Here is a 144,179-nt window from a genome sequence, read left to right as displayed (position 1 = left end):
TTTCAAACCGTTATGGTTAGGCGTTGCATGTAGATGTAGTTCAAATTTGAATTACGGTCATTAAATGGCTAGAAAATCACTTAAATGTATTTAAAAGGTCAAATGACCCCTAGAATTTTCCAAAATTTCACACTACAGTTGTAGTAGTGCATGTTAGACGTAGAAAAAAAATTAAAGGCCGTAAGAGGAAGCTATCTCCCGTTCGTCATCAAACATGCATTGTTCACTCTCGGAACCACGAGCCTTCTAGTGACTTACTCCGGTTTGTGAGGGGTGTGTGTCCAAACTTTCGTCAAACATGCCAATTTTTTTACCACATCATCTTGGTGGCATGACATTACATCAACCAAGGTTTCATGCGTTTCTGATTTTTTTTAATTTTTTGGAATTAAAATGCCATGTCACTCCATGCATACATATGCACGTGTCCATGTCGTGAGATAAATATGTTTGAAAATTCCTTCTAATTTGCTACACATGGAATTAACTCACACACAAGTATACAAATATGATTTTTCAAACCGTTATGGTTAGCCGTTGCATGTAGATGTAGTTCAAATTTGAATTACGGTCATTAAATGGCTAGAAAATCACTTAAATGTCTTTAAAAGGTCAAATGACCCCTAGAATTTTCCAAAATTTCACATTACAGTTGTACTAGTGCATGTTAAACATAGAAAAAATTGAAGACTGTAAGAGGAAGCTATCTCCCGTTCGTCATCAAACATGCATTGTTCCCTCTCGAAACCACGAGCCTTCTAGTGGGTTGCTCCGGTTTGTGAGGGGTGTGTTTTCAAACTTTCGTCAAACATGCCAAATTTTTTACAACATCATCTTGGTGGCATGATATTACATCAATCAAGGTTTCATCTGTTTTTGATATTATTTTTAATTTTTTGGAATTGAAATTCCATGTCACTCCATGCTCAATTGTGTCATAGCCGTTAGACCAATATGTTTGAAAATTCCTTCCAATTTACTACACATGGGATTAAATCGCACACAAGTACACAAAATATGAGTTTTCAAACAGTTACGGTTAGCTGTTGCATGTACGTGTTGTTCAAATTTCAATTATGGTCATTAAATGTCTAGAAAATCACTTAAATGTCTTAAAAGGTCAAATGACCACTGAAATTTTCCAAAATTTGACATGAGAGTTGTATTAGTACTACAAAATTTCTCGTACATTTAAAACACCATCCGTTGCCACTTTACTCCAAATTTGTCTTTCACAGCTAATAAAAAATATTTACAACATCACACACAGTTGTTTTCAAGGAACTGTTTGCGATGAAAATATCTGGGTCTATTTAAGTCTCCATCCTCAAGCTTCGCCGGCTCGTCTTCTCCTTTGCCGGCAGCCCCTGAATCCCCAAATCTCGATCCCCATTCCTGCACCCCCTTCTTGCAAAGATGATGCCATGGAAACGCTTTGTGAAGGCCCGTACGATGGTCGCGTCCCCCCCCCCCGCGCGTCGCCGCCTACGCCGAGAGCACGGATGCCTACGCCGAGAGTGCCGCCGCATCTGCATTGAGCGTGGCCGGTTCCATCGAGAGGGCATCTGTGGCAGCCGAGACGGCTGCAGCTGCTGCTGCAACGGCGGCTGCAAATGCCAAGAGCGCTCGAGCTGCCGTCCGTGCCGCCGATGTCACCCTGGCCCGGGTTGAGGCCATCCACGCCAAGATCGAGGATGCACACGCCAAGATATTCCAGGCCACCTCGGACTCCAGCATGCAACCCACGTCCGAAAAGGCAGTGGTGGCCATGGTGCACCTGCTTCCTCATGAGGTCGTCAAGCGGGAGCTGGAGATGCAGGAGGCGGCGGAGATCGAGGAGCGCCGGGAGGAGGAGTTGCGCGTGGCCGAGGTCGAGGTAGAGAAGAGTTCGTCTATCGAGGAATTGGTGGTGGAGTACCAACGCGAGCTCTGGCGCAGCCACTACTAGGAGTACTACAACCTTGAGGGCGGCGCCGAGGACGAGGACAAGGACGCGGTCGACTTCAGCAGGGGGGACGCGGAGTCCCCCAACGGCGGCATGTCGCCAGGACAAGTCATCGACGTCTCATCTCACACCGGCGATGCATAGGCCGGCGCGGCGGCAGATTTGTTAAAATTATGTGTACTTAGGCTTTGCTTTTAATGTTGGTATTTTGTTAGAGCAATGTTTAGGTTAACTTGTCGGATTTTGGGTTCCGGCAGACCCTTAAGGTTCAAACTCTGGGGTGCGCACGAAGATCTTTCCCCTACCGACTCGCGCTTCTATGGCTCGCAAGAAATCTAGGCTAGAAAGAAGAACACACAAGGGACACGAGGTTTATACTGGTTCGGGCCACCGATGTGGTTTAATAACCTACTCCAGTGTGTGGTGTAGTGGATTGCCTCAGGGGCTGATGATGAACAATATAGGGGAAGAACGGCCTCGCGAGAGGTGTTCTTGAGCTGGTGCAGTGTGTTCTACTTGGTCCGGACCTTTCTCTCTTTCTTTCTCTTCTCTCTTTCTTTCTCTCTGGACCTCTCTCTTCTTCTTTTTCCTCCCCCTTGGACCTCTCTCTTATTTTCTTTTTTCCTCCTCCTCTTTTTTGGGCCTCTCCTTCCGGGGGCTAGTCCTATTTATAGAGGCCCTGGTCCTCTTCCCAAAAAATGAGCGGGAAGGGCGCCAACAATTGGCCATTTTGAAGGGGAACATCTAGTACAAGTTATCCTGACCAAAGGTGGTCTTCAGCTGCCAAAAGCACTGGTGATGACGCCGTCTTGGGCTCCACGGTGACCTTCGTCCTGCCGCTCTGCTGGTCTTGGTCTCGTTGCACCGGAATGGTAACCTTTGCCCGATGCCTTGAACTGTGCTTGTTCCCTTTGCACCGAAGGGGAAACAAGGACACTGTGCAGGCCGCCAACCGCCTAATCTTGATCGTCATGGCTTGTGTCACAGGCTCCTCGCGAGGCACCCCTGCCTTGATCTCTCCGCCTCCTCGCGAGCCTGCCTGATGAGGCTGCTCCTGAGGAAGGCTCCTGTTGTCTGCCCCGCAAGGCTTGGCCCCTTGCGAGGGTCTTGAGCTTGAGCTGATGAGGCTGGGCCGCACTGGTCCCCTACTCGAGCCACGCCGCAGGCAGGCAAGTCTGGGGACCCCCGTTCCTAGAACACCGATAGTATCCCCCGGGCCCAAGGCGCGCCCGGGCTTGGCTTAGCAGAGAAGCTAAGGGGCAAGCGTGAAGCGTTGCGGGCCCCAATAGCCAGCGGCCTTGGGCGCCGCGTGGCGATTGATTGGACGTGGGCGTCTGCGCTTCCCCACGACGCCTTGTTACGCGCCCGGCTAAGCAGACCCGTAGTTGCACATAGTTGTTCCGTTTTTCGCTGCTCGCTCGCCTCCTACCATTCCTTCTTCTTCGAGCTCCAACCTCCGCCGCCAATACAGCTCGAGCTCTTCCCTCTTTCCATCGCCATGGCGCCAACAAAGTAAGGAAAGGGGAAGAAGCCCGCGCCTTCGCCCCACTCATCTCCGATGGCGGCCCCCGCCGTTGATCGGTCGATCATACTCAATCCAGAAGCCCTGAACAAGGTCCGCTTTGCCCTTTCCACTATCTTCAATGAGTGCGGCAGGACCACAGTCTAGCCTGCGTCCCATGCCTCCCTGGATAGGATCGTCACGGGGGTCCGATTCTTCGCCGATGCCCTGTGGGCGGGTCTGGTTCCCCCCTTTTCCGCTTTCTTCAATGCCGTGCTCTCCCATTATCAGATCCGCATGATGCACCTCGGGCATGAGTCCATCACCCTTCTGGCTGTCTTTGCTTTTGTTTGCGAGGCAATGGTAGGCATTCCTCCTTCCGTTGCCCTGTTGCGCCACTTCTTTTCCTTGCGCTTGAGCGACCCCACTCAGTGCTCAGGGTGCGTGGGCTTCTTCACCGTGCCAGAGACGGCCGCTTCAGGGATCGACTTCGGCCTTCCTCCTTCTGAGGCCAGGTTTAGAGAGTGGAGGCTGTATGTGGATGTTGGAGTGCCCAACCCTCAGCTCTCGCACCCGACCTCGCCTGCTGTTCCCCACTCGGGCTGGGACCATGAGATGCTCATGAGCCCCCGGCTCGCCTTCGTCTGGCGCCGCTTCCAGAGTTTGAGGGAGCTCAATGTGACTGCGCCCAAGGTGGTGAAGGAGTTCCTCCAATGCCGCATTGCTCCTCTCCAGCGCCACTCTCGCCGGATGTGGGACTTTGCGGGGCATAGAGACCGCATGCGACTTCAGGAGGAGGACTTGGCGCCTGAAGTGTCGCGGACGGTGCTCAGGGTCTTGACTAGCGATCCTTCCCCAAGCAGCCTTCGGCATGATGGTGCCCTTTTGAATCTTTGCTCTAGCAGGGCCGATTTTGTGAGGCAGATGCCCAGCTTCGACGAGTGGGGGCTGCGCCCGGCTGGCTTTACGGGGCCCCGTGAGAACCCAGCCACCGTGGTTGCTCCCCCTGTCGTCCACAGTGGTCCTTCCTCAGGCGATAGAGCGGGGAGACGAGAATCGGCGGGAGCTGAGGCGACTGATGTCGAGGTGCCGATGCCGCGAGAAGCCCTGAAGGCAGCAACTCCCGAGGCCCGCCCTGGAGCGGCGGCTGGCGCGAAGTTGCGGCCCTAGGCTCTTGAAGCTGGGGCTCCCGAGGCCCCGGCCGTTCCTTGCGAGGCGTTGCCTGATGGCGTCCCCCAGGCCGGCTCCTTCGGCGCTGATCTTCTTGATGCTTCTTCCGCGCCCCAGGCCGACCCCTGCGTCGGGCGCTTAGGCTGGTTCCGTGTAGATTTTGAGGCCCTCCGCAAGAGGAAGGAGGCCTTGGGTGGCGACGACCGCCCTTGCCGCTTGTTGAAGCGCAGGAAGTACTTCTCCATGGACGAGTAAGTCCTCTTCTTTCTCTGCTCATTTACTTTACTATCCCTGCGGCCGATTGTGGCCTTTCAGGCCCCGTCCTACCAAATTCGCCGAGTCGGCCCAGGAGCCAGCCCCCAAAGCTTCGCCTTCTCCGCTGGCTCTAGGCGCGCCGAGCTTGAGCGGCACCCCCGCTGCTAGACCGGTCGGTGGAGTGGTCTGTTCCACCGGGCACATTGAGCCTATGCGCCCGCTGTCCTTTCGTCATGAGTCCCCTTGGGGCACATCCGGCTTGCCCGTGTTCCTCCTCTAATCATAGAGGGTGAATGGTTGAAGTCTGCCTTCAGCTCCTCCTCCGTGGGTGGACCGACGCCCGGCTGGATTCCCAGAGGGGTCCATTTGGCGATGGCTAGGGCGCCAGCCCCCAGCCCCGCGCCGGGAGGGGGCATGTCACCTCGGGGCCTTCCGCATACTCCGGTGGAAGAGGGTGATGCAGAAGACGTGCTCAGGCGCGCTCGGGAGCGTCGCACCCTTCGCCAAGAGTTCCTCCAGGGGGCAGCGGATGCGGTGAGCCGGATCGGGGCAGAGCTTGCTGGCGAGGATATGCGCCTCAAGGCCGAAGGTTTTCGCCTTGCTGAGGAGAGGTGCAAACTGAAGGTAGCCATCGCCCTCGTGCGTCACCAACGTGATCTTGACAACGCGAAGGCTGAAGCGTCGCTGGTGGCTTCGCGAGAGGCCTGCTCCCAAGCCGTCGAGGAGGCTCGGGAAGCAGACCGTCGGCGCTGAAATGCAGAGGAGCGCGCATGGGAGCTCCAAGCCTGGAGCAACTCCCTGGAGCAGCAAGTGGAACTGCGGCAGGTGGCCCTTGAGTCGCTGAAGGGGGCCTCCGTCGACCAGGCGGAGCTATTGAAGCGCGAGGAGGCGCTGACGCTGGAGGCCGCCGAGTGCAACCTTGACCTTGAGCAGTTGGAGACGAGGGAGCGCCTGGTGGCCTAGGCAGAGGATGACGTTGCTGCGCGCGAAGTCCGGGCCCAGGAAGAGGTCGACCGCCACGTGGCGGAAGCTCACTCGGCCTTCGAGCGCGAATATGAAGCGAGGTTGGGGCTGATCAGGGCCGAGGCTGAGGGTAGGACTGTGGCCCTCAGGGCCAAACTGGCTGAAGTGATGCGGCGTGCGGACTCATCCGCAGCCGCCCTTGGCACAGCGCAGGCGGAGCTGGCCTCTTCCCGGGCTAAGCTGCTTCTTCTCCAACAGAGGGTTGATGATGCCGAGGCTGTCGCGTAGCGGAATGAGGATGAGATCCGTCGGCGGCGGGTTCTGGAACACATGCATGCCCCATGCTTCGTACGCTCAGGGAGAGGGCCAACACAGCTTTGGGCAACATTTGCGAGACTGGCGCTAAGGAGCCTCATGAGGCCATCTACGCTGGCAAGCTCCACTTTTCACTGACATGGTGACGCTTCTGGAGAACCGCTCCGAGAGGTCCCATTGGCTTGTCGAATAGAGGAGCCGGCCTTGCTCGGGCGTGCCTTCTCCCGTGTCTTCAGCTATCTGCAGGACAGGGACCCCCACTTCGACTTCGACGCTGCCATTGCACCCGTGCCCATAGCCGTCCAGGGCAACCTGGCGCAATGGGTGGAGGACAACATGGACGCCCTTGTCAGGGCCTTTGCGTCTGATGATGACAGCGTGATCGTGGCCGCCGATGAAGGCGGCGTTGTGGACGAGCCTGGCACTGTCGCAGGTGTTGGCGGTGGCGGCGACGATGTCAGCGACGCCAGTGATGCCTCCGGGGGTGCCCTAGAAGACGCGGTGAGTGATATGTCCGACTGACCGTATGTCGCTGCTGTTTACCATGCACGAAGAAGGTTCGGGCTCGACCCTGAAGAATGTAAGAGCATTTTGGGAGGGGAGGCCCCTCATCTAAAGGTTTGCGATCAGTATCCTGGTAAACATAACATTGCGTGTGAGCTTAGCTGCTAGCCCGGTAATGGGTCAGTCGACTTGTTTTCCTTTCAACTCCGATGAGTTCCGAGCGGGCCTGCGGGGGCCGCCGCGCCTCGGGTGTCTTCTGATTATCCTGTTGATCCTGCGATGAGAACCTCCGGAGAGGGTACGGTGACAGCGGTCCCGTCTGTAGTCGTGCCTGGCCCAGCCCGGCTCGCGAGGGGCTCGCGAGGGGGGCAGCCGACGCTAACTTTGGACGCAAAGCCAAAATCAGAACACGAGAGATTGCTCGAATGAGAATAAACACCCCTTCCCCAAACACACGCAAGTCTCGAGCTCAAATCCAACTTAAATCCAAACCGAAGAAACTCGTCAACAAGGAAGAAGCGAAAAGCAAAAGGCCGTGTCCGGCACCTAGTCTAGTCTTCGACGTCTTCTCACCAGCGCGGAGCTAAGTGCTACCACTGGGCGTGGGCGGGAGCCCCCGAGGCCTAAGGGCGTCTCTCCGGAGACTCTGGGGCGTGTACAACCCCACTCATTATTACGTGAGAGTGTCACGGGCGGCGAGCTTCACAGGCACTGGGCCTTCTTCACAGGTACCAGCCTTGCTTCATATCGCCTGACGAGGGCCCCGCCTTGCGCCACACTCTGCCGCCATTGACGGTGGCCGGAGACCAAGGACGACGCCAATGGGGTAGAGCAGTCGCAAGCGGTTCCCCTGACGACCACGGGTCCTCTGCCGAGGCAGGCCCTGGGGCACCTCCCCGGCAGAGGGCCTACCTCCTGAGAGCGCCTTGCTCCGACCGCTGCGGGGGTGAACTCGGATCTCGGCCCCTCTCCTGCAGCCCCCTGCACCTTCCTCCTGAGGGATAGGAGGCTGCAGCTTTGGGGCAGCCATCTGCTGCGGCGACCTGTATCTCCTGCGACCCATGGTTAGCATAAGCTTGCTCCTGAGGAATGAGTGGTACCCGATAGTTGCTACCGCCGGTGCAGTTGTCGAGGCTCTCTTGGGGTTCCTGAAAGAGCTCAGCTTCTGGCGCCTCCTCGTCCCAGCCTGGCCCGAGGAATGAGCCATGATCTTCTTCCAGCGCGCACCCCTGATCCACCATGCGGGGCGCATAAGCTTCTGGGTCCACCGCCTCATGGGCCTCGCCGTAGCGCCCCACATGCCACGCAGTCTGGCTTGGAGCGTTGTCTTGGGGGTGATGGCGCGGTGGTCCGTCGAAGCCGGAGGCCACGATGTGCACCACTTCGCTGGCCGGAGGTGGGGCCGGCGCGACTTGTCGCCCGGTGCCGACGGAGGCGTTGGTGCTGAACAGGCCCTGGAGTTTGCTTGAAGTTGCGTGAGCACGTATAATGCCGCCATACGGCCCGCCCTGGACCTGGGGCGGCAGCTGGACGCAGAAGGGAGGTGCTCCTGAGGCGGCGGCGTCCAGGAGCTCGGCTACTCGCTCCAACAACACATCGCGGCCGCCCTCTAGTAGCCGGCACCGCAGCAGCTCTCGGGCCACCGTGAGCGTGGCCCTGGAGTTCGCCTGTTCCCGTCGGGTGTGCGGCGCTGTGGCCGCGGCGTGGTTTGAGGCCCCTGCTGCGGCCCGCACCTGCCATGGTGTGAGGGTAGGCGGCGTCTGGCCGTGTTGCCCGCGCCCTGCAGCGCCCAGCGGAGCACGGGCTTCCTGAGGCGCAAGGTTGAGGTCTCCCTGAGCCGGCGACATGGCGTGGGCGGGCCACGCCGCCCAGTGGTTGGCGTTGGCAGCCGGGTCGCTCGACATCTGAACGGCGAGGCGACGGAACTCGACGCGGAGGAAGAAGGATTCCGGCGCACCCCTACCTGGCGCGCCAAATGTCGGATTTCGGGTTCCGGCAGACCCTTAAGGTTCGAACTCTGGGGTGCGCACGGAGATCTTTCCCCTACCGACTCGCGCATCTATGGCTCGCAAGAAATCTAGGCTAGAAAGAAGAACACACAAGGGACACGAGTTTTATACTAGTTCGGGCCACCGATGTGGTGTAATAGCCTACTCCAGTGTGTGGTGTAGTGGATTGCCTCAGGGGCTGATGATGAACAATATAGGGGAAGAACGGCCTCGCGAGAGGTGTTCTTGAGCTGGTGCAGTGTGTTCTACTTGGTCCGGACCATTCTCTCTTTCTTTCTCTTCTCTCTTTCTTTCCCTCTGGACCTCTCTCTTCTTCTTTTTCCTCCCCCTTGGACCTCTCTCTTCTTTTCTTTTTTCCTCCTCCTCTTTTTTGGGCCTCTCCTTCTGGGGGCTAGTCCTATTTATAGAGGCCCTGGTCCTCTTCCCCAAAAATGAGCGGGAAGGGCGCCAACAATTGGCCATTTTGAAGGGGAACATCTAGTACAAGTTATCCTGACCAAAGGTGGTCTTTGGCTGCCAAAAGCACTGGTGATGACGCCGTCTTGGGCTCCACGGTGACCTCCGTCCTGCCGCTCTGCTGGTCTTGGTCTCGTTGCACCAGAATGGTAACCTTTGCCCGATGCCTTGGACTGTGCTTGTTCCCTTTGCACCGAAGGGGAAACAAGGACACTGCGCAGGCCGGCGCCCTCCTAGTGCCGCCTAATCTCGATCATCATGGCTTGCGTCACGGGCTCCTCATGAGGCACCCCTGCCTTGATCTCTCCGCCTCCTCGTGAGCCTGCCTGATGAGGCTGCTCCTGAGGAAGCCTCCTGTCGTCCGCCCCGCAAGGCTTGGCCCCTTGGGAGGGTCTTGAGGTTGAGCTGATGAGGCTGGGCCGCACCGGGCCCCCACTCGAGCCATGCCGCAGGCTGCAGGCAGGCAAGTCTGGGGACCCCCGTTCCCAGAACGCCGACATAACTGGCTCTGTTTAATTACTAAAATTGCTCAATTCAGTAAGTGTGGTATGTGTGTTGTACGCTCTTTTGTGTGCCCAAATTAGCAAGCGATGCTAAATTATGCAATGACGTACCTAGGGAAATTTCCACCAAAATTTGAATTATCAAACTCATCCCATGCGCGTAAAGCAGAAGAATCGTTTGCGATGCACACAATCATTCAAAGTGAATGGTCCGGTGGCACCGCACACAAAGTTTCCCTCCACATTTCCAAAATGTTGGCCTACCACCAAAATATCTACCCCGGCCCCCTCCCCCCTTCCCCACCCCTTTTCTCCCCGACCACAAGTCACATTTCCCCTCTTTCCTCCTTCCTTCCTTCCTTCCTAAGCTATAGCTGCTTCCTCGCTCTCGTCGTCTAGCATCCTACCGCCGGGGTCGCCATGATCTTCTTCAAATACCTCTCCAGTGGTTCCTCCTCCGGCGATGACTCCTTCACCACCCGGGTATGCCTCTGTTCTCTCTCTCGGGCTATGACTTGGAATGAAGGATTTTTACCCGGCGGTTGATTTGAGTCATTTCTTCCTCTTGTAGCTCCCTGGGACCATTAGTGGCAACAAATGGAGCGGGGTGGCTGAAGATCTATCTGCTCGTTGTCACCATCAATCTCCATGCGTGAAGCTAGTTGCGTTTGAATCTGTGGACAGTGGGAGGAAGTTTCTGGCATGTGAAGAGAAGCTTAGACCCTCTTTCGTTGTTACAAATCATTTGTTAGATGTGATTCAGACACTATCACGGTCCCAACCCATTCATACCACACCTTCAACCAAACGCATCCTAAGATAGTGTCACAGTTTGTACCTAGTCTCCTAAATTGTTGCCATCTCATCAGCGGTGCCATTAGAAAATTATTTGGCACCATGATACGTCTCCATCGTATCTACTTTTCCAAACACTTTTGCCCTTGTTTTGGACTCTAACTTGTATGATTTGAATGGAACTAACCCAGACTAACGTTGTTTTCAGCAGAATTGCCATGATGTTGTTTTATGTGCAGAAAACAAAAGTTCTCGGAATGACCTGGAACTCCACGGAATATCTTACAATAAATAATAAAGATCCTCGCCAAAGATGAAGACCAGGGGGCCCACACCCTTGCCACGAGGGTGGGGGCGCACCCTAGGGGGGCGCGCCCCCTACCTCGTGGGCCCCCTGGAGACCCCCTGACTCCAAATCCAACTCTATATAATTGCTTTCAGGGAGAAAAAAATAGGAGAGAAGAAATCATCACATTTTACGATACGGAGCCGCCGCCAAGCCCTAAAACCTCTCGGGAGGGCTGATCTGGAGTCTGTTCGGGGCTCCGGAGAGGGAGATTCGTCGCCATCGTCATCATCAACCATCCTCCATCACCAATTTCATGATACTCACCAATTTCATGTATTGACTATGTGCTAATGCTTTGTTCCGGATCTCTATTAAAAGGAGGCCTTAATATCCCTTAGTTTCCATTAGGACCCCGCTGCCACGGGAGGGTAGGACAAAAGATGTCATGCAAGTTCTTTTCCATAAGCACGTATGACTATATTCGGAATACATGCCTACATTACATTGACGAATTGGAGCTAGTTCTGTGTCACCCTATGTTATGACTGTTACATGATGAACAACATCCGGCATAATTATCCATCATTGATCCGATGCCTGCGAGCTTTCCATATACTGGTTTACGCTTATTTACTTTCCCGTTGCTATTGTTACAATCACTACAAAATACCAAAAACATTACTTTGCTTTCGTTACTCTTTTGTTACCGTTACCATCACTATCATATTACTTTGCTACTAAACACTTTGCTGCAGATACTAAGTTTCCAGGTGTGGTTGAATTGACAACTCAGCTGCTAATACTTGAGAATATTCTTTGGCCCCCCTTGTGTCGAATCAATAAATTTGGGTTGAATACTCTACCCTCGAAAGTTGTTGCGATCCCCTATACTTGTGGGTTATCACACCGGTTCAGCAGTTTGTGTAGCCAACTTTGGTCCACACATCCGAGCAGCCAAGCAGTAAAATACTAAATCTTGATGGCACGAAGGAACTAGGCATCGGAGGAATTACGTGCTTCGGAGTCTGGGTCCCTGATTTTTTTCCGCTACATCGACTTACCAGTGTAGGGCACCGGTGCAAGATGTAGCAACAGTTGACTTTACCCCAGTTTTGGCATACATAGTGGACGACCTTAGTGCTATTAGTTCTATGTTACTAAATTTGTGCATGTACACACCTGTTAGTATCAATTTGCTATCATCCAAACACTGTCGCTATGCTGGGCAGTTATATTTACCTTCCTCATAAAATGTTCAATTTGTTATTTATTGTACATGAGTAAGAACTTGTAGCGTTGTTGTATTTCATTATAGCTTCTGATGTTCCAGAATTTGGTTGTTGTCTCAGTAGCAATTTATTCATTTGCACATTGATCTTTTTGAGAAGATATGTCATAATTAACATGTTTCACCGAGGTCTTTCTTTGAAAAACTCCTTTCAAACACTCCTTTATGCTTTCCAGAAAATTCTACATTATTTCCGTTCAACAATATGTCATTCACGTCATTCACATATACTTATCAGAAATGCTGTAGTGCTCCCACTCACTTTCTTGTAAATACAGGCTTCACCGTAAGTCTATATAAAACTATATGCTTTGATCAACTCATCAAAGCGTATATTCCAACTCCGAGATGCTTGCACCAGTTCATAGATGGATCGCTGGAGCTTGCACACTTTGTTAACACCTTTAGGATTGATAAAACCTTTTAGTTGCATCATATACAACTCTTTTTTAATAAATCCATTAAGGAATGTAGTTTTGATATCCATTTGCCAGATTTCATAAAATGCGGCAAATGCTAACATGAGTCGGACAGACTTTTAAGTATTGATACGAGTGAGAAAATCTCATCGTAGTCAACACCTTGAACTTGTCGAAAACCTTTTGTGACAATTCGAGCTTTGTAGATAATAAGACTACTATCAGTGTCCGTCTTCCTCTTGAAGATCCATTTATTCTGAATGGCTCGCCGATCATCGGGCAAGTCAATCAAAGTCCATACTTTGTTCTCATACATGGATCCCATCTCAGATTTCATGGCCTTAAACTATTTCGCGGAATCTGGGCTCATCATCGCCTCCTCATAGTTCATAGGTTTGTCATGGTCTAGTAACATGAATTCCAGAATAGGATTACCGCACCACTCTGGTGCGGAACATACTCTCGTTGACCTACGAGGTTCTGTAGTAACTTGATCTGAAGTTTCATGATCATCATCATTAACTTCCTAACTAATTGATGTAGGCATCACTGGAACTAATTTCTGTGATGAACTACTTTCTAATTAGGGAGAAGGTACAATTACCTTATCAAGTTCTACTTTTCTCCCATTCACTTCTTTCGAGAGAAACTCCTTCTCTAGAAAGGATCCACTGTTATCAACAAAGATCTTGCCTTCGGATATGTGATAGAAGGTGCACCCAACATTTTATTTTGGGTATCCTATCAAGACACACTTCTCCGATTTGGGTTTGAGCTTATCAGGCTGAAACTTTTTCACATAAGCATCGCAAACCCAAACTTTAAGAAATGACAGTTTAGGTTTCTTGCTAAACCACAGTTCATAAAGTGTCATCTCAACGGATTTTGAGACGGTGCCCTATTTAACGTGAATGCAGCTGTCTCTATTGCATAACCCCAAAACGATAGTGGTAAAATCGGTAAGAGACATCACAGATCGCACCATATCTAATAAAGTACGGTTATGACGTTCGGACACACCATAACGCTGTGGTGTTCCAGGTGGTGTGAGTTGCGAAACTATTCGACATTGTTTCAACTGAAGGCCAAACTCGTGACTCAAATATTTCGTCTCCGCGATCAGATCGTAGAAACTTTATTTTCTTGTTATGATGATTCTCCACTTCACTCTGAAATTCTTTGAACTTTCCAAACGTTTCAGACTTGTGTTTCATTAAGTAGATATACTCATATTTTCTCAAATCATCTGTGAAGGCCAAAGAAAATAACGATACCTGCCGCGAGCCTCAACACTCATCGGATCGCATACATCGGTATGTATTATTTCCAATAAGTCAGTGGCTCGCTCCATTGTTCTGGAGAACGGAGTCTTAGTCATATTGCACATGAGGCATGGTTCGCAAGCATCAAATGATTCATAATCAAGTGATTCCAAAAGTCCATCCGCATGGAGTTTCTTCATGCGCTTTACACCAATATGACCTAAACGGAAGTGCCACAAGTATGTTGCATTATCATTATCAACTTTGCATCTTTTGGCATCAATATTATGAATATGTGCATCACTACAATCGAGATTCAATAAACCATTTATATTAAGTGTATGACCATAGAAGGTTTTATTCGTGTAAACAGAAAAACAACTATTCTTTGACTTAAATGAATAACCGTATTGCAATAAATAAGATCCAATCATATCCATGCTCAATGCAAACACCAAATAACATTTATTTTAGGTTCAACAGTAATCCCGAAGGTAAAAGGAGTGTGTGATGGTGATCTTATCGACCTTGGAATCATTTCCAACACACATCGTCACCTTCCCCTTAACTAGTCTCTATTCATTTTGCAACTCCTGTTTCGGGTTACTAATCTTAGCAACTGAACCGGTATCAAATACCCTAGGGTTACTATGAACACTAGTAAAGTACACATCAATAACATGTATATCAAATATACTTTTGTTCACTTTGCCATCCTTCTTATCCGCCAAGTATTTGGGGTAGTTCCGCTTCTAGTGACCATTCCCTTTGCAGTAGAAGCACTCAGTTTCAGGCTTAGGTCTAGCTTTGGGCTTCTTCACGGGAGTGGCAACTTGCTTGCCATTCTTCTTGAAGTTCCCTTTCTTTACCTTACCCTTTTACTTGAAACTAGTGGTCTTGTCAACCATGAACACTTGACGCTTTTTCTTGATTTCTACCTTCGCCAATTTTAGCATCGCGAAGAGCTTGGGAATCGTTTCCGTTATCCCTTGCATATTATAGTTCATCACGAAGTTCTAGTAACTTGGTGATAGTGACTAGAGAACTCTGTCAATCACTATCTTATCTGGAAGATTAACTCCCACTTGATTCAAGTGATTGTAGTACTCAGACATTATGAGCACATGCTCACTAGCTGAGCTATTCTCCTCCATCTTGTAGGCAAAGTACTTATCAGAGGTCTCATACCTCTTAACACGGGCATGAGTCTGAAATACCAATTTTAGCTCTTGGAACATCTCGTATGCTCCGTGGCGTTCAAAACATTTTTGAAGTCCCAGTTCTAAGCCATAAAGTATGGTGCACTAAACTATCAAGTAGTCATCATACCGAGTTTGTCAAACGTTCATAACGTCTGCATCTGCTCCTGCAAAAGGTCCGTCACCTGGCGGTGCATCAAGGACATAATTCTTCTGTGCAGCAATGAGGATAATCCTCAGATCACGGAGCTAGTCCGCATCATTTCTACTAACATCTTTCAACATAGTTTTCTCTAGGAACATATCATAAATAAAACGGGGAAGCTATACACGAGGAATTGATCTACAACATAGATACGCAAATACTATCAGGACTAAGTTCATGATAAATTTAAGTTCAATTAATCATATTACTTAAGAACTCCCACTTAGATAGACATCCCTCTAGTCATCTAAATGATCACGTGATCCAGATCAACTAAACCATGTCCGATCATTACGTGGGATGGAGTAGTTTTCAATGGTGAACAACACTATGTTGATCATATCTACTATATGATTCATGCTCGACCTTTCGGTCTCAGTGTTTCGAGGCCTTATTTGCATATGCTAGGCTCGTCAAGTTTAACCCGAGTATTCTACTTGTGCAAAACTGGCTTGCACCCATTGTATGTGAACATAGAGCTTATCACACCCGATCATCACGTGGTGTCCCAGCACGACGAACTGTAGCAACGGTGCATACTCAGGGAGAACACTTGTACCTTGAAATTTAGTGAGGGATCATCTTATAATGCTACTGCCGTACTAAGAAAAATAAGATGCATAAAGGATAAACACCACATGCAATCAAATAAGTGATATGATATGGCCATTATCATCTTGTGCCTTTGATCTCCATCTCCAAAGCATCATCATGATCACCATCGTCACCGGCTTGACACCTTGATCTCCATCGAAGCATAGTTGTCGCTCGCCAACTATTTCTTCTACGACCATCGCTACCGCTTAGTGATAAAGTAAAGCAATTACATGGCGATTGCATTTCACACAGTAAAGCAACAACCATAAGGCTCCTACCAGTTGCCGATTACTTTTACAAAACATGATCATCTCATACAACAATTTATATATCATCATGTCTTGACCATATCACATCACAACAAGCCCTGCAAAAACAAGTTAGATGTCCTCTACTTTGTTGTTGCAAGTTTTACGTGGCTACTACGGGCTTCTAGCAAGAACCATTCTTACCTATGCATCAAAAACACAATGTGGTATAGTGATTGCTTTTTGATCTTCAGAAAGAACCCTGTTCATTGAATCCGATTCAACTAAAGTTGGAGAAACTGACACCCGCCAGCCACCTGTGTGCAAAGCACGTCGATAGAACCAGTCTCTTGAACGCGGTCATGTAATGTCGGTCCGAGCCGCTTCATCCAACAATACCGCCGAATCAAGAAACAACTAGTGACGGCAAGCAATATGAATATACCCATGCCCACAACTCCTTTGTGTTCTACTCGTGCATATAACATCTACGCATAGACCTAGCTTGGATGCCACTATTGGGGAACGTAGTATTTCAAAATTTTACCTACGATCACGCAAGATCTATCTAGGAGAAGCATAGCAACGAGCGGGGAGAGTGTGTCCACGTACCCTCGTAGACCGAAAGCGGGAGCGTTTAGTAACGCAGTTGATGTAGTCGAACGTCTTCGTGATCCAACCGATCAAGTACAGAATGCACGACACCTCTGCGATCTGCACACATTCAGCTGGTGACGTCCCTCGAACTCTAGATCCAGCTGAGGCCGAGGGAGAGTTTCGTTAGCACTACTACAATATTACCGAGGTGGAAATATGTGGGGGGCGGGGGGCACCTCACACGGTTAAGAAATCAACTTGTGTGTCTATGGGGTGCCCCCTCCCCCGTATATAAAGGAGTGGAGGAGGAGGCCAGCCGGCCTCATGGGGTGCACCCCAGGGGGTGGAATCCTACTCCTACTAGGAGTAGGTTCCCCCCTTTCCTAGTCCAACTAGGAGGGGAAGGAAAGGGAAAAGGGAGAGAAGGAAAGGGGGGCGACCCCCTTCCTAATTTAGATTGGGCTTGGGGGTGGGGGTGCACCCCTCCACTTGGTTTCATCCTCCTCTCTTCCACTAAAGCCCATGAAGGCCCATTAACTACCCGGGGGGTTCCGGTAACCCCCCGGTACTCCGGAAAAATGACCGAACCTATCCGAAACCTTTCCGGTGTCCAAACATAACCTTCGAATATATCAATCTTCATGTCTCGGCCATTTCGAGACTCCTCGTCATGTCCGTGATCACATCCGGGACTCTGAACAACCTTCGGTATATCAAATCACATAACTCACAATACATATTGTCATCGAACGTTAAGCGTGCGGACTCTACGGGTTCGAGAACTATGTAGACATGACCAAGACTCATCTCCGGTCAATAACCAATAGCGGAACCTGGATGCTCATATTGGTTCCTACGTATTCTACGAAGATCTTTATCGGTCAAACCGCATAACAACATACGTTGTTCCCTTTGTCATCGGTATGTTACTTGCCCGAGATTCGATCGTCGCTATCATACCTAGTTCAATCTCGTTACCGGCAAGTCTCTTTACTCATTCCGTAATGCATCATCCCGCAACTAACTCATTAGTTACGTTGTTTGCAAGGCTTATAGTGATGTGCATTATCGAGAGGGCCCAGATATACCTCTCCGACAATCGGAGTGACAAATCCTAATCTCGATCTATGCCAACTCAACAAACACCATCAAAGACACCTCTAGAGCATCTTTATAATCACCCAGTTACGTTGTGACGTTTGATAGCACACTAAGTGTTCCTCGGGTATTTGGGAGTTGCATAATCTCATAGTCATAGGAACATGTATAAGTCATGAAGAAAGCAATAGCAATAAACTAAACGATCATAGTGCTAAGCTAATGGATGGGTCATGTCAATCACATCATTCTCTAATGATGTGATCCCGTTCATCAAATGACAACTCATGTCTATGGCTAAGAAACTTAACCATCTTTGATTAACGAGCTAGTCAAGTAGAGGCATACTAGTGACACTCTGTTTGTCTATGTATTCACACATGTACTAAGTTTCCGGTTAATACAATTCTAGCATGAATAATACACATTTATAATTATATAAGGAAATATAAATAACAACTTTATTATTGCCTCTAGGGCATATTTCCTTCAGTGTTGTGCTATCAAGACCATGTATTTCTTCGATAGGTGATAAATTCTTAACATCCTCAGCTTTAATACCTTTTTATTTCATAGATTTCTTTGCCTCTTGCATATCTTTAGGGCTGAGAAATAGAATACCTCTCTTCTTCGGAGTTGGCTTAGGAAGAGTCCAATCATTATCATTACTCAATATATTATTCAATAGTACTTTAGCTTTTTCAACAGTTCATTCCCTGAAAACACAACCGGCACAACTATCTAGGTGGTCCCTAGAAGCATCGGTTAGTCCATTATAAAAGATATCAAGTATTTCATTTTTCTTGAGAGGATGATCAGGAAAAGCATTAAGTAATTGGAGAAGCCTCCCCAAAGCTTGTGGGACATTCTCTTCTTTAGTTTGCACAAAGTTAAATATTTTGTAAAGCAGCTTGTTTCTTATGAGTAGGAAAATATTTTCCAGAGAAGTAGTATATTATATCCCGGGGACTACGCACACAACCAGGAGCAAGAGAATTAAAGCCTATCTTAGCATCACCCTTTAATGAGAAAGAAAACAACTTAAGAATATAGTAATAGCGATTTTTTCCTCATGAGCAAATAGGGTGGCTATATCATTCAGTTTAGTAAGATGTGCCACAATATTTTCAGATTCATAACCATGGAAAGGATCATAATCAACCAAAGAAATTAACTCAGGATCGACAGGGAATTCATAATCCTTATCAGTAAGAAAGAGAGGGGAACTAGCAAACTTAGGATCATATTGCATTCTAGCATTTAGAGATTTTTCTTTCTACTTGACAAGAAATTTCTTAAGATCCTCTCTATCTTTACAAGCAAGAAAGCCCCTAGTTACCTCTCCATCCATAACATAATCCTCAGGTATAACAGGCAATTCATATCTAGGAGAGCTAGATCTCACATGTGTTTCAAAGTTTTCAGTTTCAATAATTTCATCGGTTTCAGAAATATCATCAGCTTCAGCATTCTCAATATCTTTAGCTCTAGCAAGTTGTTCATCAAGAAATTCACCCAGTGGCAAAGTATTATCAAGCAAAGTAGTAGTATCATCATAAGCATCATGCATAGAAAAAGTAGCATCATCAATTACTTGCGACATATCAGAATCAATAGCAGGTGTAGGTGTCGCAAGCTTGCTCAGAACAGAAGGTGAATCAAGTGCAGAGCTAGATGGCAGTTCCTTACTCCCCTCGTTCTAGAGGGAAAAATCATAGTTTTGGTATCTTTCAAATTCTTCATAGTGATCAATAGATATAAATCCCAAGTGACTCAGAGAATAGAGCTATGCTCCCCGACAACGGCGCCAGAAAAAGGTCTTGATAACCCACAAGTATAGGGGATTGCAACAGTTTTCGAGGGTAGAGTATTCAACCCAAATTTATTGATTCGACACAAGGGGAGCCAAAGAATATTCATGAGTATTAGCAGTTGAGTTGTCAATTGAACCACACCTGAAAGACTTAATATCGGCAACAAAGTATTTAATAGCAAAGTAACATGGAAGTAACGGTAACGGCGGCAAAAGTAACAGTAGCAGTTTTGTAGTGATTGTAACAGCAGTAGCAACGAAAATAACTTTGCAAAGATCAATATGTGAAAAGCTCGTAGGCATTGGATCGACAATGATAATTGTGTTGGATGATATTCATCATGTAGCAGTTATAACCTAGGGTGAGACAGAACTAGCTCCAATTCATCAATATAATGTAGGCATGTATTCCGTACATAGTGATACATGCTTATGGAAAAGAACTTGCATGACATCTTTTGTCCTACCCTCCTGCGGCAGCAGGATCCTAATGGAAACTAAGGGATATTAAGGCCTCCTTTTAATAGAGAATCGGAACAAAGCATTAGCACTTAGTGAATACATGAACTCGTCAAACTACGGTCATCACCGGGAGTGGTCCCGACTATTGTCACTTCGGGGTTGCCGGATCATAACACATAGTAGGTGACTATAGACTTGCAAGATAGGATCAAGAACTCTCATATATTGATGAAAACATAATAGGTTCAGATCTGAAATCATGGCACTCGGGCCCTAGTGACAAGCATTAAGCATAGCAAAGTCATAGCAACATCAATCTCGGAACATAGTGGATACTAGGGATCCAACCCTAACAAAACTAACTTGATTACATGATAAATCTCATCCAACCTATTGGGGATATAACTACTAGGTATAACCCGCCTAGGAGGGGCCGAGTCATACCACTAGCGACTTAAAGATGAAGAGGCCCGATAAGGTCCATGAAGATATGAAGATGGCGGTTCATAGAGTAAGCCTATTGAAGGTTCAAGGCACGGAGGTGACTCGAGGCCCAAAGCTGTGAGCCGCCATATGTTAACTTGTTTTGTAAGGCAAGCTTAGTTATAAACCGAGCCGGTCACATTTGTGTGAGCCGGCCGGTACTCTGTAAGCCGCCGTGCATCAACCTGTATATAAAGGGGTGACCCGGCGGCGGGTTAACTCAAGAAACAGTCGATCGAGAACCAGGTCAAGCGTATTCGCTCCCCGATAATCGAAACCCAAGCAATACAACTGAAAGCAGGAGTAGGCTTTTACCTCACTGAGAGGGGCTGAACCTGGGTAAACCCTTGTGTCTCTTCTTTCCCGTTCAACCCCTTTAAGCTAACTAGCTGTGATGGCACCACAACTAAGTCCTTTCACTAGGGCATCTGCCGTGACAAAACCACGACAGTTGGCGCCCACCGTGGGGCCAGCGCACGGTGGTTTCGAGTTCTTGAAGGGCAGCTTCTCTGGGATAAAGGGATACGTGATAACCCACAAGTATAGGGGATCGCAACAATTTTTGAGGGTAGAGTATTCAACCCAAATGTATTGATTCGACACAAGGGGAGCCAAAGAATATTCTCAAGTATTAGCAGCTGAGTTGTCAATTCAACCACACCTGGAAACTTAATATCTGCAGCAAAGTGGTTAGTAGCAAAGTAATATGATAGTAGTGGTAACGGTGGTAAAAGGTAACGGTAGCAAAAATAATATTTTTGGTGTTTTATAGTGATGATAACAATAGCAACGGAAAAGTAAATAAGCGAAGAACAATATATGGAAAGCTCGTAGGCAATGGATCGGTGATAGATAATTATGCCGGATGCGGTTCATCATGTAACAGTCATAACCTAGGGTGGTGATGTCTACTACACGACCTTCTTCCTGTAGACGTTGTTGGGCTTCCAAGTGCAGAGGTTTGTAGGACAGTAGCAAATTTCCCTCAAGTGGATGACCTAAGGTTTATCAATCCGCAGGAGGCGTAGGATGAAGATGGTCTCTCTCAAGCAACCCTGCAACCAAATAACAAAGAGTCTCTTGTGTACCCAACACACCCAATACAATGGTAAATTGTATAGGTGCACTAGTTCGGCGAAGAGATGGTGATGCAAGTGGTATATGGATGGTAGATAATAGTTTTTGTAATCTGAAAATATAAAAACAGCAAGGTAAAGAATGATAAAAGTGAGCGTAAACGGTATTGCAATGTGTTGAAATAAGGCCTAGGGTTCATACTTTCACTAGTGCAAGCCCCCTCAACAATAATAACATAATTGGATCACATAACTATCCCTCAACATGCAACAAAGAGTCACTCCAAAGTCACTAATAGCGGAGAACGAACGAAGAGATTATGGTAGGGTACGAAACCACCTCAAAGTTATTCTTTCCAATCAATCCGTTGGGCTATTCCTATAAGTGTCACAAACAGCCCTAGAGTTCATACTAGAATAACACCTTAAGACACAAATCAATCAAAACCCTAATGTCACCTAGATACTCCAATGTCACCTCAAGTATCCGTTGGCATGATTATACGATATGCATCACACAATCTCAGATTCATCTATTCAACCAACACACAGAACCTCAAAGAGTGCCCCAAAGTTCTTACTGGAGAATCACGACAAAAACGTGTGCCAACCCCTATGCATAGGTTCATTGGCGGAACCCGCAAGTTGATCACCAAAACATACATCAAGTGAATCACGTGGTATCCCATTGTCACCATAGATACGCATGGCAAGACATACATCAAGTGTTCTGAAATCTTTAAAGATTCAGTCCGATAAGATAACTTTAAAGGGGAAACTCAATTCATTACAAGAGAGTAGAGGGGGAGGAGAAACATAAGATCCAACTATAATAGCAAAGCTCGCGATACATCAAGATCGTATCATCTCAAGAACACGAGAGAGAGAGATCGAACACATAGCTACTGGTACATACCCTCAGCCCCGAGGGAGAACTACTCCCTCCTCGTCATGGAGAGCACCGGGATGATGAAGATGTCCACCGGAGAGGGATTCCCCCTCTCGTAGGGTGCCGAAACAGGTCTAGATTGGCTTTCGGTGGCTACGGAGGCTTCTAGCGGCGGAACTCCCGATCTATTGTGCTCCCCGATCGTTTTAGGCTACATGGAGATATATAGGAGGAAGAAGTGCGTCAGGGGGCCACGAGGGGCCCACAAGGGTGGAGGGCGCGCCCAGGGGGGTGGGCGCGCCCCTACCTCCTGGCCTCCTCGAAGCTTCCCTTACGTGCACTTCAACTCTTTTGGGCTTCTTTCCTTCCAAAAATGGGTTCCGTGAAGTTTCAGGTCAATTGGACTCCGTTTGGTTTTCCTTTTCTTCGAAACCCTAAAACAAGGTAAAAACAGAAACTGGCACTGGGCTCTGGGTTAATAGGTTAGTCCCAAAAATGATATAAAAGTGTATAATAAAGCCCATAAACATCCAAAATAGTAGATAATATAGCATGGAGCAATCAAAAATTATAGATACGTTGGAGACGTATCAGGTGACACAAAACTAGCTCCAATTCATCAATGTAATGTAGGCATGTATTCCGAATATAGTCATACGTGCTTATGGAAAAGAACTTGCATGGCATCTTTTGTCCCACCCCCCATGGCAGCGGGGTCCTATTGGAAACTAAGGGATATTAAGGCCTCCTTTTAATAGAGTACTGGACCAAAGCATTAACACATAGTGAATACATGAACTCCTCATACTACGGTCAACACCGGGAGTGGTCCCGACTATTGTCACTTCGGGGTTGCCGGATAATAACATATAGTAGGTGACTATAGACTTGCAAGATAGGATCAAGAACTCTCATATATTAATGAAAACATAATAGGTTTAGATCTGAAATCATGGCACTCGGGCCCTAGTGACAAGCATTAAGCATAACAAAGTCATAGCAACATCAATCTCAGAACATAGTGGATACTAGGGATCAAACCCTAACAAAACTAACTCGATTACATGATAAATCTCATCCAACCCATCACCGTCCAGCAAGCCTATGATGGAATTACTCACGCACGGCGGTGAGCATCATGAAATTGGTGATGGAGGAATGTTGATGATGACGATGGCGACGGATTCCCCTCTCTGGAGCCCCGAACAGACTCCAGATCAGCCCCCCCGAGAGAGTTTAGGGCTTGGTGGCGGCTACATATCGTAAAACGCGATGAATCCTTCTCCCTAGTTTTTCCTCCCCGAAAGTGAATATATGGAGTCAAGGTTGCAGTCGGTGTAGCTTCAGGGGGCCCACGAGGCAGGGGGCGCGCCCAGGGGGGTAGGGCGCAACCCCCACCCTCATGGACAGGTGGAGGCCCCCCTGACGTGGATCTTCCTTCCAGTATTTATTATATATTCCAAAATAATTCTTCGTTGATTTTCAGGTCATTCTGAGAACTTTTATTTCTGCACAAAAATAACACCATGGCAATTCTGCTGAAAAGAGCGTCAGTTGGGTTAGTTCCATTCAAATCATGCAAGTTAGAGTCCAAAACAAGGGCAAAAGTGTTTGTAAAAGTAGATATGAGGGAGACGTATAAACTCCCCCAAGCTTAAACCTTTGCTTGTCCTCAAGCAATTCAGTTGATAAACTGAAAGTGATAAAGAAAAACTTTTACAAACTCTGTTTGCTCTTGTTGTAAATATGTAAAGCCAGCATTCAAGTTTTCAGCAAATATTATGAACTAACCATATTCACAATAACATTTAGGTCTCATGTTTACTCATATCAATGACATAATCAACTAGCGAGCAATAATAATAAATCTCGGATGACAACACTTTCTCAAAACAATCATGATATGATATAACAGGATGGTATCTCGCTAGCCCTTTCTGAGACCGCAAAACATAAATGCCAAGCACCTTTAAAGATCAAGGACTGACTAGACATTGTAATTCATGGTAAAAGAGATCCAGTCAAGTCATACTCAATGTAAACTAATAGTAACGAATGCAAATGACAGTGGTGCTCTCCAACTGGTGCTTTTTAATAAGAGGATGATGACTCAACATAAAAGTAAATGGATAGGCCCTTCACAGAGGGAAGCAGGGATTTGTAGAGGTGCTAGAGTTCGGTTTTGAAATAGATATGAATAATATTTTGAGCAGTATACTTTCATTGTCAACATAACAACCGAGAGATGGCGATATCTTCCATGCTACACACATTATAGGCGGTTCCAAACAGAATGGAAAAGTTTGTACTCCCCCTCCACTAACAAGCATCAATCCATCGCTTGCTCAAAACAACGAGTGCCTCCAACTAACAACAGTCCCCGGGGAGTTTTGTTTGCGATTATTTTGATTTGATTTGCATAAAGCATGGGACTGGGCATCCCGGTGACCAGCCATTTTCCCGTGAGTGAGGAGCAGAGTCCACTCCTCTTGAGAATAACCCGCCTAACATGGAAGATACGGACAACCCTAGTTGATAGATGAGCTATTCGAGCATACAAAACAAAATGTTTATTTGAAGGTTTAGAGTTTGGCACATACACATTTACTTGGAACGACAGGTAGATACCGTATATAGGTAGGTATGGTGGACTCATATGGAATAACTTTGGGGTTTATGGAATTGGATGCACAAGCAGTATTCCCGCTTGGTACAGGTGAAGGCTAGCAAAAGACTGGGAAGCGACCAGCTAGAGAGAGACAACAGTCATGAACATGCATTAAAATTAATCAACACCGAATGCAAGCATGAGTAGGATATAATGCATCATGAACATAAATATCGTAGAGGCTATGTTGATTTTGTTTCAACTACATGTGTGAACATGTGCCAAGTCAAGCCACTCAAATCGTTTAAAAGAGGATACCACCATCGTTCAAAAGAGGATACCACCCTATCATACCACATCACAACCATTTTAATAGCATGTTGGCACGCAAGGTAAACCATTATAAACTCCTAGCTAGTTAAGCATGGCATAAGCAACTATAATCTCTAATTGTCATTGCAAACATGTTTATTCATAATAGGCTGAATCAGGAACGATGAACTAATCATATTTACAAAAAAAGAGAGGTCGAGTTCATACCAGCTTTTCTCATCTCAATAAGTTCATCATATAATCATCATTATTGCCTTTCACTTGCACGACTGAATAGTGTGGATAATAATAATAGTGCATGTGCATTGGACTAAGCTGGAATCTGCAAGCATTCAATTCAAGAGAGAAGACAAGGTAATATGGGCTCTTTGTTAGATCAACAATAATGCATATAAGAGCCACTCAACATTTTCATTATGGTCTTCTCCTCTCGACCCCCAAAGAACAAGAAAGAAATAAAACTATTTACACGAGAAAGCTCCCAACAAGCAAAAGAAGAACAAGAAATCTTTTTGGGTTTTCTTTTTAATAATTACTGCAAGCATGGAAAGTAAACTAATTAAAAGCTACTACTATTTTTTGTCTTTTTTATCAAGGTTTATTAAACTCATAAGAAGAAAGCATAAAAAGGAAAATAAACTAGCATGGATGATACAGTGAAAAAGTATGAGCACCGACAACTAGCATGAGTGTGTGAACATGAATGTAATGTCGGTGAGAAATATGTACTCCCCCAAGCTTAGGCTTTTGGCCTAATTCGGTCTATGGCCACGGCTGGCCTGGCGGATATCCAAAGTAATAGTTGGGGTCGTACTATGAAGAAGCTTCGGATTGCCACTGGTTGGCAATCACCTCCGGATCCCACTGGTAATCAGACTGTCGTGGAGGTTCAAATTGTGGTTCCGGCTATGGCTCTGTAGCTGATGTATGGTTCCAGTAGGCGTGAATGGCCTCCAACAGAACAAGGTACTTGCCTGCAGATAAATCAAACAAGGAAGGAGCAGGCAGGGTAATAGTCTCAGGATGATTTTTACCAAATATTAATTTGTACTTAAGCTCCTTTTCCCTATTCTTAACAATAAAATCATGGGCTACCATACTCTTATAATCTAGATAAATAGGAGGCAGCAACTTCTCTTCCTTCTCATAATGCCTAATAGGTATGTTAAAGTGTGCAGCGAGGTGCGAGGCGAAGATGCCTCCAAGGACGGGGCCCTTAGTACGGTTAAGATTTAACCGCTTTGCAATAATAGCGCCCATACTAAATGTGTCATCATGGAACAAGGCATGGCACAAAATAACAATATCAGGGGCACTAAGGTTGCCACAGTTTCCGCGACCAATTAAGCATCTACTTGCAAATATAGCAAAGTAACGTAGAACAGGAAAGTGTATGCTAGTAATTCGTGCATCGGAAACCTTCCTCGTTTCCCCTACAGCAATGGTATCAATAAACCCGTCCACATCGTCACGATGTGGTTCCTCTACACTACCCTCAAAAGGGATCAAACAAATCCGACAAAAGTCACAAAGTGACATCTCCTTATGCTCATCATATAAATAAAATTCCACCGAAGGTGGTGAGCTCCTAGCATGGAAATGAAAGTTTTGCACAAAGATATTGGTGAGTAAGGGATACTGTTCGCGTTGTCGTGGAGGAAGGCGGTGAGGCCTGCATTCTCAGCCAATTCATAGAAATCATCATAAATCTCGGCTGCTCTCAAGTAATTATCACAAGGCCATTCACACGGCCGAACTTCCGCGGTGCTAGGGAGATTATATTTGGGCCTCTTATCCTCCTCACTTTGCTTATCCTTCGAGCTTCGGCTCAATGAGCCCCTCAAAAATCTCTTCATCTTTTCTGAAAATTTCTGAAATTTTTAGCAACTTCAAAATAAAAATGAACCAAACTCAACAAAATTAATAGAACTACTCCTACAAGTGCCTAAAGGATATATCATGCATTAAAACTACTTTTGACCACATAAATTTGACATGCAAGCTCAAGAACAGGGTCACCTAAGCAGCAAAAATATGCAATGAATAAAGCACTAGAACAAAAACTAATTGGACCATTGGAGGAGTCACATACCAAGGAACAATCCCCCAAAGCAGTTTTTTGAATGCAGCTTTGAGCAAGGAGATCGAAAATGGCAGCAAGATGAGCTTGGACTCGGGTTTGAGCTGGTTAGTGATGTTTGTGGGAGGAAGAAGGAGTGTGTGGTAGCTGGAATAAGTGGAGGGGAGCTACCGTGGGCCCATGAGGCAGGGGGCGCGCCCAGGGGGTAGGGCGCGCCCTCCACCCTCGTGGCCAGGTGCTTGCTCCCATGCTGCGTTTTTAGTGCCAGATATTCTCAAATATTCTAGAAAAAATCATATTTAATTTTCAGGGCATTTGGAGAACTTTTATTTTCGGGGTATTTTTTATTGCATGGATAATTCAGAAAACAGACAGAAAAATAATATTTTTGCTTTATTTAATATAAATAACAGAAAGTAAAAAGAGGGTACAAAGAGTTGTGTTTTCTAAATTCATCCATCTCATGCTCATCAAAAGGAATCCACTAACAAGGTTGATCAAGTCTTGTTAACAAACTCATTCTGAATTGCATGGAACCGGAGAATTTTCGAATAACACTAGGTTACCTCAATGGGGATATGCATATCCCCAACAATTAGAATATCATATTTCTTCTTGACAATAGGAAGAGGAAATTCAAAACCTCCAGTAGTAATAGTTGGAATTTTTCCAATAGAGTTTATACTATGAACTTGAGGTTGTTTCCTCGAAAAGTGTACCATATGCTCATTGCCATTAACATGAAAAGTGACATTGCCTTTGGTGCAATCAATAACAGCCCCTGCAGTATTCAAAAAGGTTCTTCCAAGAATAATAGACATACTATCGTCCTCGGGAATATCAAGAATAACAAAGCCCGTTAAAATAGTAACGTTTGCAACCACAACAGGCACATCCTCACAAATACCGACAGATATAGCAGTTGATTTATCAGCCATTTGCAAAGATATTGCAGTAGGTGTCAACTTATTCAAATCAAGTCTACGATATAAAGAGAGAGGCATAACATTAATACCAGCTCCAAGATCACATAAAGCAGTTTTAACATAGTTTCTTTTAATGGAGCACGGTATAGTTGGTACTCCTGGATCTCCAAGTTTCTTAGGTATTCCACCCTTAAAAGTGTAATTAACAAGCATGGTGGAAATTTCAGCTTCCGATATCTTTCTTTTATTTGTAACAATTTCTTTCGTTTATTTAGCATAAGGATTCATTTTAAGCATATCAGTCAAACGCATACGCAAAAAGATAGGTCTAATCATTTCAGCAAAGCGCTCAAAATCCTCATCATCCTTTTTCTTGGATGGTTTAGGAGGAAAAGGCATGGGTTTCTGAACCCATGGTTCTCTTTATTTATCGTGCTTCCTAGCAAAAAAGTCTCTCTTATCATAACGTTGATTCTTTGATTGTGGGTTATCAAGATCAACAGCGGGTTCAATCTCTACTTCATTGTCATTACTAGGTTGAGCATCAACATGATCATGATTATTAACATTATCACTAGGTTCATGCTCATTACCATATTGTGTTTCAGCATCATAAATAGAAATATCATTAGGATTCTCAGGTGTGTCAACAACAGGTTCACTAGAAGCATGCAAAGTCCTATCATTTTTCTTTTTCTTCCTCTTAGTAGGACTATGTGCATCAATATTATTTCTCTGAGAATCTTGCTCAATTCTCTTAGGATGTCCCTCAGGATACAATGGTTCCTGAGTCATTTTACCACATCTAGTCATAACTCTAACGCATTGTCATTCTTATTGTTTAATTCATTGAGAAAATCATTCCGAGACTTAAGTACTTGTTCTACTTGAGTGGAAATCATAGAAGCATGTTTACTAATAAGTTTTAGTTCACCTTTAACATTAGCCATATAATCACTCAAGTGTTCAATCATATAAGAATGATGTTTCAATTGTCGACCAACATAAGCATTAAAATCTTCTTGCTTAACCATAAAGTTATCAAACTCATCTAAGCATTGACTAGCAAACTTAGTAGGAGGGATTTCAGCTTTATCATATCTATAGAGAGAATTTACCTTTACTACCTATGTCAGGTTATCAAGACCATATGTTTCTTCAATAGGTGATGGATTAAAACCATGTATTTCTTCAACAAGCGGTAAATTAAGACCATGTATTTCTTCGATAGGAGGTAAATTCTTAACATCTTCAGCTTTTATACCTTTTTATTTCATAGATTTATTTGCCTCTTGCATATCTTCAGGACTGAGAAATATAACACCCCTTTTCTTCAGAGTTGGCTTGGGAGTTGGCTCAGGAAGTGTCCAATTATTTTCATTGGTCAACATATTATTCAATAAAATTTCAGCTTCATCTGGTGTTCTTTCCCTGAAAACACAACCAGCACAACTATCCAGGTGGTCTCTGGAAGCATCGGTTAGTCCATTATAAAAGATATCAACTATTTCATTTTTCTTAAGAGGATTATCAGGCAAAGCATTAAGTAATTGGAGAAGCCTCCCTCAATCTTCTGGGAGACTCTCTTCTTCAATTTGAACAAAATTATATATTTCCCTTAAAGCAGCTTGTTTCTTATCAGCGGGGAAATATTTAGCAGAGAAGTAATAAATCATATCCTGGGGACTACGCACACAACCAGGATCAAGAGAATTAAACCATATCTTAGCATCACCCTTTAATGAGAACGGAAATGTCTTAAGGATATAATAGTAGCGAGTTTTCTCATCATTAGTGAACAGGGTGGCTATATCATTTAATTTAGTAAGATGTGCCACAACAGTTTTAGATTCATAGCCATAGAAAGGATCAAATTCAACCAAAGTAATTAACTAAGGATCGACAGAGAATTCATAATCCTTATCAGTAACAAAGATAGGTGAAGTAGCATAAGCAGGATCATATTTCATTCTAGCATTCAAAGTTTTTTGTTTCAGCTTAGCTAATAATTTCTTAAGATCACTCCTATCATTGCAAGCAAGAAAGTCTCTAGCAGTTTCTTCATCCATAACATAACCCTTTGGAACAACAAGCTATTCATATTTAGGGGGAGAATCTTCATCATCACTTTCATCAATATTTTCAGTTTCAATAATTCATTCTCTCTAGCCCTAGCAAGTTGTTCATTAAGAAATTCACCAAGTGGCACAGTAGTATCAAGCATAGAAGTAGTTTCATCATAAGTATCATGCATAGCAGAAGTGGCATCATTAATAACATGCGACATGTCAGAATTAATAGCAGAAGCAGGTCTAGGTGTCGCAAGCTTACTCAAAACAGAAGGTGAATCAAGTGCAGAGCTAGATGGCAGTTCCTTACCTCCCCTCGTAGTTGAGGGATAAATCTTGGTTCTTGGATCTTTCAAGTTCTTCATAATGATAAGCAGATATAAATCCCAAGTGACTCAAAGAATAGAGCTATGCTCCCCAGCAACGGCGCCAGAAAATAGTCTTGATAACCCACAAGTATAGGGGACCGCAAAAGTTTTCGAGGGTAGAGTATTCAACCCAAATTTATTGATTCGACACAAGGGGGGCCAAAGAATATTCTCAAGTATTAGCAGCTGAGTTGTCAATTCAACCACACCTGGAAACTTAATATCTGTAGCAAAGTGTTTAGTAGCAAAGTAATATGATAGTAGTGGTAACGGTGGTAAAAGGTAATGGTAGCAAAAGTAATATTTTTGGTGTTTTATAGTGATGATAACAATAGCAACGGAAAAGTAAATAAGCGAAGAACAATATACGGAAAGCTCGTAGACAATGGATCGGTGATAGAGAATTATGCCGGATGTGGTTCATCATATAACAGTCACAACCTAGGGTGACACAGAACTAGCTCCAATTCATCAATGTAATGTAGGCATGTATTCTGAATATAGCCATACGTGCTTATGGAAAAGAACTTGCATGACATCTTTTGTCCAACCCTCCCGTGGCAGCGGGGTCCTATTGGAAACTAAGGGATATTAAGGCCTCCTTTTAATAGAGTACCAGCCAAAGCATTAACACATAGTGAATACATGAACTCCTCAAACTACGGTCATCACCGGGAGTGGTCCCGACTATTGTCACTTCGGGGTTGCCGGATCATAACACATAGTAGGTGACTATAGACTTGCAAGATAGGATCAAGAACTCTCATATATTGATGAAAACATAGTAGGTTCAGATCTGAAATCATGGCACTCGGGACCTAGTGACAAGCATTAAGCATAGTAAAGTCACAGCAACATCAATCTCAGAACATAGTGGATACTAGGGATCAAACCCTAACAAAACTAACTCGATTACATGATAAATCTCATCCAACCCATCACCGTCCAGCAAGCCTACGATGGAATTACTCACGCACGGCGGTGAGCATCATGAAATTGGTGACGGAGGAAGGTTGATGATGATGATGGCGACGGATTCCCCTCTCCGGAGCCCCGAACGGACTCCAGATAGCCCTCCCGAGAGAGTTTAGGGCTTGGCGGCGGCTCCGTGTCGTAAAACGCGATGAATCCTGCTCCCTGGTTTTTTTCTCCCCAAAAGTGAATATATGGAGTCAAGGTTGAGTTCGATGGAGCATCAGGGGGCCCACGAGGCAGGGGGGCGCGCCCAGGGGGGTAGGGCGCGTCCCCCACCCTCGTGGACAGGTGGAGGCCCACCTGACGTGGATCTTCCTTCCAGTATTTATTATATATACCAAAATAATTCTCCGTTGATTTTCAGGTCATTCCGAGAACTTTTATTTCTGCCCAAAAATAACACCATGGCAATTCTGCTGAAAACAGCGTCAGTCTGGGTAAGTTCCATTCAAATCATGCAAGTTAGAGTCCAAAACAAGGGCAAAAGTGTTTGGAAAAGTAGATACGACGGAGACGTATCAATACGCCGTGGGGCAGATGACGAAGAATCGCCGTGGCAAAATCTACATCGAAGACGCAAGCTGGGTCCCGAGGCCGATTCAATCGAGTACGGGTATCGGGTCCCCTTCGGCGGAATCCACGTCTTCATTGGCAAGATCGGCGAGTCGGAGTCTGAGCCGTACACCTGCATCGACATCATTGAGATGGCTCAACGCGCACGACCTGCCAAGGTTCAGACCATCGTGAAGCATACCTTTGTTGATTTCGTTCACGGGGCGGATCTTGAGGAAGGATCTGTATCTGGTGGAGAGACGGCCATCTACTCTGATGATGAGTCCTCAATTGAAGAGACCAATTCAATGTATCAACTGAAAGACGGCGCGCTTGGGAGCTATTCCGATGGCGACAATATTCCGGACCCCTATGAGCCGCCGAACAGAGTCGCGATCTTCATGGTCGGCACACAACCGGTGCTCAATTCATCAACTGTTGCGACTATGACTTCCGGTTCAACGGCTGAGGCGACAGCCGGAGCGAGCGGCTCTTGCTACCTCTTGAGCTTGCGTTGGTTTTTCCCTTGAAGAGGAAAGGGTGATGCAGCAAAGTAGAGTAAGTATTTCCCTCAGCTTTTGAGAACCAAGGTATCAATTCAGTAGGAGACAATGCACAAGCCACTGAATACCTGCACAAACAAACCCCAACTTGCACCCAACACGACAAAGGGGTTGTCAATCCCTTCACGGTTATTTGCAAAGTGAGATCTGATATAGATGGATAAATGGTAAAGTAATATTTTTGGTATTTTTGGTTTATAGATCGGAATGTAAAAGATTGCAAAGAAAGTAAATAGGAAACTAAAATTATAGATCGGGAACTTATATGATGGAAAATAGACCCGGGGGCCATAGGTTTCGCTAGAGGCTTCTCTCAAGATAGAAAATATTACGGTGGGTGAACAAATTACTGCCAAGCAATTGATAGGAAAGCACAAAGTTATGGTGATATCTAAGGCAATGATCATAAATATAGGCATCCCGTCTGTATCAAGTAGACCGAAACAATTCTGCATCTACTACTATTAATCCACACATCGACCGACTCCTGCCTGCATCTAGAGTATTAAGTTCATAAGAACAGAGTAACGCATTAAAATGACATGATGTAGCGGGATAAACTCAAGCAATATGATGAAAACCCCATCTAGTTATCCTCGATTGCAACAATACAATACGTGTCGGTTCCCCTTCTGTCACTAGGATTGAGCACGGCAAGATTGAACCCAAAGCTAAGCACTCTCCCATTGCAAGAAAAACTAATCTAGTTGGCCAAACCAAATCGAATTCGAAGAGACTTGCAAAGATATCAAATCATGCATATAAGAATTCAGAGGAGATTCAAATAATATTCGTAGATAAGCTAATCATAAATCCACAATTCATCGGATCTCGGCAAACACACCGCAAAAAAGTATTACATCGAATAGATCTCGAAGAACATCAAGGAGAACATGGTATTGAGAATCAAAGGGAGAGAAGAAGCCATCTAGCTACTAGCCATGGACCCGTAGGTCTGTGGTAAACTACTCACGCTTCATCGGAGAGGCAATGGTGTTGATGTAGAAGCCCTCCGTGATCGAATCCCCCTCCGGCGGGACGCCGGAAAAGGCCCCTAGATGGGATCTCACTGGTACAGAAGGTTGCAGCGGTGGAAAAGTGGTTTCGTGGCTCCCCTGAAAGGTTTTTGGGTATTTGAGAATATATAGGCGGAAGAATTAGGTCGGTGGAGTCACGAGGGGCCCACAAGGGTGGGGGGCGCGCCCTACCCCCTGGGTGCACCATCCGTCCTTGTGGGTGCCTCGTGGCTTCCCCGGCGTGTACTCCAAGTCCTCTGGATGTCTTCTTGTCCAAGAAAAATCATCGTGAAAGTTTCATTCCGTTTGGACTCCGTTTGGTACTCCTTTTATGCAAAACTCTAAAACAAGAAAAAAAACAGGAACTGACACTGGGCTCTCGGTTAATTTTTTTTGACAGAAAGACTGTAAGGGAACCCCCTACAGTATAATTGGTGCAAGAAACCCAAATTGCAAGTACCATGCCTTGAACCTGGGTGGGTGGGAAGGCATCAGCCCCTTCACACCACTAGGCTATGCCTTAGTCTGCCTTAGTCTCGGTTAATATGTTAGTCCCAAAATCATATAAAATAGCATATTAATGCATAGAAAACATCCAAAACAGATAATATAATAGCATGGAACAATAAACAATTATAGATATGTTGGAGACGTATCAAGCATCCCCAAGCTTAATTCTTGCTCGTCCTCGAGTAGGTAAATGATAAAAATAGAATATTTGGTGTGGAATGCTACCTAACATATTTATCAATGTAATTCCCTTTATTGTGGCATGAATGTTCAGATCCGTATGATTCAAAACAAAAGTTTAGTATTGACATAAAAACAATAATACTTCAAGCATGCTAACAAAATAATTATGTCTTCTCAAAATAACATCACCAAAGAAAGATTGTCCCTACAAAATCATATTGTCTGGCTATGCTCCATCTTCATCACATAAAATATTCAAATCATGCACACCCCGATGACAAGCCAAGCAATTGTTTCATACTTTTGATGTTCACAAACTTTTTCAACTTTCACGCAATACATGAGCGTGAGCCATGGACATAGCACTATGGGTGGAATAGAAGATGGTTGTGGAGAAGACGAAAAGAAGGAGATAGTCTCACATCAACTAGGCATATCAACGGTCTATGGAGATGCCTATCAATAGATATCAATGTGAGTGAGTAGGGATTGCCATGCAACAGATGCACTAGAGCTATAAGTTTATGAAAGCTCAAAAAGAAAACTAAGTGGGTGTGCATCCAACTCTCTTGATCACGAAGACCTAGGGCAATTTGAGGAAGCCCATTGAGGGAGTCCTGGATTAAGGGGTCCTCGGGCGTCTGGCCTGTTAGCCTTGGGCCGGACTGATGGGCTGTGAAGATACGAAGACCAAAGACTGTACTCGTGTCCGGATATGACTCTCCTTGGCGTGGAAGGCAAGCTTGGCGACCGGATATGTAGATTTCCTTCTTTGTAACCGACCTTGTGTAACCCTAGATCTTCCCAGTGTCTATATAAACCGGAGGACTTAGCCCGGATAGGAAACTCATTATCATAGCCATACAAGCTAGACCTCTAGGGTTTAGCCATTACGATCTCGAGGTAGATCAACTCTTGTAATACTCATACTCATCAATATTAATCAAGCAGGACGTGGGGTATTACCTCCATAGAGAGGGCCCGAACCTGGGTAAACATCGTGTCCCTTGTCTCCTGTTACCATCGACCTTAGACACACAGTTCAGGACCCCCTACCCGAGATCCGCCAGTTTTGACACCGACATTGGTGCTTTCATTGAGAGTTCCACTGTGCCATCGACAACAAGGTCGATGTATCACCTTGTTTTCAAGGATAATATTACCACCGGAGGAACGCTGGCTCCAGGACAAACCCTCCGGCTGGGCGACTTTACCATGACCGCCCGTTCGGCCATTAAGCCGACGATGGCCTCTTGGGTCATCAAAAACCCCCTTCGTATCGACTCCGAATACTCCAAGTATATGGATCCAGCGGAGCTTTCATCTTTAAACGAGCTCCTAGATCGCATCACCGCCCTGGGGGCTGCTATAGACTACGATCGGATTGGGCTTAAACCCGGTCAGAGAGAAATCAAATCTCCGCCGATCACCCGCCAGATAGCGGTAGTCGAGGAACGGGCGATAACTATTCCTCCATATTAAGGACGGACTATGTCCGGATCTCCGGTCTCGAAGAGCCGGACATCTACCCGCGAGGTGAAGCATCCTTCCCTCTGAACATAGAATCGGATGATGGGCCTAAGAAATCAGCTGACACCCCAGAGCCCGATCGGTTAAGTTCGGAAGACCTTCAAACTCCGGATCCAAAACTAGGGCAGGGTTCAGTTTTAAATCCACCCACCCACCCGAATACAAGCGCTCTCACGAGCATAAAACAGTAGTCTCAGGAAACGGTCCACCACTTCTGGGCCAGATTCCTTCTTGTCAAAAACAAGATTAAAGATTGACGCGACGAGGAAGCGATCTCAGTGTTCCGCAAAAATTGCAGGGACGAAGGGATCCTCCACGCAATTAACCACCGTCGCATCCTACACTTCGCTGACTTGGCAACCATCCTACAGAAGTACAGTGCAATGGAAAGCGCCTGGAAAACTCAAGCAGCTCATTGGGAATCATCGGTCCCCACTCAACCCTTCATTCAGGCGAAAATGGCGCACCCTTGCAACACGCCCGGTTCAGTAGTAAAGAAATACAAGTCCAGTATGGGCGCGGAACCGTTCTGGAAGGATGGCTCGATGGGCCATGCAAAATACATGCAACACCAGATAACATACCAACACATAGCCTTAGAGCATGTTGGATACTCCGGCAAGTGGCAAAGAGCGGCGAGGATATCCTCACCAAGAATAACACAGAACAATACCCCCTAGAGGACAACGACTCAAAGTACTGACGGTCTTCGAGACATTTGCCTCCAACAATAGGCGCAAGAGAGCACTACACGGACTCGCTGAAGTATGTCAAATAGAAGAAATAAACCCTTGAAACAACATGGCTATAACTTTTAATGCTAGTGACGAACCAAAATACAGGATAGTCTGAGCACCAGCCGCCTTGGTCCTCAGTCCAATTGTGGACGACTTTCGGCTAACCAAGGTCCTTATGGACGGCGGCAGTGGACTAAACCTCATCTACGAAGATACACTCCACAAAATGGCAATAGACAGGAGCCGCATTGAGCAAAGCATCACGACCTTCCGAGGAATTATCCCCAGTCGAGAGGCGCGGTGTGTGGGAAAAAAACCACTCGACGTGGTATTCGGCATGCCGGAGAATTGTCGGTCCAAAGAAATAACCTTCCAAGTGTCCCCTTTCAACAGCGGTATCACGCCCTCTTAGGGCTAGACGCATTTATGCGCTTCCAAGCGGTACCCCATTACGGATACATGAAGCTTAAGATGCCTGGGCCCAACGGTATAATCACTCTAGCTAGTGATCTGGACATAGCACTCCGCACAGAGAATAAGACTACGTCCTTGGCCCTTGAGGCGTTATCTGAAGCCCTCGCGGCCGAAGAACTAGCCGCGCTGCGCTCTACGGTGGACAGGGATGATGTCGTCCTAGATAAATGACCCAAATCCACCTCCTTCAAACCAGCAGAAGAAATAGTCAAATTCCAAGTCCATCCAACGGACCCCAAGAAGACATCATCCATCGGAGCACAATTAGATCCAACGGTTGACGCCGCGCTACAAGAGTTCCTGAGCGAAAATTGGGATATATTCGCCTGACACCCTTCTGATATGCCAGGAATCCCACGCGAGCTGGCCGAACACAGCCTCAATATATTAAAAGGATATAAACCGGTCAAGCAAACACTGCGGCGCTTTTCCGAACCCAAACGTGGTCGGATTCATCAGAGAAATAAAACATCCGAACTGGATGGCAAACCTGGTGATGGTACCAAAGAAGGACAAATCCTAGCGGTTGTGCGTCAATTTTAAAGACCTTAATAATGCTTTCCCTAAGGATCCCTCCCCCCTCCCCCGCATTGATAAAATCATTGATGCTACCATAGGACACGACTCACTGTGTTTCCTGGATGCATATTTCGGATACCATCAAATCAAAATGAAGGAGTACGATCAAGCTGCAACAACATTCATTACCCCATATGGGCCATTTTGCTTCAACACCATGCCCTTCGGGCTCAAGAACACCGGCGCCACATACCAACACATGATTCAAACATGCCTGGAGAAGCAGATCGGCAAGACAGTTGAAGCTTACGTGGACGATGTCATCATCAAAACCAGGTGCGTCGAAACATTAATAGACGATTTACGTCTCACATTCGATAACCTCCGCGCGTATGACATCAAGCTCAATCTGGAAAAGTGTGTTTTCGGCGTCCCCGCCGGAAAATTGCTGGGCTTCATCGTTTCCAATAGAGGATTGAAGCAAATCCAGCCAAAATCCAAGCTTTATCACAATTGGCTACGCCAACAGAGCTTAAACAAGTTCAAAAACTCGCGGGCTGCGTGGCAGCTCTAAGCCGCTTCATCTTCGGATTGGGAGAAAAGGCACTACCACTCTATCGCCTTTTACGGCGAACCGATCACTTCGAGTGGACGGACGCGGCAACAGCCGGACTGGAGGAAATAAAAACCCTTCTTGCGAGCAATTCAATCCTGGCCGCACCAAACGCCAGCGAACCGATGTTACTATACATATCGGCAACACATCAGGTGGTGAGCACCGTACTCGTCGTTGAACGAGAACAGGACGGACATAAATTCCCGCTTCAGAAGCCAGTATACTACGTACCCACTGTCCTTACACCTTGCAAATCCTGGTACCCCGATTATCAAAAGATAGCATACATGGTCTTCATGGCATCCCGAAAGCTCCGTCACTACTTCCAGGAGTGTTCGATTACGATGGCTTCCGAAGTACCACTCAATGACAACATAAATAACCGCGATGCCACGGGCCGGATTGCCAAATGGGCCATTAAGCTCCTCCCATTCGGCATTACATACAAACCATGATGAGCTATTAAATCCCAAGTACTAGCTGACTTCGTCGCTGAATGGACAGAGGCCGAACTCCCTAAAGAGTACGGCACATATTCCAATTGGGTTATGTATTTTGATGGCTCCAAAATGCTGGCAGGGCTAGGAGCGGGCATCGTTTTAACGTCCCCTACTGGATACGCCGTTCAGTACGTACTCCAAATACTATACACAGACTCCAATAACGCAGCTGAATATGAGGCCTTATTACATGGTCTCCGGATGGCCGTCTCCATGGGCATACAACGCCTAGAGTTGCGCGGGGACTCAAACCTTGCAATATCTCAAATAAATGGAGACTTCGACGCCAAAGATCCAAAGATGGCAGCTTATCGTAACGCAGTAATAAAAATGTCGACCCGGTTCGAAGGGCTCGAGTTCCATCATGTGGCTCAAGAAAGTAATCAAGCATGTGACATCCTGGTTTTTCCCCTCCTTTATTTGCCTGATTTTTAGTTGATTTGATTTTTGAATTTGGAGTTTTTGAATCCTTTCATATGGACTTAAACACTTGGGTACCTCTTGGCTTTCAGCCAAGTGTCCCATTTCCCCCTCTAACCATCATTCCCACTCTGGTTCAACTCAAAATAATATTTGGAATATTTTTCCTTAATGAAAAATATCCATTTCCCTCTCTTAAACCCTAGCTAGATCAATGTGCTCCAAAGGAACCCCAACTTTTCTTGCCCACAAAAATCTAAGAAAATTCACAAAAATTCTTGGAACCCTAGGGCACCTTCCTGAGCAAAAATATTGCATAACTTTTTGGAATATTTTTGCTACTGAAAATATTTTATGTTCTGGACAGAAATGGTAGTTTCTATAGCAACTACCATTTTACTTGCTCCTTTGGGGCTGATTTTTCTTGTGCATCATCACCCTAGTAGATGATTTCTACCCTCCAAAACTCAGCTCCCAACTCCTAGCCATTTGACCACAGTAAGCTCTCAAAGTTACTGATCAGAAACTTACTAGGCTTGTGAAATCTTTTCTATTGCGTCTAGATCCAAAACAAAGTGTGGTAACATTCAAAACTACCACGAACAACATGCCAGACATGAAGTTTGGGCTTAGGTCGGCATGAGGTCAGAGTTCACGCGGTGACCGCGTTCGTCCAGGTGTGCTGGCATGCGGCCGACGCACTCTGCGATGCGCCCGAGCCTCTGTTGATCGCGTGCTTGCTTCCTCGCATGCCTAAGCGTGCCAAACCTTGCCACCATCTTCGTCTTAGCCCCATTAACTCTCCCCTGGCGCTCACCGACGCCGGAGCTCGCCGCAGTGAGCACGGGCACGGTCCGGCCAATGAAACAGTGATGTGCACACTGTGCTCGTCGTCACCCCAGTGCCCCTATGCTCGTCCCCGCTCGCCCACAGTCCCCGCATGATCTCCGTCTCCTTCTCCTTCTCTCACTGACGTCGCTCGTCGCTGGGCACCATGTCCAGATGTCCACCGGCGGAGCCCGAACCCCCTCGATGCTCGGCTATAAATAGAGCCCTCCCCCAGCCTCCTCAAGCATCATCCACCACTCTCAAACACTCCACAACCTAGTAGAAGACCGTAGCCCGGCCGGGCAGGCCGCGGGACGCCGTCCCCAAGCTTGAGCTCGCCGGCGGTCCCCTCGGGTCGTTCTCGTAGCTCTGGCCCCTCCCAGGCCTGGGCAACCCTTCCAGGGCCTCCGCCACTCTGTGTTGGTGCCGTTCTGCCCGGTTGGAACCCCTGGAGTCACCTCTGCTCACCGTCATCTTCGTCTCCGGCAAGCTCGGCTTCCTGTCTCCGCTAGAGAGGAAGATTTCGACGCCGTCCGACCACCCCTAGCTACTCTACGGCTACGGGCAGGTGCGCCTCAGTCTCCTCTCTCGATCCCTCCCTCTCGTTTTGGCCAAGGAGCCCTCGTCATCGGCGTTTGCTCCGGCGAAGCCACGCCGCCCCTGTCTCGTTTCCCCTCTCCCCCTCATCTGACTAGCGGGGCCCGCTAGTCAGCCACTCAGTACGCGCGGGAAGCGGTACGAGTGGTGGTGCCCCGAGGCTTTACGCCTTCGACGTCACCCCCCCTCTAGTCTGTTTATTTAAATTCAAATTCGTATTTATCCAGAGAGCTTCAAACAGCTATAATTTTTCAACCATAAATCCAAATGAATTTATTCTTTTTGCATTGTGTTCTTTGCAAAGGAATCTGGCAGCTCACCAAAAATGGGATTTTTCCCTGCTGCCTAGATTTTCTGGTGAATTTCAGAAGGGTTCTTGATGATTTATTTTTGTGTTTGTAATTGTTTTCAGAGCAGTGAGGCTTGTCTTGAGGATCACCAGGAGGCTTGTGAACCTCATCTGCACTAAGGCAAGCCACAACAACATTTTCATGGTGCCATTGCAATATTTGTGATTTTCCTACTTGAATGAATGATTTAACCCATGCATATAGATCATTATTGTGTTATTCATATTCTGTTAAGTGCTAGTTCAAGTTAATAAGCTTGGGTTACAGAAAGTTTAGAGCCAACTAAGTTGATAAGAGACTAGGATTTATTTTTTCTATGGTAGAAATAATATGGTTGTGGATATAAGTAATTAATTGAAGTTATTTTCTTGCATGAGAATAATGATAAAACTTGTTAGAAAAGATTCTGTTTAATGTGAGGTTTAATCTTGACCAGAGGAGTGTCAAGAGTTGTTGATGGTTATGCTTAGTGTGGATATAGTTGACTCAGTCTTTTCTGGTATTATGTGATGCATATGTTATTGTTGTACTTCATGTCATACTATGACACTGGTTATTTTCAATTTAAGTTGAACCTGATAATAATACAACTTGAATATGTCGTTGACCGGGTCATGGTGCCACTGAATCGAGTTTTTCCCAGTGCAACCACATTTGCCTGTATGGGAAGGCCTTTATTCAATCTGTTGTCATGCCTTTGGTCGGTGCCTCCAACTAGGGAAGGTTATGGGCGTGCGGTACCCTGGCCCGGTAAGCAGACATAACCTTGTGAGCCCATTGTTGAGATTTTTGGTATTGGTCCCCGTGAGGGACAGTCCCTGTGAGGGACGTTTGGCCATGACGGTGGTCGTTGTGTCTTTGGTAGACATGGGGCCACCCAGGACTAGCCTAGTTGGGGAGTGGGTCGGAGTGGCTGAGACAGTGTCATGGCAATGGAGGGGTTTCGTCGGAATGTCGTTGGTCCACCCGAATGGGAGTACGAGGCCATGGGTTCCGTGGTGTGGGTACAGTGCGCTACCTCTACAAAGTGTATTAATCTATCGATAGCCGAGTCCACGGTTATGGACACGCTCGAAAGTAGGTCACAACATGGGTCAACATTTAATAAAATTTACACACTAAGTTATGAACTCTGCACTGTTGATGATGGCGGGAAGGCCATCAGGTTGGAAAGGACCAAGTGTTGGTCGTGGTTGTGATCACCGGAAGGATCATTGTTTTATACCTAGTATGGGTCGTGGTTGTGATCGCCGGAAGGATCATTGTTTTAGACCTGGTATGGGTCGTGGTTGTGATCGCCAGAAGGATCATTGTTCTAGGCCTAGTAGGGTCGTGGTTGTGATCACCGTAAGGATCACGAGATATTCATGGTTAAGATGTTGAGGTTGGTACAGTGGTGATCCAAGGAGTGATCACCGTTGGTAAGAGAAAATTTTCCTCACGAGGATATGATCACAGCATGTTGAATATATTGTTGCATTATTAATAATTGGTTAAATATCATGATATTGTTTGTCATTATGTTTATGTCTGTTGTGAGCTTGCAAGTACATTCAATGTACTGACCTGGCGTGTCATGCCAGATTTCAGGAAAAGCCTTGTTGGAGAGGAGTGCTGTCCGAGTCTAGATCGTGTCCACATCAGTGTCCTTGTACTATGGAGCTTAGTCTACGACGTTGTTCCGCTACTGCGTAGTTGTTATGATCGAGGCCTTTATGTTCACTAAATAATGTACATATTGTTCAGCCGCACCGTGCGTGCCGCTTGGCCTCGCTACCTGTTGTAATGTAAACTTTGATCCGCTAGCATCAATAAAGCGGTTGTTTTCTGTACCAAGATGTTATGTGTTGCCAGAAGACATGGTCTCTGGGCTGGCAATGCATGGTAAACCGGTTGCTCTGAGCCGAGGTGCCACAAAGCAGCGAACGTTCTTGCTCGTATCGGCGCCAAGCATGACCCTGTCCCACCTAATATCTTTCTGGAAAGGCTTTTTAAGCCATCCTTGGTGTGGCAGGGGGCAAACGGCAACACTAGTCCAGATCCGCACATAACCCCAGATTCCGAAAACACCGACATCATCGGGGACTCAGCCACCGAAATAACATCATTGGCGCATCTCATCATGGCAGTCATTGCCCGATGGACCGAACCCTTCCTGGCCTACCTTAAGAGGAAGGAGCTTCCTGAGGACCAGAATGAGGCACACTGCATTGTCCGGCGTTCGAATGCCTACAAGGTTCATGACGGAGAACTCTATAAGAAAAGCGCTACCGGAGTTCTTCAAAGATGTATCTCCGAGGAAGAGGGGCGGAAGCTCTTGGCCGAGATTCACGCCGGGCTTGGCGGTCACCACGACGCAGCTCGGGCCCTTGGTAGCAAGGCTTTCCATACAGGGTTTTATTGGCCGACGGCCTGAGAGGATGCACAGGACCTTGTCCAACGTTGTGTCGGATGCCAACTCTTCACCAATCAAAGCCATATGCCCCCCACGGCCTTACAAACAATCCCCATCACTTGGCGTTTTGTGGTCTGGGGACAAGATATGGTCGGACCCCTTAAAGGAGGAAGCCATAAGAGAAAGTACCTGATGTTCATGGTGGATAAATTCACTAAGTGGATAGAGGCCAAACCAGTCAATATGGCCGAAGCGAGGCCGGTAATAGATTTCATATCTGGTGTGGTACACCGTTATGGTGTCCCACACAGTATAATAACCGATATTGGCTCTAATTTCACAGCCGATAAAGTGAAAACTTGGTGTGCTAATCTCGGTATTAAACTCAATTACGCATCGGTCTACCACCCGCAGACAAACGGTCAAGTCGAATGGGCGAATGGTCTTATTATGGGCGGCATCAAACCTAGACTAGTGCGGTCTTTGAAAGAATCATATAAGCACTGGGTGGAGGAACTTGACTCCGTACTCTGGGGGCTGCGGACCACGCCCAACCACACCACTAGATATACACCTTTCTTCATGGGGTACAATGCAGAAGCGGTGTTACCCTGCGATATTATTCATGACTCACCTCGAGTGCGCATGTACGAAGAGAGAGAAGCCGAGCTTGATCGGCAGGACAACCTAGATGTCTTGGAAGAGGAGCGCGACGTCGCAAAAGCCCGTTCCGCATTTTATTAGCAACATGCTCGCAGGTATCAAAGCAGAGAAGTGTGGGCCAAGCCTTATAACGTTGGTGAACTCGTTCTACGCCCGCCGGAGAAGAAAAAGGACAAGCTCAAGCCCAAGTGGGAGGGTCCCTTGATCATTGACGAGGTTCTCACCGGAGGAGCGTACCGCCTGTGTGATGCGTCAGATAATCACCTGGAGCCGAACCCCTGGAATGCGGCCAGACTATGCTGATTTTATGCCTAGCGCCGAACTACTATGTTCATCTTCTCCCTCCTGTTATTAACGTTATTTTTTCTCTCTTTTTGTTTTTTATCTTTTTTCTTTCATTTTGCTCTTAAGCCTTACGGTTTCAGTACGGCTAGACCGTCCTTACCTAATGCGTACACCTCTGCATATGTACGTTCATTATACCTGGGGGCTTCTCGTACAGAAGCTTGCTATTATTCTTTGAGCATCAAGCTCACCACATATGCGTTTTTCCATATGTACCTTTTCTTCGCCACTATATGCATCGATATGACTTAAGTTTTGGCCAAGCTGGGTTGCCTGGCTCCTGTGCTTATGCCCTACGTTCCCATTAGTTTGGCTAGGGCATAAAGGGAGCACCTCTGCGATTGTTACTGCCGGGTCATCCGGATGTGTACCTCAGACTGGGTGAAGCCGAAAGCTAGCGTTCTTAATTGAATTTTCGGTCGGTGAATTAAAGATGTTTTCGCATTCACTTCATTGTGAAACCCCAGAAGTTACTAACTCTGTGATTTTTTTCAATCATAGTTCGGACATGCACATTAAATGCATGCACACCCAGGGAAAGGAACCCTTAATGAAACTATTCTCTTTGGAAGATGTTTCTTATGTAATGTAATATAACATAACTAGCCGGATACACATTGTCTGTTCAAGCAACTATGACCCCTATGCCTGGTTCCCATGCATACCCCGGTATATTCTGCCATAAGGGTATTCGGAAACACTCTGCACCTTCGGGTCCAAAGGTCGAAGCGAAAAGGTCGGCCATGACAATTGTTTTTTTATCCAGTTAGAAGGAAAGTACATAGTCACCTAGGACTCAAAAACTTCCTCCTCTATACTATCCAATAGGCGGTCTAATTTACAATCCTGTTGGGAGTATCTAGCAGCCACCTCTACTTGGCCATATACTAAGCTAATGGGAATGTCTTCCCCATTTGACCCTACCGGTCCGACCTGGGCCATGTGATTTGGATCCAGCTTGGTATATCGCGTTTTTATCATGTCCCAGGCTTCTCGCGCACCCTCCCGGCAGGCCGATATCTTCCACAGTCGGATACGTCGCCGCGCTCCCTTGAACAGCTCTACAAGCTTCTCCATACTCCCTGGAGGGGAGTCGGATGGCCATAAGGCCTTGGCTACACTCCACATTGCTAGCCGAGCTTGCTCGTGCAGCTGCAACAGCTCTTGTAGAAGATCACTTTATGATCCTGTAAGTGCATCTAGTGCCACCCCTAGTTTGTTTTGGAGTATTGACGACAAACCTAGTTGAGGGACTAATGTGTCTATGAGAATTGCAGGATAACACAGGTAGAAGTCCCTCATTGATTCAGTTTTCCTACGAGAGATGACCCCTAAAAATGTATGAAGACATTGAAGTCAAAGGTGGTATGTGAAGACATTCACATTGAAGACTATGACAAGAGAAGACGTCGTGTGAAGACTATGGAGCGCGAAGACTTAGCAGTTTCGTCGTTCTGTGTTTTTGTTTGTTGAGTCATAGGAACCACCGTACTGTTAAGTGGGGTCCAAGAGAACCAGTCAGAATGACTGAAGTGATGCTTAACCAAAATCCTATGTCTTCGAGTGAAGACTATGAGAGCAAATCTTGTCCAGAGTTGGATAAGTCAGCTTTGCTTGTAGCCCAAGTAAAGTTGCCGTGTGTGTTTGAAATCTGACCGTTGGAACACGTGTCAGTTCCTTAGTGACCCAGGGTCATTTCGGACAAATCAGGTCGGGTTGCCTAGTGGCTATAAATAGCCCACCCCCTACAACCATAAACAGTTGGCTGCTCAGAGTTAGAGTACGGCTTTTGTCGTTTGAGAGCAACCCACCTCGAAGCCTTCGAGAGAGAATTCCTTGCGAGGATAAAGCCTTAAACACCCAGAGCCAAAGAGTGTTAGGCATCACTTAAGTCTTCCTATTTGTGTGATTTGAAGACTTATTACACTTGAGGACTGTGAATCCTCCAGCCGGTTAGGCGTCGCGTTCTGAGCATCCAAGAGTCATTGTGGATCGCCGGTGAACGAAGTCTGTGAAGGTTTGGAAGTCTACCTTGAAGACTTACCAGAGTGATTGGGCGAGGACTGGGTGTCCTTAGCTCAAGGGGAATAAGGTGAAGACGAGGTCTTATGAGTTGAATCTTAGCCTCCCTAACTAGACGTACAGTTGTCACAGCAACTGGAACTGGTCGAGAAAATCATTGTCTTCAGCGAGTCACTAGTTTCATCCTTCCCTTCCCTTTACTTACTGTTGGTCCTCGTGAAGTCATTGTACGATTGCATCACCTTTTGGCTTCACTGAGTGATTACTTGTTCTGATTGGCTTCACAATATCTTCCTACCTGATCCTTACTGCCTAGCTGCTATTAGTCATTGTGCTTTCACTTCATTGAATACTTGACTATGGTTTGCCTAGTGTAGTCTACCTTCCGCTGCATGGTAATAGGTTTATTTCTATCGTTTGTCTTCGAAACTTACATGTTTTGAAGACTTTCCTAAAAATCGCCTATTCACCCCCCCTCTAGTCGATCACTAGCACTTTCAATTGGTATCAGAGCAAGGTACTCCCTTGTTCTGTGTGATTCGGTTTAACCACCTGGAGTTTTAGCTATGTCGACTGCAGGGATAATTAAAGTCTCCGCTGTGTGCCCCGTCTTCGATGGAACTGAATATCCCTACTGGAAGAATAAGATGCGCATGCATCTTGAAGCCATTGATGTCGACCTATGGTATGTCGTCAAGAACGGCGTTCCCAAGGCTGGAGAAGGTGTCACTGCTGCTGATGTCAAGAAGTTCGTTCAAATGGACTCTACTGCGAAGAATATCATCTGTGGTCATCTGACCAAAGGACAGTATCGCCGCGTGAGTGCTTTGGAAACATCTAAGCTAGTCTGGGACTGGCTCTCCAAGGTCAACGAAGGCGTCTCAACCCAGAGAGATTAGAGAATCAGTGTCCTTCGCAACCTCTTCAACCGCTTCAAGAGAAATGACAATGAGAATGTCCAGCTCACATTTGATCGACTCACTGACATCACAAATGAGCTTCAAGCCCTCGGCGCCACTGAGATCACCAAGCATGAAGTCGTCAAGACACTCCTGAGATCACTTGACAGTTCGTTTGACACCCTAGCCCTGATGATTCAAGAACGTCTTGATTTCAAGACACTTGATCCATCTGACATACTTGAGAGGCTCAAAACACACGAATTTCAGCTTTCTGAGAAAAGAGACATCTACGGTCCCAACTATGGGCGAACTCGTGCCTTGAAGGCAAAAGATGTCTCCTCATCTGAAGAAGAATCTGACAGCAGTTCTGATGATCCTGAAGACATTGGAAAGGAGCTTGCTATGCTTGTGAAGAAGTTCCAAAAATTCACCAAGAAGAAAGGCTTCAGAAAGTCTTCATGATCAAGCTCAAGGAATGATGAAGCTTCTGCTCATGACTACAAGAAGAGAACATGTCACAAGTGCAAGAAACCTGGCCACTACATCTCTGAGTGTCCACAGTGGGACAATGAGAACAACAACAAGAAGAAGAGCAAGGAGTATGACTCTGACGACAAGAAGAAGAAGAAATACTCAAAGTCTTCTTCCAAGTCTTCCTCAAGGTCTTCATCACACAAGAAGAGCTCATCTGGCAAGGCACGTGCGTTTGTTGGCAAGGAAATGGATTCTGAGGAGGAGTCTGCTTCTGAGGAGGCGGAGGTGGAGTCTGAGGAGGAGTCCGATTCTGGTGTTGCGAGTCTGGCTACAGCAGTCGTTGCCAAGTCCGTCTTCAACACTGAAGACAATGACTTCATCACCGACACCGATGCAAATGACAAGGACTACTCCGCTCCTTCCTACTGCTTCATGGCATGCGGTGCCAAGGTAAACACACGCACTACTCACTATCAAACATCTAGTGACGATGACTCGGATTGTGGTTCCAAACCCAGCTACAAAACACTTGCTAAAATTGCGACTGAACAACAGAAAGCTATGGAACACATTCAAAAACTATTAGACAAAAGCGATGATCTGTTAGACACTGAAATGACTCGATCTCAGTCCTTAATTGAATACATAAAAAATCTTCACGTTAAGTATGAGGAATTTGAAAGTCGTCATGAAACGCTCTCAACAACTCATGAAAGGCTTTCCTATGATTATCTTCAAAGGAAGCAAGATCTTGAGAAATTGAGAGCGGCTCATGAAGATCTTCAAAAGGAAAACGAGTCACTTCTGTCAGATTTCGGGTTCCGGCAGACCCTTGAGGTTCGAACAGTGGGGTGCGCGCGGAGATTTCGCCTTCTACCTACCTGCACCCCTCCGCCTCGCTGAGATCTAAGCTATGGAAAGAAGAGCACAAGAGACACAGGGTTTATACTGGTTCGGGCCACCGTTGTGGTGTAACACCCTACTCCAGTGTGTGGTGTGGTGGATTGCCTCTTGGGCTGATGATGATGAGCAATACAAGGAAGAACAGCCTCGCGAGGGTCTGCTCTTGGCTGTGGGGATGAACTGCTAGGAGGAGTTCAGTCACCCTTCTCTCTCTGTGTGTGTGATGCTACTCGATCCGATTTTCCCCCTCACTCTACCCTGTAGGTGGCTAGTCCTATTTATAGGCAAAGGCCCTGGGCCTCTTCCCAAATATTGAGCGGGAAGGGCGCCAACAATTGGCCATTTTGAAGGGGAACATCTGGTACACTTATCCTGACTAAAGTTAGTCCTCGCCTGCCAAAGACTCTAGTGGTGATGCTGGCTTGGGCTCCACAATGACTTCCTCCCTGCCGTTGGATTGGTCTTGGTCTCGTTGCACCGAAACGGGTGCCTTTGCTTGATGCTCTCGCCTGCGCTTGCTCCCTTTGCACCAAAGAGGAAAGGAGGACACTGCGCGGGCTGGCGCCCGCCTGGCACCCTTGGTCGTCATGGCTTGCGTCACGGGCACCTCGTGAGGTACCCCGCCTTGATCTCTTCGCCTCCTCGCGAGCCAGCCTGATGTGGCCGTGCCTGAGGAAGCTCTGTGTCATCCACCCCACGAGGCTTGGCCCCTCGCGAGGGTCCTGGGTCTGCGTCGATGAAGTCGTGCCGTGCTGGGCCCCCTTTGAGCCACATCGCAGGCAGGCAAGTCTAGGGACCCCCGTTCCCAGAACGCCGACAGTAGCCCCGGGCCCAAGGCGCGCTCGGACTTGGCCGTGCAGGGAGGCGAAAGGGCAAGGGCAAAGCGCCGCGGGCCCTAACAGCACGGATCGGACAAGTCCCTGCATGCAAAGCGGGTCATGATTACCTATGATCGTGGAGGTCGGCGGTTGGCCTTCGCCGGCCATAAGTATGGAACGGCGCACGCCCTTCCAGTCCATCCCTTCTTGCTTCTCCTTCTTCCTGGTCCTTGCTCCGTCTTGCTGCGATGGCTCCGATCCGCCGGTTCTCGTCGGCAGAGAAGGGAAAGGCTCCCCGAGAGGAACCAGACCCGCTCCCGCCGAAGAAACGGCTCGCCCTCCGCGGCCGGGACGAGGGGGGCCATCAGGTGGTGTCGAGGCCCTGGTGCGAGCGGGCACCGCCGGGATTCCCGCTTCCCTTGTACGCCCACATCGAGGGCCCTGAAGGAGTTGATGCTGATCGCCACGGGCAGCACCGCCGTCGGCGCCGACGGGTCACGAAGGTGTGGGCCGTCCCCCCTGGGGTCCACACCCAGGGCTCCTCCCGAGAGTTCATGCTCCGTGCCACCATGCCTCCTCGGTCTTGGATTCACCTTCCTCCCTTCTTCGCCTCCATCATCCCGCAAGGAGAACTCCTGGACTTTGGCTGCAGCACGCCGGCTGCAGCACCCTCGCGACCGAAGCAGAGGTCGCGGTCGTTGCTCCAGGCGAGGTCTTCATGACTCGAGGCTGGAGCGAGATCGCCCGGGTTTGCAGGACAAGAGGCGCCTTCGCGATCCACTTGGAGTACGACGGTGCTTCGGTGATGTTCTTCAACGTCTTCGATGCGAATGGGCGCCGGCTGGAGTGCTGCCCCGGGAGAGGTGGTCGGGACCCTGCTATGGCGAGGACTGGGCCCGCCGACCGCTCCCTTGGTGGCTCCTCAGGCGGCGGAGGCGGCGGAAGTTCCAGCGACTCCGGCGAGCTCTTCGCGACTCCGGAGACGAGCGACGACAGCTACGAGCCCCCGAGCCGGTGCCGCTCCTGGAGCAGGGCGGGCTCGTCAGGCCGTCGCCGACTCTGATCTGGATGGGGTTGGCGCCGGTGCTTGACGGCCTGATGATGGCTTCTTTTGCAGGGGCGCATGTAGTTAGCGTCCCTTTAGGATCTGTTCCCTGCGAGGAATCAAAGACGCGTCCCGTGGGGGCTTGTAAGGTGCCTGTGATCCTGTTTTGTTAATATAACCCTTGTCATAGAACTATGCGAGTTGCTCATTCCGTTTTAGCTCAGTTCTCCCTTTCGAACCTCACGAGGGCTTGGTGCTCTGCACCGACAGGTCCCAGTCCCAAGGCGGCTTCATACATCGCTGGTATGCCAGGTCGCGATGCCGTGGTCAAGGCCAGGAGGTGAGCGACCCGGGGTCCGGTAAGAGCCCCTGAGTCGCGATGCTCAGGAGGTCCCCTTTGGCGCTCAAGCAGCCGTTGTTCGGTGAGAAAGGAGAGCGGCATTGCTAACACGGGATTGCATTAGGTGCGGGGATGGTGCCACGGTAGCTGGTGCTTCCGGGTGGTGACTTATCTCGAGAATCAGGGGCCGTTCTCTGGTGTGTCGCCGGGTCCATGCATCGGTAGGCGTGAGGTTGCTCGACGAGGCAGCCGTCGAGGGCCGGGAGGCCAAGCTCAGGAAGCGCCGCGACCGCCTAGGCGCGCTGGAGCAGGAGTTGGGGGCGAGGAAGGTCGACCTAGACGACAGGGCCCAGGTTCTTGCCGAGGACCGCGTGGCCTTCGCGGAGATGGAGGCGAAGGCTCGCTCCTCACTGAGGATGCTTTACGACAGCGGCCTAGAGAGCCCGCTGGCTGGCGCTGAGGACGGCCCCGCCAAGCTGTTTCCCTTCCTGGTTCGCGCTCTTGAAGATGTCGCCCTTGGCCTTGGCCCCATGGCCGAGGCTGAGGTGCGTGTCCTGTCTTCTGCAGCGCTGACGCGGGCCCTCACCCACATCTACCTTCGCGATCCCGGCATCGACCTCGACAGCCTGCTGGAGCCAGTAAGCAGCGAGCGTGCCTCCGCCGCTGCCGAGGCCGTGAAGGTCGCGCGGAGGCTCTGCTGGGGAAGTTCCGGGCCTTCAGCACCAAGCCGAAGCAAGGCGCTGCCGACCCCGCTCCTCCATGAGGCGAACCCACTCCGCGCTGCTCCACCGCCGACAAGTGGCTCTGTTGTGGCTCCTGTCCTGCCTTTAATTCCTGCACATGTATCATGCCTCGGGGAGGCGTTTAAACTTGCGTTTGGCATTGAGATAACAGTGTGGACTGTAATATTTGCTTTTGAATTCCTAGAAATTTGCGCTTTTCCTTCCTACTTGCTTATGTTCTACGCCGGCAGAGCCCGGCCCCGCGCATACCTCACCCAGCATTAGTCCCGACCGGAAACCAGGACGGGGCCAAGGAGTGAGGGGCTACGTGACAAGTTAGGCTCCTGAGTCGCGATGCTCAGGAGTCCCCCTTGGCGCACGAACAGCAAGTAGGGAGGTATGATGTGGGTGGATCTACCGTTCTACGTCTGCAGAGCCCGACCGCGCGCATACCTCAACCGCCGTTAGCCTTTCAGAACTAAGGAGTGAGGGGCTACGTGACCAGTTAGGCTCCTGAGTCGCGATGCTCAGGAGTCCCCCTTGACGCTCAAACGGCCTTCTTACCGTGGCTCCGCTCAGGGAGAGACGCGCGACGAACCAGGCCCGGGGGGGCCTGGCTGGGTGGCGTGCGTCTGGGCGTGACCCAGGCGCAGCCCCCGTGCCCAGCCCCCTCGCGCGGCACTCCTGAAGGGAGGTGTTACGATGAGGCTAGACACTGAGCTCTGGGCTCCCTAAGGTTGATGCGGCCCGGGGGCCGCCCTCAGTTGTTTATCACCAGCGCGGAGCATAGCGCTTCCGTATGTGTACGGGCATAGCCGCTCCTCGGCAGTGTCGTCAGCCAGCGCGGAGCATGGTGCTTCCACTGGTACGTGGGAGGGGGCTCCCCTCCGGGAGGAGCCCCCAGGGCGTGTACAGCCCCGCCCTGACATGTGGCTGGCACGGTAGGGCATGGCGATGTGTATCTGGGCACCCGTGAGCCAGCGCGGGACTCACGGGGCCCTACCTCTAGGCGGGTTGCACCTGGCACTGGGCCTTATCTTGTGATGTGTCCCTGCAAATTTGGTTATATGCCGGCACTCTACGTCCTCGGGTCCCGGCCCTCGAGCTGGCCTCAGCCGTCGCTGGTATGCCAGGTCGCGATGCCGTGGACAAGGCCAGAGGGTGAGGGCTGGAAAGCCAGTAAGAGCCCTGAGTCGTGATGCTCAGGTACCCCCCCTTTAACGTGCAAGTGGTCGGCATGGAGAAGAAGAGGTGCCGTGGACAGGCATCAAATAATCAAGCATGGTGGGTCGAACGCATAGCCGGAAATAAACGCAAAAGGGGTACATGCCGCTCGGTCTGGCCCGAGCGACTTGGGGGATGATGCAGCCCGAGGGGCGCCCCCAATAAGGTAAGCTAACAACATGAAATAAAAGGGATACATGCCGCAGGGACGGACCCACGCGGCCTGGGAATAATGCAGCCCTGGGGGCGGCGCTCCCAGTTGGAAGTGAAACTTAAAAGATGTCACCTGATGATGTTGAGGACGAAGGAGTGTTGGTGTAGCAGACTCAGTGGGTTGCGGAAGCCGATCCTCACGAGCCCCCAGGCCCAGGGGCCTCGGGGGGCTCCGGAGGCGCTGGTGGTTCCTTGCGGACCATCTCCATCTCCGCCAGGGCTGTGGAACGCCCGGCCTCTTGAGCCTCCATGATGCCCCTCATGAGGCGCTAGTACGTGGTAGCCACGTTCGGCAAGCTGTAAGGCATGCGAACATAGCTGTGGGGCGGACCTTCGCAGCGCCCCACTCGCGAGGGCCAGAGGCGCTCCAGAGAGGTGACTCGATTGAGCCCTGGTATGTCGATGCAGACGCGCAGCCCACCATCCTAGCCTGGATGGGGAGCCACAGCTGGTAGGCGGCGGCCGCCTCTCATGACTCTTGACTCCTGTAGCTCCTGAATGGCCTTGCTGACGAACTCCTGAGGGTCTGGCTCTCCTTGCTTTACTCCTTCCTGAGGGAAACGTGCTTTGAAACACGCCTCCATGTGGTGCCCAAGCGCCTCCCTCGTGACCTTAGCCAGGTCGGTGGCCCTCCAGGGGAGAGCCCCCGAGCCCTGCCTGAGGAGGGCGACGGGCGCGCTTTCCTATGTGATGGAAGGAGGTTCCCCCTGGGCAGGCGCGGGCCCTGAGGGGCCGGGCCGGACGATGTCTTCTTCTTCTTGGGGGCGGTCTCGGGAAGCCTCCTGCTTCCGCGATCCGGGTCTTCCAGTGACGCGGCCTGAAAGGCTCATTCCAGGGAACACACTGCGTCCTTCTATTCACAGGGCACCGTGATGACTCCGCCACTTCCTGGCATCTTGAGGACGTTGTAGCCGTGGTGAGTTACGGCCATGAACTTGGCCAGCGCTGGGTACCCAAGGATGGCGTTGTACGGCAGGCGAATGTGAGCGACGTCGAAGTCGATGAGCTCGGTGCGGTAGTTGTCGCGTGTCCCGGAGGTGACTGGGAGGCGGACCTGCCCAATCAGGACCGTGGAGCCATCGGTGACTCCGGAGAAAGGCTTGGTCGGCTGAAGCTGGTTGTAGGGCACTTGGAGATTGTTGAATGTTTCCATGGATAGGACGTTGAGCCCTGCCCCGCCATCGATGAGGGTCCTGGTGACCACCACGTTGCTGATGAATGGGGAACAAAGCATCGGGAGGACTCCGGCTGTAGCTGCACACTTGAGCTGATCTGCTGAGCTGAACGTGATGGCGCACGCCGACCACCTGAGAGGGCGCGTGGCTTCCAGCTTGGGAAGGACTGCATTCACTTCACGGGCGAACTGCTTGAAGATGCGTTGAGAGGCTGGGGCTTGAGCCCCGCCCAGGATGCAGGCGACTGCACACGGCTCCTGGAAGCCCCCAGCCCCCTCGTCCTGATGTCGGTCCTCATTTCTCCTTGGCTGCGGCGGCAGCGGAGGGAGGCCTGCGTTGCCTTGCGGGCGATCCTCGCGAGGCTGATCCCTCCAGTCTCCCTCGCGAGGCCGGTCTTGCCAGCGATCCTCGCGAGGTTGATCGCGCCACCCTTGGCGCGGGCCGCAGTCTTCCCAGCGTCCTGTGTTCCTTCCTCCTCCTCGACCGTAGCCCCGGTCACCGCGGTCGGGGCGACGGCCGATCCTTCTTTCTCGCACGGCTCGGAGCTCTTGACATTCGTTGGTGTTGTGGTTGTGGAGGTCGTGGTACACACAGTACCGACTGCCCTTGGGAGGTTCGGGCAGATCTCTGCCCCGCTTGGTGTCTGGTTCTGCCGCGAGCACGGCAGCCCCCTTGCGCTTCACATCCTTGGCCTTGGGCTTCTTCTCTTCTGGGTCTGCGGCAGGCAGCTCGAGGAGGGAGAGACGCCCTTCCTCAGCCCTGGCGCACTTGGTTGCTAAGTTGAACAACTCCAAGGAAGTGCACAGGTCTTCATGCATCGCCAGCTCCTCCTTCATCTTGACATCGCGCACGCCGTCGGAGAAGGCTGAGATGATGGCCTCCTCGGTCACCTTGAGAATCTTGAGGCGTGCATTGTTGAAGCGCTGGATGTACTTCTGCAGGGTCTCTCCGGGTTGTTGCTTGATGCGGCGCATGTCGCTCACGGTGGGTGGCCGGTCGCGAGTACCTTGGAAGTTGGCGATGAAGCGGGTACGCATCTCGTCCCAGGAGGAGATCGTGCCTGGGCCAGGTTTAGGAGCCAGGTGCGGGCCCCGTCCTTGAGCGCCATGGGAAACCAGTTCGCCATGACCTTCTCGTCTCCGTTGGCAGCTTTGATGCCCAGCTCATAGAGCTGGAGGAACTCCGCAGGGTCGGCCGTGCCGTCGTAACGAGGAGGCAGGTCTGGCTTGAACTTGCCGGGCCACGCGACGCTGCGTAGCTCGGCGGTGAATGCACGGCAACCTGCTGTGGCCACAGGAGGCCTTAGGTGACGAAGAGCTTGGTCTTGCATGCCCCCACGCGCTGCAGCTGGGAGCAGCGCGGGGTCTTGACGCGCGGGAGCAGGAGCATGGTCGCGACGTGCTGGAGCAGGGAGCGCCCGGGCAGCTTCTTGCGGGCGAGGGACTTCTTGGCAGCTCTGCTCTTGCCGCGCTGGCACCTGACGGAGCGGGTTCCGCCCAGGGGCCACGCGTCTTGGAGCCATGGCGCCTTCTTGAGGAGGAGGCGGCCGGGGCGCCGCCGAAGCTTCGTCGCCCGCGCGGGGCGGGGTGCGGTGCAGTGGAACGGACGACGCAGGAGAGCCCCCTACGGCGTGGATGAGCTCGGCGACGCGGTCGAGCCATTCTTCGTAGACGTTGTCAATGGGACGGTAGCGCAGGAGCTCGTTTGCCGCGATGAGCGCAGCTCGAGCCTCCATGGGTGCGCGGAGCGCGCAGGACGAAGAACTAGCTAGGGTGAGTGAGGGAGTAGCGGTGCGGCCGTCTTGCCGCACGGACGGATGCTGAGATGACGCTTGCTGCTCATCCCCCACCGAGCTGGTGGCGGCGTTGACGGCAGGTGACGGGGAACGGCGAGGACGCCCGCCGACAGGAGCCGTCTGGGCGACGCGGGAAGCGAGAGCGGCCCGTTGCTCGGCGCGGGCCTGACGAGCGTCAGACATGGACGCGATGGTCGGAGGAGAACGGGGTGGACGAATTCCGGCGCACCCCTACCTGGCGCGCCAAATGTCGGATTTCGGGTTTCGGCAGACCCTTGAGGTTCGAACACTGGGGTGCACGCGGAGATTTCGCCTTCTACCTACCTGCACCCCTCCGCCTCGCTGAGATCTAAGCTATGGAAAGAACAGCACAAGAGACACAGGGTTTATACTGGTTCAGGCCACCGTTGTGGTGTAACACCCTACTCCAGTGTGTGGTGTGGTGGATTGCCTCTTGGGCTGATGATGATGAGCAATACAAGGAAGAACAGACTCGCGAGGGCCTGCTCTTGGCTGTGGGGATGAACTTCTAGGAGGAGTTCAATCACCCCTCTCTCTCTCTGTGATGCTACTCGATCCGATTTTCCCCCTCCCTCTACCCTGTGGGTGGCTAGTCCTATTTATAGGCAAAGGCCCTGGGCCTCTTCCCAAATATTGAGCGGGAAGGGCGCCAACAATTGGCCATTTTGAAGGGGAACATCTGGTACACTTATCCTGACTAAAGTTAGTCCTCGCCTGCCAAAGACTCTAGTGGTGACACTGGCTTGGGCTCCACAATGACTTCCTCCCTGCCGTTGGACTGGTCTTGGTCTCGTTGCACCGAAACGGGTGCCTTTGCTTGATGCTCTCACCTGCGCTTGCTCCCTTTGCACCAAAGAGGAAAGGAGGACACTACGCGGGCTGGCGCCTGCCTGGCGCCCTTGGTCGTCATGGCTTGCGTCACGGGCACCTCGTGAGGTACCCCGCCTTGATCTCTCTGCCTCCTCGCGAGCCAGCCTGATGTGGCCGTGCCTGAGGAAGCTCCGTGTCATCCGCCCCGTGAGGCTTGGCCCCTCGCGAGGGTCCTGGGTCTGCGTCGATGAAGCTGGGCCGTGCTGGGCCCCCTTTGAGCCACGCCGCAGGTCGCAGGCAGGCAAGTCTGGGGACCCCCGTTCCCAGAACGCCGACAACTTCGCGCCAAACAGATCAGTTCAGCTCAGGAAGGATTTGAACCACCATGTTTTAAATGCATTGAGCGTGATAACGCTGCTTCTGTTGCTGAATGTTCTACTGTTGCTACTGTTGCAATATCTTCAACTGTTGATGTGGTAACTAACCCCTCTGCTGAGGATACCACGGCTATTGCTGATGAGAATGCCAGGTTGAAGACACTGCTTGAAACAGGGATGTACAAAAGTCTCAAAGGGCATCAGACACTATGTGATGTCCTCAAAAGGCAGATCCTGAGCCGAAACCCTAGGAAAGAGGGTGTTGGGTTCGAAAGGAAAATGAATGTTGATGGCTCTTACTGGAAACCTGAGCAGTACCCCAAAACCACATGGGTTGCTGCAAAGGAACCTTCAGCGGATCCATCCACTCTATCTGGCTTCATTTGTGCTAATCCCATTGTTATTGATGAATCCTTTGATGCAAACTATAAACTGTTTAAGAATCAGAATGGTGAAGTGTTTGCTAGGTATATTGGTACTAACTGCAGGAATGGACCGCCTATGAAGAAGATCTGGGTGCCGAAAAGGTGTTTGGAGAATCTTCCTGTGAATGTCATCATGACACCACAGGTGAAGAAGACAAACCCCAGACCACAGGCTTCATACGGTCCAAAGGCTTCATACAGATAGAGGACTCACCTGAGTCGCACTAACGCAAATGTTTTGCAGGGAAGCCATACTCAGGCCTATGAATATGAGCGCGGTTCAACAAACCGCCATGTTCATAAGACCAAGAACTATTCTGCTTATTCTTATGAGTACTGTTGTCCACCTGCAAGACTTTTTGCTAGGGCTCCAAAGCCAAAGTTCTCAGATGCTGCACTTAGACTCATTGCTTCGAAGCCACCCTTGAAGATGTGGGTGGCTAAGAAAGCTTAACTCTCTTTTGCAGGGAAAGGTCTCCAGCCGAAAACCAAAATTGTCTGAAGCTATTGCTGGGGACCTTAAACATCTTGTAGGGCGCAAGATCAAATGCCCAAATGGTCTTATTATGTACTTTGTTCCTGAATCGCTTGCTACTTGCCCTATCAGTCCTAATCTCGATCTAAGCTTTAATAATCCACTGGTTCGTCAAATGTTTTTGCTTCACAATTCTCTTCGTGAAGCCTATCCCCCTAACTGCACTGTAGGGTACGACACCAGCAGCTTCAGAATGGATTATTGATAGTGGGTGTACCAATCACATGACTGGCAAGTGAAGCCTTCTCATGGACTCAACTTTACGTCCATCTGACAAAAATCACATCACATTTGCTGACACTGGCAAAAGCAATGTATTGGGTCTAGGTAGAGTTGCAATCTCAAAGGATCAACACATGGATAAAGTCGTGCTTGTTGAATCCCTTGGTTTCAACTTAACGTCTGTCTCAATGCTTTGTGATTTAAACATGATTGTGATGTTTGGAAAATATCGTTGCCTTGTACTAATGGAATCTGACAAGTCTCTAGTGTTTGAAGGGTATCGGAAAGATGATTTGTATGTGGTAGATTTCTCAGCAGGACCACAAATTTCCGTATGTCTTCTAGCAAAAGCTTCTGAATGCTGGCTCTGGCATCGAAGGCTAGGGCATGCTGGCATGAGGAACCTCCACACCCTTGCAAGGAAGAAGCATGTCATAGGCATTGAGGGCGTCAAGTTCAAGAAGGATCACTTATGTGGTGCCTGTGAAGCAGGAAAGATGACGAGGGCCAAGCATCCCTCGAAGAAAATCATGACAACGACTCAACCCTTCGAACTGCTCCACATGGATCTTTTCGGTCCCACTCATTACTAAACTCTTACTACTACTGCTTGTCTCTATGGCTTTGTCATTGTTGATGATTATTCAAGATATACTTGGGTGCATATAATCCTCTACAAGACTGAAGTGCAGGATGTCTTCAGACGCTTCGCCAGTCGAGCAATGAACAACTATGGCGCCAAGATAAAGCACATCAGAAGTGACAATGGCACTGAATTCAAGAACACTGGCCTAGATACATATCTTGATACCTTAGGCATCACACATGAATTCTTAGCTCCGTACACGCCACAGCAGAATGGCGTCGTCGAACGCAAGAACAGAACACTTATTGAGATGGCCCGGACGATGCTTGATGAATACAAGACTCCAAGAAAGTTCTGGCCTGAAGCCATTGATACTGCATGCCATATCATCAACCGTGTTTATCTTCACAAGCTTCTGAACAAGACATCCTATGAGCTCCTTACTGGCAAGAAGCCAAACGTCAGTTACTTCAGAGTATTTAGCGCCAGGTGCTGGATCAAGGATCCACATCACACTTCAAAATTTGCACCAAAAGCACATGAGGGTTTTATGCTTGGATATGGAAAGGATTCGCAATCCTACAGAGTCTTCAACCTTTTTCACTACAAAGTGGTTGAAACAGTGGATGTCCGGTTTGATGAGACGAACAACTCACAAAGAGAGCACCTGCCAAATGTGGTAGATGAAGTTCCATCCAGTGAATCAATCAAACTTATGGGAACTGGAGAAATCATACCGTCTGAAGCTCAGCCTGAAGAGGAACTTATCATCTCCGCACCTGATCAACCTGAAGACAATGCTCAGCCTGAAGAAAATCCCTCTAACGATGACAATGATCAGCAAGAGAAAAATCTTCGTCATGTACATCCTCGTGTTGCAAATGAAGTACAGATTGAGAGAATAATTGATAGCATCAATGCACCAGGTCCACTCACTCGTTCAAGGGCAACACAGCTAGCAAATTTCTGTGGGCACTTCGCATTCGTCTCAATATCTGAACCCAATAAAGTTGAAGAATCCTTCATGGAACCTGAATGGATTCAAGCTATGCAAGAAGAGCTTCAACAGTTTGAGCTGAATAATGTATGGGAACTGGTTAAGCGTCCTGATCCTCACAAGCACAATATAATAGGCACCAAATGGATATATCGCAACAAGCAAGATGAGCATGGTCAAGTTGTCAGAAACATAGCTCGTCTCGTTGCTCAAGGATACACTCAAGTTGAAGGGATTGACTTCGATGAAACATTTTCTCCTGTGGCTAGACTTGAAGCCATACGCATACTGCGGGCCTATGCAAATCATCATAACATACTTCTATATCAAATGGATGTGAAGAGCACTTTTCTCAATGGCAAGATTGAAGAAGAAGTGTATGTTGCACAACCGCCTGGCTTTGAAGATCCAAAACATCCTGACATGGTGTACAAGCTCAACAAGGCACTGTATGGCCTCAAACAAGCCCCTTGGGCTTGGTATGACACACTCAAAGACTTCCTGAAGAGCAAAGCCTTCAAATCTGGTTCCCTCGACCCCACTCTCTTCATGAAGACATATGATGGTGAACTGTTTGTGTGCCAAATATATGTGGATGACATTATCTTCGGCTGCACCAATCAGAAATACAGTGAAGAGTTTGGATATATGATGCAAGAGCAATATCATATGTCCATGATGGGTGAGCTGAAGTTCTTCCTTGGTCTTCAAATACGTCAGCAACGCAACGGCATCTTCATATCTCAAGAGAAGTACCTCAAAGATTTCCTGAAGAAATTTGGTATGCAAGACTGCAAAGGCTTCACGACGCCAATGCCAGCCAAACATCATCTGGGTCCCGACGATAATGGTAAAGAGTTCGATCAAAAGGTATACCGCTCCATGATTGGTTCTTTACTTTAGCTATGTGCATCTAGGCCAGATATTATGCTTACTGTTTGCATGTGTGCTCGATTCCAAGCGGCACCAAAGGAATCGCATCACTTAGCTGTGAAGCGAATTCTTCGATATTTGGCTTACACCCCAACACTAGGATTATGGTATCCGAAGGGCTCAGAGTTTGATTTGGTTGCATTCTCGGATGCTGATTATGCTTGTGACAAGGTGGATCGCAAGTCTACATCAGGCACATGTCATTTTCTGGGATGATCACTTGTATGTTGGTCTTCAAAGAAGCAGAACTGTGTATCTTTCTCCACTGCTGAATCTGAATACATTGCTGCTGGATCTTGCTGCGCTCAGCTTCTGTGGATGAAGCAAACACTCAAAGACTATGGCATTCATCTAAAGCAAGTGCCACTCTACTGCGACAATGAAAGCGCCATCAAGATCGCCAACAACCCAGTTCAGCACTCGAAGACAAAGCACATTGAAATTCGTCATCACTTTCTCAGAGATCATGTTGTGAAGGAAGATATTGATATCATACACATCAACACTGAAGAGCAATTGGCAGATATCTTCACCAAGCCCTTGGATGAGAAGAGATTTTGCAAGTTACGGTGTGAGCTAAATATCTTGGAATCCTCAAATGTCATGTGATCAAGCACACATCCTAACACTTATGCATATTGATGACTTAGATGTGCAACACACGAAGTAAAGTATATCTTCAATCAATGAAGACATACATTCTAAGTGTGAATACATTAATGTGGAATTTGACTTCGGAGCGCCACGATAATTGTGCGCCGTGTCTGGGTCTAATACTTCCTATACGGTGGGTAACGCCACCACCAAATTCTTCTATTTGAAGTGTTTCACCCATGCGTTACATTTGCTATGTCTTCACATTTGGTTTTGCTTCAATAGAATCTCAGCCTGTCTTCATGATTATCTTCACTATGTTGATTATATATATATACTAGTGTTCTGTCCTCTACAGCATTCACTTATAGCTATGTCTTCTTGTTGAATCTTTTGAACTAAGTGAATGTGATCGGACCCTAACCTCTCTATGCTTTCTATCTCAAACTCTATCTCTCCAAATCATATGCATTCTCTTGAAACTGTCGAATGTCTTCTCTGTGTCCTTGTCAGCAGAAGATACAGAGACAAACATTAAGTCCGCTTTCAATGCTAATTCCTTCACCTGAAACCCGGAGAAGTGGGAACGACCACCCGACAATCCAGGCGTGCGTGGGAACGTGGAACAACCTCCGATATGTTGCATGATGGCCATGTGTCCTTCAGATGTGAATCGCCAGGGGCACCTATGTAATAATGATGTGCCGTCCCTGTCCTTATAAATACATGCCTCACCATAGTCATTATCCTTTCTTCCACTCTCGCACAAACCCTAGCGCCACCACTAGCCCTTGACGATGCCGGTGACGAAGCGCTTAGCTGCCGCAACCTCTCGGACGCCGTCTTCACGCCAGCCGCGGACATCGTCTTCTCCGCCGTCGCTGTAGGTGTCCTCCGTCGCCAAGTTAGGGCACGAACGATCAAACTTCTCGGCCTCATCTCCCTCTCCGTCTAGCAGTTCTTCGTGTGGTAAATAAAACTTCCTTTTACGGCCCCTTTGATCCTATAGATTCATCACTTTCTGCCACAAGAAGTTTCTATTCACACAAGTTGGATCTATTTCATACTGCATCTCATAATATGCCTAGTATGTTCACTTGTGCTTCACAAAGTAGTTAGATTCCTCACTTGTATTAATCCATGGATTCGTACAAATCTGGAACCAACTCTTTATCTATGAGTGAATGTCTTCGCACGTTGAGGTCAATGTCTTCTAAACTGATTTATCTTCAAAATCTTCTGAGAATGCATATGACCTCTTCCCCTTCCCTCGCACCTTAATGCTGTCACAGGTACATGTACGTGGGAGAATCCCTTGGTTCTCATAGTCTGCATTCATTTGCAGAATTCTTACAGCATCATATAAATTCTCCCGAAGCCAGTTCCTGTTTGTCCAGCAAGCAAAAGCCTTTGAAGCCTTTGAATGTGTTGAAGCCATTCAGTTTAAAGTTCATGGCTGCAGAGAAATCAGTAAGGAAGGGTGGTAGAAAGCGTCGAGGTGAAACATCAAGAGATCTACCCGATGACCTCTCAGAGCTGTACAAGACAGATCCAGAAGAGGATTACAATCAGCGCAAGACATGAATCCAATGGATTCGACGATATTGGGCAGAATAGTGGTTCAAGTACAGGTTTGTGACCAAGGAATATGCTGAGAAGAATGCCATCAAGCGACCATGGGGAGACATCCTATACAGAAATCTTCAACCCAGGTCCAGAGATGAAGCCATTGAACAAGGCTTCTATCCCTGCATGTTCCGTGGACCATAGCCTGCGGATGCTGACCCATCGTCATTGCTATGGTGTCGTGACGACAATCTATTCAAGCGCAACTTCCAGTTTGCCCAGAATTCGGCGAAGCAGAACAAGTCATTGGGACTAGACTTCAACCCTGGTCCCTCTGCTCCCCGTGTCGATGGCACTCGCGAAGCTGAACCCAATCTTGTTGGGCCCTTCTACAACTTGGAAGGTCTCATCACTCATATCATGGTTCAAGGGACAGCTGTGGATGAGCCTGCAGATGACGCTAAATCTGATGAAGCGCCTGCACCGCCGAAGCCAAAGAAACTGAAGCAGCCTAAAGCTTCAAAGCCTGCCTCAGCACCAAAAATCTCACAGGTGAAGCCACTGGCTACTGCACCTCCTGAAGATAGTGTGCAGTTTGAAGATTTGTCACGCATCTCCAAGCCCTCGAGAGTCAAGATGCCTTTGCAGCACACCAACCAAGAACTGACTGTTGCTACTATTCTGCGCAACGACGCCATTGATCTGTACAGCGATGAAGATCTTGCAGATGACGCTCTGGAGCAACTGATCAAGAGCAAAGAAGAAGCAGAAATCTTCAATGATTTGCCTCTCTTTGACGTGGCAATCATCCACAACTTGATTGATGAGTGGTTTGACACGCCCAACCTCAGCTTTGAAGATCTGCAACTTCCAATTGGCCTCAGTGTCGCCTTCCATGGCGCCATTGCTTCAGAGCTAGCTCTAGCTCAGCGCATCGTTGAACTGAAGCAAAAGATCGACTTTGAGAAAGCTCAGTTCAAGAAGCACATGGCCAAGCTCAGCGTGCAAGAGATCAAAAATTTCAAGATCATGCTGCACGAGCTCAAAGAAGCCTTTCTCAAGAAGCGTGAAGAAGCTCAAGGTTCTCGTGAGCGCATGAAGAGCTTGGCTGACAAGTGTGTGCAAGCCTACAATGAGGCTGAGAAGGGCAAGGCCCTTGGTCGTCCTGGCATCGATCCCAGGATGGCTGCAAAGAAGAAGAAGAAGCCAGCTGTGGCCGAACCCGAAGCACCAAGGCAGGAAGCACAACCCATTGTCTTCCCAGCCAGCATCACTGGCTCGAAGCCAAAGGTCAGGTCAACCGCTTCAGAACTGAAGAAGACGAGGACTGCTGAGGCTGAAGCGAGAAAGAGGAAACATCCTAAAGCCTCTGATGCTGCTCCCTCCAAGAAGAAGCGCAAGACAAAGAAGGATCGGGCTGCTCCCACAGAGCCCTTAGTTGTTGAACCTATCTCCATGGTTCGCCCTGCATCTGCACAACAAGAGCACCAAATGATTGTCCATGAGCCTGCTTCCACAGAGGCTCATGAAGCTGAAGACATTCCAGCAGTTGATCCCACCGCTGCTGAAGACATTGGTCACCATGACAATGTTGAAGATGATGTAGTTCTTCCTTAGATCGAGCACAACTTGGTATCATCGCCTGTGCTTACGCACAGCGAACTCATCAGCATTGGTCGTCCTCTGACGCCAATTGCTCAAGATGCAACATGGGCTGATCACCCACAACAACAAGTCACACCACCCCGGCAAGAAGAAGAAGATGACTTTGAGGCCCAGCCAACTCCGTCTCCAGAGGTGTCGCCAGTGTTACGCAGGCTTCGCAAAGGATCAAGGTCTCAAGTCCCTCTTTCGAGCGGTCCAGAAGGAGAAGTGCCCCACCAATCTGTTGCACGTCAAGTGTTTCTAGATGCCACTCCTACTGTGAATGTCTCTGAGTCTGAGGCTAAAGCTGCTGAAGACATTCCAGCTGCATCAGCCGACAACACACAAGAAGAAGAACGTGTCCCTACTCCCCCATTACTGAAGAAGCTGTTCTCGAGGAGAACGTGTCTGTGCCCGACCCTCCAGCTCATCAAGTGGAGGTTGAGAATCTTGAGGCTGCCACCACCAACACAAATGAAGCCAATGACATTGTCACGGCTGAAGCAAATGTGGAGCCTGCACCAACCAATGTGCCAGAAGTCAGTGAAGCCAATGATGCTCCTGCGCCTGCTGCTGGTCCTCAGTTTGACTATCATGTTGAGCACAGGCCTCAGGTACAGAAGCCAATGCCAAGGTTTCCCAGGTTTCCAGGTCCTGCATCAGCACCCGGATCCTTTAATGTCAACGGCTTCAAAGCAGACAACACCTTCTTCAATAGCGCCAAGAACCCCTACTCAAGGGAAAGAATATCTTCTGATCGGTTCTGGAGCTATCCGCAGCGAAGTTATTACTCATGCATTCTGTACAATCAAGGTCGCATTTTCCCTCATATGCGTCTTGACACTGAAGCCATAACTGGTCTTCCTTGCTTGGAAGAAACTCTGGATTGCTTCAAAGAGTCTGGATTGTTGCCTTTCGTCACCGACCAAGAGCACTGGAACGAAGAGTTGCTGCTCCAATTCTATGCCACTCTTCACATTCGTGGCTACAACAGAGATCCGAAGACTTGGGTCCTTGAGTGGATGACCGGCAATGTTCATCACGAAGCCAAAGCCTTTGATATCATTGAGCTCACTGGTCTGCCCACTCCTGGAGATCTTTATGAACCTGGTTGTCAGCTTCACAGTGCAGCTATGGAGAGCATCAGAAGCCTGAACCGATCATGAGTCAGATGCTTAGCATGATGAAGCCTTTGCCACCAGATGCTGCATATCCTAAGGACTTCTTTGTTGAAGACCTTGAGTATCTGCCACGCACTATCTATCACATTATCAGGCGAACTCTCTAGCCCATCAAAGGACATTCTCCACATGCAAAGCTGGAAGGTGCAATGAAGACTTTGGTCTTTTATATTCTTCACGGCAAATGCTTCAATGCACAAGACTTCTTTATCCGCCAACTTGCTGCATTAGGATCTAATCTTTTTGGCTTGAAGTTTTACGCTCCATGGATAATGCGGCTGATCAAACTACACTCAACTGTCTCATATCAGCCCTCTGCTCGCAATCATCGAATCTTTCTACCTGACGTTGATATGTCCGTTGAAGCCATCTATCCAGAGCCTGCCAAGGAGCCTCTTAGTCTTTAGAATGCTGAGCATCAAAGTTTCTCTCAAAACATTGAAGGAGTTGAAGCAGTCACTCGTGTTTATCCTCTGGCTGGTACTACACGTGCACCTCATCGTGCCCTCACTGAAGCCACTGAAAGCACTATTGCCCAACGGCCCAAGAAGCGATCTCGTGTTCTCAATGACCGAGAGCTTCTGGTTGCCCTTCATCGGAAACAGGATAGGCATCATGACTGGCTGAAGCGCCAAATGCAAAGCCTCTTGGTGGATGTCAACCGCATTCGCAATCTTGCCACCAAGAATGCCTTTGTTGCCCATGAAACCTGTCGGCGTACATGGAAAGGGCTGACGCTTATGTGTTCTAAAGATGATCTTCAAGAGGATTGCTTCTCTGAACATTTCAAGTTTGACTCCACACCCCCAAGAAGGACTGTACTGCGACAAACTCCGTCTCTTGAAGACTCTGAGTTCTCTTCCTTCGCGGCAACTGTGAATGCCAGAGTGATCGAGGACGAAGACGATGCCACTTCACCGCTCCCTACTTTTGCACGCATCGACACTGCCCCGAGTTCGTCTGCATCGCCGAACAACATCGACAACCTTGCTGCTTCACGTACTCCTCATGGGAACGAGTAGACGCTCTATGTCTTCAAACCTTTTTGGTCCTTACTGACAAAAGGGGGAGAAGCATCTGAGTTTGATAGTCTTCAAGCGGGTCCATATGGGCGGTTGCTTTATGTTTTGCCTAGTGTTTACAACTCTCGTTTTGATACATTTGTGCCGGGGTACTGATCCACGGGCACCTATGGGATCGGCGGGCCGGGTCCCTTTCGGTTCGGCGGGGGCGGAGATTGTGCAAAGAGAAAATCGAGGCGAAGCATGCGGGCGATTTACCCAGGTTCGGGCCGCACGGATGCGTAAAACCCTACTCCTGCTTTGTGGTTTTGTATTGATTTCTAGCTCGGGAGCGCGGAGTGCTACAGTACACACCAGCGGCTAGCAAGACCGAGCGTGAGTGTTCGAACTGGCTAACCCCCCTCTACGTTGCACACGGGCCTCCTTTATATGCTCAAGGGGCTACCGACAGGTGGCAACGGAGGTAAAGGGCAAAAATGGAAAGGTGCTGTGGTAGGCACAGCTACCTGCTACAGTGTATCATACCCAACCCTGACGGCAGGGGACAAGGGTCTTAAATGCCCGTCTGTGTCGCCTAAATAGTGCGAAAAGGGACCGCCAGGGACGCCACCGTTCGCCACGATGGCGATCTTGTCAGCGCCGCTTGCCACCGCACGTCCCTAGCTGCACAGCCTTCCGCCACGTATGCCTGGAAGGGCCCCAGAGCGACACGTTGGTGGATGTGCTGGAGCGCGGGCGCGGAGAGGTGGCTTGCCGCGGCAAGCGCCTTGCCGCGGTCGTTGTCTTGTCGCGTCCGGGAGCTTGTCGCTCACCGGGTCTTGCCGGAACGCGTGGTGCACCGCGGCAAGTTCCTTGAAATGCCTTGAGTGGCCTTCCCGGCAAGCTCCTCTTTCCGGGGTCTTGTCTTCTTGACTTGGACACTTTGTTCTTGAATGGCTCCAAAGGAACCACAGAGGATCTTGGCGGTCACCCGGCAAGCCTTGCCGCGGGATGCTGCGACTGCCCGTGCACAAGTTCGGGATACTAGGGTACCCCTACTCTAGTACACCGACAGGAGCCCCCGGGCCTGGGCCATACACGGTGCCGAGCGCTGTTGGGCCAGGCCCAAAACAGGGCACGGGCACGCGCGGCCTAGGTTACGCCGTATCTCACTCTGTATCCACCGCGCCCTCCCTGAACGGCACGCGTTGAATGCGGCGTCGTGGGAGAGGTCATGGGGATTTCTTTATTCGGAAATGCGGAACGTCCGCCCCCTCCCCCTTTATAAGCAGGGGAAACAGGGGCAGTTGGCCCACTCGCCCGTTGCCGTTCCCAATCTCAGAAATCTCCGCCGCTCCCTTGCCTCCCCAAAGCTGAGAGAGAGAGCAGCGCTCCGCCCCCCATCGCCACTAGCACCACCAACGCCGTCGACCTCCTCCACTACTTCCGCCATGGCTCCAAAAGCCGACAAGGGGAAGACCGTGAAGACGACCGAGGCGCAGCGGCTCGCGGCGCTGCGGAAGGAGCGGTCCGTTTTCCCCCCCAAGCTCGGCGCGAAGGAGCTGAGGGAGAACTACTATCTGTTCTGGTCGGCGAAGACGCGTGCACATCCGTGCACAAAGGTTCTCCCCGCCGCCGCTTGGAAGAAGGCTCCGAATGGGTACCCCTTCTTCGCATTGTTCTTCTATTGCGGGCTCTGCCCGCCCTTCTCCGATTTCTTCTGCGACATCATGAACACCTATGGATTCCATCTCCTTGACTTCACCCCCAACGCAGTCCTGACAATGGCAGTTTTCGCACACCTCTGCGAAAACTTTGTCAGAGTCCTTCCCAACGTAGCCCTCTTCCGCCACTTTTTCATACCCCGAGTAGAGAGAGGAGAGCCTCTATCCGGCAGGATTGCCTAGATCTCAAGGCCTAGCAAGAAAGAGACCTATCTGGAGGGAGAATTCTGCGGCAAGTGGGAGGAGTGGAGAGCTGATTGGTGCTGGATTGACGAGGAGAGCCCGCAGCCATTTACCATCCGACGCCGAACCCCAGTAGCACGCGGCAGCGATTGGAGTGACATGGCTCCGGAGGACGCCAGGCTGAAGATTGCCGTCACCAGGATTCTGCGCCTGAGGCTTGCCGGGCTTATTGTTGGCGCTGTTGGCGCAGACTTCCTTCGCCGCCGCATCGCCCCCCTGCAGGAACGGGGGAGGCCCACTTGGGAGTTCAAGAACGCGACAGACATCATGAGGCTGCGGCCAGGCCTCAATTACAACTTGACAGTCCTGGAGCTCAACGCGATGCTGCAGGAGCTGTTCAAATATGACCCCCAGCATCCCGAGGTGTTCAGGTTGCCGGGGGGCGTCGTGCCTTTGTGCAACAATTCCGCGCTCGACCGCATCCGTGCAATGATGCCGGAGTGCGACTCGCACGGGATTGTGCCAACTTGGCAGGAGCCTGCAGACGAGGTCGTGTAGCAATTCTTCGACGACTTGGTGGAAGTGCCAATCCGCCTCAACGAGAAGGACAGCCTCACCCGCGACACCACGGATGTGGAGATGGCGCTCATCGCCACTAGGCTGGAGGAGGCAGCGGCAGCCGCAGCCGTGGGCGAGTTCGGTTTCACTGTGGAGGAGGCCGATGCAGCAGAAGCGGCAAGCCGTGCCGAGCGAGGGGAGCTTGCCGGCAAGAAGGGGCTTGCCGGGCAAGACACCGAGCCGAGCGAGCCCGCCAAGGACACGAGCGGCTCGTTGCAAATCGACTCTTCTTCCACCTCGTCTTCAGACAGCCCACCAGAAGCAGAGCCTCCATCCCCACCAAGAAGGCGTCTCCGCAAGGTTGGTGATGTGGCGGAGCGGCAAGCGGGCCAATAGTCGCCACGCCGCGTGACACGCTCGACCACGGCAAACACCGTTGCCGCGGGAGCGCCTCATGCTACGACGGCAACTGGAGCGGAGTCTAGCCGGACCACCGCTTCAGTCCCTGCCGCTACTCACGCCGCGCCGACAGCCGGAGCGGGGTCATCTCAGACCGCCGCCACCGCTCCCGCCAAGCGGCCAAGGGAAGCTTCTCCTCCGCCTCCTCGCGCCGGGCGCGCGCCAGGCTTCGACTTCTCCGCGTTAAGCTCCGACGAGGAAGAAGAAGAAGAGTAAGCTTCTCTTGTTGTACTTGCATTTCTTCGACTCTTGCTGTTGGTCTTGTTTCTCACTTGCTTTTCCCTGAATCTGTTCCTCTTTAGGACTCTGGCCCAGAGAGCGGCAAAGAGAGCTAAGGCCCCGGTGATCATCATCGAGGACGAGCCCACTGCGACAACAGGTGGCGCGCCCGAGACAACCTTGCCGGAGCCGGCGAATTTCCTCCATGGCAGCCCCCAGCGTAAGTGTGTGAATTATTTTCCGCGGCGAGGCACACATGGGTACTTGTCTTTGCTAATATCTTCTTGTTGACTTGTGTAGGAGCCGAACAGCCCCACCAGGAGCCAAGGGAGAATCCCCCGACAAGGGAGAATTCTCCGGCAAGGGAAGGCTTCCCGGTGAGGGAGAAGTCTCCGGCAAGGGAGGGTTCTCCGGCAAGGGAGGGTTCTCCGGCAAGGGACAGCGCCAGCGGCCCCCCGACGACGGAGACCACGACCGCAGAGCCTGGTGCAGGTACTCCCCTTGCTTCAAAACTTCTCTTGGATCCTTCTTTTTTGTTCTTTATGGGTTTCTGCTGGATTTTGTTTGACTCTTCTCCCCTTTTCCGCCCGTCAGATTCATCCGCTGCGGAGCAGATGGAGATAGAGGTCGCCGCCGACGAAGCAGCTGGTGCTGGAGACGCCACCGGCGCAGAGGCCGCCAAGGCTGACGCCGCAGCAACTGGCGAGGAATCTGGCGATCGTACTGATGGCCCAGAGGCCGCAGGAGCGCCAGGCGCTACGCCGACCGCCGACCCATCCGCCGAAGCCGCAGCGCCAAGTTCCAAGGAGCCCCAGCCGGGCATTTATTTGAAGGCCGGCGACGACGTCTTCATCATTCTTCCCTGGACATCAAGCTCCAGAGCGCCGGTCGAGGGGGTGGTCTTCGACGGAGAAGTGCTCGCCTCCGCGGGGCTGAAGCTGGTCGACGCGCCAAGCAACAGCAGCAACGAGCCCGAAGAAGAGCGGCTGCTGCGTAGGTTGATGTCGCTCTACCGCGCGCGACAAGCCAAGCTGGAGTCCCGCGAGGCGCTTGTCGCGAAGGCAGGAGCAGACATTGAAAGGCGCGCGGAAGAGCTCGGGGGTTTCCACCGGGAAGCCCTCCGATCCCTGGCGGAGGAGCGGGAGCAGCTCGCTGAAGCGCGGGAGGTCTTTCTCCTCGAGAAGGCTGAAGCCGAAGAGCGCCAGCGACTTGCCGCTGTGAAGCTAGCCGCGGAAGAGGGCGAGCTGGCGCAGCGGAAGGTCAATCTCGACGCCCACGAGGAGGAGCTTGCCTCACGCGAGGAGAAGCTTGGCGGAGCCCTCAAGAAAGTGGAGGACGCTGCCGCCGCCGCCGAGGCCGCCAAGGAGGAGTTGAGGACGAAGGTGGCGCGGCTGGAGGCCGATCTCTCCGAGAAGGGCAAGGAGCTCAGCGTCGCCAAGGCCTCCAACGTGGATCTTGAGTTGAAGTTAACCACTTTGACCAAGACTCTGGACAGCGCCAAGAAGCGGGAGGCGGCCTTGAAGGAGGAAATCAAGGCCGACAAGGCGCTGCTGGAGAGCGCTGCCACCGCCCAGAACACCTTCAAGGAGACTGTGACGCACTGGACGGAGAGTCTGGTGAACGCCGCCACAGATATCGACAAGGAGCTGGCGCAGCTGGGGATGGAAGATCTTGGGTATCCCTCCGACGACAACCTCCAGCCCAGCGCCAAGCTCGTCCTATTCTTCAAGGGCGTGGCGACGGCCCTTCAGCGACTCCGAGAGAGGATCCCCAAGCAACTAGCTGACGAGTCGCGCGAGATCTGCGCAGGAGCCCTCGAGAAAGTGTTGATGAAGGTGGCCTTCCACAATCCGGGCCTCCGCCTCACCAACATCCTCAGGTCCTTGCCGCGAGAAGCTGATCTGGAGGAGCTCAAGGCCCTTGTCGCACCCAATGTGGACAAGGTGAGCGGGATCAAGCGGGTCGAAGGCGATCGCGTAGATTAGGCCGCTCATTTCTTGTTTTCTTGTCGCTGCCCATCATGTCATGAAAACAATCTGTTAGAGCTGCGACAAGCTATCTTTGTAATGTAACTTGATTGTGGGCAATGATTGCAACGTTACTCCCTTTACTTGATTCCTCCCTTTGTATGTTTTTGCCCTACGCTTTTAGGGAACTTGCCGGTGCAGGCATCTGAGCCGCGAGCGCTGAGTGCGGAACGTCAGCAGCCTGCTGGTGGTGCCGCTACCGGCTAGAAACCTTGTCGCAACTAGTTGCAGCTCACTTAAGTTGCTGAGCGAACTCAAAACAAAGTAAGGGAGCTAGCGGCTCACTTAAGTTGCTGAGCGGACTCGAAGCAAAGTAAGGGCGCTAGCAGCTCACTTAAGTTGTTGAGCGGACTCGAAACAAAGTAGGGGCGCAACTAGCTATGAGTTGGTTCCTCCGCGCACAGGTTTCCCATACAAAGTGTGGTCGTTCAAGGGAGATAACTTAAAATTTAAAAAAAATTGATTGCTCAAACTTTGGCAACTTAGCTTTTCTGTTGTTTGCTTCCCGGCAAGGCGAAACTTTCTTGAACGACGGCTGGCCCATACCATCCATCGTCTTATCCTTCCCCCCCTGGCAAACTTGTGGGCGAGGGGAACCTTGCTTTCAAAAGGAAGAAGAGACAATACAGATATGGAGCTTTACGGCTCGTTATTGCTTACCGTGGAGTAGGTGCTGCACAAAGTGTCAGATCATATATGCCAGAAAATAGAAAGCATAAAATTGACAAAATGTGCGGAGCACATGAGCTTTACTTATGCACGGGATCTGCGCCCGGCTTTGTACAAAGGATTACATGCAACAGCGGCAAGACTTGTACAAAAGGTGGTTGCCGGAACAGGTTCCGACAACCGCGCCTTACGGGTAAAACTTACGAAGATGCTCAATGTTCCAGGAGTTGCTCACCGGAATGCCATCTTCGGTCTCAAGGCGGACAGCGCCAGGCCTTGTGACTCGTTTCACCCGGTAAGGGCCTTCCCACTTCGGCGTCAACTTGTTGGAATTCTTGGCGGACTGAATGCGCCGAAGAACAAGGTCGCTTTCCTCGAGACTTCTGGCGTTAACTTTGCGGCTATGGTAGCGGCGCAAAGCTTGCTGGTAGCGAGCAGGTCGCACAGTAGCCTGAAGACGGTCTTCCTCAAGGAGCAGCGCGTCATCTTGTCGCAGCTGCTCTTGCTCGAGCTCATCATAAGCGAGCACTCGAGGTGACCCGTATACGAGTTCCATGGGGATAACTGCCTCTGCTCCATAGACTAGAGCAAAAGGTGTCTGTCCAGTGGCTCGATTTGGCGTCGTTCTGATCGACCAAAGAACCACCGGCAGCTCCTCGATCCAGTTTCTTCCTCACTTGTGCAGCCTGTCAAAAGTTCTAGTCTTGAGCCCGCGCAGCACTTCAGCATTTGCCCTCTCCGCTTGACCGTTGCTTCTCGGGTGAGCAACAGAAGCGAAGCAGACCTTGGCGCCAAGATCTTGGACATACTGCGTGAAGGTGCGGCTCATAAATTGCGTGTCGTTGTCGGTGATTATCCTGTTAGGGATCCCGAAGCGGCAAACAATCGACCTGAAGAACTTGACTGCTGACTGTGCTGTCACCTTCCTCACTGGTTCCACTTCCGGCCACTTTGTGAACTTGTCGATTGCAACGTACAAGTACTCAAAGCCCCCGACAGCTCGGGGAAAGGGGCCGAGGATGTCGAGCCCCCAGACCGAAAATGGCCAGGATAAAGGGATCGTCTGGAGAGCTTGAGCTGGTTGGTGTATCTGCTTGGAATGAAGCTGACACGCTTCACACTTGGTTACTTGTGCAGTTGCATCCTGGAGGGCTGTTGGCCAGAAGAAACCTTGCCGGAGAGCTTTACCGACAAGTGCTCTTGTGCCAATGTGGTGACCACATATGCCTCCATGTATTTCTGCCAACAGCTTTTGTCCATCTTCCCGGGGAATACACTTCAATTTCACACTGTTGAGTCTTCTTCTGCACAGTGTCTTGTTGACAAACTGGTACATACTTGACTACCGGGCTACTCTCTCCGCTTCTTCTTGCTCTTCGGGAAGTCCTCCTGTCTGAAGGAAATGGACAATCTGCTGTGCCCATGCTGGAGCTTGTGGCTCGACAACAAGGACTAAAGCCAAATCTGCTGCTGCGGGAACATCCGCTTCCATGGCAAGAACCTGCGGCTCTGCCGGAGCTTGACGTTCCCCGACAAGCTTGCCGGAGCAAAACTTGTCGGGAGCTTCTGCTTCAACGGAACAAACCCTAGGGTTTGCCGGAGCATCTTGCTCCTCAGCGCTCTTGGTGTTGATCTTGGAGACTGCTGCGGGAATATCCGCTTCTACGGCAAGAACCTGTGGCTCTGCCGGAGCATGACATTCCCCGGCAAGCTTGCCGGAGCAAAATTTGTCGGGAGCTCCTGCTTCAACGGAACAAACCCTAGGGTCCGCCGGAGCAGACTGCTCCTCAGCACTCTTGGCGTTGATCTTGGAGACCTTCTTGGCGGCGGCTTCGGGAAGCTCTGCCGGCAAATAGTCACCAGAAACCAACTTCCTCTTCTTGCTCTGTCCAGTTGATGGCGTTACGGACGGCTAAGTCAGCTTGAGCATAAAGATCCCTGGTTCCACAGGTAACTTAAGTGCGGCACACTTTGACAGGCCATCTGCAAAGGCGTTCTGAGCTCTTGGAACATGCTCCATTTGTAGGCCGTCAAAGTGTTCTTCTAGCTTTCTCACTTCGTCGACGTAAGCTTCCATTAACGGACTCTGATAACTCTTGTTTACTTGGCGGACGACAAGCTGTGAGTCACCCCTGACAATGAGCTTCTTGATCCCAAGGTCTGCCGCGATCCGGAGACCGGCAAGCAAGCCCTCATATTCTGCACTATTGTTCGTTGCTTGCTCCTTGGGGAAGTGCATCTGGACTACGTACTTGAGGTGCTCACCGGTGGGTGCGACAAGCAGCACGCCAGCGCCGGCGCCTTGCAGCGAAAAGGCACCATCAAAGTACATCAGCCACTCTTTGCTTGCTTCCTTGTCGGGGATGCTCGTTTCTGGAATTTCTTCATCTGGTGTTGGCGTCCATTCTGCTATGAATTCTACCAATGCTCTACTCTGGATAGTTGAAGTGCTTTCAAACTTGAGGCCAAAGCTTGACAGTTCCAGTGCCCACTCAACAATCCTGCCTGTCGCTTCTGGATTCTGCAGTATCCTCTTCAGCGGAAAGCGAGTGACAACTGTGATCTCATGTGCTTGGAAGTAATGGCGCAGCTTTCTCGAGGCCATGAGAAGGCCGAAAAGCAATTTCTGCACACCAGAGTACCTTGACCTAGCCCCCTTTAGAAGGGAACTGACAAAGTAAACTGGGCGCTGCACCATCTTCTCGTGTATCTCGTCGTGTATCTGCGCAGATCCATCTTTGTCGGGACCAGAGCTTGTCGGGGAAGCTCCCTGCTTGTCGCTGGATGCGCTTGCCGCGGTTGCTGGCTCATCATCTGCCTCCCTCTCTGCTACTAACGCAGCACTAACCACTTGATTGGTTGCCGCTATGTACAGCAGCAACTTCTCTTGTGGCTTAGGTGCGACAAGTATTTGAGGGGACGACAGGTATCTCTTCAGGTCTTACAGCGCAGCCTCCGCTTCCGGAGTCCATTTCATTGGACTTGCCTTTTTCAATAATTTAAAAAACGGCAGGGCGCGCTCAGCAGACCGAGAGATAAACCTGCTGAGAGTAGTCACGCAACCGGCAAGTTTCTGTACATCCTTGACGCGCTTTGGTGCTTCAATCTGCTCAATGGCCTTGATCTTGTCGGGATTGGCTTCAATTCCCCGCTGAGACACGAAGAACCCGAGAAGCTTGCCGGAGGGAACTCCAAACACACACTTCTCTGGGTTGAGCTTGAGGCTGATCTTGCGCAGATTTACAAAGGTCTCGTCTAAATCTTGAATCAGGGTTGCTCTGTCCTTGATCTTCACCACTATATCATCCATGTAGGCTTCCACATTTCTGTGTATTTGTGGCTCAAGAGCAACATGGACTACTCTTGCAAATGTCGAACCAGCATTTTTTAATCCGAAAGGCATCCGTACGAAACAGTACGTGCCACATGGAGTAATAAATGCGGTCTTCTCCTCATCCTCTTCTGCCATGAAGATCTGATGATATCCTGAGTATGCGTCAAGAAATGAAAGCAAATCACATCCGGCTGTGGAGTCAACAATCTGGTCAATGCGCGGCAAAGGAAATGGGTCTTTGGGACAAGCTTTGTTAACATCGGTAAAATCGATACAAAGTCTCCATTTCCCGTTTGCCTTGCGCACGACTACAGGATTGGCCAACCACGTGGGATGGAGCACTCCTCTGACAAGGCCTGCTGCTTCCAGTTTCTTGATCTCTTCTGCAATGAATTCTTGGCGCTCCATTGCCTGCTTCCTGACTTTCTGCTTGACGGGCCGCGCATGGGGACAAACGACAAGGTGGTGCTCAATCACTTTCCTGGGAACACCGGGGATGTCAGACGGCTGCCATGCAAACACGTCGACATTCGCCCGCAGGAAAGCAACGAGCGCGCTTTCCTATTTAGGGTCGAGCGTGGCACTGATGGTGAAGGTACCACCAGTGCCGTCCTCCTTGGCGAATACCTTCTTCGTCTCTGGCGGAGCTGCCATCGTCTTCTTGCACTTGCCGGTGGAGCTCGATGGTGCGTCCTCGACGGCAGCGCAGCACTCCGAAGAGGTGCGCTTGCCGGAGTGGGCATCAGAACTCTTGCCGGACTTGGTCTTCTTCCCCCCGGGAGCTTCAGCGGCAAGTGGATTGCGATCTTCCGTGGCTGCTGCTTCCCGGTAGATCTTGTCGGCACAAATAAGAGCATCCTTCTTGTCGCCGGGGACAGAAATGACGCTTATCGGGCCTGGCATCTTCAGCATGTTATATGCGTAGTGAGAGGCTGCCATGAACTTGGCGAGTGCTGGACGGCCAAGTATCCCATTGTAAGGCAATGGAATATCGGCAACGTCGAATGTGACCTTCTCAGTCCTGAAGTTTAGCTCGCTGCCAAACGTTACCGGCAGCGTGACCTTCCCCTTCGGCTTGCTCCTTCCCGGATTGATTCCTTGGAATGTGCCGGTCTCTTCGAGCTCGCTGTCAGGGATTTGGAGTTTTTGGAGTACAGCGGAGGAGATCAGGTTTAAGCCGGCCCCGCCGTCAACTAGCATCTTGGTGACTTTGAGGTTGCGGATAGTTGGTGATACCAACATCGGCAAACACCCAACCACAGTTGTGCGATCAGGGTGATCCTCAATGTCGAAGATGATAGGCGTGCTGGACCACTTCAGAAGCTTGCGTGATTCGATAGGTGGTTCTGCTGCATTAACTTCCCGCACCCACTGATTGAGTTGGCGGTGCGAGGTATGCAGAGAAGCACCACCGTCAACGCACAAGACCTCTGTGGCTTTCTGAAACTCGTGCTCACTGGTCTCAACATCATCCATGTCTTCGTCGTCATCGTCTTCATCGTTGTCGCGGCCGCGGGGAGGTCTGTCTCCTTGCCGCTGCTTGGCCTTACCGCGGCGTCCTCCTCGGCCGGCGCGCTTCTTGCCAAATTCTGAAGCGCCACCTTGGGCCCTCTCCTTGTCTCGCCGCTCGTACTCAGCCTTTTGCTGCCGGACAAGCTGCTCGACCTTTTTGCAGCTCTGGAGGTCATGGCCCTTGGTGCGGTGAATCTTGCAGTATTGCTTATCGGAGCCGTCCTGCTTGTCGGCGGCTGCCACAGCCTGGCAGTTGGCGCACGCGGCAATCTCCTTGCCGGAGCTACCAACTTTGGCCTTCTTGGCGCCACCTTCGTTGCCGGGCTGCTTAACGACTAGCACCTCTTTGCCTTTCTTCTTCCTGTTCCGCCGCCGGTTTTTCTTTGCCGGGGCAATATCCTCACTGTCAGATCCTTCTGCTCCCGTCTTCTCTCCGGGGAGTCTCCTCCCTTCCTCAGCGCGTGCACACTTGTCGGCCAGGGCATATAGCTCACTGACGTCTCTGATCCTGCACATCACCATCTCCTCTCGCATCCTGCAGTTACGCACGTTCTGATGAAACGCGCTGATGACCGCGGCGGGGTGGACGTCTGGGATGTTGTACTGTACACGGCTGAACCTCTGAATATACTTGCGCAGGGGCTCTCCTTCCTTCTGGACGAGCAGATGAAGATCACTCTCTTGGCCATGAGGTTTGTGGCCGCCTGTAAAGGCGCCGACAAACTGATGGCATAGATCAGCCCAGGAGGATATGGAGTTGTCCGGCAAGTGCATGAGCCAGGACCTGACATTGGGCTTGAGCACCAACGGGAAGTAGTTGGCAAGGATCTTGTCGTCCCGCCCCCCAGCAGCCTGCACCACGATGGTGTAGATGATGAGGAACTCCGACGGATGCAACTTGCCGTCGTACTTCTGTGGTACATCTGGTTTGAAATTCTTCGTACTGGGCCACTGGACTTGCCACAGCTCACGAGTGAACGCAGGGCAACCTACCGCGTACGGCAAGTCGCCTGGTTCCCCTGGCGCATGCATGTCAACAAAGGGCCCAGCGCGCTGGTCTGATTGACGCCGCGCTTCTCTCCGGCGCTCGATGCGAGTACGAGCGTCTTCTTGTTGTCGTTCTTGAAGAACTTGGTGCTGATCGCGACGAGCTCGCGGATCTGACGACGCGGTGGAGTCGCTGTCGAGGTGGACCCGGCGAGTCGGCGATCTTGGCCTTCGGCGTGGAGAGTGCACAGTAGTTGCACCCCCACCAGTCTTGTCGTCTCTGGCTCGTGCCTGGCTGGCTTGCCGCGGCTGAGACATGCTCGGCTGCCGTGGAGTGTCGCCGTTGGCGAAGCCGATGAGACTCTGGATAGTGGCCCTCCAGTCGTCGATCTTGTCCGCCGCTGGAGGGTAGTCTAGGAGCAGCTGAGCTCGTGCCAAAGCTTCTGCTGCGGTGGCGGGTGGCGGTGGCGAACGGTGCGAGGAGCGGGATATGCTCGGACTTCTAACTACGTTAGAAGGAGCAGTATCTCGTCCAGGCGATCGTGTCTCGCTCGCGCCAGCAGGTTGACGTGCATGGTGGTCCTGAGCGCTCCGAGATCCACCAGCTCGATCTTGATCTAGCGAACGCATGGTACCGTGAGTACCATGACGCTGCCGGTCCCGCGCCTCCTGAGATGGGCGCGGTGCATGCACGGATGCCGAGGTCTTGGAGTGCGCCCGGTCATTGTGGGAGCCGACTACGCCGCCGATGGGCAGCGCAGCCTTGTCCTGGGACCTGGAAGCACCGTGAGTTCCCTCGTCGACGCGTGTCCTTCCGCCGGTGCCTGCCCCACCAACCGTTTGCTCCGGCGGTGGCTAGCTCGGCGCGGACGGAGCAGCTGCCTCCGAAACTTTCTTCTTCGGCGGCATGTTGATGAAGATGATGAAGATCTAGCTCGCGAGAATGCCAGATCTGGTTCACACAACTTCGACGCCCCCTACCTAGCGCGCCAAAGATGCCGGGGTACTGATCCACGGGCACCTATGGGACCGGCGGGCCGGGTCCCTTTCGGTTCAGCGGGGGCGGAGATCGTGCAAAGAGCAAATCGAGGAGAAACACGCGAGCGATTTACCCAGGTTCGGGCCGCACGGATGCGTAAAACCCTACTCCTGCTTTGTGGTTTTGTATTGATTTCTAGCTCGGGAGCGCGGAGTGCTACAGTACACACCAGCGGCTAGCAAGACCGAGCGTGAGTGTTCGAACTGGCTAACCCCCCTCTATGTTGCACACGGGCCTCCTGTTATATGCTCAAGGGGCTACCGACAGGTGGCAACGGAGGTAAAGGGCAAAAATGGAAAGGTGCTGTGGTAGGCACAGCTACCTGCTACAGTGTATCATACCTAACCCTGACGGCAGGGGACAAGGGTCTTAAATGCCCGTCTGTGTCGCCTAAACAGTGCGAAAAGGGACCGCCAGGGACGCCACCGTTCGCCACGATGGCGATCTTGTCAGCGCCGCTTGCCACCGCACGTCCCTAGCTGTACAGCCTTCCGCCACGTACGCCTGGAAGGGCCCCAGAGCGACACGTTGGTGGATGTGCTGGAGCGCGGGCGCGGAGAGGTGGCTTTCCGCGGCAAGCGCCTTGCCGCGGTTGTTGTCTTGTCGCGTCCGGGAGCTTGTCGCTCACCGAGTCTTGCCGGAATGCGTGGTGCGCCGCGGCAAGTTCGTTGAAATGCCTTGAGTGGCCTTCCCGGCAAGCTCCTCTTGCCGGGGTCTTGTCTTCTTGACTTGGACACTTTGTTCTTGAATGGCTCCAAAGGAACCACGGAGGATCTTGGCGGTCACCCGGCAAGCCTTGCCGCGGGATGCTGCGACTGCCCGTGCACAAGTTTGGGATACTAGGGTACCCCTACTCTAGTACACCGACAATTTGGTTCTTTGAGTTGTAACACTTAAACTCGATGGTCGTCTGCTACTTATTTGCTATTCTGTGATGCGATGATAAATTCCGCATGTGCGACGATAAATTCCGCACTTAGATCATTTTGCAGACGTCCATTTTTCATTATGCATGTCATTATCTTCACATACTTTTCATGCATGATGAATTGTCATCATAAGTTGAAGAGGATCTCCACAAGTACAACCTGCCATGTGCATTTGCATTCCAAAAGCAAATTACTTATATGCACAACTTCAGGGGGAGCCCTTGCAACTTATGAAGACAATTCCTTATCCTTTACAATTTCACATATTATATTCCCCGTTGAAAACTTCAACTAGTTTTTCATCAATCACCAAAAAGGGGGAGATTGTAAGTGCATCTAGTGCCACCCCTAGTTGGTTTTGGAGTATTGACGACAAACCTAGTTGAGGGACTAATGTGTTTATGAGAATTGCAGGATAACACAGGTAGAAGTCCCTCGTTGATTCGGTTTTCCTACCAGAGATGACCCCTAAAAATTTATGAAGACATTGAAGTCAAAGGTGGTATGTGAAGACATTCACATTGAAGACTATGACAAGAGAAGACATCGCGTGAAGACTATGGAGCGCGAAGACTTAGCAGTTTCGTCATTCTGTGTTTTTCTTTGTTGAGTCATAGGAACCACCGTACCGTTAAATGGGGTCCAAGAGAACCAGTCAGAATGACTGAAGTGATGCTTAACCAAAATCCTATGTCTTTGAGTGAAGACTATGAGAGCAAATCTTGTCCAGAGTTGGATAAGTCAGCTTTGCTTGTAGCCCAAGTAAAGTTGCCGTGTGTGTTTGAAATCTGACCGTTGGAACATGTGTCAGTTCCTTAGTGACCCAGGGTCATTTCGGACAAATCAGGTCGGGTTGCCTAGTGGCTATAAATAGCCCACCCCCTACAACCATAAACGGTTGGCTGCTCAGAGTTAGAGTACGGCTTTTGTCGTTTGAGAGCAACCCACCTCGAAGCCTTCGAGAGAGAATTCCTTGTGAGGATAAAGCCCTAAACACCCAGAGCCAAAGAGTGTTAGGCATCACTTAAGTCTTCCTGTCTGTGTGATTTGAAGACTTATTACACTTGAGGACTGTGAATCCTCCAGCCGGTTAGGCGTCGCGTTCTGAGCATCCAAGAGTCATTGTGGATCGCCGGTGAACGAAGTCTGTGAAGGTTTGGAAGTATACCTTGAAGACTTACCAGAGTGATTGGGCGAGGACTGGGTGTCCTTAGCTCAAGGGGAATAAGGTGAAGACGAGGTCTTCTGAGTTGAATCTCAGCCTCCCTAACCTGACGTACAGTTGTCACAGCAACTGGAAATGGTCCAACAAATTATTGTCTTCAATGAGTCACTGGTTTCATCCTTCCCTTCCCTTTACTTACTGTTGGTCCTTGTGAATTCATTGTACGATTGCATCACCATTTGGCTTCACTGAGTGATTACTTGTTCTGATTGGCTTCACAATATCTTCCTACCTGATCCTTACTGCCTAGCTGCTATTAGTCATTGTGCATTCACTTCATTGAATACTTGACTATGGTTTGCCTAGTGTAGTCTACCTTCCGTTGCATGGTAATAGGTTTATTTCTATCGTTTGTCTTCGAAACTTACATGTTTTGAAGACTTTCCTAAAAATTGCCTATTCACCCCCCCTCTAGTCGATCACTAGCACTTTCAGATTCGTACACCTCCTCTTCAGGACGACCCGTCAATATACCCGCAATCACTGCTATATCAGCTACTGTTACTTCTGAACTGTTATAATATAAATGTGGTCACATACTGAATATGCCGCCTAGCAGTTTTTTATTGTCCTTCACGGAGTCAGCTAGCTGAGATCGCACGTCTTTCAGTTCTTCACCCAGTTTGGTGTTCGAATCCTGGAGCTTCTTTTTCTCTTGAACAACTTTTGTTAACACACGCTTGCCCGCTGCTAGCAGTTTTTTGGCTCCGTGTTCTTCGCCTCGAGCGGCGTCCAGTTGCTCCCGCATTTGGTCTAACGATCCAATACAACGATAAGCAACCAGATTAGCATTATTAGTATACAATTATGATTTCTCGATGGAGGGAAACATTACCGGTGGATGCCTTCTTGGACTTCTCCAGTTCGGCATTGGCAACAGACAGCTGGCACTGACACTTTTCTAGTTCCTGAGTTAACATGGTGTTCTTCTCTGTAAGCACCTGGTTGTACATTGATCCTTAAATCAGTTGTTTCAACTACTTTAAGTCTTGGGGGCTACTGGTATATGGTTATCATAGTCAGACAAAACAAACTTACCTGCACATCTTTTAAATGTTGTTTTGTGGCTCCATTAAGCCCATCCCGAGCAGCTCGGTGAAAGTGCAACTATCCCTAGGTGGTTTTGGTAATTCATAACAACATATAGCTCATTGAGCTAATGCTATTCCAAGATGATTATTTTAGGAAAGCTCAATGATTGGCATGGCATGGATGTGAAAGTGGAACCCTCAAAATGCTAAGGACAAAGGATTGGCTCAAGCTCAAAAGCTCAAGACTCTTCATTTTATATTTTAGTGATCCAAGATCACATTGAGTCTTTAGGTAAAGCCAATACTATCAAGGAGGGATGAGGTGTTGCTTAATGAGCCTCTTGCTTCATGTGCTTAGTGATATGCTCCAAAACCCTCAACTACTTTCCCATATCCACATATGACCTAAACCCTAAGCCAAAATCGGTCCTACCGATTCTTCCTATCCGGCGCCACCGAGTTTCATTTGTCATAAGCCACTGCCAAACCCTAGCAATTCGGTCCTACCGATAAGGATCTCGGTCTCACCGAGATTGCAATGTAAACTCAGTGTTTCCCCTTTGTAACTTTTCGGTCTCACCGAGTTCCACTCGGTCTCACCGAAAGAGCAAATCGGTCCCACCGAGTTTGCCTGGCCAACTCTCTGGTTAGCTAATTACCAAATTCGGTCTCACCGAGCTTGTGTAATCGGTCTCACCGAGATTACGTTATGCCCAAACCCTAACCATATCGGTCCTACCGAGTTGCATGTCAGTCCCACCGAAAATCTCTAACGGTCACTAGGTTTACATTTTCGGTCCGACCGAGTTTGTTGATTCGGTCCCACCGTGATTGGAAAACTGTGTAACGGTTGGATTTTATGTGGAGGCTATATATACCCCTCCACCTCCTCTTCATTCGTGGAAGAGCTAGTGGAGAGAGCCATCAGAACACACACACCATTCCAACTCATATGTTCTGAGAGAGAACCACCTACTCATGTGTTGAGACCAAGACATTCCATTCCTACCATATGAATCTTGATCTCTAGCCTCTCCAAGTTGCTTTCCACTCAAATCTTCTTTCTACCAAATCCAAATCCTATGAGAGAGAGTTGAGTGTTGGGGAGACTATCAGTTGAAGCACAAGAGCAAGGAGTTCATTACCTACACACCATTTGTTACTTCTTGGAGAGTGGTGTCTCCTAGATTGGCTAGGTGTCACTTGGGAGCCTCCGACAAGATTGTGGAGTTGAACCAAGGAGTTTGTAAGGGCAAGGAGATCGCCTACTTCGTGAAGATCTACCGCTAGTGAGGCAAGTCCTGTGTGGGCGATGGCCATGGTGGGATAGACAAGGTTGCTTCTTCGTGGACCCTTTGTGGGTGGTTGCTTCTTCGTGGACCCTTCGTGGGTGGAGCCCTGTGTGGACTCGCGCAACCGTTACCCTTGGGTGGAGCCCTGTGTGGACTCGCGCAACCGTTACCCTTCGTGGGTTGAAGTCTCCATCAACGTGGATGTAGGATAGCACCACCTATCCGAACCACGGGAAAAACATCCGTGTCTCCAATAGCATTTGAATTCTCCAAACCCTTCCCTTTACATTCTTGCAAGTTGCATGCTTTACTTTCCGCTGCCAATATACTCTTTGCATGCTTGCTTGAATTATGTGATGATTGCTTGACTTGTCCTAAAATAGCTAAAATCTTCCAAGAACTAAAATTGGGAAAAGGTTAAGTTTTTATTTGGTCAAGTAGTCTAATCACCCCCCTCTAGACATACTTTCGATCCTACAAGGGGTATCGGAGCTTTGGTCTCCATTTGCTTTGATCTCCATAGCTTTTGGTGGTCATAGCCTTGGTTTCACAACCTAGGAGAGTATGGCGTCTAGCGAGGGAAATTATCACCGTAGAGGTCCTTACTTTGATGGTACTAATTTTGCTAGTTGGAAGCATAAAATGAAAATGCATATTCTTGGACATAACCCCGCCGTTTGGGCTATTGTGTGTGTTGGTTTGCAAGGTGACTTCTTTGATGGGAGAGAACCAAACCGTGAAGCTACCGCGGATGAGTTGAAGATGTTGCAATACAATGCTCAAGCTTGTGATATTCTCTTCAACGGATTGTGCCCCGAAGAATTCAACAAAATCAGCCGTCTTGAGAATGCAAAGGAAATTTGGGACACTTTGATTGATATGCACGAAGGTACCGACTCCGTCAAGGAATCCAAGTTGGATGTGCTTCAAAGCCCACTTGACAAGTTCAAGATGAAGGATGGTGAAGGTGTCGCTGAAATGTACTCTAGGCTTGCTCTCATCACAAATGAGATTGCCGGCTTAGGAAGTGAAGAGATGACCTATAAATTCATCATCAAGAAGATTCTAAGAGCCTTGGATGGAAAATATGATACCGTGTGCACATTGATCCAAATGATGCCCAATTACAAAGATCTCAAGCCAACGGAAGTGATTGGAAGAATTGTTGCTCATGAGATGTCACTTAAGGATAAAGAGGAACTTCACAACAAATCAAGTGGTGCCTATAAAGCCCCTACATCATCAAGTGAGAAACAGGACTTCAATGAAGAATTGAGCTTATTGGTGAAGAACTTCAACAAGTTCTACAAGAGTAGAAGCAAAGATAGAAGCTTCAAGTCAAGGTCCTACAATGACAAAAGATCTTCTAGTCGAGAGCGAAACTGCTACAATTGTGGAAGACCCGGACACTATTCCAGTGAGTGTACGGCTCCCTACAAGAGAAGAGAAGATTCTCCAAGAAGAAGAAGCAAAGAATCGCCACCAAGAGAGAGAAGGAGTAGAGATGATCGTTATGAACGAAGATACTCACGGAGAAGCAAGGATTCGGAAAGGAAGGAAAAATCATCAAGGAGCTACACAAGACAAAGACATCAAGCTCATGTTGGTGAATGGGTATCTGGCTCCGACTCTGACAGCCACTCCGAGAGAAGTTATCACTCCGACTCCGAAGATACTCAAGATGAAGGTGTTGCCGGTCTAGCACTTGTGTCAACCAACTCCTACGACATATTTGACTCACCAAACGAAGGAATTGGAAGATGCTTCATGGCCAAAGGTCCTAAGGTAACACACCCCGAGTATGTTGATTTCAATAGTGATGAAGATGACTTGTTAGGTGATGATTTGCTTATTGACAACTCTAGTGATGAATACTATGATGAAATGTCAATTAAACATGCTAATCAAGATAAAATGAATGACAATGATAAGGAGAAGATTGAGGCCCTAACTAAAGAACTAAACACTCTTAAGTTAGCTCATGAAACCATCTTCGAAGATCATCGAGAACTTTTAAGAGCTCATGAGAAATTACGCTTTGAGAAGCTCAATCTTGAGCAAGAGCATGAGTTCTTAAAAGCAATCAATGATGATCTCCGCAAGAAAAGTTCTTCTTACATTGCCAAGCGTTTACTCTTATCCACTTACATGCCTCAAGTCAAGTCTAGTAACAAGAAAGATTCTTCCTCTAGCAGTAACAATGATCATGTTAAATCCAATATTGTTGCTTCTAGTAGTTCTCTTGATTCCACTAATGATTCTCTTAGCCAAGTTACACTTGAGCAAGAAAATAGTTTATTGAAGGGAATTATAGAGAAAGGAGTGTACCAAAGCCTTGCCGGGAGTAAGCAATTCGAGGAAATTGTGCGCAAGCAAGGAATGCACTGGAAGAATCAAGGTGTTGGTTTTGAACGAAAGTTCAATGCCAATGGAGTTGAGTGGGAAGAAGATCAATACCCCAAGACAAAGTTTATTCCTCAACAAGAGAAGTATGATACTTCTTTCAAGGGGACACAAGCTCAAGATGATCTTCCACCACAAGACTACAAGCAAAAAGGCAAGGACAAGCTTCAAGAGGAAATTGATGCATTTGAAGAAGCTCCAAAGACCTTAGTCAAGTGGATTCCCAAGACTACTTCAAGTTCCACTTCATCAAGTACGACTACAACTCCAAGGATTCCCATCAAGATGATGTGGATCCAAAAGAAGAAGAACTAGAGAGTTCTCGAGGGTGACTCCGCCAACATACTTCACTCTTATCATTTTGGCAAGAACAAGTGCAATCAACTTCCACATCTTGCACTAGTTCAAGGAGTCATAAACCCTCTTGTTGGTAAGACAAGGGACAAGGTAACCTAAAAGTTTTCATGGACATCATCTTGTGTGTGCATCACTCTATGTCTATGGATATCCTTGTTTGTTCCTTGTGGGACTAACCCATGTAGGTATTGAAAGTGCAATTCACTCAAATGGATAGCTCCAAGAGATCTACATCAACATTGAGCATCCACATCTTCAATATCTACATGAAGTCATCATCGACAAAACCCAAGGTTAGTTCATCCCTCTTAGGGGGGATATCACATCTAGGGGGAGCTTTACTCTAAGACTTGAGCTAAAGCAACTCTAAAGATGTGAACAAAACAATGCTTTATGTAAAAGTGGTAACCCCACTTGAGCTTAAACGATGAGTATGACCTATGATCAAGTGTTCTCACTTGACTCCTAAGTCAATATACTCATATATAGATGACCTAGTCATCGCAAATTGCTTGATAGATGCTAGAATTGGTTGTGCATGCCTTGCCACATATTTCATTTGCCATCTTATTGTATGAGCATGCTGGTTGCATATTTTACTCATTCGAGGACATCCACTTGTTGTTTTGATTGTTTGGTTTTATTTCTTTTTGCCAAGTGGATGGACAAGAATGCCTAAGAACCTCCTCTAGCTATCTATGCTTTTCTCGTCTCAAATTCTATTCATGCTGCATCACAAAATTTGATCAAGTCAGATTCGAACCACTCTGTGTGAGGAGCGCTCAGAGTCCCCGATTCGTCATAGACTTAAACTTCCAAAACCTCTTTATGATTCTCGGTCTGACCGATACCCTACTTTCAGTCCTACCGAGATCATTAATTTGATCTAGGTTTTCGATCTCAGTGCAACCGATTTGAACATTTCGGTCACACCGAGTTTCAGTAACTGCATGCAGTTATGAATCTCGGTGCCACCGAGTTGTTCCACTTGGTCACACCGACAGGGTCGGGCTATATATAGTCACGGGCAAAATTTTGGAAATTTCTCCGAACCCCTTCGCCCGCGCGATAGCCTGCTCTGCCCTCGTGGTCTCCGGATCGTCTTCTCGCCGCCAGCCGCCTCCAGTCGCTGGTCTCCGTCGCCGTCAACGGGAATTCTGCCCCGCCGTTGCCGCCGTAGCAAGTCCCCGCCGAACTAGGGTATGGACTTGATCTTTGTGCTATTCCCCAATCTGATTCCTAGCACATTGTGATCATATTGATTCTAGCCACGTTTGATAAACTTCTATCCAGTCAATGAACTCATAGATTAGGTTTGATTCGAAAATTCTAGGTTTAGGTTTCCGCCAAAACCATCTCGGACCCACCAAGTTGAAAAACTCGGTCCCACCGATTTGGCTTATGCCATTGCACAAGTGAGACTCGGTCTGACCGAGAATTACTTATCGGTGTGACCGATTTTGGAACTCTGAGAAACCCTAGCAGTCTCAGTGCCATCGAACTGTGACTCGGTCCTACCGAGTTCACTAGTTTAGGTTCCAAAACTGCTTCGGTATCACCGAGTTTGAAAATCGGTAGATCCGAGATGATTTTAGTGGGAAACTAAAACTAAGTTTTTGGATCATTCTTTTTGCAAAAATCTCTGCATTTTGTGATGCTCATCTTTTCTACCTCATCTATAATCTGTTCACAGGGTCAGCAGTCAGATCTTGCAGCATGTCAGACCAGAGTGATAGCCAGAACATGTCAGAGTAGCAGGTGCACATGAGTGAGGGCACTAGTCCCTCCAGCTCTTCTGATGAAGGCAGCAGGAGCACTCCTAGCAACTTGCCAAAAGCTGCCACGAGACAGAGAAAGAAGAGGACTTCAGATTCCGAAGATGAAGACTATGTGGCAGAGGAAGAGGCCACTTCCAAGAGAGTTGAGCCAGCTCAAGGCACTAAGCCAGGCCTGAAAATCAAAAGGCCAGCAGGCAGGCAGCCAATGTCAAAGGCCAGAATGTCAACTGAGAAGCCCATAGAGCCAGTTGCAGCTGAGGGCAAGAAAAGAAAGGAAAGGGTCAAGAATACTGTGGCCAGAGTACTAGGAAAGGCTTCCATCATGGAAGAAGAAGAGGAAGAAGAGGTAGCTGCACCAGCACCCAAGGCACCCAAGCTGATGGGTGATGCCATAAGGTCAGGGGCTACTGCATCTAAGCCCAAAGCTGCCTCCAAGCCAAAACCAAAGAGGAATACAAGGAGCATTCCTGCAGCTGAGAAGAACAAGGCCCCAGTGCCTGAGACTGTTGCAGAATAAGAGGAAGAGAATGTCCTGAGAAAGCTCAAGCCCAAGATCCCAGACCACAACGATGCTCATCCTGTGGCTGAGGACATGAAGCTCAGGAGAGATTCAGGGCTGAGGAAGTGGAGAGAAGCAGACCCATATGCTTCTAGGAGGAGGACTGTCGTGGATTACAGGTTCCACACCAAGGAGCAGCAAGATTTTTATGAGACAGTTTTGCTTGATAAGAAGCCCATTGTCTGTGATATGCGATGGGTTGATTGGCAATATATCAAGGACAACGAAGAGCACTATCCTGGAGTGCAAGACAGCTTCATAGCTTGTGGAGTAGCTGACTTTGTTGGGCAGAAGCTCACAAAGTGGAATGAGGAGCTTATAATGCAGTTCTACTCCACGGCACATTTTTATCCAGATGGGAGGATCACATGGATGTCTGAGGGTACGAGGTACCAATCCACAGTTGCTGAGTGGGCACAGATCATTAATGCCCCAGAGGAGCATGATGATGACTTGGATATATATGCCAAGAAGAAGATGGACCATAACTCCATGTCCAATATGTACAAGGAAATTCCCAATGAGGCACTTGACACGTTCAAATTTGGCTCAGTGCACTACCTTCTGTCAGGGCTCCCGACTATCAATTGGATCTTGAGGCACACCTTATTACCCAAGTCAGGTGATCACAAGATGATCAGAGGCCATGCTATCAACTTGCTACATGTGTTTGATGTGCCTCAGAAGTTCAAAGTGATGAGCCTCATAGTGGAAACAATCAAGAGGACTGCAGCAGATTAGAAGAGGAGCTGCGGATATGCCCCTCAAATTCAGGAGCTCATCAACTCCAAGATGGGCACGGGCATATACTTATTGGACAAGGAACATTTGCCCATCTGTCCAGATTTTGAGGACAATGAAGTTGTCATGACCGAGAATGAGTCATCATCTGCCCAAGCATACGCAAAGAAGGAGAAGGCAAGGAAGAATAAAGCTGCCAAGATGCCTACTCAAGAGGAGGCATCTGAATATTTCTTGAAGACCAAACAAGAGCAGCTTGGTTACTTGATTGCATCCATGCTGAGGATTGAGCAAAGTCTGGCCACCCTCACTCAAAATCAGCAGAGCCTAGAGAGAATCATGGAACAGAAGTTCTATGACTTGGATGTCAAAGTAACGGAAGTTCAGTCTGCAGTGGAGCAGCTCCAGGAGGACATGCAGGAAAGGAGAGGCAAGACTACCACTCATGCCTTTGCCAGAGTGCCAAGAGGTCCAAGGTCGTCTGCCGTGCCAGTTGCTGACACCAGAGCCACCACTTCAGCACCAGCTACAGCCTCAGTTCCACCAGCTCCAGCATCTACTTCAGCTCCAACTCCAGCTTCTACTTCAGCATCTACCGAAGCCTTCGTCCTTGGAGTGATCCGGACTCCACCACCACCAGAAGATCAAGCCTGAGCGTCGATCTAGTGCTATGCATTTTCTAGGAACTTTTTGGTAACTTGTTGCCAAAGGGGGAGAAGATGTATAGATCATAGGCTTCGAGAGAGAGTGTGTTGCTTTTCTCTCTTGCTTTATTTGGTGTTTTTTCAAACTTGTTTGCTTTTGAGTGCTTGAGATACTATGCTTGTGAGACATTGATGATCATGTGTTTGATCATAAGCTACACTTAATGCTTGCTTATTGCTATTATCCTATCTATCTTGTGTGATCATTCACTATTGGTGATGAGTGCATGTATTTCATTCTTATCATTTTGAGCGCTCCACCAAGATGTATGTGACATGGAAGAGTAACCCATGATTCTAACTCCCTGTGCATTTGCAGTCCAAAGCAAATTTTAAATATGCACAAATTTAGGGGGAGCTCTTACTTATCACATACTTCTCAAAGCGACGATATATTTCATGCTTATTATCATTTGTCGAGGCTTTGATCTATATGTTGTCATCAATTACCAAAAAGGGGGAGATTGAAAGTGCAACTATCCCTAGGTGGTTTTGGTAATTAATAACAACATATAGCTCATTGAGCTAATGCTATTCCAAGATGATTATTTCAGGAATGCTCAATGATTGGCATGGCATGGATGTGAAAGTGGAACCCTTAAAATGCTAAGGACAAAGGATTGGCTCAAGCTCAAAAGCTCAAGACTCTTCATTTTATATTTTAGTGATCCAAGATCACATTGAGTCTTTAGGAAAAGCCAATACTATCAAGGAGGGATGAGGTGTTGCTTAATGAGCCTCTTGCTTCATGTGCTTAGTGATATGCTCCAAAACCCTCAACTACTTTCCCATATCCACATATGACCTAAACCCTAAGCCAAACTCGGTCCTACCGATTCTTCCTATCCGGCGCCACCGAGTTTCATTTGTCATAAGCCACTGCCAAACCCTAGAAATTCGGTCCTACCGATAAGGATCTCGGTCTCACCGAGATTGCAATGTAAACTCAGTGTTTCCCCTTTGTAACTTTTCGGTCTCACCGAGTTCCACTCGGTCTCACCGAAAGAGCAAATCGGTCCCACCGAGTTTGCCTGACCAACTATCTGGTTAGCTAATTACCAAATTCGGTCTCACCGAGCTTGTGTAATCGGTCTCACCGAGATTACGTTATGCCCAAACCCTAACCATATCGGTCCTACCGAGTTGCATGTCAGTCCCACCGAAAATCTCTAACGGTCACTAGGTTTACATTTTCGGTCCGACCGAGTTTGTTGATTCGGTCCCACCGAGATTGGAAAACTGTGTAACGGTTGGATTTTATGTGGAGGCTATATATACCCCTCCACCTCCTCTTCATTTGTGGGAGAGCTAGTGGAGAGAGCCATTAGAACACACACACCATTCCAACTCATATGTTCTGAGAGAGAACCACCTACTCATGTGTTGAGACCAAGACATTCCATTCCTACCATATGAATCTTGATCTCTAGCCTCTCCAAGTTGCTTTCCACTCAAATCTTCTTTCTACCAAATCCAAATCCTATGAGAGAGAGTTGAGTGTTGGGGAGACTATCATTTGAAGCACAAGAGCAAGGAGTTCATTACCTACACACCATTTGTTACTTCTTGGAGAGTGGTGTCTCCTAGATTGGCTAGGTGTCACTTGGGAGCCTCCGACAAGATTGTGGAGTTGAACCAAGGAGTTTGTAAGGGCAAGGAGATCGCCTACATCGTGAAGATCTACCGCTAGTGAGGCAAGTCCTGTGTGGGCGATGGCCATGGTGGGATAGACAAGGTTGCTTCTTCGTGGACCCTTTGTGGGTGGTTGCTTCTTCGTGGACCCTTCATGGGTGGAGCCCTGTGTGGACTCGCGCAACTGTTACCCTTGGGTGGAGCCCTGTGTGGACTCGCGCAACCGTTACCCTTTGTGGGTTGAAGTCTCCATCAACGTGGATGTAGGATAGCACCACCTATCCGAACCACGGGAAAAACATCCGTGTCTCCAATAGCGTTTGAATTCTCCAAACCCTTCCCTTTACATTATTGCAAGTTGCATGCTTTACTTTCCGCTGCCAATATACTCTTTGCATGCTTGCTTGAATTATATGATGATTGCTTGACTTGTCCTAAAATAGCTAAAATCTGCCAAGAACTAAAATTGGGAAAAGGTTAAGTTTTTATTTGGTCAAGTAGTCTAATCACCCCCCCTCTAGACATACTTTCGATCCTACACTCGGATATATGCATCGGCAGAGTTGAAGGCGTTAAATGACTCTTCTGAAAAGCCAAGGTCTTGTAAAATGGCCTTGAGGCGCCGATGATTCTTGGTGCTCTCCACTTCCGAGTTGGTGACGGATACATCATCTGAATCCTCCGCTGGCGGACAGTCCGACATCACCCCCGCTTCAACCCCCGTCTTCATGGTAGGATTTGAATCCTGGCTGCGAGAAGTATGACTGGCCGGACACTCGGATATAGTCCGGCACACCTTTCTCCTGATAAAGGGTAAACAGAAAGGTTACAGTAAGACATGACTGCCAAGGTGCATACTTGCGAATTCATACCTCTTCGATGGAGGCTCGACCGTATCTTTCTTTGCCTTCCTCTTGGAAGGCTTGCCTGGTATGGGGGACGCTCTCCTCGGAGACACTCCCGGGGCAGCATGGTGCATCGAACGCTTCCCCTTCTAAGCACAGGACAGTGCAGTGGGTAAGGAGGAATGAGAAAACTCTTCTGGATAAGGTGTCTTCAGATTACTTACGCGTGAAGCACGAAGGAGGCCGGGGTAATCGGCGATAATGGGTACATATGTACCATCGTAGCTCATTTGATAAAATACTCCGTCCTCAAGCTCCACAAATATGTCCGGATCTTCCTCATATCCGGGGTCAAGATCCCGGTTGCAATTCTCCGGCTAAGGGGCTGGGTCATGGATCCCCTCGACAGCCTTTCAACATTCCTATTATGAGTAAGATAAGACGATGCCTGTCAAGAATGATTCAGGGACAAGAATAAAATATGTGGAGCTGAACCTTACCCAGCTGGGAGGATTATACATGGAAACCCCGTCTCGGATTTGGAGACGGGTGAACTCCTCCTTCTCCCCTTTATACACCTTGGCCAGTATTTTGGCTAGGGCGGCAGGAGTCTTTGGGCCCTTTTGGCCATACCGTGAGGAATCGCCTTCTCCATTATACTGCCACATGGGCAGCCCTCTATATTGAAGCGGCTGGACCCCCCGCGTTATCGAAATCGCCATCACCTCGGCTACTAACAATCCGGACTGGGCAAGCATCTTAATCTTGCCCAGCAGCAGGCTGATCTCTGCCCTAACCTCTTCCTCGAGGCTCCGAGGATGCCAGCTATGGCATTTTTTCAGCAGAGCGTTTGAAAACTCAGGGTGGCCCATGCAGACAGGTTCGGGTAGAGCAATCAATGTCGTCGATGTAGAACCATTCGGACGGCCACTCTTCAGGAGCTTTCTTCGGCGTGCCGGACAGGTATCCGGTCCCGGCGATACGCCACACTTCGGCTCCTCCCACTTCGAAGATTGACCCACCTTGATTGCAAGGGATGAAGCGGAATAGTCTTCTCCACAAATCGAAATGGGCTTCGCAACCCAGGAATAGTTCGCATAAAGCGACACAGCCCGTGATGTGCAGAATGGAGGCCGGAGTAAAATTATGTAGCTGGGAGCCGTAGTACTCCAGAAGCCCTCGAAGGAATGGGTGAATTGGGAACCCCACACCCCTCAGCAAATAGGGGACGAAGCACACTCATTCTCCCGCAGACGGATTGGGGAAATCCTCCGCCTGGGTTTTTCCGTTGAAGGAGGCCAATCCTACTCGAAAAGGGACCAGATCTGCAGGAGGAAGAAACCCTTGCATTTGCAGTTTTGCCAATTGACTGTGGGGCACAGAGCACCTCTCCCACTCGCCCCTCTCTAGGTTCGAACAGGAAGAGGAGATGGGAATGTTTGCCATGTTGGAATGGTTTTGCCTGGCAGTGCGTGAGGATTTTCTCCGCGTGATGTTGAAAGGATCTGAGATCTAATCTCTTTAAATAGACACTCTTTCTTGCAGGGCTAGGGTGATATTTGCAAAAAATACCCTGACTATCCACATTCGCCCGACACATGGAAGATGAAGTCATAAATGCACAGAAGCCGAGGGGTGCGGCGTTGAATTGAAAGCCGAACACCCTGCTTGGAGGGCGTCGGAGGAGGAACCCGCCTTGCAATGCCGAAGACAATCTGTGCGCCGAGTACCTCATCATTGAAGCCTGGTTCGGGAGCTACTGAGGGAGTCCTGGATTAAGGGGTCATCGGGCATCCGACCTATTAGCCATGGGCCGGACTGATGGGCTGTGAAGATACGAAGACCGAAGACTGTACTCGTGTCCGGATAGGACTCTCCTTGATGTGGAAGGCAAGCTTGGCAACCGGATATGTAGATTTCCTTCTTTGTAACTGACCTTGGGTAACCCTAGGTCTTCCTAGTGTCTATAGAAACCGGAGGACTTAGCCCGGATAGGACACTCATTATCATAGCCATACAAGATAGACCTCTAGGGTTTAGCCATTACGATCTCGAGGTAGATCAACTCTTGTAATACTCATACTCATCAATATCAATCAAGTAGGACGTAGGGTATTACCTCCATAGCGAGGGCCCAAACCTGGGTAAACATCGTGTCCCTTGTCTCCTGTTACCATCGACCTTAGACGCACAGTTCGGGACCCCCTACCCGAGATCCGCCGGTTTTGACACCGACACCCATCATTGGTATATACAAGCCAAGTTCTATAATGAAAATTCCCACTAGTATATGAAAGTGACAACATAGGAGACTCTCTATCATGAAGATCATGGTGCTACTTTGAAGCACAAGTGTGGTAAAAGGATAGTAGCATTACCCCTTCTCTCTTTTCTCTCATTTTTTTATTTGGGCCTTCTCTCATTTTTTGGCCTCTCTTTTTTTGTTCGGAGTCTCATCCCAACTTGTGGGGGAATCATGGTCTCCATCATCCTTTCCTCACATGGGACAATGCTCTAATAATGAAGATCATCAAACTTTTATTTACTTACAACTCAAGAATTACAACTGATACTTAGAACAAAATATGACTCTATATGAATGCCTCCGGCGGTGTATAGGGATGTGCAATGAATCTAGAGTGACATGTATGGAAGAATTATGAACGGTGGCTTTGCCACAAATACGATGTCAACTACATGATCATGCAAAGCAATATGACAATGATGGAGCGTGTCATGTAAACGGAACGGTGGAAAGTTGCATGGCAATATATCTCGGAATGGCTATGGAAATGCCATAATAGGTAGGTATGGTGGCTGTATTAAGGAAGGTATAAGGTGGGTTTATGGTATCGGAGAAAGTTGCGTGGTACAAGAGAGGCTAGCAATGGTGGAAGGGTGAGAGTGCCTATAATCCATGGACTCAACATTAGTCATAAAGAACTCACATACTTATTGAAAAAATCTATTAGTCATCGAAACAAAGTACTACGCGCATGATCCTAGGGGATAGATTGGTAGGAAAAGACCATCGCTCGTCCCCGACTGCCACTCATAAGGAAGACAATCAATAAATAAATCATGCTCCGACGTCATCACATAACGGTTCACCATACGTGCATGCTACGGGACTCACAAACTTTAACACAAGTATTTCTCAAATTCACAACTACTCACTAGCATGACTCTAATATCACCATATTCATATCTCAAAACAATCATAAGGAATCAAACTTCTCACATTATTCAATGCACTTTATATGAAAGTTTTTATTATACCCATCTTGGATGCCCATCATATTAGGACTAATTTTATAGCGAAAGAAAATTACCATGTTGTTCTAAAAGACTCTCAAAATAATATAAGCGAAGTGCGAGAGTTCATCAATTTCTATAAAATAAAACCACTATTGTGCTCTAAAAAGATATAAGTGAAGCACTAGAGCAAATTTGCCTAGCTCAAAAGATATAAGTGAAGCATATAGAGTATTCTAATAAATCACAATTTATGCGTCTCTCTCTCAAAAGGTGTGTACTGCAAGGATGATTGTGGCAGACTAAAAAGCAAAGACTCAAATCATACAAGACGCTCCAAGCAAAACACATATCATGTGGTGAATAAAATATAGCCTCAAGTAAAGTTACCGATAGACGAAGACGAAAGAGGGGATGCCTTCCGGGGCATCCCCAAGCTTAGGCTCTTGGTTGTACTTGAATATTACCTTGGGGTGCCTTGTGCATCCCCAAGCTTAGGCTCTTGGTTGTCCTTGAATATTACCTTGGGGTGCCTTGGGCATCCCCAAGCTTAGGCTCTTGCCACTCCTTATTCCATAGTCCATCAAATCCTTACCCAAAACTTGAAAACTTCACAACACAAAACTCAACATAAAATCTCATAAGCTCCGTTAGTATAAGAAAATAAATCACCACTTTTGGTACTGTTGTGAACTCATTCTTTATTTATATTGGTGTAATATCTACTGTATTCCAACTTTTCCATGGTTCATACTGATACGTCTCCAACGTATCTATAATTTATGAAGTATTCATGCTATTATATTATCAACCTTGGATGCGTTATATGCATTTATATGATATTTTATATGATTTTTGGGACTAACCTATTAACCTAGAGCCCAGTGCCAGTTTCTGTTTTTTTCTTGTATTTGAGTTTTGCAGAAAAGGAATACCAAACGGAGTCCAATTGACGTGCCAATTTTTGATGATTTTTATGGGCCAAAAGAAGACCCCGGAGTAAAAGAATTGCGCCAGAAGAGTCCCGGGCTGTCCACGAGGGTGGGGGCGCGCCCCACCCCCCCCCCCCACCCCCAGCGCGTGGGCCTTCCTCGTGGACAACTCGGGCACCTTCTTGACGTGAGACCGACGCCAAAAATTCCTATAAATACAGAAACCTCCAGAAATTAACCTAGATTGGGAGTTCCGCTGCCGCAAGCCTCTGTAGCCACGAGAAATCAATCTAGGCCCTCCCTGGCACCCTGCCGGAGGGGGCCATCATCACCAGAGGCCATGGAGGAGGATCCCGGAGGGGCCATCATCGTCATGAAGGCCAAGGACCAGAGGGAGAACCTCTCCCCATCCAGGGGGAGGCCATGGAGGAGGAAGCACAAGGGGGAGAACCTCTCCTCCTCTCTCTTGGTGGCACCGGAGTGCCATCAAGAGGGGAATCATCGCCGCGGTGATTGTCTTCATCAACATCACCATCATCATCACCATCCTCATCTCTTTTACGCGGTCCACTCTCCCGCACCCCGCTGTAATCCCTACTTGAACATGGTGCTTTATGCCACATATTATAATCCAATGATGTGTTGCCATCCTATGATGTTTTGAGTAGATGTCCTTTGTCTTTGGGTTGATTAATGGTCTAGATTGGTATGAGTTGTATGTTTTACTTTGGTGCTGTCCTATGGTGCCCTCCGTTTCGCGCAAGCGTGAGGGATTCCCGCTGTAGGGTGTTGCAATATGTCAATGGTTTTCTTATTGTCTGCGTTGCGTGAGTGACTGAAACACAAACACGGATAAGCGGGACATGGCGTATGGGAATAAAGAGGACTTGATACTTTAATGCTATGGTTGGGTTTTACCTTAATGATCTTTACTAGTTGCGGATGCTTTCTAGAGTTCCAATCATAAGTGCATATGATCCAAGAAGAGAAAGTATGTTAGATTATGCCTCTCCCTCATATGAAACTGCAATAGTGATTACCGGTCTTGTTAACAAATGCCTAGGACAATTCCACACACCGATCCACCATCATCCCACACTCGCTATTTATAATATTTAGTAGTATATTCTAACTTTATGATAGCAACACCTACTTTTATATTTTAGATCTCCGATATCATACAAAGTTATCCTATTCATACCCACAACGTAGTTTTATTTCTCGTTGCTAGTTGGAAGCAAATGTTTGGTGTACGTAGAGTCGTATCAGTGGCAGATAGGGCTTGAGAGAATATTGATCTTACCTTTAGCTCCTTGTGGGTTCAACACTCCGTACTTATCACTTCCACCTTTGGAAATTGCTACGATGATTCCCTACACTTGGGGATTATCACATACCCCCCGATAATAGCCATAGATGCATCAAAATAAGTAAACAACACACGAAAAACAGAATCTGTGAAAAACAAAATAGTCTGTAGCAATCTGGAGATTTCTAATACTTCTGTAAATCCAAAAATCCTGAAACATTAGGACGACCTAAGCAATTTGTTTATCAATCTTCTACAAAAAGAATCAGTATTTTATCGCGCTTCTGCTAAAAATGAAAACTAATATCCTGAGCGCAAAAGTTTCTGCTTTTCAGCAAGATCAAATCAACTATCACCGTAAGCTATTCCAAAGGTCTTACTTGGCACAAACACTAACTAAAACATAAAAACCACCTCTAACCAGAGGCTAGATAAATTATTTCATGCAAAACAGGACCTAAAAAGCAAGAACAAAAATAAAATTGGGTTGCCTCCCAACAAGCGATATTGTTTAACGCCCCTAGCTAGGCATAAAAACATGAATAGATCTAAGTATTATCATCTTTGGCTTGCGATCCATAAGTGGCTCTCATAATATATTCATAAGGTAATTTAATTTTATTTCTTGGAAAGTGTTCCATGCCTTTCCTTAACGGAAATTGAAATATAATGTTTCCTTCTTTCATATCAATAATTGCACCAATCGTTCTAAGGAAAGGTCTACCAAGAATAATAGGACATATAGGATTGCAATCTATATCAAGAAAATGAAATTGTCAATGCCCCGGTTTGGCGGGCCAAAGTTCAACCTTGAGGCGATCATGAATCAGCCTTGCCCAAAGCACGATTCTCAAGACAAGCCAACCACTCATCTATGGAAAGATTGCTTCATCATGAGGGAGTATAGAAATTCCGGCTTTTATCAGGACAATCATGGCCCGAAAGCGGGTCAGGATCCGGCTCTCATGGACCCGGCTTTGGAGGTGGTGGCTCAAACTCTGGCTTTCAAGGCCAAGGTAATCAAGGCGGTTTTAGTCAATAGCCCAATCAGGGTAATCAATAGCAGTAGTCCGGCTATCAGGGCAATCCAAAGCAGCTGAATAGTGGTCAATATCATGTTTTTACCATGAGTTTGTGCAAGTGGGACCAGAAGATTCATAAATGAGCGGAGAGCGCGGTTGAGCCGTCAGTCCCTCGATACTTGTGATGGTTAGAGCAGCCCATTGTATGGAGCCGTGAGGATCACCCACCCCGGGTTGATAACCCAGGTCAGCTGGCTTTGGTGGTAGCTCCTCGGGTTGGAGGATACAAGTTCATGAAGGTACTTATGGAAGGGGGCAGCAGTATCAATATCCTTTATTATAATACTTTTCGTTGTATGAATTTGACTAATAAAGACCTTAAGCCGTCTTCTACCGTTTTCCACAGAGTGGTGCCTGATAAGTCGGCATATCCAGTGGGTAAGATAGCCTTGGAAGTGGCTTTTGGCAATGAGCATGACTATAGGGCTGAAACATTGATTTTTCAGGTGGTCAAGATCAAGAGCCCTTATCACGTCTTATTCGGACGGCCGACTTATGCCAAATTTATGGCACAACCTTGTTATGTTTATCTGTAGCTTAAAATGTCGGGTCATAAGGGTACTATCACGGTGCATGGTGATAGGAAGACAGCTTTGGAGTGTGAAGAGGGCCTTGCTGCCTATGCTGAGTCTGTTTGTGCAACAGAGGAGTTGAAGTTCTACAAAAATAATGTTGACACGGTGGATATGACCCCCTTGAAGAAGCCAAACATAGAGCATCGATAACCCACAAGTATAGGGGATCACAACAGTTTTCAAGGGTAGAGTACTCAACCCAAATTTATAGATTCGACACAAGGGGAGCCAAAGAATATTTGAAGCTATTCGCAGTTGAGTTGTCAATTCAACCACACCTGGAGATTAATTATCTGCAGCAACGTGATCAGTAGCAAAGTAATATGATAGTTTTGATAATAGTAGCTGTAGAAATGGTAACGATAATAGTGATAGCAATAGTTTTGTAGCAAGTGCAACAGTAACGATAGCAGTAGTAACTTAGCAAGAACGATATAAGATAAATTCGTAGGCATTGGATCGGTGACTTGTTGGATGATATTCATCATGAGACAGTTATAACCTAGGGTGGTACGGCACTAGCTCCAGTTCATCAATATAATGTAGGCATGTATTCCGTTAATAGTCATACGTGCTTATGGAAAGAACTTGCATGCCATCTTTTGTCCTACCCTCCCGTGGCAGCGGGGTCCCATTGGAAACTAAGGGATATTAAGGCCTCCTTTTAATAGAGAACCAGAACAAAGCATTAGAACATAGTGGATACTAGGGATCAAGCCCTAACAAAAATAACTCGATTACATGATGAATCTCATCCAACTCCTCACCGACCAGCGAGCCTACGAAGGAACTACTCACTCCCGGTGGGGAGCATCATGAAATTGGCGATGGAGATGGGTTGGTGATGACGAAGAACGAAGATCCCCCTCTCCGGAGCCCCAAACGGACTCCAGATCTGGCCTCCCGATGAAGAACAGGAGGTGACGACGGCTCCGTCTCGTGGATCGCGATAATTCTTTCTCCCTTATTTTTTTCTGGAAAAATAGGATTTTATAGCATCGGTTTCAAGGTCTGCGGGGCCACCAGGTGGGGACAACCCACCTGGGTGCGCCAGGAGGGGGCGCCCTAGTGGGTTGTGCCCACCCAGGCGCCCCCCTCCAACGGATCTTGGCTCCAGAAATTCTTATTTATTGTATAAAAAATCCTCGCAAAAGTTTTATTCCATTCCGAGAACTTTTATTTCTGCACAAAAACAACACCATGGTAGTTCTACTGAAAACAGCGTCAGTCCAGGGTTAGTTTCATTCAAATCATGCAAATTAGAGTCCAAAACAAGAGGAAAAGTGTTAGGAAAATTAGATACGTTGGAGACATATCAACTCCCCCAAGCTTAAACATTTTCTTGTCCTCAAGCAATTCAGTTGATAAACTGAAAGTGAAAAAGGAAAAAAAATTACGAACTCTTTTGCTCTTGTTTGCATAAATAAGCTTAAACAACACCCAGGTTTTCAGCCAACATTATAACTAACCAGCATATAAATCAAACCGCACTTTAGGAGGATTATTTCTAGGAAGGAAAGTAAAACTTTTAACAAAGGAGTTTGTGAGGAGATGATACTGTTCGCATTCAACTGCGATGAAGTCGGTGAGGCCGGCATTAGCAGCATATTGTGTGAACTCCTCAAGGATTCCAGCCTCTTACATGACTGGGGTGTGCGCCCATTCACACGGTCGTACTTCCGCCAACCTCCGAGGATGGATATCACTGTCAGATGACTCCCCAATAACACCCTTGGAGTTCTTCTTGGAGCCAAACTTCCTAAAGATATTCATGGTTTTCCTATGAACAAAAATTCTGAAATTTTTAGTCCACAAAATTTTCTCAACAAAACTTCCCAAAAATTATACCAGCTACTCATAGGTATACATAGAGGCCAAAGCAAGCATTCAAACTACTTAGAACTCTAAGAATTCAACATGCAAGCTCATCTACAGCAGCACCAAGAGTAGCTAATTATTCAAAATATAAACCACTAAAACAAAAACTAATTGGACAAACGGTAGAGTCACATACCAAGCAGCAATCCCCCGAAACAGTTTCGAAAATGGAGCTTCGAGCAAAGAGATCGAAATCCGCGGGCTTAAGAGCAAGAAAACGGGAGAGAGAGCTATGGGGATTTTTTTCTAGAGGTAGGTGATGATGTGGTGTAAAGATATAAGTGAGGGGGCCCATGTGGGGACCACAACCCACCAGGTCGCGCCTGGGGGTCCTGGCGCGCCCAGGTGGGTTGTGCCCACCTGGTGCACCTCCGTCTGATATTATTTGCACCAGAAATTCAGAAAATTCAGAGAAAAAATCGTATTAAATTTTCAAAGCATTCTGAGAACTTTTATTTTCGAGTCATTTTTTTATTACACGGGAAATTCAAAAAACATAAAAACATGGCATTTTATTTTATTTAACTAATAAAAATAGAAAACAAAAGGTAGGGACAAAAGGTGGTGCCTACAAAATTCATCAACTTCATACCTCTAAAAATGATCCATTAATAAGGTTAACCAAGTCTTATTAACAACCACTTTCGATTAGCATGAAACCGAAGAACTTTCGTAAATCACTAAGTTACCTCAATGGGGATATGAATGTCCACAACAATAAGCATTTCATATATCTTTCTTACAGTAGGTAGAGGTATTTGAAAACTTCCAATAGTGATTGTCGGAGATTTTTCAATAACATTAATACCGTTCACTTGGAGTTATTTCTTAGGAAAGTGCACTGTATGCTCATTACCATTGATGTGAAAAGTGACCTTGCTTTTATTGCAATCAATAACAGCCCTTGCAGTATTCAAGAAGGGTCTACCAAGGATAATCGACATGTTGTTGTCCTCTGGCATCTCAAGTATAACAAAGTCAGTCAAAATAGTAACATTGGCAACAACAATGGGCACATCCTCACAAATACCGATAGGTATGGCAGTTGATTTATCAGCCATTTGCAAAGATATTTCAGTAGGTGTGAGTTTATTCAAATCAAGCCTTTTATATAAAGAGAAAGGCATACCACTAACACCAGCTCCTAAATCACACAAAGCAGTTTTCACATAATTCTTTTTGATGGAGCAAGGTATAGTTGGTATTCCCGGATCTCCAAGTTTTTTAGGTACTCCATCTTTAGAAGTATAATTAGCAAGCATAGTGGAGATTTCAGCTTCTAGTATTTTTCTTTTATTGGTGATGATGTCTTTCATATACTTTGCATAAGGAGGCATTTTCAAGATATCAGTCAAGCGAGTATGCAAAAAGCCTGGCCTCAGCATTTTAGCAAAGCGTTCAAATTCTTCATCATCATTCCTTTTAGTTGACTTAGGTGGAAAAGCCATTGGTTTTTGAACCCACGGTTCTCTTTCTTTACTGTGTTTTCTAGCCACAAAGTCTTTTTTTATCATACCTTTTATTCTTAAGTTGTGGGTTATCAAGATCAACAGGTGGTTCTATTTCAACATCATTGTCTTGTTCTTTACTATTATTAGGTTGAGAGTCTTCATGAACATCAGCATTATCTTTTTCATTATCACTAGGTGAATGTGCATTGCCAGACTGAGTTTCAGCATCAGAGATAGAAGTTTCATTATCATTATTAGGAGGTTTTTCTATTTCGGGTTCACTAGGAGCATGCAAAGTCCTATCATTTTTGTTTTTCTTTTTAGAAGAACTAGGTGCAGTGGTGTTGTTCCTTTGTGAATCATGTTCTATTCTTTTTGGGTGTCCCTCAGAATAAAGTGGTTCCTGAGTCATTTTACCTCCTCTAGTTGCAACTCTAACAACAAAGTCATGTATATTATTATTCATTTCATCAAGCAACTCTCTTTGAGATTTAGCAACTTGTTCTAACTGAGTTTGAACCATAGAAGCATGTTTTCCAACACATCTAACATCATTTGAGATTCTAATAATAAGTCACTCAAGTGAGAAATCGTATCAGAATTGTACTTCAACTATTTCATAACATTTGCATTGAAGTGATCTTGTTTTCTAATGTGAGGATTGGCTAGGGTGCATATTGTGAGGATTGTCATTATCATTGAACTTCATTAGAGAATTTACCTCTACCACATTAGGCGGTGGTGGTGTATTAAGCCCATGTATTTCTTTAATAGGAGGTAAATGTTTAACATCCTTAGCTTTAATACCTTTTTCCTTCATAGATTTCTTTGCCTCTTGCATATCTTCAGGACTAAGATATAATATACCCCTCTTCTTCGGAGTGGTTTTAGCCGGTGGTTCAGGAAGAGTCCAATCATCATAAATTTTCAATATGTTATTCAATAATTCTTCAGCTTGCCCAACAGTTTGTTCCCTAAAAACACAACCAGCACAACTGTCTAGGAAATCCCTAGAAGCATCGGTTAGTCCATTATAGAAGATATCAAGTATTTCATTTTTCTTAAGAGGATGATCAGGCAAAGTATTAAGTAACTGGAAAAGCCTCCCCCAAGCTTGTGGGAGACTCTCTTCCTTAATTTTCACAAATTTAAATATTTCCTGCAAGGCAGCTTGTTTCTTATGAGCAGGAAAATATTTTTCAGAGAAGTAATAAATCATATCATAGGGACTACACACACAACCAGGAGCAAGAGTATTGTGCCAAGCTTTAGCATCACCCCTTAATGAGAAAGGAAATAATTTGAGAATAAAGTAATAGCAAGTTTTCGCATCATGATTAAAAAGGCTGGCTATGTCATTCAACTTAGTAAGATGTGCCACAACAGTTTCAGTTTCATAACCATGGAAAGGATCAGATTCAACCAAGTAATTAAATCTGGGCCGATAGAGAATTCATAATCCTTATCGTCAATAAAGATAGGTGAAGTAGCAAACTTAGGATCATATTTCATTCTAGCATTCAGAGATTTTTCTTTATACTTGCATAATAATTTCTCTAGATCATCTCTATCCCTACAAGCAAGAATATCTCTAGCTGTCTCCCCATTCATAACATAACCTTCCGGTACCTTAGGCAATTCATATCTAGGAAGGCTAGTTCTAGCAGGTGTTTCAGGAGATTCAGTTTCAAGCTCATCATCAGATTCAACAACATCATGTTGTATTACTCTAGCAATTTGTTTATCAACAAATTCACCAAGTGGCACATCATCATTATCAAGCAAGGTACTAGCATCATCATAAGCATTATCCATAGCAGAAGTAGCATCATCAATAACTTGCGACATATCAGAATTAATAGCATGTGGTGTTGTTGCAAGTTTACTTATAACAGAAGGTGAATCTAAAGCAGAACTGGATGGCAGCTCCTTACCTCCCCTCATCTTTGAGGGAAAAATCTTAGTCTTAGCATCCTTCAGATTCTTCATAGTGATAAACTGATAATAATCCCAAGTGACTCAATAAATATAGCTATGCTCCCCGGCAACGGCGCCAGAAAAAGGTCTTGATAACCCACAAGTATAGGGGATCACAATAGTTTACGAAGGTAGAGTATTCAACCCAAATTAGATTCGACACAAGGGGAGCTAAAGAATATTTGAAGGTATTAACAACTGAGTTGTCAATTCAACCATACCTGGAGATTAATTATCTACAGCAATGTGATCAGTAGCAAAGTAATATGATAGTTTTGATAATAGTACCAGTAGCAATGGTAACGGTAACAGTGATAGCAATAGTTTTGTAGCAAGTGCAACAGTAACGATAATAGTAGTAACTTAGCAAGAACAATATAAGATAAATTCATAGGTATTGGATCGGTGACTTGTTGGATGATATTCATCATGAGACAGTTATAACCTAGGGCGATATGGCACTAGCTCCAGTTCATCAATATAATGTAGGCATGTATTCCGTAAATAGTCATACGTGCTTATGGAAAGAACTTGCATGACATCTTTTGTCCTACCCTCCCGTGGCAGCGGGGTCCCATTGGAAACTAAGGGACATTAAGGCCTCCTTTTAATAGAGAACCGAAACAAAGCATTAACCCATGGTGAATACATGAACTCCTCAAACTACAGTCATGATCGGGAGTGGTCCCGACTATTGTCACTCCGGGGTTGCCATATCATAACATGTAGTAGGTGACTATGACTTGCAAGATCGGATCTAGAACATGGATATAATGGTGATAACATAAATGGTTCAGATCTGAAATCATGGTACCCGGGCCCAAAGTGACAAGCATTAAGCATGGCAAAGTCATAGCAACATAAATCTTAGAACATAGTGGATACTAGGGATCATGACCTAACAAAACTAACTCGATTACATGATGAATCTCATCCAACTCCTCACCGACCAGCAAGCCTACGAAGGAATTACTCACTCTCGGTGGGGCGCATCATGGAATTGGCGATGGAGAAGGGTTGGTGATGACGAAAAACGAAGATCCCCCTCTCTGGAGCCCCAAACATACTCCAGATCTAGCCTCCCGATGAAGAACAGGAGGTGACGACGGCTCCGTCTCGTGGATCATGATAATTCTTTCTCCCTGATTTTTTTTGGAAAAATATGATTTTGTAGCGTCGGTTTCAGGGTCTACGGGGCCACCAGGTGGGGCCAACCCACCATGGCGCCCGCCCTCCGATGGATCTTGGCTCCAAAAATTCTTATTTATTGTATAAAAAATACTCGCAAAGTTTCGTTCCATTCCGATAACTTTTATTTCTGCACAAAAACAACACCATGGTAGTTCTGCTGAAAACAAGGTCAGACCAGGGTTAATTTAATTCAAATCATGCAAATTAGAGTCTAAAATAAGAGGAAAAGCGTTAGGAAAAGTTGATACGTTGGAGACGTATCAATCATGACCCCTTGTTAAAGTTTAAGTCAGCAGATGACACCAAGCAGGTCGATTTTGTTCCTGGCGATTCATCCAAATAGTTCAGTACCAGTGCCAATATTGATCTGAAATAGGAAAGTGTGCTTGAGGGAGTCCTGGATTAGGGGGTGTCCGGATAGCCGGACTATAACCTTTGGCCGGACTCTTGGACTATGAAGATACAAGATTGAAGACTTCGTCCCGTGTCCAGATGGGACTTTCCTTGGCATGGGAGGCAAGCTTGGCAATATGGATATGTAGATCTTCTCCCATTGTAACCGACTCTGTGTAACCCTAGCCCTCTCCAGTGTCTATATAAACCGGAGGGTTTTAGTCCATAGGACGAACAACAATCATACCATAGGCTAGCTTCTAGGGTTTAGCCACTTTGATCTCGTGGTAGATCTACTCTTGTACTACCCATATCATCAATATTAATCAAGCAGGAGTAGGGTTTTACCTCCATCGAGAGGGCCCGAACCTGGGTAAAAACATTGTGTCCCTCGTCTCCTGTTACCATCCGCCTAGACGCATAGTTCGGGACCCCCTACCCGAGATCCGCCAGTTTTGACACCGACATTGGTGCTTTCATTGAGAGTTCCGCTGTGCCGTCGCCATTAGGAAGGATGCCTCATCCCGTCTTTAAAGATGGCACTGTTGCTAAGGGAGCTTTAGCTGTCGGCCAAACTCTCCGGCTAGGTGGTTTTCTTATGACCGCCTGTTCGGCCGCTGCGCCGACGATGACTTCTCGGGTCGTCAAAAGCAATCTTCACGTCAACTCGGAACTCGCCGAGCAGTTAGATCCAATGGAGCTCTCTTCCCTAAACGAGCTCTTGGATCGCATCGCCGCCCTGGGAGTCGCTACAGACTACGATCAGATTGGGCCTAAACCCGATCTGAGAGAGATCAACTCTCCCCAGGTCACCCATCACGTTGCAGTGGTGGAGGAACAATGCAGCGACCCTTCATCTATCTTAAGGACTAGCTATGTCCGGATTCCCAATCCCTCCAAGCCGGATACTCGCGGAGGGGAGGACATCACTCAAGACCTGAACCTAGAGTCAGGCAGCGGGCTAGATTCAGTGGAAAACATCCAAGAATCCAAACTTTCGAGTTCGGAAACTCCTTGGCCCCTGAGTCTCAGATTGGGTGAGGTTTCGGATTCAATTCCACCCACCCACCCAAACATAAGCGATCTATCCTAAATTAGGCAAGAGCCCGAAGAAATAGTACACCATTACTGGGCCAGATTCCTCCTGGTCATGAACAGGATAAAGGACTGCCGCGAGGAAGACACAATTTCATTCTTCTGCAATAATTGCACGGACAAGGGAATCCTCAACGCCATCAGTCGCCGTGAAATTACACGCTTTGCCGACTTGGTGTCCATAGTACTAAAGTACTGTGCGATGGAAAGCGCCTGGAAAACCAAAATAAATTTTTGGGACAATCCGGCCTTGAATACAAACCCAGTCCGAAATAAAAGGGTGCATTATCGCCAGACACCCGGGTTAAACACCAAAAAGCAAAAACCCTCTACAGGGCATGGAACCGTACTGGAGGGATGGCTCAATGGACCCTGTAAAATTCACAGTGCAGAGGGCGCCACACCAACTCATAGCCTTAGAGCATGTTGGATACTCCGGCAGGTGGCCAAAAGTGGCGAAGATCTTCTAACCCCAGAAGCCACAGAGCACCAGCCCAGGGATACCAGTACGGTATTAACAGTCTTCGAGACTTCCGCATCAAATAATATGCGAAAATGAACACTCCGCAGCCTTGCCGAAGTCTACCACGTGGCAACAATAAACCCATGGAGTGACACGGCTATTACTTTTAATGCCAGTGACGAACCTAAATTCCGAACAGCCCGAGCACCAGCCGCATTGGTCCTCAGTCCAATAGTGGACGGCTTTCGACTCACCAAGGTACTCATGGACGGTGGCAGCGGATTGAACCTCATTTGTGAGGAAACCCTTCAAAAAATGGAAATAGACTGGAACCGCATTCAGCGAAGCAGCACAACCTTTAGAGGAATAATCCCCAGTCGGGAAGCGCGCTGTATAGGAAAAATCACACTAGATGTGGTGTTCGGCACGCCGGACAATTACAGGTCCAAAGAGGTCACGTTCCAAGTGGCCCCGTTCAGTAGCGGATACCATGCTCTATTAGGGCAGGAGGCATTTACAATCTTCCAAGCCATACCCCATTACGGGTACATGAAGCTCAAAATGCCCGGGCCCAACGGAATCATCACTCTTGCTAGTGATCTGGACATAGTACTCCGCGCCGAAAATAAGACAGCCGCACTGGCCCTCGAGGCACTATCTGAAGCCTTAGCGGCCGAGGAACAGACTGCGCTACGCTCCACGGTAAACAGGGACGACGTGATACTCGATAAAAGATCCAAGTCCACCTCCTTTAAACCGGCGGACGAAATAGTCAAATTCCAAGTCCATCCAACGGACCCTACAAAAACAGCTTCCATCGGGGCACAATTAAACCCTGATGTAGACGCCGCACTACGAGAGTTCCTACGCGAGAACTGGGACATTTTTGCCTGGCACCCTTCAGACATGCTAGGAATCCCACGCAGGCTGGCCGAGCACAGCCTAAATATCCTAAAAGGATTCAAGCCAGTCAAGCAGGCTCTTCGGCGTTTCTCCGAACCTAAGAGACAAGCCATGGGAGAGGAACTAGCCAAGCTATTCGAGGCCGGATTCATCAGAGACATAAAACATCCGGACTGGCTAGCAAACCTGGTGATGGTACCAAAGAAGGACAAATCCTGGCGCTTGTGCGTCGATTTTAAGGACCTCAACAAGGCTTGCCCAAAGGATCCCTTCCCCTTCCCCGCATCGATCAAATCATCGACGCTACCGCAAGACACGATTCATCGTGTTTCCTTGATGCATACTCCGGCTACCATCAAATTAAGATGGCAGAGCCAGACCAAGCCGCGGCGGCATTCATCACACCATACGGCCCATTCTGCTTCAACACAATGCCCTTCGGGCTCAAAAACGCCGGCGCAACATATCAATGCATGATTCAGACATGTCTGGCAAACTAGATCGGAAAAATAGTGGAGGCATACGTAGATGACGTGGTCGTCAAAACCAAGCATGTCGAATCTCTAGTAGACGACTTGAGGCTCACATTCAATAACCTCCGAACATACGACATCAAGCTCAACCCGGAAAAATGTGTTTTCGGCGTACCAGCCGGAAAGCTCTTGGGCTTCATTGTATCTGGTAGAGGAATTGAAGCAAATCCAGCCAAGATCCAAGCTCTGTCACAATTGGATATCCCAAAGGACCTCAAACAAATACAAAAATTGACCGGACGCGTGGCGGCTCTAAGCCGCTTTATCTCCCACTTGGGAGAAAAGGCATTACCCCTTTATCGCCTCCTCCGGTGCACCGAACACTTCGAGTGGACGGATGCCGCCACGGCCGGACTCGACGAAATAAAAGCCATATTGGCAACAAACCCAGTCCTGGCCGCGCCAAACATTGGCGAACCAATGCTATTATACATTGTGGCAACTCATCAAGTTGTAAGCGCAGTGCTCGTCGTCGAATGAGAAACGAACGGACACAAATTCCCCCTTCAAAAGCCGGTTTACTATGTGTCCACTGTCCTTACTCCATGCAAGTCACGGTACCCGCATTATCAAAAGATAGCGTACGCGGTATTTATGGCATCCCAGAAGCTGCGACACTACTTTCAACAGTGTTCGATAATAGTAGCCTCGGAAGTACCACTTAACGATATCATAAACAACCGCGATGCGGCGGGCCTGATTGCCAAATGGGCCATTGAGCTCCTCCCGTTCGACATAACTTACAAGCCACGGTGAGCTATTAAGTCACAAGTTTTGGCCGACTTCGTCGCCGAATGGACGGAAGCCGAACTCCCTAAAGAGTACGACACATATTCCAACTGGATCATGCACTTCGACGGCTCCAAAATGTTGGCTGGTCTGGGGGCTGGCATCGTTTTGACGTCCCCAACAGGAGATACAGTTCAATACGTACTCCAACAACGCAGCCGAATATGAGGCCCTTCTACATGGTCTCCGGATGGCAGTATCCATGGGCATTCAATGCCTAAAGGTGCACGGGGATTCGAACCTCGCGATATCCCAAATAAATGGAGACTTTGATGCCAAGGATCCGAAAATGGCAGCTTATCGCAGCGTCGTCCTAAAAATGTCAGCTCGGTTCAAGGGGCTCGAATTTTACCATATAGCCCGAGAAAACAATCAGGCAGCAGATGTCCTGGCACGCACCGTCACAAAACGCGACGCCGTCCCCCCCCCCCCCCAACATCTTCTTGGAGAGGCCGTTCAAGCCATCCGTAGTATGGGAAGGGGAACCCGAAAATAACAGCCCATACCCAACCGCACTACCCGACACCAAACATTCTGACATAATTGGAGGCTCTGCCAACGAAATAACATCTTCAACCCACGTAATAATGGCAGTCATCGCCCCGTGGACAGAACCATTCCTAGCCAACCTAACTAGGCAGGAACTTCCTGAGGACCAAAATGAGGCACGCTGCATAGTGCGGCGATCTAAAGCCTATAAAGTCCATGAGGGACAGCTTTATAAGAAAAGCACCACCGGAGTCCTTCAAAGGTGCATCTCCGAAGAGGAAGGGCGGAATCTTCTGTCTGAAATTCATGCCGAACTCAGCGGTCACCACACTACAGCCCGGGCCCTTGTAAGCAAGGCCTTCCGTACAGGCTTCTATTGGCCGACGACCCGGGCAGACGCTCAGGACTTAGTCCAACGATGCGTTGGTTGCCAGCTTTTTGCTAACCAAAGCCATATGCCACCCACCGCCCTCCAAACTATCCCCATCACCTGGCCCTTCACGGTCTGGGGGCTTGACATGGTTGGACCCCTTAAAGGAGGAACCCACAAGCAAAAATACTTACTGGTCATGGTGGATAAGTTCACCAAATGGATAGAGGCCAAGCCTGTTAAAATGGCCGAATCTGGACCGGTGATAGACTTCATACCCGGGGTCGTACACCGTTACGGCGTCCCCCACAGCATCATCACTGAAACGGCACAAACTTTACGGCCGACGAGGTAAAACTCTGGTGCAAAAACATGGGCATCAAGCTCGACTATGCTTCAGTCTATCACCCACAAACTAACGGTCAGGTCGAGCGAGCAAATGGTCTAATCATGAGCGGCATCAAACCCAGGTTAGTGCGGTCCCTCAAGGAATCTAACACGCACTAGGTAGAGGAGCTCGACTCCGTACTCTGGGGGCTGCGGACCACGCTGAACCGCACTACCGGATACACACCATTCTTCATGGTATACGGCGCAGAGGCAGTTCTACCCTGCGACATAATACATGACTCACCTTGAGTGCGCATGTACGAAGAAAGAGAAGCCGAGCTCAATCGACAGGACAGTTTGGACGCCTTGGAGGAGGAGCGTGACATGGCAAAAGCCCGTTCCGCATTCTATCAACAGCAGGCTCGAAGATACCAAAGCAGAGAAGTACGGGCCAAAACTTACAATGTTGGCGAGTTAGTTCTACGCCTGCCGGATAAGGAAAAGGACAAACTCAAGCCCAAGTGGGAAGGTCCCTTCATTATTGACCAAGTCCTGACAGGTGGACCGTACCGTCTACGGGATGCATCGGATAATCGACTCGAGCCGAACCCATGGAACGCAGCCCGACTCCGAAGATTCTACGCCTAACGCCGGACTCTGTGTTCGTCTCCTTCCTCTGTCCATTTTTTATACACAATCTGTCTGATATTTTTCTCCTTCTCCCCTTCTCTTCTCTCAGAGCCTTTAAAGGCCCATTTGTGCCTTGTTTGCACGCAACTAACGCGCTATCCGCGCTCATCATACCTGGGGGCTTCTTTAACAGAAGCTTATTCATACGGGCTTTATGCCCAACACATGTGTTATCCTACCACATGTACCCTTTATTCACCATTATATGCATCGATATGACTTAAGTTTTGGCCAAGCTGGGTTGCCTGGCTCTTGTATTTATGCCCTACATTCCCGTTAATTCGGCTAGGGCATAAGGGGAGCACCTCTGCGATTGTTACTGTCAGGTCAGCCGGATGTGTACCTCAGACTGGGTGAAGCCGAAAGCTAGCGTTATTAAGGGAATATTCGGTCGGTGAACTAAAGATGATTTTTCACTTATTTACTTATGCGCCCCAGATGTTTTTTCTGCGTCTCTTCTCGTAGTCCGGACATGCACTTTAGGGCATGCCTCCCAAGGAAAGGAAACCCTAACGGAACTATTCTCCCTGGAAGATGTTTCTTACTAACCATGTAATATAACATAACTAGTTGGGCACTTGTCTGTTCAAGCACTAATGACCCCTACGCCTGGTCTCCATGCATGCCCCGGTTCTTACATAACCGAGAGGGTATTCGGATACACTCTGGACCGTCGGGTCCCGAGGTTGAAGCGAAAAGGTCAGCCACGACAAACGATCTACAATCCGGCTAGAAGGCATTATACATGTCACTTTAAATTACATAGTCAATTTGACTGGTTGAATTCCTCTTCAATACCATCCAATAGGCTGTCTAGTCTACAGTGCTGTTGGGAATACTTTGCGGCCAATTCTACTTGGCCGTACACTAAGCTCACAGGGATCTCCTTCCCATCGGGCCCCACAGGTCCGACCTCGGCCAGGTGGTTTGGGTCAGCCTTCGTGTACCGCGTCTTCACCATGGCCCAGGCTTCCCTAGCACCTTGACGGCAGGCCGATATCTTCCATAATCGGAAGCGCCGCCGAGCTCCCTTCAGCTTCTTCGCAAGATCTCCAAGTCCTTCGGGCACGAAGATGGATGGCCACAGGGCCTGGACGACGCCTTGCATCACCTGCCGAACTCGTTCGTGTAGTTGTGAGAGCTCGGGAAGAAGGTCACCCGTAGAACCGGGCATTTCCTTTGCAGGACGACCTGTTAGCATACCTACAGACATAACTCTGTCAGCCAACTTCCTCGCCGAACTCTTTTTCAAAGTTCGTTCAAGCACTTACTAAATATGCCGCGTCAAAGCCGCCGATTCTCCTTAACGGAGTCCAACAGTTGGGCACAAACATCCTTTAGTTCCACGCCCAGCTTGGTGTTGGCATCTAGGAGATCATTCTTCTCCTGCCTCACCCTCATAAGCACGCTCTCACCGGCCTTCAGCTGGCGTAGGAGCTGTTGCTTATCCGGATTTACTCCAGCGTCATCTGCAATTTTATCGTCAGATCTACATATACGCCGCACTTTATATGATACTTATCATTTGAAGGATATATTACCAGAGGGGGTCTCTTTAGGCTCCCCTGCTGCGGCCAGTGCGGCCTGAAGTTGGGCTTTGTAGTCTTCCAGCTCCTGGGACAGTTGGGTATTATTTTCTGTAAGAACCTGCATAACAAATGATCCTTAAATCAGTTATTCTAACTGTTTCAAGTCTCAGGGGCTACTGATATATATAATCACCAAATTTTCTCACCCGTATGTCTTTTACATACTGCTACATGGCTCTGGCTAGACCATTTTGAGAGGCACAGAGGTACGCATCTCCCGAGTTGAAGGCATCCAATGCCTCTTGGGAGAAACAAGCGTCACGAAGAACAGTCCGGCGACGCCTGTGGTTCATGGCACTTTCCACCTCAGAATTGGTGGCGGACAGTCTATCTGCATCCTCTATCGGAGGAGCGCCCTGCGCACGCCTCGTATTCGTTCCCGCCTCCGAATCCGGCCTTGGAGCCTAGCTGGTGGAGGTGCGATTAGTAGCCTCTCCGGATATAGTCCGGCGAGCACTCTTTTTCCTAAAAATAAGGCATGGGTGTTAGTATGCCTCTGAGAATAATGTCTTGGAATAAATACGGTGCACCGTACCGCTGCGCCGGTGTCTCAATCCGGACTGCGTGTCTTTTCAGCCTGCCTGGCCTCGCGGCCCCTTGTTGGCTAGTCGCCGCAGGCTCGGCCTTCCGCCTCGAGAACCTCCCCTGCAAAACACGGTTGTTATACGGTAATCAAAAACACGCAAGGACGGATCCCTTTTCAAAGTACTAGGACTTCGGTCTCAGTTACCTGTGAGGTTGGAAGTAGCCCAGGGTAATCGGCCGTAATGGCCACCAAGGCGTTGTCGTTGCTCAATTGGTAAAATACCCCATCGATCAGCTCCACAAATATGTCCAGATCCTCTTGGGAGGCCGGGTCAAGGGACCGTTCCGGGTCCTCGGGTTGTGGAGGAGGGTTGTTTATCTCCCTTACAGCCTGGCGCAGCTCCTGCGTTGAAATCGCTAGACTGAATACTTAACTATGGGAATATGAAACGGATGGGCGAGAAAAAGTGTCCGCTTACCCAGCTCGAAGGATTGTACATAGAAAATCCGCCCTGCGGGTTGACGTGGAGGAATTCCTCCTCTTCTCCCTTGTACAAAGTGGATATTATCTTTATTAGAGTAGCAACCAATTCCGGCCCTTTACGTCCGTAGCGAGTGGCGTCATCCTCCCCGTTGAAATCCCACATGGGGTGGCCTCTATACTGAAGCGGCTGCACCCCCCGCATAATACATGTGGCCATGACCTCGATCATGGTCAATCCGGATCGAGCTAACAAACTTATCTGGCTCATCAGGTAAAGAACGTCCCTGTCATGTTCCTCCTGGGGGCTCCGTGGACGCCAGCTCTGGCGCTTCTTCAAAGGAGCGTTGTCGAACTCAGGGAGGCCGATTCGAATAGGGTCCGGGAGGGGGACGTCTTCTATATAAAACCATTCTGAAGGCCAGTCTTCGGACATCTTCTTTGGGGTTCCGGATAGATATCCGGTCCCGGCAATACGCCACACTTCGGCTCCGCCCACTTGATATATTGACCCCTCCTGAGAACGGGGCACAAGGCAGAACAGCTTCTTCCACAGCGCGAAATGAGCCTCACAGCCCAAAAATAGCTCGCAAAGGGCTACGAAGCCCGCGATATGCAATATGGAGGCAGGCGTAAGGTTGTGCAACTGGAGGCCGTAGAACTCCAGGAGCCCCCGGAGAAACGGATGAATTGGAAATCCGAGCCCTCTTACCAAATGAGGGACAAGGCATACCCGCTCTGCCTTGGAGGGATTGGGAAGGATCTCCGCTTGCTCTCCGCCATTATTAGTGGCGAGCCCGGCTCGAACCAGGACCATGTATGCTGGGGGAAGAAATCCCTTGGTCTGAAGCATCACTAATTTGCTGTGCGGGACGAAACATCTCTCCCAATCTCCAGGCTTGGGGCTAGGGAAGCAAGAGGAGGAGCTGTGTCGATCGGCCATGATGGAATGGATCTCTGTCGGATGCACTCCGATGAAGGCTCGCCAAGGGAGGATGGTGTGATTTGGATCTGAATCCTTGTCTCTTTAATAGGCAGCTCATTCGCACAGCTAGGGGGGTAAATGTAAAAACACCCTGGCTCTTCACATTCGCTCGACACGTGGAAAGTGGCCATTATTGGGCGTGGAAGCCAAGGAGCGCAACATTCACAAGAAGCCGGACACTACTTAAATAGGTGCACGGAATTTGGAGAGGAACCCGCCTTGCAATGCCGAAAACAATTTGTGCGCCGGACTCATCGTCATTGAAGCCTGGTTCAGGGGCTACTAAGGGAGTCCTGGATTAGGGGGTGTCCGGATAGCCGGACTATAACCTTTGGCCGGACTCTTGGACTATGAAGATACAAGATTGAAGACTTCGTCCTGTGTCCGGATGGGACTTTCCTTGGCATGGGAGGCAAGCTTGGCAATACGGATATGTATATCTCCTCCCATTGTAACCGACTCTGTGTAACCCTAGCCCTCTCCGGTGTCTATATAAACCGGAGGGTTTTAGTCCATAGGACGAACAACAATCATACCATAGGCTAGCTTCTAGGGTTTAGCCTCTTTGATCTCGTGGTAGATCTACTCTTGTACTACCCATATCATCAATATTAATCAAGCAGGAGTAGGGTTTTACCTCCATCGAGAGGGCCCGAACCTGGGTAAAAACATTGTGTCCCTCGTCTCCTGTTACCATCCGCCTAGACGCACAGTTCGGGACCCCCTACCCAAGATCCGCCGGTTTTGACACCGACAGCGCTCATCGAGTTCATCCGTGAGAACTAGGACATCTTTGCATGGAAGCCTTCAGACATGCAAGGTGTACCGAGGGAACTCACTGAGCACACTCTCAATGTTGATCCAAAGTTTAAACCGGTCAAGCAATTACTTTGTCGTTTTAAGGAAGAGAGGCGCAAGGCCATTGATGAAGAAGTGGCCCGACTCTTGGCGGCCAGGTTTATTATTGAAGTTTTTCATCTTGAATGGTTGGCTAACCCGGTGTTGGTACTTAAGAAAAATGGCACTTGGTGTATGTGTGTGGATTACACAGACCTTAACAATGCCTGTCCGGCTGATCCTTTTGCTCTCCCTTGTATTGCTCAGATCATTGATGCTATAGCGGGTTGTGAGTGTTTGAGTTTTTTTATGCCTATTCTGGTTATCATCATATCAAGATGGCAGTTAAGGACCAAGAGAAAACAGCTTTCATCACTCCCTTTGGAGCCTTCTGCTACGTGTCTATGCCTTTTGGGCTCAAGAGTGCCCAGGCGACTTATCAGTGTTGTGTTTAGAATTGCCTCCACAGCTAGATTGTGTACAATGTGCATGCCTATATGGATGATATGATTGTTAAATCCGGGAAGAAGGAAACCTTGTTAGATGATTTGAAGGAGACCTTTGACAACTCCGGGTCTACAAGATGATGCTTAACCCGGCCAAATCTGTCTTTGGTGTGCTAGCGGGCAAGCTCTTGGGTTTTTTGGTCTCTGAGAGAGGTATTGAAGCTAACCCCGAGAAAATCAAGGCTATCACTTCTTTGGCTAAACCGGCATGTATTAATGATGTCCAGCGTTTGGCGGGTCGTATTGCTGCTTTAAGCCGGTTTATAAGCCGTCTGGGAGAAAAAGCTATTCCTTTATACCAGATGATGAAGAAAACTATTGGATTTCGGGCTCCGCAGACCCCTAAGAGGTTCAAACTCTGGGGTGCGTGCGCAGAACTCAACCTCCCCAGTCTGCCTACTCACCAATATCATGGCCTAGCTTGATGAACTGGAAGGAAATGGGACACAACAATTTACCCAGGTTCGGGCCACCTTGCGGTGTAAAACCCTACTCCTACTTTGTGGTGGATTGGCCTCGAGGGGCTGAGGATAAACTAGTACAGTGGCAGAACAACCTCAGGAGAAGGCGTGTTCTTGTGCTCGAGCAGGCTGGTGAGCTAGTGAGGATGGAATGGATCTAACTCAATCCGATCCGATCCCTCTCTATGGTGGTGGCTAGGTCCTATTTATAGTGGCCTTGGTCCTCTTCCCAAATGAAGGCGAGAAGGGATCCCCCAACAGCCAAATTCGAAGGGAGACAACTAGTACATCTTATCCTGACAAAAGTAGTCTTCGCATGCAAAGCTTATGGTAATGACGCCGTGTTGGGCTTGGCGATGACCTCTGTCCTTCCGTCCTGGCGGTCTTGGTCTTGTTGCACGAGAATGGAAACCTTTGGCTGATTCCTCGGGACTCCGCGTCTGCGCTTGCCTCCTTAGCACTGAGGAGGAATCTACTGTCCTGCGCCCGCCTGGCCTTGGTCGTCATGGCTCACGTCATCTGAACTTCACGAGGTGGGGTTTGCATAGAAATCTCCGCTCCTCAAGAGCCAGCCTGGGGAGGCCGCTCCTCCTGGAGGTCTTGGTGTCATCCACCTCGCGAGGCTTGGCCCCTCGCGAGGGTCTTGAGTTGTCGATGCTGAAGGTGGGCCGTACCAGGCCGTCGATGGAGCCATGTCGTGGGCCACAGGCAGGCAAGTCTGGGTACCTCCGTTCCCAGAACACCGACAATAGCCCTCGGACCCAAGCCTCGCTCGGACTTGGCTTCGGGGCGAAGCCAAGGGGAAAGTGTGGAGCGCCGTCGGCCCTAACCGCTTGCGGCCTTCGTCGATGCATGGTGATCGATGGGACGTGGGAGTCTCCACTTCCCCATCCAGCCTAGATAACTGCCAGGGCTGGTGGCCGCCCGTTGCTAGCACAGCTCTGCCTTCATTGTTCATCGTCCTCGCCCTTGGCCCCTCCTTTCTTCTGCGAACCCGCATCTCTTCTCCCAAATTCGACACCGGTGCCAACCCTCTCTTGCCGCCATGGCCCTATGGTCGAAGAAGAAGGGAAAGGCTTGCGCTTTAGCCAAATCCTGGCCAGTCTTGGAGCCTGCTCTTTAGCGGTCGACGGTGATCAACCGCGAGGGGCTGGACAAGGTCCGGCCGGCCCTGGCCTCCGATTCCAACGAGTGGAAGGCGGCGACGGTCTGGCCCGCTTCCCGGGCCATGATTGACATGGAAGCCACTGAGATCCCCATTCATCTTCATGCTCTCTTGGCTGGCTTGATTCTCCCTTTTTCTGATTTCTTCAATGCCGTGATCTCACACTACCAGATTCAGGCACTGCACCTGTGTAACACCCACGATGCGGCTATATCTCCCACGTGTCGGGGCACGACTTAGAGGCATAACCGCATGGTAGGCATGTCGCAAGAGGGGTAATCTTTACACACCCCATGTACTGAATAAGAAAGGGATAAAGAGTTGGCTTACAACCGCCACTTCACACAAAACATAAATATATCATACATCATCCAGAATACAATCAAGGTCCGACTACGGAACCAAAATAAAGAAAGACAACCCCAGATGCTAGATCCCCGATCACCCCAACTGGGCTCCACTACTGGTCATCTAGAAAAGACACATAGTAACGGCCCGAATCCTTGTCGAACTCCCACTTGAGTTCGGTAGCGTCCCCTGCACTGGCATCATCAGCACCTGCATCTATTTGGAAGTATCTGTGAGTCACAGGGACTCAGCAATATCACACCCTTGCGATCAAGACTATTTAAGCTTAAGGGTAGGAAAGGGGTTGTGAGGTGGAACTGCAGCAAAGCACTAAGCATATCTAGTGGCTGACTTACGCAAAAGAGAGCGAGAAGAGAAGCAAAGCACGGCCGAGAAGCTAATAGTGATCAAGAAGTGATCCTGAAAGCTACTTACGTTCAAGCATAACACGAGACCGTATTCTCTTCCCGGACTCCGCCGAAAAGAGACCATCACGGCTACACACGCGGTTGATTCATTTTAATTAAGTTAAGTGTCAAGTTTTCTACAACCGGATATTAACAAATTACCATCTGCCCATAACCGCGGGCACGACTTTCAAAAGTTCAAAACCCTGCAGGGCTGTCCCAACTTAGCCCATCACAAGCTCTCACGGTCAACGAAGGATATTCCTTCTCCCAGGAAGACCCGATCAGACTCGGAATCCCGGTTACAAGACATTTCGACAATGGTAAAACAAGACCAGCAAGACCACCCTCTATGCCGACAAATCCCGATAGGAGCTGGACATATCTCGTTCTCAAGGCACACCGGTAAGCTAAGCGTACAGGAACCAACATAACCCAAGTTGCCAAGGGACGGTCCCGCACGGTGCTCTAGTTTGGACCAACACTTCCAGGAGCACTGGCCCGGGGGTTTAAAATAAAGATGACCCTTGAGTCTGCGGAACCCAAGGGAAAAAGGCTTAGGTGGAAAATGGTAAAACCAAGGTTGGGCCTTGCTGGAGGAGTTTTATTCAAGGCGAACTGTCAAGGGGTTCCCATAACACCCAACCGCGTAAGGAACGCAAAATCAAGGAACATAACACTGGTATGACGGAAACTAGGGCGGTAAGAGTGGAGCAAAACACCAGGCATAAGTTTGAGCCTTCCACCCTTTACCAAGTATATAGATGCATTAAAGTGGACAATATATAATAATGATATCCCAACAAAAATCCATGTTCCAACAAGGAACAAACTCCAACTTCACCTGCAACTAACAACGCTATAAGAGGGGCTGAGCAAAGCGGTAACATAGCCAAACAACGGTTTGCTAGGAAAGGTGGGTTAGAGGCTTGACATGGCAATATGGGAGGCATGATAAAGCAAGTGGTAGGTATCGTGGCATAGCAATAGAGCGAACAACTAGCAAGCAAAGATAGAAGTGATTTCGAGGGTATGGTCATCTTGCCTGCAATGTTCTCAGAGTTGACCAAAGCTTGATCCTCGTAAGCGTACTTAACAGGTTCCTCGATCACGTACTCGTCTCCCAGCTCTACACAAAGCAAGAACACAAGCAAAGGACCAACAGTCAATCATGGTGCAATGCGCAAGCAACATGATGCAAAATATGGCATGATATGTGAGATGTGATATGCAATGCATATGCGTGCTCCGGAAGGAAAAGATTGATAAAGGCATAAACTTGGAAAACCAAGTGCGCCGCTGGAAAGATGAGGTTATTTTGATCGAAATCGATATAAAGATCACCGGAGTCAGATGCACGGTTTGCAAATGGCAAGCAAAACAAGAATGTCACAATTATGCAATTAACAGCACGATGCCATCTAGAATGCAAAAAAGAAACTAAGCTACTGCACTCCAACATAACAACAAAGCACATGGAAGTGATCTACTCAAGATGCTTGACAAAAGTTGAACACTAAGCTACGGCTAAATAACACAAGAGCAGGTTCAAACAAACATGGCAAAAGTGCAAAAGATGTCAGCATCAGACTTAGTGAAAATACTAACATGCCAAAAAATAACATCAGGAAGCCAGGTTTAGAGCAAGCAAACAACATGCTATAGGAACAGATCATAGCAAACAAAGGCATGGCATGAATCTAATAAAAGCATAGATCAAAAGTCCCTTACTGATCAAGAGCCAAAAAGGCACAGAAGATATTATGGCACCCATGTAAACATAGCAAGTTTTGTTAACACATTCAGACTTAGCAGAAAACTGAGCATGGCATAAACAGAATTATGAAGGCATCTTTGCAAGCTCGATTCACTCACCACAAGGCATTGCATGACAAGATAAGCATACTACCAGCAAGAAGACATGATCATAAGTCTAACCATGTCAAGAACAAGTTTATAGCATGTTTGGATCAACTACAACAACCATGGCAAAATTGATTAACATGTAAACAATCTGCCAGGAACATTTTATAGCAAAAGTAGAGCAAGATTAAGACATTCTAGGGTACTCCATAATTGCAAACAGGGGCATGGATGGATAGAGCACAACCATATGTCCAAATCATCCTTAATGAAGATACTCAAAACAAGCATGGATCTCACTGTAGCATCATGGATACATGGCATAAAAATAACAGCAGAGCAAGGACTTAGCAAAATCCTAAGTCCCTGAAATCAGCAATATCATGAAGGCTACTTTGCATGCTTGTGCTAGTCACCACATTGATCAAAACAATACATGGCAAACACACCCCTGTAAATATGGCATGGCATAGATCAAAATACATGTAGAGCTCATGCCCATATGCAGCACACAACAAATGTAGCAAAAATGACAAATCCTCATACTCTGATAAGAATCAGCACCTAACAATTTATAGCACTCTTGCAAACACGATTTGGGTATCAAGATGGACTCAAACAAGCATTTCACAATGGAATGAAATGAAGGGCATCTCCCAATGAACATTTTGATATATCATGCGCATGAAACGGAGCCGTACACACAAAGTTATGATGCGATGAACATGGCCTGAAAAGTGAGGGGAAAAGGACTTAGAGAGAATTACGACCTCGGGAATTCCCAGATCTAGGGTTTCGTCTTGCATGGATGTCGAGGCGAGGCCAGCTCGCCGGAGTTCGTCCCGCGGTGGTCGGAGCACCTGTGCAGAAAGGGAGCTCGGGTGAGGGGGAGGAGAGGAAGGAGAAGGAGGAGAGGGGCCGGACGGCGCGGGGCTCACCGGAGCGCGAGCCCCGTGGGGCAGCGAGCGGCGGCGCCGGACGGGGCGTCGCCGGGGCTGGGCGGTGCGCGGCTCGCGGCCGGAGTGGCGGCGGGATGCTCCGCGGCGGCACGGGCGGAGCACGGGCGGCGGCGAGGCGGAAGGACGGCGCGGGGGCAGCGGCAGAGGTGCTGCGCGGTGGACACGTGTCTGGCTACGAGTGGTGCGGGGCGGCGGCGGAATCTGTCCGACTGGACCGGACGTGTCCGGCGGCGGAGAGGGAGCGGGGCTAGGGTTTTGGACCCAGATTTTGGACGAAGAGGACATATTTATAGGTAGGAGGAGTTTGGAGTGTCCAAATGGAGTGTAGTTTTAAACCACGCGATCGTTATCCGACGGTGGAGGACATGGAGATGGTTTGGAAGGGTTATTGGGCCGTTTTGGAGGAGTGTTGGGCTGCAACACACACGAGGCCTTTACGGTTCCCCAGTTAACCGTTGGAGTATCAAACGGACTCCAAATGGCATGAAATTTGACAGGCGGTCTACCGGTGGTGTACCAAGGCCACTTGGAAAATCTCGGCCCATTCCGAGAACGTTTAACACCCGCTCACGAAAAGAGACGAAAGGGTACGCCGGTGCGCGTAGGAGTGTCGGATTGCAAAACGGACAACGGGGAAAATGCTCGGATGCATGAGACGAACACGTATGCAAATGAGATGCACATGATGACATGATATGCAAAGCATGACATGAACAAAATGCAAAACGAAGACAAAACCCAACCACGAAGGGAATCTCATAATTTAAAGCTGAAAATGGCAGAGTCGGAGTTAACAAATATGGCAAGTTACATCCGGGGCGTTACAACCTGGACCCCCAATCCATCATCCTCCTCGCTGTCTTCGCCTTCCTGTGTGAGGCCATGGTGGGCATTGCTCCCTCTGTTGCCTTGCTTCACCATTTCTTCTTGCTCCGCCTGGTCGACGCCCACCAACGCACTGGATGTGTGGTCTTCCAGGCCGTGGCAGCGACGACTTGGCTCGGGCATCGACTTCACGCCCCGCCTAGACGTGAAAGGGTTCCAGAAGTAGTGGGTGTATGTGGACGCCGGCACACTCAGCCCCCTGCTCCTGCTCCAGTAAGTGTCGGCGGCACCCAGCTCTGGCTGGGGGCACATGAAGCTCCAAAAGACACAAGATGGGCCGAAGAAGTACCAGAGGGGGGCTCCAAGGGGAGCACAACCCACCTGGTCGTGCTTGGGGGCCCAGGTGCGCCCTGGTGGGTTGTGCCCACCTCGGCTGCATCCCGCACCACCTCTTTGCTCTATAAATACCCTGAAAATCCAAAAACCCTAGGGGAGTCAACGAAACACAATTCCAACCACCGCAAGTTCCAGAAACCATAGATCCAATCTAGACACCATCACAGAGGGGTTCATCATCCCCATTGGTGCCTCTCCGATGATGCGTGAGTAGTTCATTGTAGACCTACGGGTTCGTAGTTAGTAGCTAGATGGCTTTCTCTCTCTCTTTTGAATCTCCATACAATGTTTTCTTGGAGATCTATTTGATATAACTCTTTTTCTGGTGTGTTTGTTGGGATCCGATGAACTTTGAGTTTATGATCAGATCTATTTTATCCATGAAAGTTATTTGAGTTTTGATCTCTTATATGCATGATTGCTTATAGCCTCATATTTCTTCTTCGAATCTTTGGTTTAGTTAGGCCGACTAGATCATTTTTTCTTGAAATGGGAAGAGGTGCTTTGTGATGGGTTCGATCTTACGGTGCTCAATCCCAGTGACAAAAGGGGACATGACACATATGTATCGTTGCTATTAAGGATAACAAGATGGGGTCTATTCCTACATGAATAGATCTTCTCTACATCATGTCATCATTCTTATTGCATTACTCCATTTCTCCATGAACTTAATACACTAGATGCATGCTGGATAGCGGTCGATGTGTGGAGTAATAGTAGTAGATGCAGGCAGGAGTCGGTCTACTAATCTTGAACGTGATGCCTATATAATGATCATTGCCTGGATATCGTCATAATTATTTGAAGTTCTATCAATTGCCCAACAGTAATTTGTTTACCCACCGTATGCTATTTTTCTCGAGAGAAGCCACTAGTGAAATCTACGCCCCCCGGGTCTATTCTTTATCATATTTGCCTCTGAGATCTATTCTTATTTGCTTTTATTTTCAGATATATTAATCCAAAAACCCAAAAATACCTTGTTGCACTTTTTTTGTTATTTATTTTATTTCGTGTTCCCGCGAGATCTATTTATCCAATCTACTACAAATTTATCTATCTTTTTACCCGGGAGGGATTGACAATCCCTCTTACACATCGGGTTGCAAGTATTTGTTCTTTGTGTGTATGCACCATTTACATAGTGTTGCGTGGTTCTCCTACCGGTTCGACAACCTTGGTCTCATCACTGAGGGAAATACCTACCGTAGCTGTGCTGCATCATCCCTTCCTCTTTGGGGAAATACCGACATAGTTCAAGCCACATCAAAAGGAATTTCTGGCGCTGTTGCCGGGGAGACATCATCAACATCTATCATGTTCCTAATCACAAATCTCATCTCCTTGCAATTTACATTATTTGCCATTTGCCTCTCATTTTCATCTCCCCCACTTCACAAAAAATTGTCTTTTTTGCCCTTTTTTCCGTTCGCTGTTTCTCGTCAAATCTCTTGTTTGCTTGAACTTGCCATCATGAGTGGCATTGGTATGGCAGAAACAGAGGATGGCCTAACTCCTAAAATAGGACGATCTAGCAATATGGATGCTAAAACTTATGTTTTGCGGCAAGGGAATGTTATAAGAAAAGAACATTAATGACCCACAAGTATAGGGGATCAATTGTAGCTCATTTTGATAATTAAGAGTGTCGAACCCAACGAGGAGCAGAAGGAAATGACAAGTGGTTTTCAGTAAGGTAATGTCTGCAAGTGCTGAAATTGTAAGTAGCAGAGTAGTTTGATAGCAAGGTAATTTGTAACGAGCAAGTAACGATAATAGTAGCAAAAGTGCAGCAAGGTAGCCCAATCCTTTTTAGGCAAAGGATAGGCCAAAACGGTCTCGTATGATAAGCAAAGCGTTCTTGAGGGTACACGGGAATTTCATCTAGTCACTTTCGTCATGTTGGCTTAATCCGTGTTCGGTACTTTGATAATTTGATATGTGGGTGGACTGGTGCTTAGGTGTTGTTCTTACTTGAACAAACCTCCTACTTATGATTAAACCTCCCGCAAGCATCCACAACAATGAGAAAAGTATTAAGAATAAATTCTAACTATAGCATTAAACTTTTGGATCCAATCGGTCCCTTACAGAATAGCGCATATACTGGGGTTTAAGCTTTTGTCACTCTCGCAACCCATCATCTAATTGCTACTCCACAATGCATTCCCTTAGGCCCAAATATGGTGAAGTGTCATGTAGTAGACGTTCACATGACACCACTAAGGGAATCACAACATACACACTATCAAAATATCGAACACACATATCAAGTTCACATGATTACTTGCAACATGATTTCTCTCGTGCCCTCAAGAACAAAAGTAACTACTCACAAATAATAAACATGATCATGATCAAAGGGGTATTAAATAGCATGTTGGATCTGAACATATAATCTTCCACCAAATAAACCATATAGTAATCAACTACAAGATGTAATCAACACTACTAGTCACCCACAAGCACCAATCTATAGTTCCGGTAACAAGATTGATCACAAGAAATGAACTAGGGTTTGAGAGGAGATGGTGTTGTTGAAGATGTTGATGGAGATTGCCCTCCCCAAGATGGGAGAGTTGTTGGTGATGATGATGATGATGATGATGATTATGATGATGATGATGATTTCCCCCTCCGGGAGGGAAGTTCCCCCGGCAGAATCGCTCCCCCGGAGGGCAAAAGTGCTCCTGCCCAAGTTCCGCCTCGAGGCAGCGGCGCTCCGTCCCGAAAGTCCTCTCCTCATTTTTCTCTATGTCAAATGACTTATATACCAGAAGATGGGCATCAGAGGTGGGCCTGGGTGAGCACAACCCACCAGGGCGCGCCTGGGCTCTCTGGCATGCCCAGCTGGGTTGTGCCCACCTGGTGGGCCCCCTCAGGTACTTATTGGCTCCAATATTCCTCATATATTCCCTTAAAAGTCTCCGTGAAGTTTTGGCTCATTTGGAGTTGTGCATAATAGGTGGCTTGACGTAGCTTTTCCAGGTCCAGATTTCCAGCTGCCGGAATTCTCCCTCTTTGTGTATGCCTTGCATATTATGAGAGAAAAGGCATTAGAATTACTCCAAAAGGCATTATTATGGATATAAACATTATAAATAACAGTAAGAAAACATGATGCAAAATGGACGTATCAACTCCCCCAAGCTTAGACCTCGCTTGTCCTCAAGCGAAAACCGAAATTGAAAAACATGTCCACATGCTTTGAGAGAGAGGTGTCGATAAAAACAAAATACGGGCATAGAAGCATCATGTTGATTATTATAACAGCAACAAGATTAAACATAAGACTTTTATCATATACTTCTCATGAATAAGTAACAATTCATCACACAATCGAAGTATAAAGCAAAAACTCTATTAGAAACCAACAAACTATGTTCTCAGTCAATTTTGCAACTACAATTCATCATCTTTTCAGGAAGGGTCACGTGTTGGAGCCTTTAGGAAAGTCCACATACTCAACCATCATATAGTCTTCTATGATTGCTAACACTCACCTCGTACACATGATCAAAACATTTCAACCGGACACATAGGAAGATAGGGGCTTATAGTTTTGCCTCCCAACGTAATCACCTCAAGGGTGGTGTCAACAATAATAACTCATGCTACCTATATTCAGCTGGACATATGTGCCTAGACCTTTCCTCACCACATGATGCTTGCCAAAGGAAAAAAATAAAAAGGAATAGAAGGAAAACTTTGACTCTTTGCATAAAAATAAATTCGTAGAAGTAAAAGATAGGCCATTCGCAGAGGGAAGCAGAGGTTGCCATGCGCTTATTTATTTGTATGCTCAACCCCTTAGTGGAAAAGAACGTCATGTTACATTGCCCCTTGTGATAGCGACCTTTATTATGTAGTCTGTCGCTTTTATTCTTCACCATCACAAGTTCGTGCAGCGCTCAATTTTCTCTTACACTAAATGATCTCACACATTTAGAAGCTTTTTTTATTGCCTTTTTGCACCAATGACAACTTACTTCAGGGATCTTGCTCAATCCCTAGGTAGGTATGGTGGACACTCGAAAATAACATTTGGGTTTAAGGGTTTTTGGATGCACAAGTAGTATCTCTACTTAGTGCGGAATTCTTGGCTAGCAAAGTTAGGGGGCAAGCACCACATGTTAAAGGATCCATCACAATATGACTTCTATGTGAATATAAACAAACATAAACCATTAAGTTATCTTCCTTGTCCAACGTCAACAATTTTGGCATATAATATTTTGATGAGGGCTCACAATCACAAACGATTTCTAGGATAGTATATTTATATGTGAATCTTCTCTTCCCTTATTAATTATTTCATGAGTTGCATCATTGACTAATGCTATGTTTGTCAATCTCTAATAAAATTTTCCACTTATACTTTTCCTTATGTGGTGTCATCGCCTACCATAGGATTAGTATATGATCTTTTCATTATTTATTTCCTTTCTTTTATTCTTTCTCATTTCCTTTCTTTAATTGCAACATGAAAGTAAAGAAAGCAAAAACTCACACTAAACTTTATTATATACCTTGCACACGATTACAAGGATAGATCACTACGCACTCTCGAAAAGAAGAAAGGACATAAGTAACTTTTATTCATCTAAAGCAAAAATATCGAACTAAAATAAGTAGAGGAAAAAAGATAGTGGGATGATACGATACCGGGGCACCTCCCGCAAGCTTGGCGGAAGCCAAGGGGAGTGCCCATACCCGATACTCAATTCTCTTTTGGTGGTGAAGATGATGATGGTGGTGAAGAGATCTTGTCCTCGGATTTCCATGCCAGTGGTCCACCATCATAAGAGGAGGAGTGAGTCTCACGGGTCCTGCAATTAGCATCCTAACTCATACCTTTAAACCTCGCCTCATATTCAAAGACTTGGTTTTAGAGGCCATAGATCTGGCTTTGGAGGAAGTTGATTTGCTCATTGAGGGTGAAGACGATGTCCTTCATGGGCTTGCCATCCACCTTGAGATCACGGGAGAGGTCCGTGATCATGAGGTGATTGGCATTGAGCCCACGCTCCACCATCCCCTTGCACCAGAAGACATCTTGCTCCATAGCTTCAAGGCTGGCCTCCACGGTTCCCGTCCCCTTGGGACATGGCACATCGCGAAGGTGAAGCACCCCCTCATGCATCTGGATGGTCTGAGGGTGCTGCACCACCTCCCGCAGATATCGGTTGATGACGTTCTTGAAGAACTTGTCCTTGAAAGAGCTTGATGTGGCCATGATAGATGGGATCTGGCAGAAAACCTGCAAGAAAAGAGAATAGAGGATTTCTCCGTGATACGGTGATCAACAGGTTCGGGAAGTTTATATAGATTTTTTATCTTGGGGGACAAGCATAAGGTAGAAAAACGGAGTATGGAAGGTGTCCTAGGTGGGCATAACCCACCTGGGCAAGCCTTGCGCGCCCTGGTGTCTTGTGCCCACCAAGGGACGCTTCCTGGAAGTTTCTTTATTTCCTAATTTTCGAAATATTCCAAAACTGATAAAAAATATTTGTGTGGATTTTTCGGAGTCCGTTTACTTACCGTATCACGTACCTCCTTATTTTCACGATTCTAGAGTGTTCCAGAAGGACTCTTTCATGTGTTCTTTCGGTGTCAAAGTTTGGATAATATTACTTTCAACATTAATGGGCGTACCTGAGATATAATGTTTTATTCGTTGCCCATTGACAACCTTCGGGTTAGTACCTTCAAAATTATTTATTTTGATGGCTCCAGACTGATAAACCTCCTCGATGACATATGGGCATTCCCATTTTGAGAGGAGTTTTCCTGTAAAGAATCTAAAATGAGAGTTGTACAAAAGAACATATTCTCTCACTTTAAATTCACACTTTTGGATTCTTTTGTCATGCCATCTTTTAACTTTTTCTTTGAATAATTTTGCATTTTCGTAAGCTTGGGTTCTCCATTCATCTAATGAGCTAATATCAAATAACCTCTTTTCACCAGCAAGTTTAAAATCATAGTTGAGCTCTTTGATGGCCCAATATGCTTTATGTTCTAACTCAAGAGGCAATGACAAGCTTTTCCATAAACCATTTTATAAGGAGACATACCCATAGGATTTTTATATGTTGTTTTATAAGCCCAAAGTGCATCATCTAATTTCTTGGACCAATTCTTCCTAGACCTATTGACAGTCTTTTGCAAAATTAATTTTATTTCTATATTGCTAAGTTCAACTTGACCACTAGACTGAGGATGATAAGGTGGTGCAATTCTATGGTTAACATCATACTTGGCAAGCATTTTACGGAAAGCACCATGAATAAAGTGTGAACCACCATCAGTCATTAAATATCTAGGGACTCCAAACCTTGGGAAAATAACTTCCTTCAAAATTTTAATAGAGGTGTTCTGATCAGCACTACTGGCTGGAATAGCTTCTACCCATTTAGTAACATAATCAACAGCAACCAAAATATGTGTATACCCATTAGAGGAAGGAAAAGGTCCCATGTAATCAAATCCCCAAACATCAAATGGTTCAACAGCAAGCGAATAATTCATAGGCATTTCTTGACACTTACCGATATTACATATCCATTGACATTCATCACAAGATAAGACGAACTTATGGGCATCCTTGAAGAGAGTAGGCCAATAAAATCCAGATTGCAATACCTTGTGAGCAGTTCTATCTCCAGCATGATGCCCTCCATAAGCTTTGGAGTGACATTTCCTTAGGATTTGTCGCTGTTCATGATTAGGTACACAACGTCTAATAATACCATCTACTCCTTCTTTATAAAGATGTGGGTCATCCCAAAAGTAATGTCTTAAATCATAGAAGAAAATTTTCTTTTGTTGGTATGTAAAGCTAGGTGGTAAATATTTAGCAACAATGTAATTAGCACAACCAGCATACCAAGGAGTAATAACCAACATCTATTGCAGCTAACTTCTCATCAGGAAAACTATCATCAATAGGTAGTGGGTCATCAAGCACATTTTCAAGCCTATATAAATTATCACCTACTGGGTTCTCATCTCCTTTTCTATCAATGATATGTAAATCAAATTCTTGTAATAAGAGAACCCATCGAATAAGTCTAGGTTTAGCATCTTTCTTTTCCATAAGATATTTAATAGCAGCATGGTCTGTGTGAATAGTTACTTTGGAATCAACAATATAAGGTCTAAATTTATCACAAGCAAACACAACTGCTAAGAATTCTTTTTCAGTAGTAGCATAATTTCTTTAAGCACTGTCTATAGTTTTACTAGCATAATGAATAACATTCACTTTATTATCTACTCTTTGTCCAAGAACGGCACCAATAGCATAATCACTAGCATCACACATAATTTCAAAAGGCAAGTTCCAATCAGGTGGTTGAACAATAGGTGCAAAATTAAGGCTTTCTTGAGTGTTTCAAAGGCTTCTAGACAATCATCATCAAAAACAAAAGGAATATCCTTTTGTAAGAGATTAGTAAGAGGCCTAGAAATTTTAGAGAAGTCTTTGATAAATCTCCTATAGAAACCAGCATGACCTAAGAAACTACGAATACCTTATATATCTTTAGGACATGGCATTTTCTCAATTGCATCAACCTTAGCTTTGTCCACTTCAATACCTCTTTCAGAAATTTTATGACCCAAGACAATGCCTTCATTAACCATAAAGTGGCACTTCTCCAAATTCAAGACAAGATTTGTTTGTTCGCAACTCTTCAAAACTCGATCAAGATTGCTTAAACAATCATCAAAAGACTTCCCATAAACAGAAAAGTAATCCATGAAAACCTCAACAATATTTTCACAAAAGTCGGAGAATATAGCGATCATACATCTTTGAAAGGTAGAAGGTGCATTGCATAAACCGAAAGGCATACGTCTATAAGCATAGGTTCCAAAGGGACAAGTAAAAGTGCTCTTTTCTTGATCAGGTTGAGAAACGGGTATTTGTGAAAAAACCATAATATCCATCAAGGAAGCAAAAATGTGTGTGCTTAGATAATCTTTCAAGCATTTGATCAATAAAAGGCAGGGGGTAATGATCTTTTCTACTTGCTTTGTTTAATTTTCTAAAATCAATTACCATTATGTAGCCTGTAACAATTCTTTGTGGAATAAGTTCATTCTTATCATTAGGAACAACAATAATACCTCCTTTCTTAGGGACACAATGAACAGGACTTACCCATCTACTATCAGCTATGGGATAGATTATACCTGCTTCCAGAAGTTTTAATATTTCCGTTCTTACCACTTCTTTCATCTTCGGGTCTAACCGACGTTGGTGATCAACAACGGGTTTAGCATCAGGTTCCATATTAATTTTGTGCTAACATAGAGTGGGACTAATGCCCTTTAAATCATCAAGAGTATATCCAATAGCAGCTCGGTGCTTCCTTAGAACTTTCAATAATCTTTCCTCTTCATGTTCTGAAAGGTTAGCACTGATAATAACATGATATATCTTCTTTTCATCAAGATAAGCATATTTCAAAGTGTTTGGCAATTGTTTTAATTCAAACACAGGATCACCTTTAGGTGGAGAAGGACCTCCTAGAGTTTCAATAGGCAAATTTTGTTTAAGCAGAGGACGTTGTTCAAAGAAAATTTCATCTATTTCATTTCTTTCATGCATATGTAAGTCATTTTCATGGTCTAGCAAATATTGTTCTGAAGGATCAGTAGGTGGTACATGATACGTCTCCAACGTATCTACTTTTCCAAACACTATTTTTGCCCTTGTTTTGGAGTCTAACTTGCATGATTTGAATGGAACTAACCCGGACTGACGCTGTTTTCAGCAGAATTGCCATGGTGTTATTTTTGTGCAGAAATAAAAGTTCTCGGAATGACCTGAAACTTCATGGAGAATATTTTTGGAATTAATAAAAAAATACTGGCGAAAGAATCAACACCAGGGGACCCACACCCTGTCCACGAGGGTGCAGGGCGCGCCCCCTGCCTCATGGGCCCCCTGAGACTCCACCGACCTCAACTCCAACTCTATATATTCACGTTCGGGGAGAAAAAACAGAGAGAATGATTCATTGCGTTTTACGATACGGAGCCGCCACCAAGCCCTAGTATCCATTACGTTCTGAGATTGATGTTGCTATGACTTTGCTATGCTTAATGCTTGTCACTAGGGGCCGAGTGCCATGATTTCAGATCTGAACCTATTATGTTTTCATGAATATATGTGAGTTCTTAACCCTATTTTGCAAGTCAATAGTCACCTACCATGTGTTATGATCCGGTAACCCCAAAGTGACAATAATCGGGACCACTCCCGGTGATGATCATAGTTTGAGGAGTTCATGTATTCACTAAGTGTTAATGCTTTGGTCTGGTACTCTATTAAAAGGAGGCCTTAATATCCCTTAGTTTCCAATAGGACCCCGCTGCCACGGAGGGTAGGACAAAAGATGTCATGCAAGTTCTTTTCCATAAGCACGTATGACTATATTCGGAATACATGCCTACATTACATTGGTGAACTGGAGCTAGTTCTGTGTCACCCTATGTTATAACTGTTGCATGAGGAATCACATCCGACATAATTATCCATCATTGATTCATTGCCTACGAGATTTTCACATATTGATCTTTGCTTAGTTACTTTTCCGTTGCCACTGTTACAATCACTACAAAAACTACTACTGTTACTTTTGCCACCGTTACCGCTACTTCCATATTACTTTGCTACTAAATACTTTGTTGCAGATATTAAGTATTTCAGGTGCGGTTGAATTGACAACTGAATTGTTAATACTTGAGAATATTCTTTGGCTCCCCTTGTGTCGAATCAATAAATTTGGGTTGAATACTCTACCCTCGAAAACTGTTGTGATCCCCTATACTTGTGGGTTATCAGGACTATTTTCTGGCGCCGTTGCCGAGGAGCATAGCTCTATTATTTGAGTCACTTGGGATTTATATCTGTTGATCACTATGAGGAACTTTAAAGATGAAAGAACCAAGATTTTTCCCTCAACTATGAGGGGCTGTAAGGAACTGTCATCTAGCTCTGCACTTGATTCACCTTCTGTTTTGAGTAAACTTGCGACACCTACTCCTGCTATTGATTCTGATATGTCGCATGTTATTGATGATGCCACTTCCGCTATACATTATGCTTATGATGAAACAACTTCTATGCTTAATAATATTGTGCCACTAGATGAATTTCTTGATAAATAACTTGCTAGGTTTAGAGAGAATGAAATTATTGAAACTGATAATATCGATTAAAGTGATGATGAAGATTCTCCCCCTAGATATGAATTGCCTGATGTACTTGAGGGTTATGTTATGGATGAAGAAACTCCTAGAGACTTTTTTGCTTACAAAGATAGATATGATCTTAAGAAACTGTTAGTTAAACTGAAAGAAAAGTCTTTGAATTCTAGAATGAAATATGACCCTGCTTTTGCTACTTCACCTATCTGTATTTCTGATAAGGATTATGATTTCTCTGTCGATCCCTAGTTAATTACTTTGGCTGAATTTGATCCTTTTTATGGCTATGAATCTTAAACTGTTGTGGCACATCTTACTAAATTAAATGATATAGCCACCCTGTTCACTAATGAGGAGAAAATTCGTTACTACTATATCCTTGAGTTATTTTTGTTCTCATTAAAGGGTGATGCTAAAACATGGTTTAATTCTCTTGACCCTGGTTGTGTGCGTAGTCCCCAGGATATGATTTATTACTTCTTTGCTAAATATTTCCCCGCTCATAAGAAACAAGCTACCTTAAGGGAAATATATAATTTTGTGCGAATTGAAGAAGACAGTCTCCCACAAGCTTGGGGGAGGCTTCTCCGATTACTTAATGCTTTGCCTGATCATCCTCTCAGGAAAAATGAAATACTTGATATCTTTTATAATGGACTAACCGATGCTTCTAGATACCACCTGGATAGTTGTGTTGGTTGTGTTTTTAGGGAAAGAACTGTTGAGCAAGCTGAATTGCTATTGAATAATATGTTGAGTAATGATAATGATTGGACACTTCCTGAACCAACTCCTAAGCCAACTCCGAAGAAAAGGGGTATTCTACTTCTTAGTCCTGAAGATATGCAAGAGGCAAAGAAATCTATGAAAGAAAAGGGTATTAAGGCTGAAGATGTTAAGAATTTACCACCTATTGAAGAGATACATGGTCTTGATAACCCGACATAGGTAGTAAAGGTAAATTCTCTCAATAGATTTGATTAAGGTGATATTCCTCGTTATAAGTCTGCTAGCCAATGCTTAGATGAGTTTGATAATTTTATTGTTAAACAAGAAAACTTCAATGCTTATGTTAGTAGACAATTGAAACATAATGCTTATATGATTGAACACTTGAGTGATTATATGTATAGAGTTAAAGGTGAGCTTAAAATTATTAGTAAACATGCTTCTATGGTTACCACTCAAGTAGAACAAGTGCTTAAAGCTCAAGATGATTTGCTCAATGAATTAAATAATAAGAAAAATGATAAGGCTGTTAGAGTTGTGACTGGAGGGGGTAGAATGACTCGGGAACCTTTGTATCCTGAGGGCCACCCTAAGAGAATTGAGTAAGATTTTCAGAGAAAAAATGTTGATGCACCTAGTCCTTCTAAGAAGAAGAAAAAGAAAAATGATAGGACTTTGCATGCTTCTAGTGAACCTGTTTTAGACACACCTGAGAATCCCAATGATATTTCTATTTATGATGCTGAAACACAATCTGGTAATGAACACGAACCTAGTGATAATGTTCATGTTGATGCTCAGCCTAGCAATAACAACGATGTAGAGATTGAACCTGCTATTGATCTTGATAACCCACAATCAAAGAATCAACGTTATGATAAGAGAGACTTCGTTGCTAGGAAGCATGGTAAAGAAAGAGAACCATGGGTTCAGAAACCCATGCCTTTTCCTCCTAAACCATCCAAGAAAAAGGATGATGAGGATTTTGAGCGCTTTGCTGAAATGATTAGACCTATGTTTTTGCGTATGCGCTTGACTTATATGCTTAAAATGAATCCTTATATTAAGTATATGAAAGATATTGCCACAAATAAAATAAAGATACCGGAAGCTGAAATTTCCACCATGCTCGCCAATTATACTTTTAAAGGTGGAATACCAAAGAAACTAGGAGATCCATGAGTACCAACTATACCATGCTCCATTAAAAGAAACTATGTTAAAACTGCTTTATGTGATCTTGGAGCCGGTGTTAGTGTTATGCCTCTCTCTTTATATCGTAGACTTGATTTGAATAAGTTGACACCTACTGAAATATCTTTGCAAATGGCTGATAAATCAACTGCTATACTGATATGTCTCCGCCGTATCTATAATTTTTGATTGTTCCATGCCAATATTCTACAACTTTCATATACTTTTGGCAACTTTATACTATTTGTGGGACTAACATATTGATCCAGTGCCCAGTGTCAGTTCCTGTTTGTTGCATGTTTTTTGTTTCGCAGAATATCCATATCAAATGGGATAAAAACTAACGGAGATTTTTTTGGAATATATATGATTTTTGGGAAGAAAAATCCATGTGAGACGGTGCCCGAGGGGGCCACGAGGCAGGGGGGCGCCCTAGGGGGGCAGGCGCGCCCCTGACCCTCGTGGCCACCCCGTAAGGCAGTTGGTGCCCTTCTTTCGCCGCAAGAAAGCTAATATCCGGATAGAAACCGTGTTAAAATTTCAGCCCAATTGGAGTTACGGATCCCCGGGAATATAAGAAACGGTGAAAGGGTAGAATCTGGGAACGCAGAAACAGAGAGAGACAGATCCAATCTCGGAGGGGCTCTCGCCCCTCCCACACCATGGAGGCCAAGGACCAGAGGGAAACCCTTCTCCCATCTAGGGAGGAGGTCAAGTAAGAAGAAGACGAAGGGGCCCCCTCTCCCCTTCTCTTCCGGTGGCGCCGGAACGCTGCCGTGGCCATCATCATCACCGCAATCTTCACCGCCATCATCACCAACTCCTCCCCCCTCTATGCAGCGGTGTAACCTCTCTCTTGCCCGCTGTAATCTCTACTTAAACATGGTGCTCAACGCTATATATTATTTCCCAATGATGTATGGCTATCCTATGATGTTTGAGTAGATCCGTTTTGTCCTATGGGTTATTTGATGATCGTGATTGGTTTGAGTTGCATGTTTTATTATTGGTGTTGTCCTATGGTGCTCTCCGTGTCGCGCAAGTGTGAGGGATCCCCGCTGTAGGGTGTTGCAATATGTTCATGATTCGCTTATAGTGGGTTGCTTGAGTGACTGAAACACAAACCCGAGTAAGGGGGTTGTTGCGTATGGGATAAAGAGAACTTGATGCTTTAATGCTATGGTTGGGTTTTACCTTAATGATCTTTAGTAGTTGCGGATGCTTGCTAGAGTTCCAATCATAAGTGCATATGATCCAAGTAGAGAAAGTATGTTAGCTTATGCCTCTCCCTCATATAAAATTGCAATAATGATTACCGGTCTAGTTATCGATTGCCTAGGGACAAATAACTTTCTCGTAACAAAAAGCTCTTTACTAAAACTAACTTAGTTGTGTCTTTATCTAAACAGCCCCTAGCTTTTATTTACGCGCTCTTTATTACCTTGCAAACCTATCCAACAACACCTACAAAGTACTTCTAGTTTCATACTTGTTCTAGGTAAAGCGAACGTCAAGCGTGCGTAGAGTTGTATCGGTGGTCGATAGAACTTGAGGGAATATTTGTTCTGCCTTTAGCTCCTCGTTGGGTTTGACACTCTTACTTGTCGAAAACTGTTATGATCCCCTATACTTGTGGGTTATCATATACATGTCGGTATTTGTGAGGATGTGCCTGTTGTGGTCGCAAACGTTACTATTTTAACGGACTTTGTTATTCTTGATATTCCCGAGGACGATAGTGTGTCTATTATTCTTGGTAGACCCTTTTTGAATATTGCAGGGGATGTTACTGATTGCAACAAAGGCAATGTCACTTTTCATGTTAATGGTAATGAGCATACGGTACACTTTCTGAGGAAACAACCTCAAGTCCACAGTATCAATTCTATTGGGAAAACTTCAACGATTACTATTGGAGGTTTTGAATTTCCTCTCCCTACTGTCAAGAAGAAATATAATATTCTTATTGTTGGGGACATGCATATCCCCGTTGAGGTAACTTAGTGTTATTCAAAAATTCTCCGTTTTCATGTTATTCGGAAAGAGTTTGTTAACAAGACTTGATCAACCTTGTTAGTGGATTCCTTTTGATGATCATGAGATGGATGAAGTTAGGAAGCACAACTCTCTATACCCTCCTTTTACTTTCTGTTATTTAGATTAAATAAAGCAAAAATAGTATTTTTAGTCTGTTTCCTGAATTATCCTTACAATAAAAAAATACCCCGAAAATAAAAGTTCTCCAAATGCCCTGAAAATGAAACATGATTTTTTGTAGAATATTTAAGAAGTATTGGCACTGAGAACACACTAGGGGGCCACACCACCTGGCCATGAGGGTCCAGGGCGCGCCCACCCCCCTGGGGCGAGCCCCCTGCCTCGTGGACCCCACGTGGGCCCCCTCCACTTATTCCAGCACCCACACACTTCGTCTTCCTCCAGAAAAAATCATCCCACAACTCAAACCCGAGTTCTAGCTCATCTTGCTGCCATTTTCGATCTCCTAACTCAAAGCTCCATTCACAAAACTGCTTTGGGGGATTGTTCTTCGGTATGTGACTCCTCCAGTGGTCCAATTAGTTTTTGTTCTAGTGCTTTATTTATTGCAAATTTTTGCTGCTTAGGTGACCCTGTTCTTGAGCTTGCATGTCAAATTTATGTGGTCAAAAGTAGTTTTAATGCATGATATAGCCTCTAGGCACTTGTGGGAGTAGTTGCTATCAATCTTGTTGAGTCTGATTCACTTTTATTTTGAGTCACTAAAAATTTCAGAAATTTTTCAGAGGAAGAAAAATGTTTAGGAAAATGTACCAAGGTGGTTCCTCAAGGAAGCAAGGACCAAGGCTCGTGATACGTGAGTAGGACGATGAACCACCAAGGGAAGCTCAAGTGCGGCCTTGTGAATGGCCGTCAGAGGAGTTTATGGTCCAAGCAGGCATCAAGGATGAATTTGACATGTGTATGCGTAATGCTGATCTTGAGGACTTCGTGTCCGATAAGTGCCGGTAGTACCACTACCTAACTGATTCCTTTGTGAGAAGTTTTAAATTTACATCCTTGCGCAATTCTCACACTATTTTATTTGATCTTTATGATAAATCATATACCATGGACCTAGAAGATTTTAACATTGCTTGTAAACTCCCGCACTGGGGCAATGTTAGTGAACCTCGCAAATCTGAATATAAAGACTTTCTTGCTAGTATCACTGTGGGGGGGGATCTAGGGAAATCACACAAGCTACCATAGGGAGCATTCATTTCCCTTCCATACATTATTTTTCTCTCTTCATTGGTAGATGCATTAACGGTAAAGATGAGGCTTGTCACATGTGCGTTCCAGATCTTAGTGTCCTCAAGAGTGCGGTATTAGGTGATAAACAATATAACTTGGGGGCCATTGTTGCACGAAGGTTGCATCACAATAGTGTAAGTGGAGATTTGTTTGGTGGAATTTATGCAACTCGTGTAGCTAATTATCTTAATATACCCATACATGGAAATGATATAGAGTTACCTCCTGCTTACCTAGATTATAATGCCATGGTTCGCCATTAGTTTGTTGAGAGGAATGAACAATTCCTCCAGTACCGACTAGACAGACGGCGCACCGTCCATGTTGCCCTCCCTGCTCCTACTTTCTTTGACTTTCAGGCAAAAGGAGATACGTTATAACCAGGGAGGAAGCAAATGAATATGAGAGGAGGACGGAGGCAGCTCACCTTCCAAGCTGCAGCTCGTCAGGCAGTAGCTGTTGCATCTCAGTACGACCCTAGCTACAACTTTGGATATCCACCATGCCATTAGTGGCCATAGACCAACTTAGGCCAAAAGCCTAAGCTTGGTGGAGTACATATTTCTCACCGACATTACATTCATGTTCACACACTCATTCCAGTTGTCGGCGCCCATACTTTTTCATTGTATTATCCATGCTAGTTTATTTTCTTTTCCAGCATTCTTCTTGTGTGTTTGAAAAACCTTAAGAAAAACCAAAAGAATTATTTGTAGCTTTTAGCTAGTTTACTTTCCATGCTTGTAGTAGTAGTAACTAAAAGAAAACCCAAAAATATTTCTCGTTCTTCTTTTGCTTGTTGGGAGCTTTCCCGTGTAAATAGTTTTATTTCTTTTCTTTGGGGGTCGAGAGGAGAAGACCATGATGAAAATGTTGAGTGGCTCTCATATGCATTATTGTTGATCTAACCAAGAGCCCATATTACCTTGTCTTCTCCCTTGTATTAAATTCTTGCAGATTCCAGCTTAGTCCAATGCACGTGCACGATTATTATTATTATCCACACCGTTCGGTCTTGCAAGTGAAAGGCAATAATGACGATATATGATGGATTGATTGAGATGAGAGAAGCTGGTACGAACTCGACCTATCTTGTTTTTGTAAATATGATTAGTTCATCATTCTTGATTCAGCCTATTATGAATGAAACATGTTTGCAATGGCAATTAGAGATTATAGTTGCTCATGCCATGCTTAATTAGCTAGGAGTTTATAATGGTTTATCTTGCGTGCCAACATGCTATTAAAATGGTTGTGATGTGGTATGATAGGGTGGTATCCTCCTTTGAACGATTCAAGTGGCTTGACTTGGCACATGTTCACGCATGTAGTTGAAACAAAATCAACATAGCCTCCACAGTATTTATGTTCATGGTGAATTATATCCTACTCATGCTTACACTCAGTGTTGATTAATTTTAATGCATGTTCATGACTGTTGTCGCTCTCTAGTTGGTCGCTTCCCAGTCTTTTTCTAGCCTTCACTTGTACTAAGCGGGAATACTGCTTGTGCATCCACTCTCATAAACCCCAAAGTTATTCCATATGAGTCCACCATACCTTCCTATAAGGGGTATCTACCTGCTGTTCCAAGTAAATTTGTATGTGCCAAACTCTAAACCTTCAAATGAAATTATGTTTTGTATGCTCGAATAGCTCATGTATCAACTAGGGTTGTCTATATCTTCCATGCTAGGTGGGTTATTCTCACAAGGACTGGACTCCGCTCCTCATTCACGAGAAAATGGCTGGTAACCGGGATGGCTAGTCCCTTGCTTAAATTAAAATAATTGCAAACAAAACTCCCCAAGGATTGTTGTTAGTTGGAGGCACCCATTGTTTCGGACAAGCCATGGATTGATGTTTGTTGGTGGTAGGGGAGTATAAACTTTACCATTCTGTTTGGGAACCGCCTATAATGTGTGTAGCCTGGAAGATATCGAGATCTCTCGGTTGTTATGTTGACAATGAAAGTATACCACTCAAAATATTATTCATCTCTATTTCAAAACTCGAGCTCTTGCACCTCTACAAATCCCTGCTTCCCTCTGAGAAGGGCCTATCCATTTACTTTTATGTTGACTCATCATTCCCTTATTAAAAAGCACTAGTTGGAGAGCACCGCTATCATGTGATGCATTACTATTAATATAAATTGAGTATGACTGGATCTCTTTTACCATGAATTACAATGTTTAGTCAGTCCTTGATCTTCAGAGGTGCTCTGCATTTATGTTTTGCGGTCTCAGAAAGGGCTAGCGAGATACCATCTTGTTATATCATATTATGATTATTTTGAGAAAGTGTTGTCATCCGAGATTTATTATTATTGCTCGCTAGTTGATTATGCCATTGATATGAGTAAATATGAGACCTAAGTGTTATTGTGAATATGGTTAGTTCATAATCTTTGCTGAAAACCTGAATGCTGGCTTTACATATTTACAACAACAAGAGCAAACAGAGTTTGTAAAAGTTTTTCTTTTATCACTTTCAGTTTATCAACTGAATTGCTTGAGGACAAGCAAAGGTTTAAGCTTGGGGAGTTGATACATATCCAAGGTATCTACTTTTCGAAACACTTTTGCCCTTGTTTTGGACTCTAACTTGCATGATTTGAATGGAACTAACCCGGACTAACGCTATTTTCAGCAGAATTGCCATGGTGTTATTTGTGCGCAAAAATGAAAGTTCTCAGAATGACCTGAAACTTCACGGAGAATATTTTTGGAATTAATAAAAAATATTGGCAAAAGAATCAACACCAGGGGGCCACACCATGTCCATGAGGGTTCAAGGCGCCCCCCTGGGGCACGCCCCCTGCCTCGTGGGCCCCCTGAGACTCCACCGACCTCAACTCCAGCTCTATATATTCACGTTTGGGGAGAAAAAAATCAAAGATAAGGATTCATCGTGTTTTACGATACGGAGCCGCCACCAAGCCCTAATCTCTCTCGGGAGGGCTGATCTGAAGTTTGTTCGGGGCTCCGGAGAGGGGACTCCGTCGCCGTCGTCATCATCAACCTTCCTCCATCACCAATTTCATGATGCTCACCGTCGTGCGTGAGTAATTCCATCGTAGGCTTGCTGGACGGTGATGGGTTGGATGAGATTTATCATGTAATCGAGTTAGTTTTGTTAGGGTATGATCCCTAGTATCCATTAAGTTCTGAGATTGATGTTGCTATGACTTTGTTATGCTTAATGCTTGTCACTAGGGCCCGGGAGCCATGATTTCAGATCTGAACCTATTATGTTTTCATGAATATATGTGAGTTCTTGATCCTATTTTGCAAGTTAATAGTCACCTACCATGTGTTATGATCCGGTAACCCCGAAGTGACAATAATCGGGACCACTCCCAGTGATGACCGTAGTTTGAGGAGTTCATGTATTCACTAAGTGTTAATGCTTTGGTCCGGTACTCTATTAAAAGGAGGCCTTAATGTCCCTTAGTTTCTAATAGGACCCCGCTGCCACGGGAGGGTAGGACAAAAGATGTCATGCAAGTTCTTTTCCATAAGCATGTATGACTATATTCGGAATACATGCCTACATTACATTGATGAACTGGAGCTAGTTCCGTGTCACCCTATGTTATAATTGTGCATGAGGAATCACATCCGACATAATTATCCATCACCGATCCATTGCCTACGAGCTTTTCACATATTGATCTTTGCTTAGTTACTTTTCCGTTGCCACTATTACAATCACTACAAAAACTACTACGGTTACTTTTGCCACCGTTATCGCTACTTCCATATTGCTTTGCTACTAAATACTTTGCTGCAGATATTAAGTCTTTTAGGTGCGGTTGAATTGACAACTCAACTGTTAATACTTGAGGATATTCTTTGGCTCCCCTTGTGTCGAATCAACAAATTTGGGTTGAATACTCTACCCTCGAAAACTGTTGCGATCCCCTATACTTGTGGTTATCAGTACAGCAATAGAAGAAAGACCAATTAATTCATCCTTACTAGGCAATTCTTTTTCATGAAGCTTTCTACTAAACTTGGAAAAAATAAATTCATGACACTCATCACCGAAACTAACACCGATAGTTTGTTTCTTGCAATCTGTCTTAGCATTAACAGTGTTCAAGAAAGGTATACCAATGATAATGGGACAAAAGTCATCTTGTGGGGAACCAAGAACAAGAAAATCAGTAGGGTATTTTATTTTCCCATGCAAGACTTCAGCATCTCTAACAATCCCAATCGGTGATATTGTGTCTCTATTAGCAAGTTTAATAGTAACATCTATGTCTTCTATCTCTGCGGGTGCTATGTCTTTCGTAATTTCTTGATATAAGGTGTAAGGAATAACACTCACACTAGCACCTATGTCACATAAACCATGATAACGGGGATCTCCTATTTTAACTGAGACAACGGGCATGCCAGCAACAGGTCTATGTTTATCCTTTTTATCAGGTTTGGCAATTCTAGTA

The sequence above is a fragment of the Triticum urartu genome, chromosome 4A (assembly GCF_056163025.1).
Source record: "Triticum urartu cultivar PI428250 chromosome 4A, HENAU_Tu73, whole genome shotgun sequence".
Lineage (NCBI taxonomy): Eukaryota > Viridiplantae > Streptophyta > Magnoliopsida > Poales > Poaceae > Triticum > Triticum urartu.
Note: the sequence above shows the minus strand (reverse complement) of the source record.